The sequence below is a fragment of the Protomyctophum bolini genome (genome assembly GCF_963924005.1).
Source record: "Protomyctophum bolini genome assembly, chromosome: 3".
Taxonomy (NCBI): domain Eukaryota; kingdom Metazoa; phylum Chordata; class Actinopteri; order Myctophiformes; family Myctophidae; genus Protomyctophum; species Protomyctophum bolini.
In genome coordinates this window covers 45959939-46104117 of record NC_137864.1, presented here as the reverse complement: position 1 = coordinate 46104117, position 144179 = coordinate 45959939, and the positions used below count along the sequence as shown (strand labels likewise).

At 42.6% G+C, this 144179-nt stretch overlaps 1 protein-coding gene across 1 annotated transcript; it reads left to right on the top strand.

Moving 5' to 3' along the window:
- Positions 1–41251: 41251 nt before the first annotated feature.
- Positions 41252–117179, top strand: neurl1aa (neuralized E3 ubiquitin protein ligase 1Aa). Its single transcript, XM_080759614.1, has 8 exons — positions 41252–41371; positions 59785–60038; positions 64176–64497; positions 93586–93866; positions 94494–94786; positions 95578–95777; positions 109137–109292; positions 111680–117179. Exons 1-8 carry the CDS (start codon positions 41338–41340, stop codon positions 111919–111921), a joined length of 1782 nt encoding a protein of 593 aa, XP_080615740.1. The 5' UTR covers positions 41252–41337; the 3' UTR covers positions 111922–117179.
- The last annotated feature ends 27000 nt before the right edge of the window (positions 117180–144179 follow it).

Below are 144179 nucleotides of genomic sequence, written 5' to 3'. Positions count from 1 at the left end.
TGTTTTGTTGGGTAGTAAATCGTGTCTGAAAGAATGATCTCATGTGTTGTTGGGGAGTATTTTATAGCTACAGCTGTGATACATGAGGACATTGTAATGTTTGTACGAGCATGAATACCCAAGACTACACACAGTATGGTGACTTTTGAGTGCATGCTGTGTATATATATATATATATATATATATATATATATATATATATATAGCAATGGTTTCAAATATTTTCATGTCGAGGACCACCCTCACTCCCCAAACTCTATGGTGAGACAAATAATGAAGCCTGTGTGTTTGACTGTATACTAGGGTTTGAATGGATTGTTGAAGTTCTTCAATGACCATAATGCTTTGGTGCACTGCCCCTCCTTGTGGAGAGGGGGGGGAGGCTGTGTGGAGGTGTGACTTGTAGTCCAGGAAAGAAGTGAGACCACATTTTCATGACACATTTTGTTCATGAAGATGGTTGGCGCCATGACTGAAATATCTAAAAACACATTAAAACCCCCCAGGAAAGTGTTTCTTGATTGTGACGCTGTATTAACAAAATGTGCTTTGAGAACCAATGCCGGAGAGTGTTTTACTCTGATGTCATGTCCTGTTGTGTCGGCAAGGGTCGCTGGAGGACATGCTGTTTCCATACGAACATTACCCTCCGACAGACGGAAAGTGAGTTATCATGTGTTTACAACCAAGGAGGCTTTCCCCTTAACGGGACACATCAATGGATAAAGCCATAAAGGCAATTTCACGCCTTGAAGCTTGAAGCACACTTCTGGACGCAGGGAAATCTGATGTGTCGGGCATCTCCACTTTGCAACAAGGACAGCGTGGGTTTGAAAGACTTCCAAAGTCTCAAAGCGGCCGGTATAGCTCCTTAAATATGGGTCGAAAACAGGGGGTCCATGTCAGGACTCAAATATGGACCACTATCACTTCCTGTGCGGGCAGAAGTGACCCGTCTTGTAAGCTCATTGCACGGATTTCTTTGGCACTGGCGCCACATTCTGGCTAATAGCCAGCGCATTGTATGTCTGAAAATACACATAAAAATTTGTCCAATAATGGCAAAGATAATATACAAAGTATAAACAAACAAAAAACATTAATTTTGCGCATCACTGACGCTGTCAAAACACGTCGATAAAGCTATCTAAAAAGTGTAATAATCTGCAACAGAATGTTGTTGTTGAGTCCCTGCTTCATCCCTGATTCCCTCACTCAGTGAAGGGATCCTGCAGGGCATGAAACAAACTAAACATCGAAGATCCCCGCCCTAAAATGTTAATTGTCCATAACAAATGAAATGGGCGCAGTGGTTTGGGAGTGCTTTGATACACTCCCAGGGTTCGCCTATACGATAGCACTGGAGAAGGAAGGGAAGTCCACACACTGTTCTTAGCTTGTACCGCTATAGATGTTTTTTACACAGCCTACCCAAAATAGGGACACCAGGTTGAAAGTGGTTGAAATGCATGGGGCACACATACAGTATATCGGCCAAATCAAAGTGGTTGAAATGGGGCACACATACAGTATATCGGCCAAATCAATATATGGGCTGGGCTCTAATCTGGATGACAGAGAGAAATGTGTGCCTACAGGGACCCATTCAGAGGCTGCCCAGTATAATCAATAATCACCCAAGTGCACAGTTTGCCCTTTCACAACCAAATGACTCTCTCTCTCTCTCTCTCTCTCTCTCTCTCTCTCTCTCTCTCACTCCCTCTCCCGCTCCCTCTCCCCCTCCCTCACTCTCTCTCTCACTCTCTCGCTCTCCCTCTCCCCCTCCCTCTCCCCCTCCCCCTCCCCCTCCCTCTCCCTCTCTCTCTCTCCCCCCCTCCCTCTAACTCTCTTTCTCTCCCCCCTCTCTCTCTTTCTCCCCCTCCCTCTCTCTCCCCCTCCCTCCCTCTCTCTCTCTCTCTCTCTCTCTCTCTCTCTCTCTCTCTCTCTCTCTCTCTCTCTCTCTCATTCTCCCCCTCCCTCTCTCTCTCCCTCTCTCTCTCTCTCTCATTCTCCCCCTCCCTCTCCCTCTAACTCTCTCTTTCTCTCCCGCTCCCTCTCTCTCTCTCCCCCCCCTCCCTCTCTCTCTCTCTCTCCCCCCTCCCTCTCTCTCTCTCTCTCTCCCCCCTCCCTCTCTCTCTCTGTCCCCCCCCTCCCTCTCTCTCTCTCTCTCTCCCCCCCCTCCCTCTCTCTCTCTCTCTCTCTCTCTCTCTCTTGCTCTCCCTCTCTCTCTTGGTAGAGTCAGGTGTGTTTGCATTGCGGGCAGAGCAGACAGAGGTCAGTCAGACAAGGAGAGGCAAGTTGGTGCGTGAGAGGAGGAGAAAGGGCCGTTATTCAACCACGTTCCCATGACGACCCCATCTAACATGTACAGCAGTTCCCATGGCGATGGATGTCTCTCTCTCTCTCGAGCGTCATGGGCAGGAGATGATGCTGACAGTCAACTGTTGTTTTCTCTCCTTCACAACAGGAGATGATGCTGACAGTCAACTGTTGTTTTCTCTCCTTCACAACAGGAGATGATGCTGACAGTCAACTGTTGTTTTCTCTCCTTCACAACAGGAGATGATGCTGACAGTCAACTGTTGTTTTCTCTCCTTCACAACAGGAGATGATGCTGACAGTCAACTGTTGTTTTCTCTCCTTCACAACAGGAGATGATGCTGACAGTCAGCTGTTGTTTTCTCTCCTTCACAACAGGAGATGATGCTGACAGTCAGCTGTTGTTTTCTCTCCTTCACAACAGACATTATTGGGCAACTTTTTTAAGACAAAAGGTGTAAACACAAACATTGAAAACAGAAATCACACCTGTGTGAAGTGAGGGGCGCTAAGATATTAAAGTCTAACTCATGTTGAACAGGTGATGTAATGGTGATGTAAAACAAATGGTGCCAACACAAAAATGTAACGCCATTAACAATAAAGAGACAATATGACGTAATGAGGTACATTATGACGTAAATGTTCCCTTCATTGTCAATGGCGTTTACAAAACACATTGAACTAAAGACAAACATTAAATATAGGAGGTGTATAGGAGGGGGTGATGCCCCTAAAATATGAGGAATGAGATGGTGTATGATGACGTATGATAAGAGCGCCCCTCACTTCACACGTGTGTGATTTTTAATATACCGTATACAGATTATATCGTAAAAAACCACACTCTAGTCTATTTTTCAACAAATCTCTTAGTTAAACCAGCATTGTTCTTGTGAAGCATTTTGGATATATTGGTGTACATCAGGGGTGCCCAAAAGGTAGATCATGATCTACCAGTAGATCACAAAGGCTGTGCAGGTAGATCACATGGCATGCCCCTACATTTATATAATCTATCACTTGAATTAAGGTGACTTGATTGATTGACATGAAAATGCCCTGTCAGCTCAAATGCTGCACACAAACGTCAGTATAGCATTACAAAGTTTGGCATTTTGAAAGTATAGCTCTCAAGTCAAAAAGGTGTTGTGGGCGCCCCTGGTGTACATTATAATGACAAACATGCAAGAGACTCCGTTGAATGGTATAAGGTTCATATACCAGATGTTGTTGTCATCTGTTAACCACTACCTGCTGTTGGTCTTGAGGAGGGTGCACACAAACACATCGTCTCTGCCGGGTGGAAACCTCATGCGTCAAAACGGTTACTTTTCAGGATTAACCCATTCTGACCTGAGATCAGATTAATACGCGGTTTCCACTGGACACACACTGGGTCTGATTAACCCATTCTGACCTGAGATCAGATTCTAAAAATGTCAGTCGTTCTTCGATTTTTCAAAAATAGCAGACCTACAAGCTCGTAGCGCGCCACTCGGTGGCGCGCTATGAGCTTGTAGATCTGCTATTTTTCAATAGCTAAAGCATAACATGATGCTAACACCAAAACGGGTGCCCGCTCAGAATGGATTAAAGTTCTGTGGCAAAACTCTCTACTTTTGCACACCGACCTATTGGCAGGTGCATACGAGCAGGCAACCCATGCAGCGCTTTGCGCCGCATTTCAAGCTTATGTGGACCCCGCTTGATATACTTTTGATATACTATTGTGTGACACTGTAGTATATTTATTGCGTCAATTTAATAATTTACTGCCTGAAAGCAACGACATACACGTGCAGTCAGCAGCTGCTTAATTATATTCACCTGCCAGAGAGGACATTCTGCATACAACACGCACAGTGTCCCAGTTCCGCTCCCTGCTGCATTCCCCCTGCGCACGCGTGCGCGTGTGTGTGTGTGTGTGTGTGTGTGTGTGTGTGTGTGTGTGCGTGTGTGTGTGTGTGCATGCGCACGCGCACGCATTGTTGTTGGTTGTAAATATTCAGGTTACATTTGCCGGAAGAAGTCACAGTAGTAATTTTGTGTGGATACAATTGGAGTTCTTGTGTGGTTGCGTACATTGTGTACAGCTATGTCTTTCGGGCCTATGGGGACATTTTGGTAGCATCGTACTACGACTCTAGAGAACAACAACCTGCTTTCTGGCTGTCGTTTTGGGAAGGAGAAGGGATTGTACTTTGCCAAAAGTGCATAAATATATACAGCAATATTTATATTTCACTTGGGGACGGTGTGTCAAATCAAATATGATCAGAAAGAATACCTTCAATATTAATTGAACTTTATAGCAGCCGTTTTATATTGCACTTGGGGGAGGTGTTATGGTTTCAGCAGCTTGTCCACCGCTAACAAAAATAAAACAAAAACTTTTTTGAGCATCTTTGTCTGTGTGCGTATTGTGAGTCTGCCTGAGGGGAGGGTGTTGGAACAGCCTGTCTGAGGGGAGGGTGGTAGAACAGCCTGTCTGGGGGGAGGGTGTTAGAACAGCCTGTCTGGGGGGAGGGTGGTAGAACAGCCTGTCTGGGGGGAGGGTGTTGGAACAGCCTGTCTGGGGGGAGGGTGGTAGAACAGCCTGTCTGAGTGGAGGGTGGTAGAACAGCCTGTCTGAGGGGAGGGTGTTGGAACAGCCTGTCTGAGGGGAGGGTGGTAGAACAGCCTGTCTGGGGGGAGGGTGGTAGAACAGCCTGTCTGGGGGGAGGGTGTTGGAACAGCCTGTCTGGGGGGAGGGTGGTAGAACAGCCTGTCTGAGTGGAGGGTGGTAGAACAGCCTGTCTGAGGGGAGGGTGTTAGAACAGCCTGTCTGAGGGGAGGGTTGTAGAACAGCCTGTCTGGGGGGAGGGTGTTGGAACAGCCTGTCTGAGGGGAGGGTGGTAGAACAGCCTGTCTGGGGGGAGGGTGGTAGAACAGCCTGTCTGAGGGGAGGGTGTTAGAACAGCCTGTCTGAGGGGAGGGTTGTAGAACAGCCTGTCTGGGGGGAGGGTGTTGGAACAGCCTGTCTGAGGGGAGGGTGGTAGAACAGCCTGTCTGGGGGGAGGGTGGTAGAACAGCCTGTCTGAGGGGAGGGTGTTAGAACAGCCTGTCTGAGGGGAGGGTTGTAGAACAGCCTGTCTGGGGGGGGGGGGGGGGTGTTAGAACAGCCTGTCTGAGGGGAGGGTGGTAGAACAGCCTGGCTGAGGGGAGGGTGTTAGAACAGCCTGTCTGAGGGGAGGGTGTTAGAACAGCCTGTCTGAGGGGGGGGTGTTAGAACAGCCTGTCTGAGGGGAGGGTGTTAGAACAGCCTGTCTGAGGGGAGGGTGTTAGAACAGCCTGTCTGAGGGGAGGGTGTTAGAACAGCCTGTCTGAGGGGAGGGTGTTAGAACAGCCTGTCTGAGGGGAGGGTGTTAGAACAGCCTGTCTGAGGGGAGGGTGGTAGAACAGCCTGTCTGAGGGGAGGGTGTTAGAACAGCCTGTCTGAGGGGAGGGTGGTAGAACAGCCTGTCTGAGGGGAGGGTGTTAGAACAGCCTGTCTGAGGGGAGGGTGTTAGAACAGCCTGTCTGAGGGGAGGGTGTTAGAACAGCCTGTCTGAGGGGAGGGTGGTAGAACAGCCTGTCTGAGGGGAGGGTGTTAGAACAGCCTGTCTGAGGGGAGGGTGGTAGAACAGCCTGTCTGAGGGGAGGGTGTTAGAACAGCCTGTCTGAGGGGAGGGTGTTAGAACAGCCTGTCTGAGGGGGGGGTGTTAGAACAGCCTGTCTGAGGGGAGGGTGTTAGAACAGCCTGTCTGAGGGGAGGGTGGTAGAACAGCCTGTCTGAGGGGAGGGTGTTGGAACAGCCTGTCTGAGGGGAGGGTGTTAGAACAGCCTGTCTGAGGGGAGGGTGTTAGAACAGCCTGTCTGAGGGGAGGGTGGTAGAACAGCCTGTCTGAGGGGAGGGTGGTAGAACAGCCTGTCGAAGCAGCTAGTGCACACTGAGTGTCACTGTCACTACTGTTGAGTCTGTCACTGACACGACAGTGCTGACTGTATATGCTCTAATGCTCCCCGGTTTTGTTTGATGATTCTGACCTAAAGTAGTTCTACTGCAGTGTTGGGTAGTGCATTACATTACATTATCAGTCACTTTCCCCAGTAATGAGTGGTGTAACATTGCTTATTTGCCAAAACCGTAATATTATTGCTTTTCCGAATTGCATTAAAAGCCCAACACACACCGGGTGCGCCTGGAAAATAGAACAGTGGTGTATCGGAGTGTCAGGCGAGGCGTGGGATAGGTTCGTTGAAAATAATGGAGGCGGCTGTTTTGACTCGCGGCGTTCGCAGACGGTGTGTGTTGGGCTTAAGCCTTCTTGAGCCTTCTTGTGGCCCATAGGGCAGGAGCCTATGGGCTGTATTTTGCGTGTCTTAAGTACCAGGTCTTATTCCCTAACTTGAGTAAACTAAAAACCTGGAGGCGTGGTCAATGCTCTTTGGCCACTCAGAATAGCCAAATGGCATTGACCACGCCTCCAGGTCTTTAGTTTACTCAAGTTAGGTAATAAGACCTGGTACTTAAGACACGCAAAATACAGCCCTAATATCTCATGTTTCTAATTGCTTGAGGCAGCTTGCAAGTACAAGTACACTGACATGACTCCATAGCATGTTGCAGGGACGTACCCCCATTCAAACCCATTGTATATCTGTATATCTCTTTGAACATCTTCATATCAAGTAATAACTAATAATATGACTCTTCCTCAATCCTGAGTAATATGCCCAATACTGTATATGCATGCCATGCTTTTACCATAATAAAAAAATTGAGAATTAGTCCAATTATGAATCTTTTTATTTTTGCAAAGTTCACAGTACCAATGAAGTTCAAATGCAATAGGTACCAACCTTCACAGCGCTGACATTTACAAATACAATTGAGATAAAAAGGCACCCATAAACACATAAAAAGGTCAACCTGAATCTCTTTAATTGTGTAAAGTTCACAGTTATGATGTAGTTCCAATGCAACAGGCATGAAAGTTAAGTGGCAGAGAGAGAGTGTGTCTCTGACATTTAACTTCCCATGGAGAAGAAAGTTGCTGTCTTTTTGCACAGGCCTGCAGGATGGCGATGTGCGTACAGTAGCTGTACTGACTGTACATCGTGTGCATTTCACTTCCTGACAGCCTTTTTTCTCACAACAGTTGCAGTGAATGAGTCCATCAGCCGATGCCTCAACTTCTGCAGACGATGGAGTTGTAGTTGTTGTCGGGCAGAAACATCTTATCTCCATATTCGTTGTGGATATTTATTTGTATGTGTTTTTCTTTTGTTGTTGTAAATTGACGCCCCCTCGTGATCATCATACTACAGTGTCACGTGAAAGTATCAAAAGTGGTAGATATGTAAGCTCGAAACGTGACGTGAAGCTTGTAGATCTTGAGCTTGTAGACGGTGAGGTTTCCACTTGACGGAGACAAACATCCACATTGTTGTTCCACTCTCAGGTTCCCGTGCAGGGCAGCTGTCACTGTATCATGCAGTAGGTATGTAGTGCAGAAACAACAGCAACACCAGTGTTTAGATATAAAATTACATTTAGTAATGATAGTAAAAAAACATAAGTTTAATGTACAGTTGGCACAACCTAGTGTAAAAACAAAAAGGGAAAATGTTTGTGAAAATTGCAGCAAGCTGTTCGTCATGCCTTCGGTGCACGACTTGTGATACCATATCGGGCCCAACTGTCAAGTTGCGGTCGATGGTGTGCATTTGATTTGATTTGATATCACTTAAACCCAGGATATATACACATAAAAGCGTAATGAGATACAGTACGTAATGTGGTTGGGCTGGAGTGTGAGTGGCTGGCTGTGGTGGCTCTCTGGTAGAGTGAAGCTGCTACATACTGTAGCTGCTCCGCTGTTGGTTTGTCCTCAAAGAGGGCAAATGTGTTGAGCTGGTTTGACTGGGACTGGGAGGGATGTTATGAATGGGTGCTGTGGCTTTTTTAATGTCCCTGACACCTTGCCACATGGATGCAAAAGTACATGTTCTTTGTACTTTTCTTTAACAGTTTTTTTTTTTAAACAAATGAAAGGTAGGGTAATATAAAGCCAAATCAAAATTACGTGTATTTGCCCGCCGACGCCCATATCAAAATTATTTGATCCCCAGAAGCTAAGATTTGAGTTAAAAATATCTGTTTAAAAATATATATAAGATTTGCACAAATGTTCAAGATTTTTCAAATATAGCTACAATCTAGGCCTACAATGACTATAGCTGCTACCTTTGAACGCTTGAAAGTAGTTAAACTAGACGCTTTCCCAGTTTCAGTGGCTTAAATGAAACATTTGCAGTGGGAAGGTTGCATTACTGCCCTTGGGGATTTTTTCCAGTGAGCGACAATGTACGGCCATCATCCTCTCTGTGTTTGTGTATCGTATGTATTTAGGTGTTAAGGATATGAGGGAACGCCCCAGGCTGGCAGCTGTGTATGTGTCACGTTGCGTAACGAAAGTCAAAGTGCACGTCAAAGAAAAACAAAGGTCACAGGTATAGTGTGACGTGTTTTCTCCCACGAGTTCCATATGCTTGTGGGTATAACACTCTCAATTATGCCGCTGGCTAGCCATAGTGTAAACAACAATGGAAATGCCATTTATATTTATAGAATAGTGTGAGGAAGGCTTGGTAGATGAGCGAGAACAATAGTTTGATTGAGATTAAAGTCATGTGCTCTCATTATGGTAATTGCGTCGGCATAAAAGAGAAAAAGATTAATTGGAGTGTTTTAAGCTGTTAAACTGGCCTGCATGATACATTTCCAGGTCTTTTGACCAGATTAAGCTGCTGCTGCATGTGCTTAGTATTGTGAAATGTGTTCGAAAACAATAACCGTATTCATTCATTCATTCATTCAAAAGCATGTTTATGATAGCAGCGTAAGTATAATGTATGTGTAAACTGTGGCGTTACACATATAATTTATATGTGATTGGGTTCAAAATGTGTGTTTTCGTGCGCATCTTTGTGAGGATGTCAAAAGCATTTCTTCATAAATGCTTAAAATACTGCCGCAACCTAACACTAATCTAACCACAACCTAAAGGTCCTTGCAGACTGGACGTGTCTTTCGGAAAAAACGGTGGAAAAACGCTGCTAAAAATCAGAAAAACGCAGCAGTGTAGAAGGACTAAAGCCTAATCTAACCCTAATCTCCAGTGTAGAAGGACTAAAGCCTAATCTAACCCTAATCTCCAGTGTAGAAGGACTAAAGCCTAATCTAACCCTAATCTCCAGTGTAGAAGGACTAAAGCCTAATCTAACCCTAATCTCCAGTGTAGAAGGACTAAAGCCTAATCTAACCCTTGTGACGGCCAGAGTCACAAGTGACTCTGCTTAATTGAATAATTAACAGGCCATCACCAGGTAACGATGATTGACACCTGGCAATCTCCCTACTCAGGTTATAGTTGCCACAGGTGTGTCACTCTGGGTGGAAGAAACAGTTTGCATGCTGGCAGCAGCTCTCAAAGACAGTGTCCAGCACTCTCTCTGCATTTTCTCTACCTGTTGTTTGTTTTGATCGTTTAAGTAGCTCGAGTCAGAGCATGTTTAGAAACAAATTCACTCCCTGCCTAAGAAGGCCTGCCGAGATTCTTCCAACTCCACCGTGCTGAAATCCAGGGAGGAGAAGTAAACTGAGGAGGTGATTTTCTGCAGGAGGATTGTTTCCCTATTTTTGAGTTGACCCGGCCTAAACTACTCCGAGGTAACCCAGACAAACACTAACATTTGGACAACAAACACTAACATTTGGACAACAAACAATAACATTGGGACAAAAAAAAAAACACTTCATTACCAGCAAGGACAAACAATAACATTGGGACAAAAAACACTGCAAAAACAGCAAGAGGATCTTTATTTTGTTACCATTGACTGTACTCTCAAAGACTAATTTTGCTTTATTTCAAAGGAGTGGTGAATTGAATTAATAACCCCATTTGTGCCCAAGATTTTGAGTTGAACATTTATTGAATATATTTTGTGGGGGTTTCGTTATTTGTTGATTTTTGTTCTGAATATGGATTGCCATTTGATGCTTTTTGTTTCATGGAAAAGTAAATAATGTTGTAACCTAATTAACCCACCCCTGGTTCCAATACAAAGACTGTTCCAATCCAACACATTTAAGGGTTCTTTATCTTTTATTGAGTCCTTTGTCAGTTTGCCTTTTCCTCCTTCAACTTTTGCAGTTCCTCTTGTAGATGTTTGATTTCTTGTTGACTTGCGGCCAGTTTCATCTCTGTTTCGGCACTTTTCTGTTGGCATGCGACCAGTTGAATCTGTGTTTGGGTACAGTTGACACAGCCTATCTTTTTCCTTTTTGCTCCTGGCAAAGGCTCCCTACTGGTCGTTGCGTGCCTCTTCGCCTGAACAAGTCCTCGGCCAGTCCTCACTGCAGGGACAGCAGAGGCTGTATAAGTTTGATGTGGTTCCAGTGGACTCATTTGATGCCATTGATCTTGTCGAAGGAGGTCTATAACCTGCCACTGGTAGTCCGCTGGGGCATGGTCTTCTTAAACCAGCACCAGGGCTCTTGGACCGTGCAGACACAACTGTATCTGCACTAGGTGTCAAGATAGACCTGGAGATTCCTGTAGCCCCCTTGGGGAGGGGACCAGCAGTATTTCTGGTGGCTTCCAGTCCAGGAATCGATGTTGCACATTTCCATAACTTTGATGCAGCGCATGAAGCAGGCAGCAGATGCTTTGCACTGGTCAGGAATGTCTTTCGGTCACCAACAATGTTTGTCGGTGGAGCCAACAGAGTGTCTGGTTCATTCAGCCTTTTCTGCACCACAGATGATTTTCCCATCTCTTGTTTCATGATGAACTTGTTTACCTGGGGAAGTTGGGGTGTAGATGTTGAAGGCAAGAAGTCCCTCAAATCTAAAGTTTCATTCCAATTACAAGCCAGGCTTTGAGAGAGGCCGTTACAGAATCCTTCTGGATTTAGTGTGCTTGAGTGTGTATCACCACTACAGTCGCGTCCAGATTCAATAACTGTTACAGTAACAGTAGGCTCAGCAGCAAAAGCTGCCAGTGCCACATCAGCTCCGGCTTCAGAGACCATCACTATATCAGATCCAGCTCTGGCTTCAGAAAACCTCACTATATTTGGTTCAGCTCTTTGGTTCACTTCGACGGCGGGCAAGGTTGGTGTACATCAAATGTGTCGTTTTTTACGGCCAGTGATCTGGTTAGTGGGCTCATTTGGACAGAACCATTTCAAATGTTTTCTGGAGGTTGACACTAGTGCTGCTTTCAGACAAAGTCATTGTACTACTGAGAGTAGTAAGGGCTTTAGTTTTTCTCTCTCTAGACATATGGCCAAAGCAATTCCGGGGGTCCCCAGTCAAAAATGCTTACCTCAAGAACTGCTATTGAAGTGCACTTGAACTCAGCAAACGAACCCCTGACTGTATGAAGCAGCTCAGAGGTTCTGATGTAAAATGTACATATCAGCTGTCGGGCAGAAATCTCTTATCTCCATATTCTGTTTCTGTAAATGCCCTCTCTCCCTATTTTTGATCATACAACGTCCCACAAAAGCATCAAGACTATAGCAGATCCACATGCTTGAAACCCGTCACGGAGCGATGCCTTTTGAGCTTGTAGATCTGCTACATTTGCTACTTTTGAATTTGAACCTTGAAAAGTAATAATTTTGGGACATACTTGTAAAGAGGTTTCCACCAGACCGAGACAATATATAATATAATAATGTATGTCTTCCATCGCGGCAGTTTTATTCATTTTTTAGTTATATTATAACACTAGACATGAGTATCAACACAGTGAACACACATTTAACATTGCAATCACAGAAGAAAATATTCAACATAATTTGTGGCTTTTCCGTCAGAGTTTGTACCAATTGTACTGTATATGCATCATCACTCACTTAGTAGAGGGTTGATGTTTTTTTTTCTTCTGTCCCTTCCAATCGAGGGGTAAATGTAATTAAACGTCTGTTTCCCCATAGTGTATTCTTTTACATCTCATTTAGTGGCCCAGAATGCACTGGCATTTTATCTCTTATATTGCTTTTATGTGTATTTGCACTCACATGATTGCACACACACACACACACACACACACACACACACACACACACACACTTCACAAGTGATACGTGACACAGTCACAGACTTGTGCCTTTCGTTCGTCTAGGTCATGTATTACCTGTTCTTTCATGGTTCTATGTTGTCTTTCTCAGCTATGTATCTAATGTGTAATCAGTCCTCATGTGTATATTAGTCTTGTTCCCCAGTCGGACCATGATGTCGAGTCACTGTTTGTCACGTCATGTTTTGGGTCGAGACGGGACGAGACATTTTTTAAGGTTTAAATTGGTTTTGTCCCAAGGAGCCCCTACCGGTGTGGTTTGGGCTTTTTATCAGTTTTCTCTCTTTATTTGAATTAAATGTTGGGTTTTGAACATTGAACATTGCCTGCATTGTCCTGCATTTGAGTCCTCACCACACCACCAGTTTGTGGCAACATGTAGCAGGCATAAACAAAGTTCAAACAGTGTGATTATATGAATGCCATTTTTAACCATAACCCTGTCGTCTAACTCAGTGTTTTTAACGATAAAACAACCATTTATCTTGTGAGGACCAGGAAAAGGGTAGTCACAATGTCTATAGTTCTCCCTGGTCAGCCGGGGCACCTGATAGAGAGGAAAGGAACAACATGTTCCTTCCACGCGCTACTGTACGTCCAACCGCTGAAACTCCCCCTGTCACGTGAAAAGAAGCGGTTCTAGAAGGAAGTCCGTTGCTCTCCCCAGGTTGGCAGAGAGAGTTCTAGCACCCAGGATTATATTAGATAATTGACACTGGGTGAAAAAAATTGGTTGCAAAATTGTGGGGATAAAATACTGTAAGCCTATGTCCAAAACTTTTGTCAGGATTCAAATACAAAAATATTTAACAAAATAACAAATATAGCAGATCAACAAGCTCAAAACTGTGCCGAAGCTTGTCGATCTGCTGTCTCTGTCACTTGTGTGTGACACTGGTACGAGATCAAGTTAACCCATTCTGACCTGAGATCAGATTCATAACGAGGTTTCCACTGGACAACACACTGGTCTGATTAACCCATTCTGACCTGAGATCAGATTCTAAAAAATGTCAGTCGTTCTTCGATTTTTCAAAAAATAGCAGATCTACAAGCTCGTAGCGCGCCACCGAGTGGCGCGCTACGAGCTTGTAGATCTGCTATTTTTCAATAGCTAAAGCATAACATGATGTGAACCCCAAAATGGGTTCCCGTTCAGAATGGGTTAAAAGTTAAAATATGGAGATGAGAGTTTCAGCCCGACAGCAATAATAATCATATTCCTTCAGAAAGTAAGTTAAAAAAAAGTCAACATAAAGGAGGATGTCATGTCGTCCTTCTCAGCATGCTGCACGGTGGCAGCGCACAACTTCTGATGGGATCATAAACCATGCAGTGAAAAGCACCGTACGTAGTGAGTAGTGGATTTCATTTTTATTTGAAGATTTTTTTTTTTTTCTCCTCCTGCCTCCATCATCTGCCCACCAGCATGGGACACTAAAGCTACCGAGGGACACTCACAACAAGAGAGGTTTATAGTATACCGGTGTGTGTGTGTGTGTGTGTGTGTGTGTGTGTGCGTGTGCGCGTGTGAGAGTGAGTCAGAAAGAGGAACTGAAAGCCAGGGAGACGGCTTTAAAGAGTTTCTTATGACCAGGGGAATGCCAAAAGTCCAACCACAACTCCCAGCTCTCCTACATTTAACAAGCCCTGAAATCCCCCCTTTAAATGTCTGGGGAGTATAAAACTCTCAGTCACAACTAAGCAAAATGATATATCGGACAGATCCGTCTTGAACACATGACTATAGAGATAGTGTCTAAGCCAATCAGTGTAGAATCTGAGAAATCCAACAGACTCGTCTTGATCACATGACTACAGAGATCATGTGGACCGATTTGCGTGAGATTTGGATGAAATCTGTGCGACTAACATAAGCAATGTGTTTTACAGAAATCGGCCTCATGGTGGCGCTATAACCGGCAGATGTGGAGCGATGCAGGGACAATGTTTTTCCATGGCCTCTAGGGAGTGCATACATAAGTTGTATACAGATCGATGCAGTTATAGCTGTATAGTTACAGTTTAAAGAAAAATCTTAACTAGGTACAGACTCAGTGAGCACAGTCTCGCGATCGAGAAAGGCCGTCATAGGCAGACCTGTATCCCGAGAGAAGACAGACTATGCACCCACTGCACACTAAACGAAGTGGAAACCGAGCTACACTTCCTAACCATCTGCCCATTGTACCAAGACATCAGAGACACATACTTCCCACAGATTACAACCACACACGGAGATTTTGAAAACATGACCAATGACAAAAAACTCCCATATCTGCTGGGCGAAGTACAACAATGTGCAAACACAGCAGCAAGATTTGTGAGTTGCTGTGATAGGAGAAGGATATCAAATGGAACACAACCACCCTAAAGACTAATAATTGTGTATATTCCTGCACTATACCTGCATCGAGTTATCTTGGTACACAGAAGTTGATCTATTGAAGATTCTGACCTTCAAAGTACATAATCTTTGTTTTGATTGTATTGCTGTATTGTTGTATTGTTCTTTCTGCTTTGGCAATGTAAACGTATGTTTTCTCGTGCCAATAAAGCCCTTTGAATTGAATTGAATTGAATTGAATATAGCTAAAAACAGGAATTGGCCTGTTTTAGCGCCACCGTGAGGCTGATTTGGGGGGGAAATGTGTGGCATGTTGTCCTCGGCCTAGTGGAAATTTGCGTGTATAATTTCACGGAAATTGCACACTGTTTGTGATTTGTGGCATTTTTTCGAAGCGGACCAATCGTGTGAGCTTTGGGAGCCAATCTTAGCCAATCGGGATGGAAGATGGGAAATGGTGCCGCTCCGTGTTGATCACATGACTATGGAGATAGTGTATACCGAATTGTGTGATGTATGGATACAATTTGTACGAGTAATCTACAGAGATGTGTTTTGCCTAAATGGGCCTCATGGTGGCGCTATAACAGGCCGTTGAGGAATATTTGGGGCTGGCATCCAGGGAGTGTGTGCACAGTTTAAAATAAAATAAAATAAAATAAAAACGGTCAAAATGTCCTCTCAGACATGCTAGTGACAGTGACTGTCCTGGGTCTTTCAGAGTGAGCCTCCGAGACACAGCACTGGGAGTTATGTCAAACCTCCTCCTTGAATTCTAAAAGCTGATTTCCCTTTTACCCGCCCTGGGGAATGTGTTCTTGTTTGCAATAAGGAACAAGTTCGAACACTACTGTCACTTAAAGATGGAGTGCCACAACTTTCAGGACGCTTTCAATGGAGCCGTTGTAGTACAATCTGAGGATGCGGGGGTTAACTCCGTCATGCTTCAGGCGGCAGCACCAGTATAGTCGCTGCTGGGCCTTTTCCCGTGCTGTGTGGTACGTGCCCCGGGACACGTTATACATATGCAATTAATAGATTGATTAATTGCATATATATTATGTGTACTGGTGATCTTACTGTGCATATACTGTAGGCTACTGTACATTTACATTTACAATGATTTACACCAGAATCTCACGCACAGATGCTGAGAAAAACGGTATATAAGAGCCTCTGCTTCTGTTCTTCAAAGAGCCTCTGCTTCTGTTCTTCAACACCTCAACACAGGAAGGAATTCTACTGCAGGTTCGTGGTAAATCCTCTCCTCTCTTTTCTTTGCTGTTACTTCTCTTCACAAATATAACTATCTCTCTCTCTCTCTCTCTCTCTCTACCGAAGGCAATCATCTTCATCACCACCATCACCATGGGTATCCTGAGAGTGGCTCTGTTGCTCTGTGCTGTAATTGTTCTGTCAGAAGCCAGAAGGTACTCCATCACATGTCCAACTGGATGGACCTGGCATTACAATCATCGCTGTTTCCAATTCTTCAGTTCCAGAGTGACATGGGGTGATGCAGAGGTAATTAAAATGAACAATATTGTTGAAATACAGAACAGACTAAGAGTGTGAGTGTGCGTGTGCGTGCGTGCGTGCGTGCATGATTGTGTACTGAATGTGCTGTTAAGAATTCTTTTTTTTATCGAATTGATGTGACAAACATAGTGCTAGACAACACTGTTGACTATACGTACGTAACCCTGTTAAGAAATATTTGCAATATACGTTTTATATACACATTTTATATAACATTATAATATAAAATATTGAAGTACTACTACTAATAATAATGTAAATCAAAAATATCATACTGTATGTGTTCGTGTTTCAACGTGTTGACGATAGATACGGTAATGTATACAACCGCTTCCAATGTTACCAACCGATAACCACCAGTAGGTTACTTATCACTGGAACAGGGGGTCCAGGACCCCTAGGTGTCCTCAGAGTTACCAGTAGGTTACTTATCACTGGAACAGGGGGTCCAGGACCCCTAGGTGTCCTCAGAGTTACCATTAGGTTACTTATCACTGGAACAGGGGGTCCAGGACCCCTAGGTGTCCTCAGAGTTACCAGTAGGTTACTTATCACTGGAACAGGGGGTCCAGGACCCCTAGGTGTCCTCAGAGTTACCATTAGGTTACTTATCACTGGAACAGGGGGTCCAGGACCCCTAGGTGTCCTCAGAGTTACCAGTAGGTTACTTATCACTGGAACAGGGGGTCCAGGACCCCTAGGTGTCCTCAGAGTTACCAGTAGGTTACTTATCACTGGAACAGGGGGTCCAGGACCCCTAGGTGTCCTCAGAGTTACCATTAGGTTACTTATCACTGGAACAGGGGGTCCAGGACCCCTAGGTGTCCTCAGAGTTACCATTAGGTTACTTATCACTGGAACAGGGGGTCCAGGACCCCTAGGTGTCCTCAGAGTTACCATTAGGTTACTTATCACTGGAACAGGGGGTCCAGGACCCCTAGGTGTCCTCAGAGTTACCATTAGGTTACTTATCACTGGAACAGGGGGTCCAGGACCCCTAGGTGTCCTCAGAGTTACCATTAGGTTACTTATCACTGGAACAGGGGGTCCAGGACCCCTAGGTGTCCTCAGAGTTACCATTAGGTTACTTATCACTGGAACAGGGGGTCCAGGACTCCTAGGTGTCCTCAGAGTTACCAGTATGTTACTTATCACTAGAACAGGGGGTCCAGGACCCCTAGGTGTCCTCAGAGTTACTGCACGGAGGGCACCAAAGCATTGTGTGATAGGATTTTTTTATTTTTTTAACATTAACCACTTCAACCCGTTACCCGAGCATCCCCTCTGCGAGGTGTTATGAGCTTTTGTTGTTTTGGTGCGGGGGGGGGGGGGGGGGGGAGGGAGAGAGCATGCGTGCGTTCGTGCATGGCTGCGTGCATGGCTGCGTGCATGGCTGCGTGCATGGCTGCGTGCGTGGGCACGGGGGGGTCCCTGCTTCATATCTCCATCAGCTGAGGGACTTTGCCTGAATAATCTTGAAGAGCCCTGCTTTATGTCTTTCTGTAGAAAAGATGTCTGTCTTTGGGTGGAAACCTGGCATCCGTACACAGCCATGCGGAGCATGAGTTCATCAGACGCATGATAAAAGCGAAAACTCGTCACGAGAGGCTATCCTGGATCGGAGGCTCTGATGCATCACAGGTATGTTAAGGGCTACACACACACCGTCTGCGAACGCCATGCGTCAAAACAGCCGCCTCCGTTATTTTCAATGAACCTATCCCACGCCGGCTCCGTCCGACGCGCGTTGTATTTTCCTGTGCCGCGTCGCTGTGCACCCGGTGTGTGTAGGGCTTTAACCACCAGGGGGCGGCAGCAGCGGAGGAGGTAGAGTGGCCGCTTGGGAACCTGGAAGATTCCCAGTTCGATCCCGGCCTCCCCCAGAGTTAGTGTCGAAGTGTCCTTGCAGAGCAACACTCTGAACCCTATAATTGCTCCTAAAGTGCCTTGGATAAAAAAGGCACTTTATAAATGCACCATTTACCTACCTACATGTTTTACTTAAGTAGAAATATCAATACCACAATGTAGAAATATTGCAAGTAAAAGTCCAGTATTCCAAAATGTAATTTGGTCAAAAGTACAAAGGTATTGGCATCAAAATATACTTAAAAGTACCAAAAGTAGAAGGTTCTTTCTGTAGAATGGGAAAAGTTTTCAACAATCTTTATGTTGTGGTATTGATTTTAACATACGGTAAGCTAAATATAATGTCTCTACTGTACTGTAATTTATTCTGTTCTATTGATGCATTAAATTCAACTCCCCCTCCCTGTCTAGGAGGGTCTTTGGTTGTGGAGTGATGGACTTCCAATGAAATACACAAACTGGGCCCGGGGACAGCCTGATAACGCTTTAAATCAGGACTGTATTACAATCAACTACAGGGGTAAGTCACAATACATTGGTCCTGATTCACTAAGCGGTTTGTAAATAGTGCTTAAATAATGTAAGCAAAGCGATGCGTATTTTCAATATGCACAATCTCACGTGTGATTCACAAAACGCTGTGTAGGCTACAGCCTTTATTTGTGTGTATCGTGGGTGAAATAATGTTTTGCCTCATGGCAGTCACTAGCGTACTTCCATGTAGATCATCCACGCCCCATTTAACACCATGAAAGGCAACTGGGAACTCTAAAATAAAATGGGCAGATCTACAAGCTGACAACATGTTGGTACACACCCACTTGACAACTTGTATAGCAAGTGAGTCCCTCATGTTGAACGTTAATTTGTATAAGAAGTTAAATTACAAAGTTTAACCTCACACTTTAGAAACAAGCCCAACAAGTGTTATGTCAAAATATACTTCAATCTCCTCACAATAGAACCATAGGATTTAGTTTAAAAATCATCCAGAAATGTAAATTCTAAAAGCTTAATTCCCTTTTTCCCACCTTTGCAATAAGGAACAAGTTAGAAAACATACTGTGACTTCATGTGATTTGTCAGCAAGTCTAAAGGTCATTACACACTGGCGAATTGGCGACGCGAATTATTAGTGCGAATAATTCGCATTTTTTTAAACCAATTGAAGTCAATGCAAGCCTCCACATCAGTGGCGAATGTGCGAAAAAGCGACAGTTTTCGCTCTTTATTTGTTCGCGCTGGTGTCGGATTTTGCAGATATTCGCAGGCGAACTGCAACACCTCCCGTCCACCAACACCTAGCCCGTCTAGGGCTAGTCATTTATATTGAACGAACGTACGCTTAGCTTGATGCAAACGCGACCCCCCCCTCTCTCTTTAACGTGCGAGAGAGAGAGAGAGAGAGAGAGAGAGAGAGAGAGAGAGAGAGAGAGAGCGCGAGAGAGACGCGTCTCTCTCTCTCTCTCTCTCTCTCTCTCTCTCTCTCTCTCTCTCTTTCTCTCTCTCAGCAGGGAGTCATAGCTTCAAATTGACATTGGTTGTTCAAGTCAAATTGACGTGTTGATGTTATTATGGTATTTACCATAGGCAATATAAAAAAGTTAAAATGACCAGTGAACAGGCTCATCAAAAAGGTAAGATTTGCACTAGGCTATTTCTGCTGTGCAGACCCGTTTTTGACCCGAAAATAAAGACTTTATAACCGGAATATCTGCCCACATGCACGGGCGCGGCCGGTACCAATTGTATACATAATTATGTGGGCCGGTACGAATTAATTGGACCCCTCCATCTGTGAAGTACTGGATACGGGGTTATTAAAGAAAGGATACCAAAGCAAAGCGGGAGGAGAGGAGAGGAGAGGAGGAGGGAGAGGAGAGGAGCTATAATTGCACAATACGCGTCGCATAGATGTGTACGGTGTATAGGCAAACGCGAATAAATTTGCCGGGCAAATATTTCGCATTTTCAGATCGCTTATTCGCATCGCGTCGCCAATTCGCCAGTGTGTAATGACCTTTAAGGTCATTACACACTGGCGAATTAGCGATTGCATGATTGAAATATTGCATGTTGCAGTTCGCCTGCGAATCTCTGCAAAATACGACACCAGAGCGAACAAATAAAGAGCGAAAACGGTCGCATTTTCGCACATTCGCACATTCGCCACTGATGTGGAAGCTTGCATGGACTTCAATTGGTTTTTTTTAAATGCGAATTATTCGCACGAATATATCGCGTCGCCATTTCGCCAGTGTGTAATGACCTTTATTCACAACGTGATCTTTCTGTCTACACAGGTGGCCAGTGGGACGACCTGAGGTGTAATTACAAATTGCCATACGTCTGTGCCAAGGATGCGTGTGAACGTACAGTAGCATGAATCGTTAACCTGTTGACATTGAACATTGGAACATATAAATAAGAACATATGTTTGATTTAAGATTCACATAACATAAAGTGTTCCAATTTGTTTAATTGCATCATGAAAAGGAAAAAATAGATAAATGAATAAATCATTATTGAAACAAATATATTTTTTTTAATTTTCATTATTTATTCTCCAACTTTTTGTGACTCTAATTACTTCCACATTCACTCAGTACTTTGAGCCATATGGGTTTCTCAAAGTGGGTTTGCGTTTGTGCTGCTGCACCAATACAACCTGCTCATCAGGAGCAGATTCTCAAACATTCTCATTCTATACTTCTCTGCATGCCACCAAAATGTGAAAAGCCCTTACTGCAACATCCATTAACACCAGGAATCTAATGGAAACGTCACTGAGACGTTTCCAAGACTGTACAACCATTCTTTATTGGTGAAAAACACACAAATATAAAACAAAATATCTCATCATAAAACTCATCCTCAAAACTGAACATGATATTTATTATAACATAAATTGCCACGACAACGACAGCGCGGATAGTGATGCCACACGGATGTTGCCAGAGTGGAGGACAGTGCAGGCAGTGGCATCAGGTCACACATAAATATGGGCGTGAGTACGGCCAGGGCTCGACGACTGAGAGAGAACCAAGAAAGCTGAGTACAAGTTCTAGAGACGTACGGAGCCATAGAATCCCTCAGTCACCAGCTGCAGGCCACTCTTTGAGAATACACGTTAGAGCCCTCGTGTATTCTAGCCCGATCCCGCACGAGTACCAAGCCGTACCTCCAGGAGAACAAGACATAGAAGGTGCTCATGTGATAGCCGAGCTCAACATAAGGGAGCCCGCCATTACATCTGGTCCTTCCAGCTTTACAACCCGGACGTTCCAACATAAATAGAAGATTACACAAATGTTAGCAAAATACAAACAAGGAACCTCAGTCCCACTTTTAGTCGGAAACGGGCTCCAGAGAAAACGGAAAAGTACCGTTGTGTTTTTGCATTTTGTATTCAGCTTTTACACGGAGACACTGTTATCACTGAAAACACTGTGCATGCCAGCTAGGTGGCTAGGTGGCAGTGACGGACTGCCAGATAGACCAGGCACAATACATGTGCAAGAACCACTTCCGTTCTACTTCCTATCACAAGGCCTTTTGTTTTTACATCATCGTTTACATTCACTATCACTAGTCGGGACCCCAGCAAACAATACTGTATTTTGCCGTTATCTATGGACACCGTTCTCGTGTAAAGGGAGCCTCAAACTCAGAGTCTTGTAGTGAAGGGCAAGTGGCCACATCCAATCAGTGGGCAGCGCATTTGCAGAGCCAACCAATCAAAGCACACAAAAGAATGCAATGCCAAATATAAATACAGAAATATACCAATGTTGAATAAAATCCGGGCTGGCCGCAACACCATCATCATCACTGATGACACCAGCAGCCAACGGGTCAATGAGAGAATATTAATGGCTCCAAAATCCCTAATTCTGTCTTCTGCCACCTCTGACCATCGTCATAGGATTTAGGCTCCAAAACATTGGCTCAGCTGCTCGCGTGTAACGGGTTCACCCGCTGGATGTGGGGGATGAGTGCAAATTACAAAGTAAAGAAATATCAATTGTGAAAGTACCAGATCTACAAGCTCACTACACATCGCATTGAGATGAATTGATCTTGTAGGTCAGCTATTTTGTATACTGTCTATGCTGTAGGGTTGAAATGGTTAAAATGCTTTAACTTTATATTTAGCTGAGGACCCCCTGGTCCTCAGCTAAATGGTTCCCACTTTGACGAGACAAAATTATCACCCGACATTTGTTATTGGCCTCATATCATCCAACTGAGGATAATCGATTATATAATAATCGTCTCTGTCGGGTGGAAACGGTTACTTTTCAGAATTAAAATTCAATTAGTATAGCAGATCGACTTCAGGCTTCAGGTCGCATTTCGAGCTTGTGGAAACTAAAAAGTATATGTTCAGAATCAGAATCAGAATAATCTTTATTGTCACATCCATTGTCACAATTTTTTTCCAGAAAAGAGAAAAAACAGAGGCCAATCTGATGACGGTCATGCTTTGACAATATATATACCCACCTCTTCTTGTACTCATTATGCGTTCTGCTGACCAGACCACCCGCTGTAGGGTTTTCTTTTCTCTGACAGTGCCGTTAGTTTCCACACCATACTGTAGCACAGCCTGACAGGACACTTTCAATGGAGGATGCAGGGCTAACTCCGTACTTCTTCAGGCGGTCAAACCAGTATAGTCGCTGTTGGGCCTTTTCCCTCACGTGACGTGCGTGGTGTGTCCCACGTGAGCATGTCCCGTTCCTCCATGTGTACTCCAAGGAACCTCAACTCGCTGACTGATATGTTGCAATGTCAGCTGTGTTCAAAATGTCAAATACTTTTGAATAGCCAAAGTATAAAATGACGCTTTCCTGGATTGAATGTGTTTCCCCTCAGGGTACATGATTGGAACCCCCAGGGGAAGAGAAACAGAGGTGGGCCCAAAAACACCTGGCGGCGGGATCTCCAGGCAGACACCAAGAGGCTGGGAGGCACCTGGTCGCAGATAGAAAAGAACGCCAGTGACCCAGAACTCTGGAGGGCCCTTGTCGACGGCCTAGACCCTGGAAAGGGTGTCAGGCGTAAGTAAGTAAGTAAGTAAGAACATGATTGTAGAGTGATGGATTGTTGACCTTCACTGCCCGGGGGCACGTTTGCATATATATTGTGTGTACTGGTGATCTTACTGTGCATATAATTATACAGTACGAATAACAGTTTAAATCCAAATTTTATTCTGACCCCTCCATGAAAAGGCCTCGTTGTCCTGACCCCTTATCCATCATTTATACATTATGGATAATTAGTGTGGACTTAAACTGTTATTCGTTTATAGTACTCATACATGCGTCTGTCTGTCTGTCTGTCTGTCTAAATATTGTAAAACAAAAATGTCTTTCAGTTTGTTCTTTATAACCATGACAAATTAGTTTTCATGGTAGGAACTTAATGATACTATGTTAGTTCCATTGATCCAACACAATCCATTGATTGATCATTAAAATAAACATGCTCTGGTCCACCCATCTGACCACTTAACACGGCAGTGGTTAAATATCAGAAAATACACATTTACATGAATCCTAACATATTACTGATAGTGCTGTCAAACAAGTCTATGAAGCTTTCTATGAAAAAGGAAGAAATCTATGAAAGAATCTCGGCGAGCCCTGCTTTATATTTTTTCTGTAGAAAAGCTGTCTGTCCATGGGAGGAAACCTAGCATCCATACACAGCAGCGTGTGTTCATTCAACGCATGATAAAACAGAAAGGGGGCGGAAATACTCCATCCTGGATCGCTCTGATGCAACAAAGGTATGTTAACCACTAGTGGTGGAAGAAGTATTAACATGTTTTACTGAAGTAGACCTATCAATAGTATTGAGATACCACCATGTAGAAATACTCAGTTACAAGTTAAAAAGTCCAGTATTCCAAAATGTAAGTACAAAAGTATTATTGGCATTAAAATGTACTTGTACAGTAACATTCCTGCACTCATTGTGCAGAGATGTCCCATTTCACAAGTTTTCAACAATCTTTATATTGTGGTATTGCTTTTTCTACTGTACTGTACTGTACTGTACTGTACTGTACTGTACTGTACTGTACTGTACTGTACTGTACTGTACTGTACTGTACTGTACTGTACTGTACTGTATTCTATTGATGCATTAAATTCACCTTTTTTCCCTCTCGTCTAGGAGGGTACATGGTTCTGGAGTGATGGACTTCCAATGAAACACACGGCCTGGGGTCCGAGTCAGCCTGATAACTGGAGACGTATACAGAACTGTATGTCAATGAACTGGAGCAGTAAGTCACATTGGTGCTGATTCACTAAGCTGTTCGTAAATAGTGCCGATACAACACATTTTATAACCTTCTACAGTATTCCTTTATGAGGACGTATAGGCATGCATGTCAGCAGTCCCTTGAAATACAGATTTGTCCCTAATTTGGAAACTAAACGACGTGTCCCTTTTTGAACTGACAAGGAAGGAACACACTTTGACTTTGTTCCTTATTTTTTTAGGGATAGACATCTTCAAACAGCTCATGCCGTCTCTATCGAGGGGAAACCACATGTCCAAAACTGTTACTTTTCAGCATTGAAAATCATGAATTTAAAGAATGCATCAAAAGTTGCAGATGCACAATCTTCACTTTTGCTCGTGCGTGTGTGACGCGAGTACAGCATTCATTTACGGAAAAGATAACTAAAAAAGATGACATACAACCGTTTGTTGTAGTTTACCTGTAATGTTTATCACGTTATCACTCTTTTACTCGGTTCTGTAATGGATGTTATGTTTGCTGGGGTTCAAGTGAGGTTCAAGTGCTTAATACAAAATCTGTACCGTGAGATTGTATCTTCCCACTGTAGAAGCTGTCACTTCACATAAAGCCTCACATACAGTAGGCTCACTCTGAAAGGCCCAGGACAGAACTCAATTATAATGCACACTTGTGATCTTTCTGTCTACACAGGCTTTGGGACGACCAGAAATGCACTTGGGGGAATACAAGGATGCATGTAAAAGTTAAGGCCTTCACAATGTCATTTTACTTGCAATCTTAAAAGTTTAGATTATTTTGTTCTGATCACATTTGAGTGACTATAATTACTTCCATATAGGCTTTATATGAGTTATTCATAATTATTAGTTTGTTGGTTTTTTTCCCCTTCCAATTTGTCATTATGCCAGTTCCTGAATTCCTACCACAATAATCACATGAATATAATGCAGATGCAATGTGTTCCACACTACTACCGTATACGTTACTGTGTTACTATACTTGTGAGGGCCAACTGTTTCACCAAGTGTACAGTGTAGTAGATGATAAATAGTTTCCCTGGTTCTTACCTCACAAGACAGTGTGTTTTATGCTTTAAAAAAGTGTTGGCTCAAGAGGGTTAGGGTTAATTTACTCATTGTAATTCTGAGAGTGCACACGTGTAACCTCTCGATCCACCTTAGTTTTATTTTACTCACCCATATCCTTCCCCCGAGCTCGGAACGAACCTGTGTGTTGGAGAGAAACGTATACCCGGCTCTAAACTCCATATAGGCTACATGAAAAGAAAGATGCTCCTGAAATGAGTGACACGCATTCTGACATCTTTACATTCCCCTGCGGGAAGAGGCCCGCATTGGGTCCTATAGCCGCATCTTTGGTGGCCTCTCAAGTGCCTCATTAAAAAGGCCGTAAATTCAATGAGCAACGAACAAAGCGGGGATTGGGGCAGTATTCTCATCCCGGTCTGTGGCTCGATCTGACTGTGGGACATTTGCAACACTTTTAAGAGTTCCAAGCTCTTTTGATCTGGTTTCAGATCAATCACGTTCCTCCAGGATATACAGTTACAGGATGAAAGCCAGCGTGAGAGCTGGCGAACGCAGGTTGTAACAGTCATAGCAGAAAGGAGGGCGGAACAGAGGGCCAAGAAAATGATTAAAAGGAATGGCAGGCAATTCTTCTCGGCAGGCGTCCCTTCTCGGCACCTGGAGGTATACCCCCCTGCCAATGCTATCATGAACCAGCATGTATACCAAGAAGGATATAATTAGGGGTACAACGGTCAATTAAAAAAATGAATCAATTGATTTTAATATAAATCGTTTATTTTGGGTGGGGGTGGGTTGTAGTGTTAATTTGCCTTCTACAGAGTATTTGCATTTCCAAGCTTAGCTTATTTGTCTTTTCTCTGGACAGATCACTATCCGGAGAAGAAGCTATGATTTGACTTTGGGGGAGGCTAGAATATTATGTAAACCCGTGACGTGCAGTACCTTTGCTGACTCGGCGTCTATTGCTAAATTAATTTGAAGTTTTTCCATTTTGGTCTGCAATGCAGAGTTTAATTACAGTATAAATATATTACTGGTGCAGTTACAGGACCTTTTGGTCTTTATCTCAACGAGACAAAAACTGAATACGTGCAAATGTATGCAAATATATGCAAAAATCCAACAATGACCACGTTACCAAAACACTTGACAACAGTCCTTTGGAACAGGTTGATGCCTACGTACAAGTATTTTGGTTCATACCAGTCCGTGGTCTTGTGGTTAGAGTGTCCGCCCTGAAACTGGGAGGTCGGGATTCGATCCCCGGCCGGGTCATATACCGAAGACTGTAAAAATGGGACCCAATCCCTCCCTGCTTGGCACTCAGCATCCATGGGTTGGATTGGGGGGGTCAAATCAACTAATCAAATGATTCCTGAGCGCGTCATGGCTGCAGCTCAGCGCTCCTTGGCTGCGGCTCACCGCTCCAAGAGATGGGTCAAATGCGGAGAACAAATTTCACTGCGGTTAACGTGGGTGATAAATCGTACGACTTTGACCTTCAAACTAGGAAGGGTATGGCCTGGTCAGCCTGCAATGGCATGCATAAGATCTGGTCATGCCAACTTAGTAAGAGGTTAAAAGAGGAGTACAAATATTTAGGACGACCGTCGAGACGATTCTACTCTATGGCTCAGAGACATGGACACTTTCAAAGAAATTAGAAAAACGTCTGGATGGCACTTACACCCGCCTTCTAATGAGAGTGCAAAATCTCTCTTGGATCTTCCAATTCCCAAGCAGTAGGCCTACCTCTATTCTGTCGAAGGCCTGTCCTGTAATACCAAACTCATATAGTCAGTGTGTATGGCTCAGGTGACAATTGGAGAGTTAAATCCAATCGACAAAATCTGTGACATGATTGGTTCTCTTTCCAAACCAATAGTAGTTAGTAGTAATGTTCACCACTGTTCTATAGCAACTACCTTAGCATTGAAGTCACAAGATTAGATAGAAAGATAGCTCTGCCGAGGATTTGAAACGGCAACACAGCACTCTTACAGTCTGTGAGGGAATAACGATTGTTTCATGTATTTTATGTTTGTATGTGGATGGATGGAGGGACGGATGGACGCTAGATGCAAATATATACTCGTGACATAATCTTGCATAGTCAGACAATCAGAGATCTCCTCCTACTGGTATGTCTGGTGGTGACATCTATAAGTTTAATCTATGTGCTACAACACAGCACAGGTGAGAATAGCCCTTAACCAACCTACACGGCCCACTGCTTTGAAAACAAATCACATAAGCCGTCCTTATATGGATCATGTTGCCCCGAAAGTCTTTCCATTGGTTTCGGATCGTTTCCACCCAGCATTAGATGCCCCAGCACAGATCTCTGATATTCTGGCTATAATGAGAAATAGACTATGACGCGATAGACTATATCTATGACATGACAACCAAAACATGTGCATTTACCGCTCACACTGACACATTGCATGCAGGAAAATACGACATTTATAAGCAGTACAATGCCAACATTATGATGATGTGTGATTGGAGTGAGTCACATCCCTTCCCACAACCGACAAGTGATTGAGAACACATGACAGACGGTGTGATCATTGAATTGGACATATAATTGCGCCACAGTGAACATGCCAGTCCAGCATGGGATCATACAGAATAACAATATAATGCAGTGGGTTTTCAACCAGCGGTTGGGGGACCACCAGTGGTCCTTGAGGGGGTTCCAGGTGGTCCCCCAGCGAGATGATGGAGAGTTGGTAACCAAATGGACCCATATACTGTAGATCTTTAACCCATTCTGTCCGGGAACCCATTTTGGTGTTAGCACTATGTTATGCTTTAGCTATTGAAAAATAGCAGATCTACAAGCTCATACAAGCTACGAGCTTGTAGGTCTGCTATTTTTGAAAAATCGAAGAACGACTGACATTTTTAGAATCTGATCTCAGGTCAGAATGGGTTAATCAGACCAGTGTGTGTCCAGTGGAAACCTCGTATGAATCTGATCTCAGGTCAGAATGGGTTAACTCTTGAGAGTGTAAAATGATTTTTTACCAAATGACACCAAATGGACCCGTAAGGGTAATCATTTTACACTCAAGAGTTAAATTATTGTTAAGCATTATTTAAGTTAATTGTATAAGAAGTCTACAAATTAGATAATGTAGAAGAATTGTTATTTTGATCAACGTTATTGTTATTTTGATCAATGTTATCTCTCCTATGGTACCAATGGAATAATTGTCAAAACAAATTGAAGTTGAACGTCCTTGTTTCATTTACGTACTACTTTTAAAATACTCTTAACTGACCTCACACTAGAGGAATAAGGCATAGGCACCTGCTTTGTAAAATCATTGCTGTAAATGTTCTTGTTTGTATACAAGGCGCCATTGAAAAAGAGATCCTGGTCTCAATTGGATTCCCCTGAAATAATAGTTTCAATAAAAAACAAACATCAATACAGCATGGAAATGTGGACATATGCTTTAGTTTTGGGTCTGCGAGGCTAAATCTCATTCAATGGTGGTCCGTGGTGCAAATGCTGAATAATTATAGGCCTTGGTATGAAAAGGGTTGAACACCACTGATGATAATGGATTAAATCCACCATGTTATCCACAGTTGGACACAGTTTTCTCAGTCACAAATATGTAAGCTCATTCATGCGGACTATAGTGGAGACCCTCATTATACTCTTATACCATTAATGATGGAAACGACACATTGAGACTGAGGTTGTAGATTGGCAATTTTCACTATTTTTGAAACTTTTAGAAAAAGGTTTTCTGTATGATTATATCGCATTGAGAACATATACAGACGGCATGAGTCTGGATGAATGTAAGTTGTGCAACATGTTAAATGTTTCGGGCTACCTCCAAACAGAGTACCTCAAAACCCCACACACATTGACACAACTTGACCACGTCGATATTTCATGTCTCACTGTATTCACACAAGATGCGAACGCTTGACACATTTAGCAAAAAAAACCTAAACACAATTGTTATTGTATAGATGGAATGTTCATTCAACTATAACATGACGTTGCATGAATACGAACAAGAATAAACACATTTTTCTTTCTTATTTACAGTATGTGACCAGGGGATCTTTTTGTCTTGATCGAGTCTCTTGACATCTAAAACTCTCGATGTACAGTTTATCCAGTTTGGAGGTAAAAACCTTTGTGTGTGTGTCTGGGTTTACACAATGATCAGAAGGTGACATTGTTGTAGAAATGGCCTGACCTTGTGCACGTTTTGATTGCAATGTGGTTGACATTGTGAGCATTCTGGTTTATTCCGAACAGGTGGTATGAAGTGTTTTATTGTTGTTTTTTTCTCTCTGGGATTACACTTCCATTCCGCAGAGTTTTGAGAATGAGGTTTTAGAGTTTCAGGAAATCCATCTTGGAGATTGAAGGAAAAACTTGTAACCAAAACGTGATGAACAATAAACACCCCATCATGATTGGAGCTGTAATTTAAAAGCCGCCATTTTTTGGGGGGGGGGGGGAGGGGGAATTACAACCACATGTACGGTTACTGTATTGTACTTCTGCCCGCCGTACGAGCTCAGGAGAGGGAAGCAACGAGACATTATGTAATGGTTTCCTCATCAAATATTTAACCTCTTTCTTATCAGACCTACTCTGTACGGCGGTGCACAGCTCTGTGTCAGTGGCATCCTCTGTCCCCCTTCCCACTTTTCTCTCTCGTCGCCGTCAGGTAGAAACCTTCTATATCCATATTCTAACTTTTTGTGTTTTTGTGTTTTTTTTCATTTTTCCCCCATAATACTTGATCATACTACAGCATCACACAAAAGCACGTAGAGCTGCTATTTCTTTATTCGAATCCTGAAAAGCAACAGTTTTGGACATATGAGGTTTCCACCCGACAGAGATACGATGACACGTCATGTATTGTATGTAAACTATAGTATGTCATGATGATGATGAATTGAGTAGCCTACAGTGGACGACAGTGGAAACAACCCCTTGAGCTCTCTCAAGCATGTTGAGGTATTCAATCAATCAGTGCCGGTACACGAAAGGTCAATAAGACACACCTACAGTATTTATTGCGAGAAAGAAAAGCGGATCTATATTAAGACAACATTTGTGACTCTGACAATGCCCAAAACAATGTTGTAAGGGCCTATGGGGTTATGTACTAATACAGTAAATTCATGAATACATAACTTTGTATACAGTAGGTATATATTGCAACAACAATATGTGGTTGTCACAAAATCCCACGGTAACATCATGTGTCCTTGACTCGGCTCACAATTGATCCTCTGCACACCGTTTGGAGAATCCCTTTGCTTTACAGCATATCGATCACATGCAACACACGCACGTGTTGGCTTACTAATACCAGTAAGGCGCCTGAGGGCGAGAACCTTGTCACGTGCACTGGCCATATATGGAGTGTATCTTGAGTGTACAGGATGTGATGAGGTCAGATCAAGATATGGATTGTCAGAACAGGTCAGCTCCATATATGGAGATCTAAAGGGTGGCAACGGGGGCAGTGTATTGAATGTACCGGGTTTGATGACACAAGGTTTCATAGTTAACTGCGACCTCCGGTCGCAATAAAAGGCGTACAAACAACACTATTATATTCCACCAAGAAGCCTTCCCATTACATAACTGAACAGTCTGAACCGTGACCTTGAGCTGAAGACCAGCGCGTACATTATGAGCTAACGGTGGTCGCCCATTTTCTCCTCCTGATCTGTGTTATTAGACTGCATCGCTGGGACGTGTCTCTCGTCACCAACACATTTCGCGATAGCCTCTGCCACGCGGAAATTGTGTTTTCAGTCCATGGGCGGCAGCGGAGACAATAAAGCATTTATTCTCCTTAAGCCTGAGGTCAGGACGAGCGGCTCCCTGATATTGAAGCAGAGTGACAGATCTTATAATCTCCCTGTTCTGACTCTGATGAAAACAACAGGCACACAGGGGACACTATATACCTTCAAACTATCCCTTTGCTAATAACTGAGGCGGCCTACTGCAGAGTCATTCCTCAGGGTGGATATCGTCGCTGTCCGGCCAGAAACCTCTTATCTCCATTCTCCATATGTTTTTCCGTACGTTAAACACCCTGCTTGAAGTGTATTCAAGCGTCACAAGTTTACAGCGTCGCACTAAAGCATCAAAAGAAGGACAGTGTTGCGTGAAGCAACTCATTTGAGCCTGCAGATCTGCTACTTTGGCTGGTTTTGAATTTGAAACCCGGAGCAGTAACAGTTTTGGACATATGAGGTTTCCAACCGAAAGATACGATAACGGAGAGGGAGAGGAAAGTTGGGGTTATGAAATAACATTTAGAATTGCCAATACAAGTAAATACAAGGATGCCAGGTTGAGCTCATTCTGCCCTCATCTCACCTCTTCGCTCCTCTTTCTTCCTCTCCCTGTTTCTCATTTTCTCTTTTAACCATGCACTTTAAAGGTACTGTAAGTCATACAGTATGTTTTGAGGTTCAATAATATTTCTGTTGTTGTTGAAAGATGGTTGGAGCTCTACAGTATGTATATTTTGGTAGCAATTAGTTGTTCAATATAACAAGGATATATTATGTTATTGATGTCATTGAACAAACACTATATTCTGATAGTAATCGACAATTGTTGCTATAGTGTTTGTTCAATAACGTAACGGGTCTCCGAGTCTTTCCAGCTCTTTAATAAATAGAAAATATATTTTCAGATGCATGGGTCAACAATTTCATCCAATTTAAGAGAAACTGATTCTTCTCACTAGACCTGTGCCCGTCGGTCATCGACCTAGTTACAAGTACAAGTTGGGAACCTAGTATGCAATACCCGTTGTCATAGCATCCATTTTAACCATTTGTCTGTGTCACCTTTGTGCCCATATATGGAGATCTCTATCTGCCTGTGTCTGAAGAGTGCTGACTGTGAAAAGTGGACTGGTTAAGTAATCAATGGCAGGTGTGCCATGGCAATCAATTGGCTGAGGCAGAAACTGGAAATTGTACATGGGTGAGGAGACTTGGGCTCATTAGGCCCATTGGCAGAGCCTGACCAGAGCCTTTTGTGGCTTTTCTGGACAACCGTGTGTCCGACCGACTCAAGGCTGCACTCCCTGTGGTGGTGTGGAACGCGTGTGTCAGATTTGAAGTCGGTGGGACAAACGGTTCTCGAGTTACGTTGATTACAGACATACACTTGTAGCCTACGTACACACGCGTGCGTGCGTACGTACGTACGTACGTACGTACACACACACACACACACACACACCCACACACACACACACACACACACACACACACACACACACACACACACACACACGTGGTACATTTATTGTACCCTTTATTGTAGATGATTGCATGAAATGGGTATCCCAACCTGAAAAGGCATTTTCTGTTTACCGAATAACTGGGAAGATGGGGAGAACCCTACTGACCAAAATGCTCTATAGCAATAACAGTAGAACTACTTGCACTTATTTTAACAAAAGAATATCACTTACCCCGTTAACCCTGGCGTCGCTATTATTGGTAAAAAATGTTCAAAACAAACACTAACTGTAACTCAATTTACATAGAATTTAAAAAGTATCTGATCTATAAGCTCACAATGCGCCACTTTGTGACACGATGTGAGCTTATATATCTGCTGTTTCCGCTATACTCGCCCGCCGCTGTACGATGAAGTATAACCCATTCTGACCTGAGATCAGATTCATACGAGGTTTCCACTGGACACACACTGGTCTGATTAACCCATTCTGACCTGAGATCAGATTCTAAAAAATGTCAGTCGTTCTTCGATTTTTCAAAAATAGCAGACCTACAAGCTCGTAGCGCGCCACTCGGTGGCGCGCTATGAGCTTGTAGATCTGCTATTTTTAAATAGCTAAAGCATAACATGATGCTAACACCAAAACGGGTTCCCGTTCAGAATGGGATAATATAGGTCTTAAGCGGTTAAAGGTTGCATGATGGTCTAGTGTTACTCGCGTTGCACATGGCCCTGTGATGGGGCTCTGGAGGCTGTGTGCTGCTGAATAGAGGGTTTTGTCTTCGTGCACATGCCAAACAGCCCCAGATCTGCAGACAATATCAACCACCGGAGACACACTCTGGCAATCCCACCGTTCTGCATCTGCTGCCGGATTCCCTTTCACGACCCGTACCTTTCATTACGACGCTTTGGCTTTGGCTTTATTCTGCCGAAGAAAACAACACAAAACGCCCTATTGAGATTCTTTGTTGTCGAATATTCTTCATGGTCTGTGTGTGTGCGTGTGTGTGTGTGTGCGTGTGTGTGTGTGTGTGTGTGTGTGCGCGCACGTTCGCGCACAATGTCCTTATCTTAAGTTGATGTATGTCAAAGTAAGCATTGTCTTCCTGCGTGTGTGTGTGTGTGTGTGTGCACGTTCGCGCACAATGTCCTTATCTTAAGTTGATGTATGTCAAAGTAAGCATTGTCTTCCTGTGTGTGCGTGTGTGTGTGTGCGTGTGTGTGGTGCGTGTGTGTGTGCACATTCTTGTGTGTGATGATGTAATTCCCAATCACCAATAGGCTGTTGTGAAAAGCTTGCTTCAGATTGGTGGCCAGCTGCGGCTGGTTGTGAAGCATTCTGGGAAGCAAACAGGAAGAGCAGAGTTGGTTTATTTTCAGCTACATCCTCAGATCTGCTGCTGTACAGCCACTGTTGGCAGCTTTGCATCAATAAAAGACATACAGACATACAGTACATGCATCCATACTTGAAGCCAGTGGTGGAAGAAATACTTAGATTTGAAAGAAGCAAACGTAGCAATCGATGCCACAGAAATACATTTTTTAGTGGATGTGGATGCGTTTGGTCCGTATGTTATAACTCTATGCTTAAACCCCAGCATCCTTATTGTGCGGAAGGCTTCCGCAGGTCCGTATACTAACAGTCCTACAGTCATGAGTCCGACACCCTACGCAAAACCCAACCCTAAACCTAACCTCACAGGAAGCCACGGGTTAGTTTTAACCTGCCACACGTTAGTTGTTGTAACCTGCCACGCATGTCGGGTGCCATGGGTTAGTTTTAACCTGCAGCACAGGTTAGTTGTTGTAACAGGCAGCGCATTTCGGGAACGCCGGTTTTGTCAAACGAATGCCTGTCGAACCGTTAGTATATGTCTAACCAACGTATGCACCACACCCCCATTTTAGTATTGCTATACTAACTTTATAGGGATCCTGACCAATGAATGAAGGAAGATCTGTGAGAATGAGAGGAGGCGTATAGAGTAGGTGGAGGCAGCAGCAGAACTGACATTTCCGGTGGGCACGCAAGAGTGATGTGTGGGCCGCCACAGGCCCCACATTCACCATCTCTCACTGCTACTACTGTACGTTGACAGCTATAGGCATATCAAACTCCCTCAACCTTCCCAGCCTGTAGTGTAGCATGTATACAGTAGGTTTCACTATATTATGTCACAGTCAGAATGTTGAAGGAGAAATCCAGACCAAAACACATGGATCAGCCCATAATCCTTGTCCCAACATATACCGTACATTCATGTTGGTCCTGAGTATTTCATTTCATTTTCCCCATCCCTCCCAAATTAAAATGCAGTTAATGGAGCTATAGTCTTCATTCTAACGCGGGTATTTGAGTGGCTCCAAACGTCTTTCAGGGCTCCCTCAGGGCTCTATTCTAGTGTATTTTCTGTTTTCTGTTGTCAAAATAGCCGATCGACCATCGTTTTGAGCCTCGTAGATCTTTCCTGCGGAAGCCTTCCCCACAATAAGGATGCTGCAGTTTAAGCATAGAGTTATAACATATCTAGAGAGCCGATGAGGAGCGACAGCCCCGTCCCCCGTTATTCATTTCAATGTGAGTTATTGCTCAGTGGCGTTTTGAAGGACCTGGAAGACTCCCGGGAAGTATGTAGCCCTCAAGCGTCGATACAATTGGTTGGCTCCTATGAGAGTATACCTCTCGTGCTGCTCTTGTGGTACCTCGACCTCATGTCACCTCATGTGTGTGTGTGTGTTGCAAATGGAAACAAGACCGCAAGGTCTTTCTTCGGCGCTATCCTTTTGGACCAAAAGCTTGACTGTACCCAGGTGTGCTGTTTGTTTGCATGGGTGGATGGATGGTAACCTGACTCTGCCAGATGGGGCAGCAGAGAGTCAGGTGAGATGGATGGGCCTTAGCGTGGATAAATGCATACCCAATCAATTGAGGAAAAACTGTCAAGTGATATTTCAGCAGCGTAAAATTGAAATGGCATTATGAAACACAAAGAACTCTGCTGCAGCAGTCCGTTTATCTGCAATACAGACTAGATTATAAATAGAGAATCATGGACAAAACTGCATTGTCATTAATGTGCATACATCTTTTTATAGCACACTACTTGGTATGCTATAAGATTGAATATTTTCAATTGGCAATTATTCAATTTGACAAATTGAGTAATTATAATAGCGACTATAATTACTGCAAGCTCTGCTATTTTCAATGTCACAGATGCTATATTGCATTTTGAGCTTGTCGATCTGCTGTTTGTGACGCACGATACCATCATACAACGGAACATAAATGACGTGGAAGACAGGCTGGGGATATAAAACTGTTCAATCGCGGCCAGATCCTCTGGGTTACATAACTTACATCAATACAGAAGGCTTTTACTGTGTGGCACAAGTTTTAGACTCTCCTCTCAAGCCAAGTCAACATATGGATTTAATAGAAGACATAAATAATCCAAAAACATTAAGCAGGTATATTTATGCTGAAGAGGCATGTGTACAGTCAGTTCTGTTACTAGCTAAATCGTACCGTGAATCACACACACACTACAATTATTTATGAGTAATGTAATGCAATTAATGATGTCTGGACTCTACCAGAGCAGTCGAAGAATAGATCTGACTGCAGGGCAAAGGGGGTCTCTCTTGTTTCAAGGTTAAGATTACATGAAGCAGTGGATACAAAACAGGACGTCAAACGCACAAGGAAGGATGTTTCGCCCATGCATTTTTGCGCCGCACCAATGTCCAAAGTAAAGCAAGGAAGTGTACTTTCCTTTAGCGAGTCATCTCCAAGGTTAGATGACAGGCCTGCAGTGAAACATGGGCTTATGTTTCTTCCTGAAACGTGGCTGGCAGGGGACCAAGGTACTTCTTACACTTGGGGATTGCGTGACAAAGAGCCATCTATGGAGACTTGAGACTTTAATGACCTGTTAGTACTACTAGTCAAGTCAATAGAGAAACATATTTATTTTAACAATGTCTTTCCACATTTATATTGTTATTACATTGCAATCGTTATGTAGTTGTTAGGGAAAGGAAAAAATCGAATCACTGTCATTCTCTTAAACGCATCACGCATCATTTTTGCAGCCAGTAACGCCCACTGAGTGGCAAAAAACGACTTTCTGGCCTTGACAGCCCATACATCCAAACAGAAAAGTCCTTTCTGGCCTTGACAGCCCAAACATCCAAACAGAAAAGTCCTATCTCATTGCATTAAATGACATTAAACGATGCCACTTGATTTTACACTCACTTTATTCACATAATCTGACACAGTAGTAGCCTACTGTAATATTCGTATCATTCATTATGTACTGTGTGTATATGTGTTGCATGTATGTTTGTATTTAAGCATAGTCCTATCTATTGAATGTATCTTTTATACTTTTTATGCCTGATTCTTCAAATTAGGAGGATTTCTCGATGAACCTCTTGGCTTCTAACTTCTCCTGCACAATATTCATATTTAACTTTTTATGTGTGCCAATAAATAAAACCTAAACATATATTATTGTGTATATGTAATCTTCGATCTGCGTTGTGTTGTGGATTAATTAAGTTTAGACCACCTCTCTCTTTCTGGACAGTTTATTCTGGTAAGAATATATACACAGATGTATCTGGTTAGTCACTTCGTTTGGTGTGTCACACCCAAGCCTCAGCACGTCTTGGGCATATCTCATTCAGACTGGCCAACAATCAATAAAATAAAACAAAACAAGTACAGTACTGGTAAGAATACACAGATATATTGGTCGGTCACTTGGTTTTGGTGTAATACACCCGCCTCAGCACGTCGTCTACAACAGAATTAGCAGCGTGACTAAGAGCAGTTTGTTGTAAACAATTTACCGTTTGTACTTTGTACTATGACAACAAAATTGAAAACATGTACAAACTACAAAGCATCATTACGTAGGCACATTAGCATGTTTAGAATAACCAATATTCATCACGGTATCAGACTCTTGTTGAAAATATTGTGTGCTGAGGAACACATCTTATATACCTTGGGCATATCTCATTTAGACTGGCACTGCTCTAGTCTAATGTGGTCACCAATGTTACTCAATGAGGTGCCAGTGCCAGTGCCACCCACTAACCAATAAGAAATGCACTTACTTAATGAGCAAGTGGAACCCACTAATCTCGGTTATATATGCATGCCATGTCATACTAACACATTTCATCATTAAAAGAAAATTAGAGGGTAGAAATATATATATAGACATAGCAGACAAGATCTTTAAATTGCGTAAATTGCGAAATTGCGGAAAAATTAGAAGCCCCGGAGAATCCTCAGGCTGCCTGTTTGGTATGGACAGTACCGTCTCTTCTCCCAGGAATGATATTACCTTTTTATCCTCCCCCTCATGGCATTAAAGCAGCCTAACGGGTTCACAGTTTCAGCTCTATCTCTCTCTTTGGACACTAAGCCAGGAGATGTCTATTATATATAGGAGATTGCCCGGGCAACAACAAAAAAGAATTTTGAGGCAATTGCCATCCCCCGGAACAGCAAATGAAAGCCCTAGTAGGCCTAGTAGGCCTGTACCAACATTGTGCTGCTTGTACCTGCATGAGTGAGTGACCAATATACACCCCTCTTGATTTTTCATTCCTCTCACTCCTCCTATTGGAAATCAATATGTCTTGATTTAGTGATAATTAAGGCTCCCTCCCATTATGCTATACCAACACTTGTGTTTTCCTCCAGTGTGTTCACCTCTAAATGTGCTTGCCATGTGTGTTGAGCGGAATGACTAATTTAGCGCAGTGGAGATTGTGGCTTGTGATTTCCTTTTGATTAAAGTCCTGGTGAGTCCAGAAGTGTTTGTTATGGTTGTATGGTTACAATCATTAAATGTTGAAAGGGGAAATGGGGAAATCTAAATATTATTGCCAGCAGGAGTCAGTGGTATGTTTTCAACACAATCAAAAGCCCTGTCTGGGTCACTACCCTTAAATACCCCCTAGGGGGTTTTCTGTTGACAAAAGCCTTCAGTCGAGGTGTATGGACGGTAGTTAGGTAAAGGTGTGTTTAATCCATAGTCTCATTACCATTCCCATTAATATTCTGCAACAGTTATAGTTATCAATGTATAACCCATCTCTATTTTGGACATGTCACTGTACTTTTGGACAACACCGTTGTGTGATGAAATGTATTGTTGACATAAAAACTAGTGTGACAATGACAACTATAGTGTGATATATGCCCATGCAGCTTTGTGTGTCTGTGTGTTTGTTCCACGAAAAGTGATGATTCGATTGGCTGAGCACGGAATATGATGATGTATGATGATAAGAGTGCTCCTCACGTCACACAAGTGTGATTTTTTTTACATTCAAAATGAATTAGCACAGGCAGACTCTTCACACTGAAATTAATGTCAGAGCTGAAATGTAAATATGGAATAAATGCAAAAACAACTCAACACTTGATATATAGGCAACCACACTCGCAATTCTGCAGGATTAATTGCATCTTTTTTCTTCTGTTCTGGGGGGTCCCTGGGGGGTCCCTGGCACAAAACATTGTCAGATGGTGCGGTCCGTGAGCCAAATACATATCAGTCCGGGGGTCCTTGACACGAAAACGCTTGAGAAGCCCTGATCTAAAGAGCAGCAGTCAGCCAGTTCCTCCGGGCTCATAACATAAACTCATAGTAAACACACACACAGCGGTGACATCATGCATCAGACACAGAACCGAGGGCTTGGCCTGGCTGGGAGGTCACCATGGATACACCATGACAGCTTAAGTCGGGAGGCCTTGACTCTTGAAGGGTCGCCATGCAGGTTCGGGCTGCCAGGAGCCTGCGGCACGCACGCACGCATGCACGCACGCACGCATGCACACACACACACACACACACACACGCACACACACACACACGTACACAGGGGAAGAAGAGGCTGAATGGGAGGTGAATGACTGAGTGCTGAGAGTAAAGAATGTCCATCACTCTCTGGCTCCCTATAGCTCCCTCCCTCCTTAGAGACTATAGTGTTTCTGGGTCCAAAGATAGCATGAGTTATACCCCCTGCCTCGTGTTTTTGTTTGTTATTCTGTTTATTTATATGTCAATGATAAGGAAGGCTGCAGATGGTAAGCCGCTTAATCAGAGAGACGGCCACCTCATAATTAAAACCATGCAAAATCTGCTATAGATTTAAACTTCCCCACTACATCACGTCTATCTCAAAAATACTATTAGGCCTAATAGATACCAGAGCCTTAGATATAGACAGAGTTACGCAAACTGCGTTCACTTCATGCAGGGCCAGTCAAATGGCGGTTCTCCTACATAGACTATTGAGAATGGGGACAACCAACTGGGACAAGTCCAGCTTTAATGATCTTAAATCCCTTTGTTTTAGATTGTTTTGAAGTAATAGTACAACATAAACATTAAAGAGACTTTAGTTGTTACTGTACAATACTTTAAAACAGTTGTCATGTTGCACACATGCTTAAAATAGCTCTTATTTGCACCGCCCTCGTTGAAAACAATGCTGCATGAACAGGCTGCATGAACAGCGCTCGAGCGCTCGGTTTCCGCCCCCTCTATATCGTAACTCTTCTATTAGATGGCTCTGATAAATACTACATTTTGGCTAACTTCCAGGACCCCCATAACTCTCAGAGTTACAGACACACCGGCCCACATGGGACCCCCCCCCCCCCCCTCCCTCAAGGAACCCAGAGAGTCCCTCCCTGGCTCCCTGGACCCCATTTTGAGAACCACTGATAAGATAGCACAGTGGTTCTCAAAGTGTGGTTCAAGGACCCTTGGCCTCTGGGTTACTTAGGGGGTTCTAAATGGACCCTCGGTCTCTGTAACTCTGTGAGTGTACAAATGGAGGGTCCATTAACCTTCTAGTGTTAATCCATTTGGTTCCATATACACTCTCAGAGTTAACTCTGCGAGTGTATGTAATGAGTGTAAATTGAGGGGACCGTCCCCTCAATTGTTGTTGAAATGATAAAGTTTGAGAGCCAGCAGATAGGAGGACCGGCGCGGCAGTGACAGCGTTAAACGCGCTCGCCAACACAGTCTCCACCTTTTATGTAAATAGTGTGTGTGAGTGTGAGTGTGAGTGGGGAGTGGGGACTCGAGGCGGACAGAGCAGCGCACAGTGAATGGATGGATGGATGGATAGGGGGAGTTGCCTTCACTGATCTATGCTGGAGAGGTGGATCTATGCGAGGAGGTGTGTGTGCGTGTGTGTCGTGAGCGTGACGGTGATGTGTGTGCAGTGTGCGTGTATGTGTGGGTTTAGTGTTTATCATCTATTCAGGGAAAGGAGAAGGGCAGTAGTTTGGGATCAGGGATGTGGAGCCAGCATGTTGTCGCCGTCGCCGACGTCGGAGCGTGCATCGCGAGGAGCTAAATAGATCGATAGGCTATATATTATACATGCGATAAGGCGACAAGGGGAGCTGTAATAAGCCATGGGTGGCCAAATGACGCGAACTGCCTTGTACGGTAAGGAACATTAACATCTACCCGGTGTGCTTTCAGGGTTTGTTTGTATTCCAATGCATTCTCGTGCATGCTAGTTTGACAGGTTTGAATGACTTGCGCCGTGTTCTTGGGAATTGGGATCAAAATTGCTGTAGCTTAAGTAATATACGCGCACAATGTGTGTGTTTGTATTATGATCAGGGAGCCCTATAATATGCCAGCGGTATGAAACCGTGATGTCACTGTACTGTACACTAGCTGTGCAGACCTATATAAATTATGCAAATGATAGTGCCCACGTTTTGCATATCTATGTAGTGCAACTCACGTTTTCCCCCTTGTCCCCTTAACATATGTTCTATGAACGTGTTCCATGCTATGGAATTGTTATTGTTACACGCACACACACACACACACACACACACACACACACACACACACACACACACACACACACACACACACACACACTCATAAACACAGTCAGCGGTGGGGGTTTCCCTCTTTTATATGTATAGTGGTGTTTTCCCCATCGCCTCTTTAATGTGCAGCGGGCCTACAGCTGTTGTGCAATCAATTCAAAGCCCTGCTAGAATCAATAAATCCATTTCTCATTGTAGGGCTTGAGCCCAGTTCTGCAGAGCTACTGTATCTAATTAGTCTGCCAGAATGCCAGATAGGGTCAAATCACTCATCTCGATCATTCAATGATTTTGGGATGAATAACAGAACTTATTAAAGTCGGCCAACAGCTTGATTCAATTTGGCACTTTGTCAACTATACCTACTCTTCCACTGTGCACTGATTAGTGGAAGTTTGGTCAGAATATAACCAGTTCAAAAATAACCGTGCCTTATCTTAGCTGGTGCCTTGTCTAGTTGTCTCCCATCAAGGTAGTGTAGCCTATACGTCCTGTTTAAAGCAGCAGCTCTTCTCTGCGTGGCCTCTTCCTGACCACAGACCACCTTGCGCTAATTAAAGCCCAGTAGATTAATCCAATTAGGTGAACGGGGACAGACTGGCAGCCTGGCGAAGTGAAGGGGGGCTAGGTTATGAATCTGCAAGTGATTCAGTGAATAGCCTATGTGAGTATGTGACGTTTAGTAACATAGTATTGTTGATGGCTGAACGCAGCAGACAGTAGTTCTGATTTAATCACATTAAATATGATTATAAATATGTCTAATGAGGTGTCTAATGGTGACGCGGTCGGTAGCGCTGTCCCCTCACAACTAGCAGGTCCTGAGTTTGATTCCCGCTGGGGAGGTTGTGGGCGCTTGGGCCCTGTTCTCTCCTCCGTGTCATCAGTGCCCATACCCTGGTTGGTAAAAAGGGCCTTTCTGTGTGGAGTTTGCATGTTCTCCCTGTGTCTCCCTGTGGCCCACTGTTTCCCAAACTGTGGGCCAGGACCCATATATGTGGGTCGCGGACAACTTTTTATGGGTCCCATACTCCCTTTATCATTTTCTTTCCTACATTTTGTTTTGAATTATGATTTCAAAACTGTTTAAAAAAACATTCCCCCCAAAAAAGAAAAAGCAGTAATTTCAGAAAAATCCAAGAAATAAAATAAATTGGAAAACAAATGTTTCAGTAGTAGTGACAAGCTCACAACACGGCGCAAAGAGACCCCTTGTGAGCTTGTAGATCGGTTATTTTCACCAGTTTTGGTCCTGGGGAGACATCAAATCCCTCTGTTTTGGGTCTGTTTGGGGACCAGTGACACTGTCCTATACGGTATAGGTACCCTCACAAAAAACATGCAGTAATCCTGGTCTCTAAACTACCTCCCCCTGGCCAGCCGGGGCGCCTGATGGAGGGGAAAGGAACTGGTTGGAATGATGTGTTCCTTTCCATGCACGGTGTCCAACCAAGCATGAGGTCAGTCCGTTGCTAGAGGACGCTCGAGGAAGTGTAGCGCCCAGGATTAATTGACACTGGGTGGGGAAAAAATGGGTTGCAAAATTGTGGGATAAAAATTATATATATTAAAACAATATATATGTCTAATGTATTTTAGACATCTTTTAGGGCCTAATTTGTCAACTCTCCTCACATGAAATAAAAAAAGTGCCCCAAAACATTGAAACAATAGGCTATAGTTGTTGTAAATGTGTAGCCTATGGTTGCAGGTCTGCATCGTGGTGATCATCACCTCATCTCTGTCGTGTTGATGGACTGGTGTCTCCATGACAGCCGTTGCCATGCCATCCTTATCAAACACTCGATCTTGAGCGCTGTGTCATCTTTAGGCCGCCTGTTGTAGGGTCCAAAAACCCATAACAGGCTGTCACGATTATGATGTTTTACTCGACGAGTCATTGTCACATGCACAAATCATTTGCCATTTTGCCACGCTTTAATTGCGTTAATCGCAAACCCAGGCAACATAATGTGTACAAGAGACATTGCTGTTTGGCTTTTAGAGCAGTCAGATATGACACAAATCTTATATACAGTACAAAGAAATTACTGACATATTTAATAGTAACGTTATAGTGGAAATAGCCGATCAATGCATTGTGAGCTTGTAGATGTGCTATTTCCACTACTTGGAAATGATGATGGAAATGATTTTCACAGTTATGCAAAAAGAATTGCTAATATCTCAAATAAGTGTGATTTATGTAACTATAGGCCTATGTGGTATGTGAATGCATAGAGCTGTTTAAAGCAATTCGACTTTTCTGTTTGGATGTATGGGCTGTCAAGGCCAGGAAGTATATATGTTTGCCACTCAGTCAGTGGGCAAAAAGGCTGCTGTGTTAAGTTAATACAGTCAATATTTAACAGTGTGGTTCTCAAACGTTTTCATGTCAAAGACCCCCACATTGTGAGCTTGTAGATCTGCTATTTTGCCGATGTAACTAAAGTGGTTAAAGTGCTTTTGATTCTATATTATCTAATTCTACTGGTGAACCCCTTCAAGGACCCCTGCGGGGGGGGGGGCGGGGGGTCCCCGGGCCCCACTTTGAGAACCAGCGCGTTATACAACGGGCTATAGAGGTCCCATCACCTCGGCGATCTGATCTCCTGTCAGCTGCATTGCCTGATCCCTCCCTGCAGTCATTAACCATTGAACAGAAGCATGACCCAAAAGTTCACGTCTGTCTAATTATACCACACCGTAAACATCATCACCAGAGTGTGCATTTATCCATTTCTCAGAGTTAAACCGAACACTGGGGATTTTACCGTGTTATGTAGCCCAGGGCCAGCGGATACACCGAAATGGAGCTAATCTGGAAGAGAGAGTGAGAGGTTAACCACTTGTCTTAAACCCTATACTTAGCTGATCGTAGTCCCCCAGGGTCGTATGCTAGGGTCTCCTCCTTTTCTCTCAGAGCCAGACTCAAACGAACACTGTAGCCTAGGGCTACAGGCAACACCTAATCTGGAAGGGAAAGTGAAGCAGAGGTTAACCACTTAAGCCCCTTAGATCACTGTTTCCGGAGTTCCGGACCCATTTGTGGGTTCCGATTTGTGGGTCGCAAGTATTGGCATTTATTTCTTCAATTATGATTAGAGTTGTCCCAATACCATCAGACCGAGTACAAGTACTTAATTTTTAGTACTCCCCGATACCGATACGGGTACTTTATTTTTGTTGAGTAACCACTTATTTGACCCCCTTTTTCTTCAGATGGATCTCTGATCTAAACTTGTCAGTTGTCATTTTATGCTTGTAGATCTGCTGTTTTTGGCGACTTGCTGCAGTGTTGGGTCAGACTTGCCCCCGTTGCATTCGTTCAGCCTAGTGTCAATTGGACGTTTTGGTACTTGGCTCAATGTATCGGGGCCGGTACCGAGTACTTGAGGGTGGTATTGGCCCAAGTAACCAATACCAGTATCGGAACAACTCTAATTTTTAAAGGATTATTGAAAATACCAGGTCTATACAAGCTCACGGTGAGAGCGTGTAAATAAATGAGCAAAAAAGTTTGGCAACCACTGCCTTAGATGAACGCACACGCAGCTCAACACCTACAGTGTACAGGTCACACGATGCACCATTGATGTGCATCTAGGCTCGTTCCTATATTAATTCACAGCGGTGTGACAGTCGGCAGATTGTCACATCAATGCACGTGTGTGTGAACAACCTGACGGCATGGCACCGGGGGCCATGACCGATGCAACACTGCCTGTGCCTTAAAGCGTCTCATGATTGATATCGGGTCAGACTCAGGACACTGCACAGCATCTTTCACACCTTGTAGTCTCAGTCTGGCTGCATTGCATATTGGTAATAGTACTGTAAGGCCATGTATATTCCACTTAACACATTTAGTACATAACACGTCCTGAAACGTCATAAGGATTGGAACCGAGAGGTGCCTTAGACGTCTGTGGACGTCCTAGCGACGTCCAAACGACGCGGGGCGAGATAATAATATTCAGAATAATTACTTCTTTTTTTTTTGGCATTTCGCTTTTCGCTTGCCGTATGCTAACGCTCTGTGAAACTATTAGCTTGTCATTGACTCCCATGTTAGCGCGGCGGAAAGAATGACTCGTATCTCCTCATCCAGGGCGCTCTCCGTGGTGATGAATGGATCGATATGCTGGCGCTGCGTTTCTGCTCCTCATCCGTCTCTCCCGCAAAATATGAACTCTTTTTGTAGCGTATATAAATATATTAAGATGATCGGAGATTGTGATGGCACTTTGTCAGTCAACTTTTTTAAGAAAGTATTTCCGGTTCATGGCTTTCAAAATAGAAGCGATCACTACTCTGGCGATTACTCTGGCGCAAGCAGCGCCTTTATTTTGATGCAGTTCCGGTACTAAATGTGTTAAAAGCTATGCATACAGTATACATACAGCATTTAAAAAATAGTAAAAGTTGCTTTTGATGCTTTTGTGTGACGCCCAAGTAACCAATACCAGTATCGGAACAACTCTAATTTTTAAAGGATTATTGAAAATACCAGGTCTACAAGCTCACGGTGAGAGCGTGTAAAATACCAGGTCTACAAGCTCACGGTGAGAGCGTGTAAAATACCAGGTCTACAAGCTCACGGTGAGAGCGTGTAAAATACCAGGTCTACAAGCTCACGGTGAGAGCGTGTAAAATACCAGGTCTACAAGCTCACGGTGAGAGCGTGTAAAATACCAGGTCTACAAGCTCACGGTGAGAGCGTGTAAAATACCAGGTCTACAAGCTCACGGTGAGAGCGTGTAAAATACCAGGTCTACAAGCTCACGGTGAGAGCGTGTAAAATACCAGGTCTACAAGCTCACGGTGAGAGCGTGTAAAATACCAGGTCTACAAGCTCACGGTGAGAGCGTGTAAAATACCAGGTCTACAAGCTCACGGTGAGAGCGTGTAAAAGTGGCTTGATCAAGTAGGGTGTTAAATTTCAAAACGTTAAAAGTTAAAATATGGAGATAAGATGTGTCTTCCCGACACCAACGATATGCAGCAAAATGTGTGTTAACGCTGAGTGTGCAGATTGACCTGTATGGCTCCTGAGTCTCTCAGTGTCAAATTATCACCCGGCAGGGGATGACACTATGGTCTCAGAGGCACTTGCCCATCGGGCAAGTACAGGTCAATGGTCATGTTCTAATTGCCCAAAGGTCATGCCCATTTGGCCAAAAAGTTCATTGTCATACCTCGATTTGTAGGCTATGCCAAAAACCTACATGGCTATGGATATGACTATGGGTTCACACTAGTTATTTTTAAGTGTAGCAACAGTGAAAACAGCACATTATAGGTAAACAGTGCATTTATTTTAACATACAAAACAGAAGACAGAGTGCTCTGGCTACGTGCAGGTGTTTAGACAGATATCTTGTGCTGTCTCTATACATGCCACGGTTGCATCCTCTCTCAAACGAGCACTTGCCCGGCGGTCAGGCAACCTGAAAGCAAACTCCACCGGCCCCGAAAGTTTTATTTTCCTGCCAAGGGGCAGGGCGGGCAACCCTTGGCGACGTCAACGCCTGCTCGGGATTGAAGGCACATGTAGAATGTAGTCAGATGTGTGGGACACATTCAAACAGCGTTGGCTGACTTTGATTGCATAACAGAGTCTGTGCTGCTGAGTGTGGGAGGTTTCTGCGGGTGTCTCTGGACAGACTGTGTCCCAGTGGCTCCGGCCGCAGCGTTTCATTCCAATGACTGTGTGTCTCAGCAGGGGATGAACAGCACTCTGTATCCTTTTAGGAAAATGTTTCTCAACATGTGGGCCGGGGGCCTACTGGTAGGCCGGGAGCTTTTTGCAACTGGCCCCAACTGGCAAAGGTATGAGACAAAAAAAACGAAACAAAAAAACAATCCATGTATTCAAGACGTAATTGATAGGGGTGAATTCCTTTAGCTGCCGAGCTTAGTGGACAGATGGGTGCGGGTCGCAAAACACTTTAGTGATTTTCAAGTGAGCCCTGATCCAGCACAGGTTGAGAACCACTGCTTTAGGCAAAAGGGATGGCTGAGTCTGAGAGATAGATCTACAGTAAAAACCATTCATTCATCTCTACAAGCCAACTTCAAGGCATTACATCACCGAATCTCACTAAAGTCATGGGACAAACCCAGGGGCTGTTCATTGTATAAAAAAATAAAAAAATAGAAAATGATGAATAGAATCCTGTAAAAAAAACTATATGGGTTGCTATGGCTATCGTCATCTATTGCTGCTTGTTGAACTACAAGGTTTCGATTTTTATCTCACTGGTACAAACTGTTGTTGTTGTTTTGGTTCTGTGCCCGCTTGTAAACTCATCTGTTCCTGTCAAATGATACGGTTGAGGAAGTAGCAAGAGGAAGTGTGTGTGTGCGTGCGTGCGTGCATGTGTGCGTGCGAGATTTACAGAAGTAAAGAGCTTTTTATGAGGACCAGACAGTTGCTATGGGGTGACAGAAACATGTGTGTTAGGGTCAGGTGCTATTGAGTTAGCATGTTCTTGGGCATTCTTGGCGAGTTAAAGACAACAGATGTTTTGGGCGAGCGCTGGCGCTTTGGCATGGGCGGTCAGACCAACATATGGAATGTCAGAGCAGGTCAGCTCATGTATGGAGATCTAAGGGTGGCAGCGGGGGCAGTGTCTTGAGCTTACAAGGTTTTATGAGGTCAGATGAACATAATGTCAGAGCAGGTCAGCAGTCAGCTCCATATACTGTATAGAGATCTAAGGGTGCCAGCGGGGGCAGTGTCTTGAGTGTACAGGGTATGTATGTATGGAGCGTGGCACGAGGCGTGATGGACACGGACTGACTGACAGGTTTTGCAGGTTTTCATTGTAAACTGCGACCTACGGTCGCAAAGAAGGTTTTTAACACTAACGTCAAACTCGAAAATAGCAGACAAATCCATCCCATCATTCCAACCCCTAAGTATAAGCCTAAATGTAAAAGTCTGTTTTAACCATAAAAATAATTAACCGTTTCTCTTGTAAGGACCGGGAAAACGAGTCCTCACGTGTCCTCTTGTGGGGACATTGGCCCTCACGTATAGTAATAGAAGCACATGCATGCATGCACGCACGGACGCACGCACATGTGTGTGTGTGTGTGCGCCATGATGACCCTACCTCATCAGCAGCTCACCTTCAGCCCAGCACCCGACGTGCACATTTCCAGATACCTTTTATAATACTCAATGCATTCGCCACAGTTCATTATTCCTTTCCGCCATCCATCTTGCTCTAATTCACCGCCAAGAAGGAGGCATCATTAGATTACACCATCCCTACCACAATAGGGATAGCACAGCAGTGTATAGCCACATCATGCTATTAATATTACTTATTGATTTGTGTTGCGTAATGCTGTTGGTTGGTGGTAGAGAACGCACTAACGCGGCTAGGGGAGGGGATTAGAGGGCCGTGGCGGAGCACGGCGTCCAGACGCTCTTTCATCAGAACCGCGCGGCTCACCTTTCACTGCGGGCTCATTAGTGGCGTGACAGTGAAGGCTGAATTATTGATGGCGAGCGGAGCCAGTCTCTGCTGTAGGATATGAGCGGTGGAGTAGGGCTTTAACGCTGAGAGGGTACAAAATGTGTATGCTGCTGACAGCGAACAAAATGTACACTGTCATCATTTACAAAATGTAAAAAAAATAATAATAATGAAAAAAGAAAATTGTTTAAAAAAATCTTACTAACTATTTGGTCTTGGTAGGACTGAGAAATTAACCACAAATATATCGAAACTTATCTATAGCCTCTAACCAATTTAATCTCGCTCATGTAGGTTAATAGAATAATAGTATGTCAATTAAATAAAGATGCAAAAATACAGTGCAGAGTACTATGAGGGCAGTGTGGGCAAAATGTATAATAATTAATCGTTCATTAATCACAATCAAGGTATAAATAATCGTGATATTGACTCGAAGTCACACCGCCCGGCCCTACTGAGACTGAGAGTGTACAAATGCACTTGGTTACAGTAAGCTTGTGCCCTCTTAGCATTGTGAAGTGAACGATGACGATGTTTACCCCCCAGTCGGTGGTAAAGCTCAGACTAATATGAGTAATCTACAGTAGAGTGCACAGTGACCCAGCCTCACCTTATTACGCTGTTACTGATCTGCGTTCCTACGGAAACCGCTTGTGTCGCATTGCCACGGGCACCCAGGCCAATCTATATCGGAGCCAAATCAATGGATTTGTCACGACGGTTGCCTAGCAGCGCATTAAAGCCCCTTGGTTACCGCAAACGCAAACACAACCAGAGCCCCTCTGTCTTACATCTCCAGGTAGAACAGCAGACACAGTGATATAGCTGCGGCGCTGCCCAGGGTGCTGTACTGTAGTAATCTCCATTATCTTTAATAAGCCCTGCAGAGCGTGTTGGATTTCACAATGCGTTTTATCTGTGCAGCATCTGTTGGTCACGCATAAATGCACAAGCAAGGAATCTTGGAGATTAGGCATGGACAAGATGCAGTACTATTTATTAGCGTCACACACCATAGGCGTGACTTGGTTCTGGTGACTCATGTTGCCCTCCTAATACGTGATTTTCTCAATTACTTAATTCATTTCCCTTTTAAGATGTTCAAAATTCTTTCAAGATTTGTGCAACATATCGGTCAAGGGATTGTTAATCAGTGGTCTAGGATGGTGTTTCTCAAAGTGGGTTCCGGGGACCCCCTATAGGTGTTACCAGGGTATCCCCCTATTGGTGTTACCAGGGTGTCCCCAGCCCAGCTAAGTTAATGAAACCAAATGGAGCCATGCACGTCTGTAACTCTGAGAGCATACCAAATGGAACCAAATGGACTCTAAGAGCCATTTTAGGCTCTAATTTGCATCAAGGGTTGGATTGGGGGTAAGTCCCTGCGACAGCGTCATGTCCAGGGGGTGTACTGTCTTGTACATCAAGCTGCCTCATGGCTACAGAAACAGAAGATAGGCTCCTGCCCTATGGGCCTCATGGCTACAGAAACAGAAGATAGGCTCCTGCCCTATGGGCCTCATGGCTACAGAAACAGAAGATAGGCTCCTGCCCTATGGGCCTCATGGCTACAGAAACAGAAGATAGGCTCCTGCCCTATGGGCCTCATGGCTACAGAAACAGAAGATAGGCTCCTGCCCTATGGGCCTCATGGCTACAGAAAACAGAAGATAGGCTCCTGCCCTATGGGCCTCATGGCTACAGAAACAGAAGATAGGCTCCTGCCCTAGTGCCCTATGGGCCTCATGGCTACAGAAACAGAAGATAGGCTCCTGCATGCCCTATGGGCCTCATGGCTACAGAAACAGAAGATAGGCTCCTGCCCTATGGGCCTCATGGCTACAGAAACAGAAGATAGGCTCCTGCCCTAGTGCCCTATGGGCCTCATGGCTCGGCAAGGCTATATTACTTTTTTACTTGCGAAGCTTTAGCACACAGCTAGTGGCCATGAATACATGAATGGTGGTGCAGTGTCCGTGTCGGTGGAGCATGAGTGATGATGCGAATGTAAGTGACACTCCTTCGGTTATTATTCCACGATTCATGTCAACGTCGCTGCCATGCATGTCAGACGGTAATGGCATGGCTGTTATGAGTCAGTGGGATTGAATACTTCATCTAAACAGCGCTACGTAAACATCATTAATACCAACCATCCTCCAGGCCCATTGGCTGCAGTGTAAACCATGTTCCCATGTGATCCATTTAAAGTGAATAATCTAAACAGATACCTTAAATGCACGAGGTGCCGTATGGTAGTACTCTGCATACAATATCATCTCTGTTGGGTGGGAACCTCATATGTCCAAAAACTGTTACTTTTCAGGATTCACATTTCAAAAGTAGCAGATCTACAAGCTCGAACGCTGCTGTATTATGATCAAGTACTAGGGCCTTATTTCACGAAAAAACACAAAGTTAGAATAGGGAGATAAGAGGTTTCTGCCCGTTTACAAGATGTGAGGTCAGTTAGCAAAGGCTCCGCCACAAATGCTACAAACTCTTGGGATGTGTGTGTCTGTGTCGTCAAGTTCAAGTCAAGCCAACATGATTCACATTCAAAGTAAAACAAATAATACCGGTAATACAAATTGTCTAGATACGTATAGCACAAAGTGCAGATTAATCCCCAGAAGAGGAGACTTGAGGTTAATGAAAGTTTATTCCAAAGTATATATATAGGATCATATGCACCTTCACCAGGTGTAGATTGTAGTTGGGAGACCAGTGTCTCCATTGATGATCTGACAGGTCTGATAGGCTTACGGTCAGAGATGCATTCAGGAGATAAACCTCTTAAACCCTATATACTTAGCTGACCGGAGTCCCCCAGGGCTCTATACTAGGCCCCCCTTCTGTTTACACTCTAGTCTACACACCGAATATCTCAGCCAGAAATAGCAGATCTGTGTGAGCTTATAGATCGGCTTGTTAGATAGAATGTCCGTCTTCCCAGAATAGGAACACTAGGATTCTTGTGGTTAAGAGCCTTGTAGTACTTGGAAATAAATGTAACTAGAATAATGTGTTGAGCTATTCTCGTTCCAGAGAACATAATGATGTCTAAATGACCCGAGGCCTTCGAACAGCCCTTTTCATATTTTTTTTTTAGGAAGTCCAGTGAAGAGCCTATAATCCTGTTGAAGATTTATGCGTGGACCCGTTTTCTCAAAGGCATTAAGAAGCTTCTAAATGTGGCTTCTTTTATGGTAAAAAGCTGTCATAGTAATATTAGTGCTATGATTTTGAACATTAAGATCAGCATCCTTAATAGCACCCAGGTGACTGCAGGCCAGGTCGCTGCATAGTGTAGCTTTCACTGACCTCCTGCCTCTATGTGCGTGTGACAATCCCTGCATGTTAATCATGAAATCTAAATGAAAATCGATTTGTATAATTCAATATCAACGATTAATCTTTATTTTTTTTATTTATTTTATGAACCCTACAAATAAAAAACAAAATCTTCCCCCCCCCCCCAAGGGGTACCTAAGTCAAAAAAGTTTGGGAACCCCTGATGTAGATGATTAACAATACTTTTAACTCTTGAGAGTTAATAAGGGTCCATTTGGCTACTAACTCCATCTTTTTAATGAGGACCACTGGTGGTCCCTGGACCAGTGTTGAGCCAATTGATCACCATAGCAACCCCAGCCTAGGCCTGATTAGGTAAATTCCCAACAGCTGCTAAATCCTCCAAACCTGTATCTTGATTGGAATCAACCTCCACTCTCACTCACACTCCTCTCAGTCATGCAGCTACACAGACACATCCCAGGCACACTTTGGTAGGCCTATAGCCCTGTCCTGTTTGGATGACAATATTGCCTTTCCAACAGATTTTCATAAAGATAAATCCATAATCCATAAAGTCTGATTAACCACTTGACTTAACCCTGTATTTGTGTATATGGAATGGTGGTGGTACAAAAAATAGCGAATTGCTCGTGCTACCTGCTATTTTCACTGTAAAGAAGAAAAAAAACACCTTACTGTAATTGTGGCAAAAGTTTTAAATAATCGTGATAATGATTTGAAGTCATATTTCCCAGCCTACTGTTCCGCGTCTACCCTGTGGATCTCTGAGGGTCATGTGGATGACATCAGTTCAGTCCTGCCCACATATGGAGTGAGATCTGAGATCATTACTTCACTATTTAAGCCTACTTAAGACTTAAGAGTTAAGGCAATGCCATTTATTTGACAACTGAATGACCTGAAATGATTTGAACTGTCTGGAGGCAGTACACTCTAACAACACATCATGTGCTACAAACTGATGTGCTATGGTTTCTAACCAAATGTGCTATGGTTTCTAACCAGATGTGTTATGGTTTTCCAATTAACCACCCACATGTTACACACACACACACACACACACACACACACACACACACACACACACACACACACACACACACACACACTTTAGTTTGAAGATGTCATGAACTTATTGATTTATTTTATACACATCGAGGATAGCTTTAAACATTACAGTAAAGTACTAGTACAGTATCCTTGAGTTAGGGAGATCATTTATTTAGAGAGAATAACCTTTATGGTTGTTGGGTTTTCCATCTGGTTCCCGGGACATCCTGGACAAATATTTAAACGTTCACAAACAGTCGGATCTCTGTTTGCACTGTAAACCATTTTGGCTGACACGGGTCACAGCAGATAGGATTTACAGTTAGTTTAAACACGCAATAAAAAAGCACAACGTGTTCGTGCACGCACGTGCACAGACACAGACACACAGGTTTGTAAATTGTATTACTATACTTGTGAGGACATCAGCGTTTTAGGATGACAATTTTATGAATGCCATTCTTAATCTTTGGGGGCAATTTTAACTGTAAAGGCAACATGTTGCGCTGCAAATGCGTTGTGAGCCTGTAGATCGGGTATTTTCGGTGCACAACACACTGGCATGCACTATTGTATATAAATCATATTTTACTCTAACTCCAACCCCTAAAACTAACCTCTAATGTCGAATCCTGAACCTAACCACAACCTGAATGTTTTTTTTTTTCAACCATAAAGCAACCGTTTCTCCTGTGAGGACCATGGTAAACTGGCCCCACAATGTCCTATTTCTCATGTTCTACTAGACATTTGGTCCTCACATGTATGTATACTACACACACACACACACACACACACACACACACAGATGCGGCCGGGTACAACATGGTCATGTAACCTTTGGTTCACCATTCTCCTTAGCCAGATGACGACGGCCAGAGATTAGTTTACGGCTTAACAAAGGCATCCATTGGGCCATGAGAGGTCTTAGTCACATACATGCCAATGTGTTTTGGGAAGGGATTGGAGTTGACTGTCATGACGGTACGCTGTCATTACGTTCGTTCATAAAGACGTCTGCACTTCATGTCAGAGGAGGACAGTCTGTTCACTGTGTGTTTTCGCCCCGGCATCACACATGCTCACGGTCAGTGGACTGTACCAGTGTACAGTACATTTACTTGAGTACCGTACCACCCCCGAGTACATTGTTTGAGTGTCCGTACTTTACTTGAGTATTTCGGCGCTGTCGGGGGGGGAAACCCCCTATCCATATTTTTGCATGTTTTGCATCTTTTCGTAAATTACAGCGTCACACAAAAGTATCCAAATACAGATCTACAAACGTGACCGCATGTAACTGTAACAGTTTTGGACAGTTTCCACCCGACAGATGTATGACTTGACTCCACTACATTTCGAGGAAGGGTGGGAAAAATACATTATGATATGAATTGACTACTTAAGCCCATTTCAAACTACTGCATTAGTTAGATTATATACTGTACATGAGTTGAAAATAATCGATAAAATGCTGTTTTTGCATACACATGGCTGAGCAGAACATTAGCAGAAAAGTTATAGCAATTTTAGCTCTCGGCGGTCTGGGTTTCTTTTCCACTTCATTTCTTAACATAAAGTACCCGGCTCAAATGTGTCCAGTCGTACAGTATATGTCAGCAGACGAGATGGAAAGAGGACGGGCTGATTTACACATGGTCGCACACAGCCAGAGTCATCATCATTGCTCCACATTGTTCTAGTCTATTTGCCCCGTGCAGATGGTACTTTACAAGATGGAGCGAGTCACTAAGCCATTTAGCCCTGACCTCGAAATTTTAAAAAAATCCTCCAGTTTTCTGAAATAAATATTATCACGATTTTTTTTCCAAAAATAGCAGACCTACAAGCTCGTAGCGCGCCACTCGGTGGCGCGCTACGAGCTTGTAGGTCTGCTATTTTTTTAATAGCTAAATTATAACATGATGTTTAAAATACCAAAAGGGGTTCCCGCCCAAAATGGGCTAAGGTATGAATTCACATCATGGCTCATTTCACTTCATTAGGACATGACAAATGTGAGCAGGATTAGATGCCGTTAATATGGAGGGAACATCGTCTCTGGGGTCGGGTGGAAAACCCTCACATGTCCAAAAGTGTCTGTTTGACAGCAACGATATAATATGCAGTACTATTCACTATTCCTTCAATATGTGTACCGGTTGTTAATACCAACCAGTACTCAACCCCAGAGTTAAAGCATAGATTCTCCCATTCAAGACGGTACTAACTGCAAGTTAAAGTTGCTCAGTGATTGATTGTGTTCATGTAGAGTAGACTGCAGTATTTACTTTTTTAAATGATGAAGGATTCAAAATAGTTAACATTTGGACATTTTCCAAAAGGATTCAAAGATTTTCCAGATAATTATATTCAAAATGATATCAATAATAGTGTAACTAGCAGATACTTAGATGTAGATAGATACTGTATGGATACCTTTATTAATCCCGTGGGGGGGAATTCAGACACCAGAGACGGCACAGCAGTAAAAGTTACAGACACGGGGCATAGAAGGTAGAAGAGTGACATCACAATAAAGACAACAAATATTAATTCATACAGACGTATTCACCCTCTAGAATCCTGATGCAGAACAACAGAGAGAGAGAGAGAGAGAGAGTATAGCAACTTAAGCCTCAAGTCATGACATCAGCACAAACCACAGGCAACGTTACAGGTGATGATCACCGCTAGCCTCGTATAGCAATACTTGTATCACTGTGTGGATATTAAGTCTCGTCCTTCTCAGTGTCCGATTGTTTTTCTCATGTTTCTATAGCGGTGGTTCTCAATATTTCATGTCAAGGACCCCAAAAATGATTTGTAATATGCTGCCGACCCCCATCTGAAAATATGTTGTTCCAGGGACCTCCCCAGAAGCAAAGATCTGAGTTAAAAAACTGAAACTCCGAAAGAATATATATTCAAAGATTTGAGGCACATTTTCACGATTTTTCAAAAATAGCAGACCTACCAGTTCCTGAGCTATGGAACACCTCCCCCCTCCCCATATTAGAGCTGCTCAAACCATTGCCATTTTTAACTCCCTACTTAAAACGCACCTTTTTCCCCCTGGCTTTCACTCTGATTTTAACTTATTTAATATGCATTCTTACTATCCATGTCTCACGTTGGTTCTTTATGCTATGTTTTCTTTGCGCTGCGTGATGTAATTTGCTTTAATTGTAATCTTTTGTTGTGAAGCACTTTGGTCAACTCTGGTTGTGTTAATATAAATAACGGTTGAGTTGATTTTCTTTGATTTTCTTTTTTTTTTAAACATAATGTTTATTGATTTTCTTTACAGTACAAAGAAGTAATTTCAAAACAATTGACATACATCCCCCCCCCCCCACACACATCCCCACGGCAGCACAAATACAAACAAAATCTTATCACGAAATGTTTTAACAATATATACAGAAAAAAATTAAATAAATAATAATAATGACAGATTTGATTTGATTAATCTGCCTGGGGCAATATGGATTGCAAAGGCAGATGAAGGCTGGCTATGCGACACTAGATCATCGCTGTCGGGTGGAAACCCGTTACTTTTCACAATTGTACTTGTGATGCTAGTTAGAATATGGAGATAAGAGTTTTCTGCCCGGCATCAATGATATTATGAATGTGTCGCTTCATCCCCTGAAAGTAACTGGTTAAATAAAATTTCTCAAAATCAACAAACAAACTTAATATAACTTCATAACTAAATAAACTTAAAACAATCATGCCAGGATTGTACAATGGCAAACTCTGAATTTCCATTATTTTGTATTCTCCCTGGTCAGAATGAGCTCTTTCGATAAGAACAGTGCCAGTAAGCTCTGAATGTGAAAATGGAGATATATTGTGTGGTTGCTTTGGGTTGCTGTGCGTGCCCTCCCTGGCAAAACAACATGGCATCTGTTGTGCATCCCCTAGATGATAGCCGGGGTCTGAACGAGGCTCGCTGATCAAGCCCTTTTGATGCGAGGGGGTTGCTAAGGAACATGAATTCACACTTAACCTCCGCTCGCTCTCCTCGGCAGCTGCGCCTCTCTCTCTGCAGCGCCCCGTAATGCATTCAGACTCAATCTGGCTTGCTGGGCCCGCGTGAGCCGAGCCCACATTCACTCCACTGCTCTCCTGTGGCTCGTTCGTTCTGAGACAAAAGGCAAGCGGCCATGCCCTTATTATTATTATTATTATGGAGAGCCAGACTGGACGACGGATGCCGGTGTCGTGTGAGATAAAATAAATGAATACACAAATAGAACCACTCAGTGGAAAAAGCTCATTACAAGACAAACAAAGACAGTAGACGCGGAGAGATATGGAGAGAAGGCTGTTTGGTTGTGAGATTGATTTGGTGTTTTATCAGGGCTCCTCAGGATGTGACCCAACTGCTGTGCTTTTGTCTGCTAACATAATAAGTATAATACTAGTTAGTTATCTATTGTCTGCTTAGGTTTCACTCTCAACCCAAATTGATTATTATCGCCTTCTGGAGATCGGAATATAATGTGATAAGTTACTGTATAGTGGTATGGGATTGGTATAACACTGATAACAGCATCTGCAGTGCACTCCACCCAGGTGCACCCAAAGAGCCCTAGATTTTGCTATAAATTCAGCATAAATTCTCTTGCCTAGAAATGTTACAAAACACCCCTCTGAGGCCCTTAGCCTTAGAACAGTGCATGCTGTAAAAAGAAATGAGCCAAATGAGCTTGTTCACTTGAATGATGAAGTGTTCTATTTGGAGCCTGTTTCCAATACGACTGTGTGCTGTGTTGTTGTCAGTGATAGCCTGATTCATGCCGAAAATCGCTGATTTGCAAACTCAAAGCTGTCGATCTGCCACATCCATGGTGCGTTGTGGGCTTGCAGATCGACAATTTTCTCTGCGCCGGCCCGTCATACGACAGAGCGTAAATGTGGAGTGTGACTGATGGAGCTGTGTGATTCTGTGACTGTGACTGTGTGTGTGTGTGTGTGACTGTGTGTGTGTGTGTGTCTTGGGGCAGATTTCCTCAGCCACCTGCTCCCAGCTTCCCAGTCAAACGCATTTCTCCTCCATGCATCTCATTAGCAGTCAGAACTACTGCACCCCAGGACTCCCTGCACCAAGCCTTGTGATCAATAATAACACTCAAACGAGTTTGTTTGTTTGCAACGTCTTTGGGATGATGTATTCGATAGTACTAGTGTCATACCGGTATGTTATTATAGTAAACTGCATATTATTATGCTGTTTACTATGCATGCACTGTAACTGAGCAACTCTATTTCCAAGCAGTGACTGAATACACTACAAATATTTGATAATGATAATGTACTTTGTATGAATTAATGCTTGTCTAGTTGGTAGTCGTTTAAGGGAAGAACGTTGATTTCATTAAAATTCAGACAAAAATGGGCAATGCTATTGTTACTATGATATTTGTAGTTTCCACTAGTTGCATAAAGCACATCCACTGAAATGGATGTCTGAACTTGCTACTCACAAATGGTTCATAAAATAATGAAGCCAGCTGTTTTTATTTTTATTTATTTTAGTCATTTTGAACATGCAGTCAAGAACAGAGCGATAATATGGGGTGAATTATTTTTTTTTGCCGTTAGCACCCACAACCACAGATGTAATTGTTATTTTGAGAACATGGAAGTCTTTAGATTAGACATTAGACGACGCAGCGCTTTCTCTCTGCTGTTACGCAACACCCTAATGTGTAAGTGTTGAAACCACAGACAGTCAGTCATCAATTCACAATGACTGGAGGCTATAGCAGTATGGCTTCATGACACTCCCACTTGAACTGAAACTCACCTCCTCCTCGTCTGTCTGTCTGTCTGTCTGTCCCCATCCCTCCCTCGCTCCCTGTGTCTGTCTGTCTGTCTGTCTGTCTGTGTCTCTCTCTCTCGTTGCAATGCAATGGGTTGTGAGCTTGTACAGTAGGTCTGCTATTTTGCGTACTGCAGAGTGAATTATGAACGTACCAAATGTGATCTTTACAGGTCCGTTTTCAAGTATATAGGGTTTAAGTGGTGATGAATCTGCAGCTCAACAACAGCCGTATATGACGTAGGACAATTTCACGATAATTGACAATCTCCGCGATACGGATACTTATATTATCTTTACTCTCCGTCCCTCCCTCAGACTCGCTGGGCGGCCCGTTCCCGGCCGCGGCGCACCGGTGTCACCACAAGCCCAACAAGCGCTGCCTGCCCATCCAGTGCGGCGGGCTGGGGGGTCCGCTGGCCCTCAGCCCGCTGCTCTTCCACCCCAACACCAAGGGCTGTCAGATCGCCATGGACCCGGCCCAGAGGCTGGTCAAGAGACAGGCCAGCTTCTGCAACGCCATCACCTTCACACACCGGCCCGTCGCACTCTACGAGCAGGTCCGCCTCAAGGTAGGCTATATACAGCAGTGGTTCCCAAACGTTTCAGCCCCAGACCCAAAACGGAAATTAGATTTTCGTCCATGGGGACCCAAACCAAACTAGTGAAAATAGCAGAACTACAAGCTCAGAGTCGGAACGTGTCGCAACGTTGTGAGCTTGTAGATCTGCTATTTTCACTACTTCTTAAATGTTTGTTCTAATTTATGGAATTTCTTCGATTTGTCTTTCATTTCGTCATGACATTACTGAAAAGAATCTTTGGATTTTGTGAAAGGTTTTGCTTTTTTTGGGGAATGTTTTTTGAAAATGTGTTGAAATAATAATAATAATAATAATAATGTAGTACACAAGAACTCATAACGCAACCCACAAATGGGTCCCGACCCACTGTCTGGGCTAGAGTATATACAGCAGGGCGTTCTTCAGGGTTTGTGAAGCCAAGGTCCCTGAGAGAGAGAGAGAGATGGAAGCACTCAAAGCAGTGCATGTTGTGTCAAATTGTGTTGAAAGTAAATGTTCTCATAGATTTCATAAACATGTTAGATTGTCAGTGTTGTGTAAATTGTGTTTTGTGTTTGTTTGTGTTTGTTCCTTTGTTTACACATTCTCTTAAGCCCGACACACACCGGCTCCGTCCGCCGCACGGAGCCGCGCCGCCCGGCACGCCGATAGAACACAGTTCTATTTTCCAGGCGGCGCCGCGCGGCAACGCGCCGCGCCGCAGACGGTCGCAGCCGGTGTGTGGTGGGCTTTATTTAGACTTGAGGCCGATTAAAAAAAGAAACACCTTCTCAAATATTTATTTATTTATCAGCATCTAAAAATGAACACGGATGCTTTCCCCGAATTGGAAGGTATATCAACGTTATATATTTGAGTGTAATTTAACTGAAGAAATAACATCCTTTTCTGACTTTTTCCCTCGTCCAAGGACAGCTTGCTCAGTGTGCATGTTCCTTTTCAGTAATGTTCCGTTTCCCTTCCATAATCCATAACTCAAATTCAAACCTGGGGGAGATGCCTGTTTCATTTGGGTCTGGGAATTGATGCATCAAAGCGGTATGTTCCTTGCTCAGATTTCTCCAGCTGGTCCAGGGAGCTGACCCAGCAAAGTTATGTAATGTCTCTGTCAGTGGCAACCTGACAAAAATGCAGGATTCAAACTCAAAAGTAGCAAAAGTAGCAGATTACAAGATTGCAGATCTGCTACTTAAAAAAATATATATATATATATGTTTACGGGTAGCAGGTTTCAACAATTTGAGTTTAGTTTGAACATACCTTTTTTTTCTCCATTTAACAACAAAGTCCAGTCCAATCAAACAACCATGCATATTTGACCAAGTGTAAACAATAGGACACAAAAACCTATTTAAACACAGATGACAAAAACAATATAAATAATAACAATAAAATAAAATAATTACAATTATGAGTTATTCGAGTTCAAGAGATACTGTAGTCACAAGTTATGTTAGAAAATATTGCGTTGAATCGCAATGATATCCCACCTATTCCTATTCTTGTCCATAGGGAGGATGTTTACTCTCATAAGAGACCGATTAGTCACTGAAATATGGCCCCTTTGCCCAGGATGCAGTATTAAAAGGTGGTCCCATGGTTTATTCGCTGGTTTTTAGTATTGGAAAAGATTATTGTGGGGTAGATCATTCATATTTTGTACGAATTTTCTCAAAACTACTGAATATATTCCTCTCATAGAGATCTGAGAATTTGACAAGACCTTTTATCTTTCCACTGTTTGAAAGCCAAGTCTGACATAGAGGGAGGGAATAGGTGATTGCCAAGTATGGGACAATTTATAGAGCCATCTTTAAATTTAAAGTGGGAGCGTAACTGTGACCAAATCTTAATGGTGGGAATCACTACTGGGTTTTGGGTCCATTTAGATGGTGATAGGGGTCATTTAGATTAGAGTAGGCCTACTACTGGGAGAGACATTGAGTGGCATGATTTAAATTCCAGTACACACCAGTCAGTTAGAGGGGAGTGGAACCAGTAGGCCATTTTCTGAACATTGGCTGACCAATAATAATAAGTAAAATTGGGTAGAGCTCCTTTGTAGAACAGATTTTTTTTATTCTGGGCCGTTTACCTCTCCAAATAAATTCTGAAATCATCTGATCTAAAGAATAATAATGGAATACATTGAAAGAGCTAAGGACTTTGGGATTTTACTTGTCAAAGATAAAGGCAAGCTATCCCACCTTTGGAGATCTAATTTTACTTGTTCCACCAAGCTGAGAAAAGGGATGAGAATAAACTGGTTGTGAACGCAGTGAGCACTTACTATGAGACCTAGCAGATCATGTCTGTCTGTCTGTCTGTGTGTCTGTCCGTCTGTGTGTCTGTCCCGCTATCCAAATATGGAGTGTGTTGCATCAGCAATCACTCAGCTCCATATATGGGCACAAAAGGGGCCAGGTCCACTCAGCTCCATATATGGGCACAAAAGGGGCACCATTAAAGGAGTCCCCAAAGCAGCTATACGTCCAAAACCCAAAAATGTACGAGCTGCGTTCGCTTCCCGCGTTTGCGCGTCTTACTGGTAACCTGGTCATTAATTGGGTAGAATTAACTTTTTTGATAGTTCAACTTGTATCCAGAAAAGATACCAAAATCTTTAAGAATAGAGAGAACATGGGGTCAGATAAATACAGTAATAAGATCTGCTACTTTTGATGCTTTCACATGACGCTGTAGTATGATCAAATATACCAAAAAATGTGTGACACTGCCACATACATGTGTGAAATAATGTATTTCCTTAGCCGCAATTTGCAACTCTAGATTTTTGTTATAATGGGATGAATCTAGAGTTGCAATACCCTCCATTGACTCCCCACTCATCCAATTTGCGTTTGCGATCTGCTTGTATTAAACAACGTTAAACTCACCAACATTGCAGCTGTAGGTCAAGCTTGAATTATCCTCTTTCAATCTGCCGAGCTTTTGTGTCATACAAATTCATTTGCATTTTGAAAAGAGATTGATTGAACAATTGTCTAATTTTATTTCGACATAGATGGATATATTGCAATTTAATTTCAAAATAAATATTTTGGTGTTTTCTTTTTGCTCTACAATACAGTTCGTTACCAGTGTAAAGATTTACTGTCGCAGGTACAGGGGCTTTATTTCTTTATTTTTATTTAATATAACTCAGACATAATGTTATGTTTCTGATTGTTATAAACACATAATCTAGAATATGGAGATAAGAGGTTTCTGCCCGACCACAACGATATAGTATTATATTTTTGATGTCGGATGGAAACCTCAATGTCCAAAACTGTTACTTTTCAGCAATAAAAAAATAGCAGATCTACTGTACTTGTAGTAGTAGTAGTAGTAGTACTTTTGCTCCTTTTGTGTGATGCCGTAGTATGAGGAAGTAGAGCATTCATTTATGAAAAGAAGAAATACAATAAAGACATAAAAAGTATAAAGTATGGAGATACGAGATATACCCGACATCAATGATACAGTATATACTTTGTTGTACCGGTATGTGTAAAAAGAAAAGCAAAACAAGTACAGTAAATGTACACTAGGGTTCATGTGGTTAAATAAAAATGATAAATTACATACAAATCCCACCACTATACACTACAGCACATAGCCTGGGGTTTATGCTACTGTAAATTAATGCAGCCTTTCTGGTTTATAAGAAGTGTTGCGTCAGCATGTTTAATGGTGAGATCACAACCTACTTTTAAACCTAACTTTGTCTTGTTATGTTTAGCTGTCCTCATCAAACTTTGATGAGTAAAACATGACTGTCACATACTGCACTATCCAATAGCCTATTTACCCAAACAGGAGACGGTTTCCTCAGTTTTTGCCTTTTCTTTCGATTTTTGCCTCCTTGGGACTCTCCACCTATACTGTATCTGTGGCAGTATAACATTTTGACACCATACAAATGCCTTGGCAGCAAAAAAGCAAGTATCCGACTGCTATCAAAATCAATAAGTGCAGGTGTTTGCAGTTCAAAAACCAGCCACAGTATCCACAAGAAAGGCATAAACATCTTCATTATCTTGTCCTTGTCCCACCCACACAGTATCCACAAGAAAGGCATGAAACATCTTCATTATCTTGTCCTTGTCCCCACCCACACAGATCACCAAGAAGCAATGCTGCTGGAGCGGGGCCCTGCGCCTCGGCTTCACCTCCAAGGACCCCTCCCGGATCAACCCGGACAACCTGCCCAAGTACGCCTGTCCCGACCTGGTGTCCCAGAGCGGCTTCTGGGCCAAGGCCCTGCCCGAGGAGTTCTCCAACGAGGGCCACGTCATCGCCTTCTGGGTGGACAAGAAGGGCCGGGTGTTCTACCGCGTCAACGAGTCCAGCCCCATGCTGTTCTTCAGCGGGGTGCGCACCTCCGAGCCCCTCTGGGCCCTCATCGACGTCTACGGCCTGACGCGCGGCGTGCAGCTTCTAGGTAAGTGTCACCGTTACAAATTGCCATGATTTTTTCCCCACACTAAAACATCAGGTATTGTTGTTATATAAGGAGGAAGATTTTTTTCAAAAACGTGTACACTGTACAGTATGCCTGGTTTGCCTGGTGGGTGGTCATCATGGGTGGTGATTAGCCTCGGTCCCAGGCTTACTTATCTGTGAAAAGAAAAGCCTGGTCACAACCTAAGGCTGAGAAGCTATCGGCGGTTGTATATCCTCCGGAATATCCGTCAGATGCATTTCCCCCGGATACGATATTTTCCCCGACCAATCACAACACTTGTTTCATTCGCGGAGAATGTAAACTGATTTGTAAAGCATCAACGTCATGTCCTTCAGCGATACTTCCGCTAAAATCCCGCACTTCCGCTGATAGTGTTTTCAGTCGCGGTCTTGCCCAGGGTGGGTGGTGATCCACCTGAACTGAAGCCCAGGGTGGGTGGTGATCCACCTGAACTGAAGCCCAGGGTGAACTGAAGCCGCACCCACAGCTGTTGTTGTATAATAAAGGGGGAGGGGTTGGGGGGGGGGGGGGGGGGTGATTGGCACGCTTGACTGTCAAGGTTTAAGCCTCCAGGAAGAAATCCTAAATACAAAGGGAAGACTGTATCATTGCACATAACAACCACACCAAGGGGTCTAATGAAGTACTGTCACCTCATAAACACATACAAAAATGGAAAAAATACAAAAATCACGGCACACTGTCTTTAAGTCGACGATTAATTGTCTCGCAAATAATACAATGATGACAACTCTTCTCTGGATGTGTCGTGTATTCTGCTGGCACTGGCCAGCCACAGACACTGGCCACAGACACTGGCCACAGACACTGGCCACAGACACTGGCCACAGGCACTGGCCCCTCATATGGTAACGGGAGGGAACGAGTTAATTTAGCCTCAGTGTCAAACATGGAGTTTGGTGCAGACTCTGGTGCATCTTTGCAACATGAAGTGACAGTGTCATTTGAGGTGTCGGTGTCATTTGAGGTTTCAGAGGATGGCACTTACCAGCCACTAGCAGTCGGTAAGAAGTCAGTACTTTTATGCCATATTTTCTCCACCCTTTTCGACTTTTTGATTGCCTCTGAGAGTACATCTCAATCCACACCTGTGACAATAAGTGGCACGCAGTGCAGACACATGTTTCCATGTCTGCAACCATATGTTCATTGAATCATTAGACACTCAACCTGACACACATCCCTGTCGTCTCATAGGCTAGTATGTTATTGTTGCTGGCGGACAAAAACCTCTTATCGCCATAGGTTTTTGGATATTTTCTTTTTTGAGGGGCGCTAGTACCTCCTTGTATATACAGGTTTAATGTTTGTTTTTCCTAAAACAAACATTAAAAATCCATTGAAATGGACAGAGTTTAATGTTTGTTTTGTCACTAACGCAAACATTAAATGCCATTAACAATGAGCAGAGTTTAATTTGTTTTGTCCATGTTTTTATCTAGATTGCCATTTCTGTTGTTCCACAGCGTGTGTCCTTGAAGATCCTTCTGTCATTTGTTTACTGTAAACAGGCCCCACCTCCGTGTGTACAGTAAAGCCCTGGGTGAGCCAATGGAACAAAGGCTATCTATATCTAACCTAGTAGTGGTGCTCAATGTTTGGGGGACGGGGTCCACCACAGGGTCCAAATAATAGACCCTTATGGGCAGTGTTGATGTTGACGGCAAGTTTTAGTCATAGTCTTTTGAATGGGTGGAATTTAGTTTTAGTCACATTTTAGTCACCTGGAATGTTATAGTGTTAGTTTAGTTTTAGTTGACTGAATATCATAAGATTTTAGTCGACTCCATTTACGGTCGACTAAAATGTATTTTGTGGAACTATTTTGTACACTCTCAGAGTTACAGACCTATTTGGACCCCTGGCTGTCCCCAAACCAGCTGCCCCCCCCCTTCCAATTTTGACATATGACGAGGACAACACATATTAAGGGACACCCCTTGTGCATTCAGGCATGCTACAGTACACAAGCTTATAGCGTAAATACACACACCACAAAGGCATAGCATGGGACAGCATAGTCCCGGGGCCTTTTTGTGACTTAGGGGGGGTATATATATACACATACACACACATATCCCGTGCTGTCATCCCCAGTCATCTAGTAAAAATAGACCCGAGGTCAAATGTCCCGCAGATAGCACACATTCGATCCTTATTGTGCCCTGTGTTGATTGACGCCGGTATCTCTCAGCTGGTGGGGGGGGGGGGGGGGGGTGTATTTTGCATTGCAAGTGTGAGGGGAGTTGTATTATCTGTACGAACCCCAACCTCCACCCCCCCCAATCTCATGCTCTAAGCTCGGTTGCAGCCTCTGGTTTTAGTTGATGTCAAACCAAACTGTGTGTAGTGTGTGCATCGTTGCTGTCGGGCAGAAATCTCATCTCCATAATCCATATTCTAACTTTTTTTTTTTACAGTTTTGTTTATTCATGATTTCAGGGCACACATTTTTATAAAATAACAAAGGCTGTGTTCCAGTGGATCCAGTGTAGTTCTTACATGGTCACAAGCTGTTTGGTATACAGGATAAACAAGTGAACATTGGAAGTGACACCACAAATTAATGAGCGGACAAAATTGGAACTGTAACACTGATGAATTGGTACTCTCTCCTCATTTTGGCACATTCTCCTCTTTGAGATTAATATGGATGCTGGCGTTCAATTGGTTAAGACTTTTACTGGCAGCTCTTAACTAATCAGGTCAGCCTAGCTAGAGCATTGGTTAAGTGGGGTCCTTGGGAGGGTCCCAGGGGGTCCCCAGCAAAATGAGTTAATCCAGCATCACAATCATTTGAACAACTTTTATCCATTTAATATGTTTGCTATTCACAAAGGGCAGATCTATACAAGCTTATAGCGCATCACTTCGTGTTTGAGGGGGGGGGGGGGGGTACAACTATTAGTTTGAGAACCAGTGGCCTCTAAGAGAGCCACTTGAGACACCCACTGGAGAAGGCTGAGATGGGACAACGTCATGCCAGGGCAGACATTGCTCTCTGTGACTCACATTTCTGTCCGTAATGCTCCGTAAAGCTTCCTCCGCTCTCAGATAAGCCCCGAGGCTTTTAGAGATGTGTGCGTGCGTGCGTACTCTCTCTCACACACACACACACACACACACACACACACACACGCGTGTGTGGCTTGTTCCTGCCGTTCAGTCCTGATCTTATCACGCAGTCCTCTTTTCATTTGCAGTCTTTGAATGACAGCAGCATTACTGCTGCTTACAGGCTGGGGAACAATGGACTACATTTGCAAATGAAGTGCTTAAGAACAGTGCATCCTCTCTTCCATTTAATCTCAGCTATGTTTAGTGCAGCACACTGTCGTTGTTGTTGCTTTCGTTTTCATTCACTGATGGAGTCTGAAGTTTCCAGCCATTAAAGATGATTTTATTTTTGTTAATAATCTCACATTCCATATTATGCCTGTTTACAGGCCTATCATCGTTTGCATTAGAATGGAGCATCTGTGCACTCCTCTCTCTAACCACAGCACCCATTTTGACGAGGGGAACATTAGCCAATAACACATTGCGTCGTGAGATTTTGTGTAGACTAGACGGGACAAAAGTGGTCCAAGTACAGTTAACTTCCAAACGGGTTAAGCTCTAGTTTATACTTCAAAATCCAAATAAAAATGTGTAATCGAGGCAAAAGTTTTAAATCGTCTCTAGTCTGTCGGATGGAAAACTCATACCATGTATAGGCTACAAAACAGTTAATTTTCAGAATTCAAAATTTAAAAAATAGCAAAAGTACCAGATCTACAAGCTTTCGCGCTTGTAGATCTGCTCATTTTGAGGCTTTTGTGTGACGATGTGTGATGTTCATTTACGGAAAAAAGAAAAAAAACACATGTGCCCTTTTGCCCGACATCAACCAAATAATCATTATATTGATTTGAACTCCTGTCATCAGGCCATAGCCTGCAGTGGCAGGACGGACGAGGCAGGATCTGATAACGGCTCAGCTGACGTGACGATGACAAGATTTAAAAAAAAATGTCCCTTGTCACCTCAGGTACACCCGTCGTCCACTTCCTGTCCACTATACTAATGAAGCAGGGACAGAATGGGAAAGATAAATGTGATGTGAACTTCTGCCTGCGAAGCACAAGGACATATTATGCACCACCACAAGTACATACCATAATCCAGTGGTTCTTAAAGGGACACTTCACCCTTTTTGCAAAAAAATATATGTTAATGACGTTTAGAAGCTTTAGATCACTTTCCTGGGGGTATTTATGTGTGTAATATGTGGTTTTAGATATTTTAGATTGTAGCAGTGAGCCTGTTGTCTCTGATGTCATGGACACTGGTCTCTTTACCTTCCTGGACTACAATTCCCATAATTCTTTGGTGCACTGCGCTCCTCCTTGTGGATAGGGGGGAGAGCTGTCTTACTGAGACAACATGTAGTCCAGGAAGGAAGTGAGCCCAGTGTCCATGACATCAGAGACAACAGGCTCACTGCTACAATCTAAAATATCTAAAACCACAAATTACACACATAAAGACCCCCAGGAAAGTGATCTAAAGCTTCTAAACGTCATTAACATATCTTTTTTTGCAAAAAGGGTGAAGTGTCCCTTTAAGGTTTCCACTGGACGGTCGATGTTGTGTATTACACTACAGTACATGCATGCACACTTGACTATTTATTCAGAGAATGAACTCGCGCCTCCTAACGTTACATGAGGCCATACAGATATTTATTTTTGCATAAACGCATCCTTGTTTGCTGGGTGTAGGGGTATCGGTGACATGGACATATATAGCCTCCTATAGGTATACTATTGACTGTGGCTGGCCTTGAACCGGGCCAGTGCAATATTGCTGGGGTTTGGCAGGAACATTTCTTTTTTTTTTTATTGACAATCTTTCTATCTGAAACCATCCCCCTGGGACTGAAATCCAACAGGCCACACAGAGGTTGTTTTAATATATATCCAAATCCTCCATCCCATATGCTCAGCTGTCACTCTTTTGTGCACATGCATGCAGGATGCACGTGTGTATGCATACACGTATTATATGCACCTGCACGAGCGCACACAATACAAAGGCTGCAGAAGAATGCACGCCAATGTCTTTTGGACACGTGCATACAGTATAAGTAAACACATTCACGCAATGTAATATGAGCACACACACACACACACACACACACACAGGAGAGAACACGCCCACAGTGCACGCCCACAGTGCACGCCCACACGCCCACAGTGCGCACGGCGTCCCCAGCGGGAATCGAACCCAGGACCTTCTAGCTGTGAGGCGACAGCACTCCGAGTAATACAGACTGTGCCACCGTGCCCCAAATTGGGTAGAACTCTAATCTCTCTTAACTCCTAAATCTAAATCTAACCTCTTCATGAATCATTTTATCATTTTAACCATTAAACAATAATGTTTCTTGCAGGAAAACACCCCTCACAATGTATAATTCTACTATACAGTGTACTTGTGAGGACATTTGGTCCTCACAAGTATAGACACACGCGCACACACGCGTGCGCACTACACTAGATTAACTGTAGGAAGGGGGAGAGTAATTGCAGACTTGTGTGTGTGTGTGTGTGTGTGTGTGTGTGTGTGTGTGTGGGGCGCCAGAACATAAGTCCAACTCTATGAGTGAGTCATAGAGGAGGTTTAATGGTGCGTGCTGCGTGGGCCTTTCTGTGTCACCTCCTCCCCCGGGGGACAACAGGATGCAGTGTGTCCCCGCGGACGCCATGCTTCATCCTGCTTCATGGCTGGATGGATGCAGGTGATCCCAGCCTTCACCTTAACCCATTCTGACCTGAGATCAGATTCATACGAGGTTTCCACTGGACACACACTGGGTCTGATTAACCCATTCTGACCCGAGATCAGATTCTAAAAAATGTCAGTCGTTCTTCGATTTTTCAAAAATAGCAGACCTACAAGCTCGTAGCGCGCCACTCGGTGGCGCGCTACGAGCTTGTAGATCTGCTATTTTTCAATAGCTAAAGCATAACATGATGCAAACACCAAAATGGGTTCCCGTTCAGAATGGGTTAACCACACGAAGGCTGTCTGTTCAGCTGGGGAGACGGAGTGGGCTTCATGCTGGCTCTGTTCCAGTCAACGGTCCTTCTGACCTCTGGAAACCAAACTTTGGGAAACGGTAATCATCGGTTAATCGAATAATAAAGACGCTTATGCTGTTGGGCAGAAACCTCGTATCTCCATATTTGAACTACTACAGTACAACGTCAAAAGGCATGAAAAGTAGTAGTAGTTCTGATTAATTGAAAATGGTGGACCCTGTTGCAAACAAGTGTATTGGTGTCGTCCACAGTAACAGTTTTTGTATTGACTTGTACTTTCATTTGAAATGTACCCATTCTACAATAGCCTACTGTGAATACAACGCGTTCTGAGCTTGGAGATCTGCTACTTTAGCTATTTTTGAATCTGTTTACCAATCAAGTGATGAACCTATATTCCGTCCTATCTCACTGTTTGATTATGCCCGAAGAAGGCCAATAGACCAAAAAGCTTGCAAGAGTTAATGAGAAATACCTGATTTTGCACAAATTTGAGTGTGCAGAGCCATCTAAACCGACTCCAGCACCTTACCTCGGCAGATGAGCGGTGGCTTTTTCACTTTTTGGTCTGAATTTGTATAATACAATATTTACAATTTACAATTTAGGCATTTAGCAGACGCTCTTAATCCAGAGCGACTAACATTAAGCAAGAACAAAAAATGTAACAGTTTTGGTTTCTACCCAACAGAGACGATAAAGTTAGTGGGAGGGGCCTATTTTACAAAAGAATGCCACAAATCACGAACGGAATGTCCAATCCATCCCAAATTTGAATCACATGTCACAGGTGGTTTAATCAACCCGGAGCCAAAAGCAATTCCATTTTCATCCATAGGGGGCGCCGCAAATGCAACAAATGTAACCGGTTGTTGCAGAAATAGGATTTTTCTGGGGGGGGGGGGGGGGGATAAATCCCCTCCAAATGTACTTACACATGATCACAGGGGAGACGTGGCATTGTAATTGGCTAGCAAAATTTGTGGGAGGGGCCTATATAAGCAATTGTGGCAATAAACCACACTGCGTCACAAAACCATTATCAACTATAAGCTCTATACTTTAGTGTGCAAACTTTACAGAAATTGTCCTGTACAACTGCTACTGTATGTTCACTACTATCATTCCTTTAAGTAGTTATATAGATTCAGACGTTCCTTATGGATTGTGTTTCATGTTGGCTCTTCTTGACCGTGGCATGGGTCCACAACACATGGATGGAGTTCATCTGGAACTAGTGGTGTCACAGTTTATGATGGTCAGAGTGGGCTCCAAAATGACATCCAGTAATATCTGTTTAGTATAGCCAGCACTGATAAAAGAAGTCTCTTGAGAGACAGACTAGTGGAATCACACACTTCTCAAATGCTATACTTTTCACGATTCAAATTCAAAAGTAGCATCGCTTCGCTCCGTGTATCGCAAGCTTGCGCATCTCTTACTTTTGATGCTTTTGTGTGACTGTAGTAAGATCACGTTGGGCATTCATTTATGGAAAAAAATTAAACCCACAAAGTTAGAACATGGAGATAAGAGGTTTCTGCCCGACAGTAACGATACACATTTCTGTATATAATTGGTTGAATGCCCTTCCGGTCTGAGTTGTAGCCGAACAGCTTCCCGTTCCTAACGTTTTACGAGGCATAGATCCAGACTCTCTGTAGCATCTGGCCCTGAGAGACTATTAACCCATTCTGAACGGGAACCCGTTTTGGTGTTAGCATCATGTTATGCTTTAGCTATTGAAAAATAGCAGATCTACAAGCTCGTAGCGCGCCACCGAGTGGCGCGCTACGAGCTTGTAGGTCTGCTATTTTTAGAAAAATCGAAGAACGACTGACATTTTTAGAATCTGATCTCAGGTCAGAATGGGTTCATCAGACCAGTGTGTGTCCAGTGGAAACCTCGTATGAATCTGATCTCAGGTCAGAATGGGTTAAAACAAGGACTGCGGTTCATATAAAATTAGTTGACCAATAAATCATGTTCTTGTTCTTCATAGGAGGGCAATGTGCCACGCTGAGCTGAACACTGCTTACCATCAGTGGAAGAAGAAGTACTCTGATTTCTTTACTTACATAAAAGTAGCAATACCACAATTTAGAAATATAAATACAAGAGGGGCGGAGGCATTTGGACAATAATGGAAAAACGTTTTTATTTTTTTATTTTTTTATTTATTTTTTTACACACAATATTTTTGTATCTGCAAGCCCGATGGCATGGATATCAGCAAAGAACCTCTCTGCCAATTTTTTCACATTGGTCTGTTATACAGTAGCACCAGCACCAGGCATATCTTTTTCAAAACACAGTACTCTACTACAGATTTTATCACACAGATTGGTACACATTTATCTCTATGGCCATGCGATCAAGACGGATCTGTCACCTCTTCGGCACTCTGCAGCCTTTGTTTAAACTTTGCTGAGGTGTGAATTTAAGCTTGTTTTTATCTTTGCCGAGTGCAATGCAACACTGCTTACCATGGACCTACTTCAGAAGTTCATATTTATTACTTACAGACCATAATCTCCTCTTGACAAAAGAAAGTTCTCATATTCATGGCAAAGGATATGTTTGACGCGAGGCAAAACAAGGCGTGAAAGCTTGACGGATGAAGGTGTGTGGGGAGAGATACGGCTCATTGTTGACGTCTCTCGCAAAACTTGTCAGGTGGAAAAAGGCAGCTTATCGTGGAAGCCGAGGTGTCAAGCCTGGGACGCGGTGTCGTCCATTTAAACCTTTTTTTACGATGTGTCACGGTTGGTGGAGGTGCCAAGGCAAGATATGTCACTTCTGATAGAAGAGCACGTAGCGTTTCCATGCCATATATATTCCAGATTTACTTTCACTTGCAGTCAAAGTCCTCTGTGTATATTAACCAGTAAGACGGGCAAACGCGGGAAGCGAACGCAGCTCGTACATATTTGGGTTTTGGACGTATAGCTGCTTTGGGGACTCCTTATATGGTTATGGCTGAGTCATGGTGACACAAATCACTCGGCTCCATATATGGGCACAAAAGCGGGACAGACAGACACACAGACAGACAGACAGACAGACAGACATGATCTGCTAGGTCTCATAGTAAGTGCTCACTGCGTTCGCAATAAGGCAGAGAGAGAGAGTGTACAAATGGACCTGACCACTCGCAAATTGACAGCGCACACTCAACGGTGTACCGAAGGTATATTTCCCCTATAATTTGCTGTACTTACTTACTTAGGCCCGTCGCTCCCAGTGGAGCATAGGCCATCAACGACTCTTCTCCATCCAAGGCGGTTTTGGGCTGTCCTTTCCGCCTCTCCTCCCCAGCTGATTCCCTGTCTCTTCAGCTCCGCCTCAGTGTCCCGCCTCCAGGTGTTCTCAGGCCGCCCTCTCTTCCGCTTCCCCAAGTCAGTCATCATTTGCTGTGCGTAGCATATATGACTGAGACTGATGTGCTATGATTACTTCTTTTTCCAGATGTCAAACAATACACGCCCCGTCAGGCAGTGTTCTGTTAACACTCACAATGTGTAGAACCGGAGGTAACGTCAACATTGTTGTTTTCTCTCTCTCTCTCTCTCTCTCTCTCTGCAGTACCATAGCGGGTCTCTCTCTGTCGAAGCACCAGGTGCAGCTGTTTTCATATTACATCCAAATGAACCACATGGTCTCGTTGTGTTGCTACAGAACGGGAACATTCCCTCCGCAAAGACTCCGTTTGGTCATTATATGTGACTAGAAAACCCAATTAGAGGCAGCTGTGTAGAGTATAATCGTATTAACGCAGTGTGTTAATGGCATGAGATCTGGATGAGGGAGTTTGTTTTGGGTTGCTTGCATTATTATGACCGTAATGGGTCTTCAACAACGGGGGCCAGGAACCCTAGGGGGTCCTCAGAGTTACTGCAGCGGTCCAGTGTAATAATAATCTTTGAGCGGCGCAAGCCCCTCCTATGTCCAGCTTTTAATGCGTGTGTAAACGCATACTTTCTCCTAAACACAAACATTAAATGCCATTGATAATGAATGGCCAGTTTTGAGTGTTTGTGTAAACACAAACATTGAAGACGAAGCGAGGATGATGTATGATGATGTACGATGATAAGAGCGCCCCTCACTTCACAGCACACGGGTGGGATTTTTGTTATATCTTTTATATAAACACAAATCAAACATTTTATTAGCAAAGATAATGTGTAAACAAAAACAATGTCAAATGTACATAACATTGATGACTCATGACGGTACTATCAAACGACAAATCTATAGGAGGCCAACAAAGCGCTTCACTTGGGAGACAACCAATACAAAATAAAAAACTTCAAAGCTACTGATAAGACAATCATGGTGAGCTATAGCTTTGAAATAATCATGGAAGAAAATAAGTTCCATATTATTCATTACTACTGTACAGTATCTGTGTGTAAGGGGGGTCCCTGCTTTGTCTCTCCCTCTCAGCTAAGAGGTCCTTGGCCTGAAAAACGGTCAACACCTGTGAAGCCTTACCGCGGTATAAGGACTAGAATGACCAGTTAAGAATAAGCTGTGTGATGAATAATGGACTAGAAAGGACTAGGCCACTGTACGGCATCTGACTGCATGTTCACACAATCTTTGCACAGCATCTCCTTGTTTTATGATTCCTATTCTTATATGATTCAAATGCTGCTACGATTTCTGAGGAGCCAAACGAAACACGTTGATTATCGTCAGATACTCAAATTCAAATGATCGGATCGGAAGCAAAAAAACGTGACCAGGACATCCCTATAGAATACTTAATAGACCTTATACGTTTTTTTTATGCAAAATTATAAAATAATTAGGCTATAGCATGCCATATAAGTGCATTATAATGCATTATAATTGTGGTTATACAGTAATAACACATTATACAGTAGACCCAACCATAACCATAAGTACCTCAAAATCTTACTTAAGGCCTTCAAGCCCAGCATCCGCCATGCGCTGTGAGCTTGTCGATCTGCTATTTTCAGCGAACACTTGCCCCACAATAACAGAAAACAGAAAAGACACTACTATAGAGCCCTGAGGGACTCCGGGACAGCCATATGGTGTTTAAGTGGCACAGTACTTGAGTAAATGTACTTGGATGTTTCCAGCGGAGTGTTGCCTGCCACGCACGCACGCACGCCCTGGCTCCTCATCCCAGCCCTGCAATAACATGAAGTCATCTGGAACCATAGCGGTCTATTAGCAGAAGGTATGGAATGCTTCCCCCATGCAGCCTAGCCTGGCTTTGGCCATATACTGATAACGTGGATTCACTCTAGCTTCCTCCCCAGAGGCGCGAGTAAATCCACGTTATGTGCTACAGTCATGCAGCCCAGAGACACTGACTGACTGACTGACTGACTGACTGACTGACTGACTGACTGACTGAGATAAAACCATTCACATAACCGCCAGCTAGGACAAACGTGCAGACTTCAGTATGAAATAGTACGCTTAAAGCCTCAAACCAGAAATCTATCTATAAATGTGCCAAGTCTCTTAGAGACTTGGCACATTTATAGATAGGTTTCTGGATTGGAGAACCGTTCGCCCCACCGTCTTCAAATTCGACCAACGCTTTCCACACCACCACAGGGAGCGCTGCAGTGCCCGGTGTCGAGTCCGTCGGATACACCGTTGTCCAGAACCAGCACAAAAGCCTCTGCCCGGGATCTGGCCCTGATCACCCCTATATCTCCATATATGGAGCTGGCCTGTTCTGACATCACATGATGATCTGACGTCTGCGCATAGACTCCATATTTGGGCATGCCTGACAAAGAACTCCATACATGGGCATTAGAAGAAAGATACATACATGTTGTTATTATTGTGCAGGAGAAGTTAGAAGCTAAAAGGCTTATTGAAAACTTCCCCTAAAAGTATACCCATAAAAAACTCCAGTAATACATCCAAAGTTTAAATACAAATATACGTGCAGTAAATGCATAACAGGGGCACAGACATAATAACTGGGTCTGGGTGGGGCATGCATTTCCAACTTGCATCGTTCCAAGTAGGCCAGTGCCCAACGGGCACCGCTCTAGTTATTGTTTTTACCCCTTTTGGTGTTTTAAGCGTTACGTTAAACTCTAGCTATTGAAAAATAGCAGATCTACATTTTTGAAAAATCGTTAAAATGTGCCTCAAATCTTTCAGAAAATTGTCATGATTTAGAAAAGCTTTTTTTTTTTAAATTTCGACGTCAGGCCTGAATGGGTTAAGACCTGAAACGGTGAAACCTACTCTACAAATGCCTTCTAAATCACACATTCAATATTGTTTTAGCTTGCCTTACTACTAGTGCTACTTTTCATGCTTTTGTGTGACACTGTAGTATGATGTGGTATGAAAAGTTAAATCATGGAGATAAGAGGTTTCTGCCCAACAGCAACAACGACGTATATTTTAAAAGAGACCTGTCTTTAAGGTACTATAGCAGCTGTATATAATCACAACACAAATCACAAACATTATGCAACATTATGTTAAAAATAGAACGCATAATAAACCAGACAAACGGCTTTTAAAACATAGCTCTTTTCCCTCTCAGGAAAAGAAAACAGCCACCTGCCTCCATCACCACATCCTTTATGATGCCTTTAAATACATACATGGATATAAATGTGTCTAATTTTAGATCTGTTTGCAGCTTATTCCATGCCCAAGGTGGGTGCAGAGTAGGAGAATGACATTTTCAGTGGCGCTTTGGTCAACAACAAAAAAAGCGAGGAGAAGGAGACTAAACGGATTCTGTTACATTTGGCATTTAGAATTTGCTTTTTATGGCTGGATATATATATATTATATTATGTATCTGGTGGTCGCTCATTTTTCCTCTTTCAAAAGGCAAAAATGGCAATATTTTAGCGAAAGGAGCTGTGTTTGAACTTTGAATGACAGTGAAGCCTTCAGTACATAATCTTTCATTACAGCTTAAGCCGAGCACGGCTGCATGCAGATTTATGTGAAGTTTCCTGATGTTGCTTTTCCTGACCCTCCACATGTCTTTCCTCCACATGAACTCTTGAGAGTGTAAAAAATGGAACCAATTGGACCCTCCCATAGCTCTGAGTTACAGACCTGTAAGGGTCAATTTGAACCACCCTCCTCAACCAACCCTGGGGGTCCCTGCCAACTTTGAGAACCCCTTTGGTTCCATTGTACTCTCAGGGTGAAATGAACACTCGGCACTGGGTGGGTTCCACGCTTCATCTTGATGTGGATCCACTACTAAACTATCGTAGCCATAGAAGTCTGGTATGTGACGCCGACACACCCCACATTCCATTTGGCGCACCATTCGACACACCATTATCCCATTCTGACCTGAGATCAGATTCATACGAGGTTTCCACTGGACACACACTGGTCTGATTAACCCATTCTGACCTGAGATCAGATTCTAAAAAATGTCAGTCGTTCTTCGATTCTTCAAAAATAGCAGACCTACAAGCTCGTAGCGCGCCACTCGGTGGCGCGCTATGAGCTTGTAGATCTGCTATTTTTCAATAGCTAAAGCATAACATGATGCCAACACCAAAACGGGTTCCCGGTCAGAATGGGTTATTTATTGTGACCAGCTTGATTTGAGAGCGGAGACGGCAAAAGGGGGACTTGGTGGGCTTCGGTGGGCCGGTGAGGGCCTGGCTCGTGACACTCTCATGAAGGAATAAACAGGGAAAGAGAGAAGGAAAGATAGAAAAGAGAACACTTCAGACGCATTTAGGCCAAGTGGCCTTCGTCATGACAGAGTCGCTCATGGGCCTTTTATCAGTACCACAGTGTTGCGTAGTGAGCCTGTACAGTGGACCGGCTGTTTTCCATTAGATCTTTATTATATTACTATACTGTATAATATACTATAATAACTATATTGTTACTTTAAAGGAGAATTCCATGCTAGAAGGCTTTCTTACCTTTCTTTGTAGTTGTTACGTCCCCACCAAAGAGGTCCAGGTGTTTTTTTTTGTGCAAAAACTCCTTATTGGCTATTTCCCCTACCATAAGCCCTCAATGAATTGCATTTAATTGAATGGGAATTTAATGGGGCTATGGGGTGTTGTGCTAATTTGCTTATTTCCATCGAAATGAGTAGTAAAGTGTGCCGCTTGGGATATTATTTACATTATGAAGAGAGGATGCATGGAATGCATGGAATTCTCCTTTAAAACTCTAGTTAAAACTCTCCACATTTAGAATAATTGTAAGGGAGTAAAAAAGTACAATATTTGCCTCCGTAGTAGTGGGGTAGAAGTATTGACACATGGACAAGTAATGTAAAAAATACTCACTACTACAGTATTTGCGTACTTAGTACTGTACTTAGTTACCAGCTCTGTTTGAACGTGCTGGAGTGTGTTTAGAGCAGACATCATCTTTAGAGAAATGTCTGTGCTGCCGCCTAATCAAATGCTCTGCTGAAAGCAATTAAAGTTAATCACCTGCTGTGATTGGAAATGTTGGGCCAAAAAACGCAAAACACAACATAAAAGCCAAACTCTGGCATGTTTTCACGATCAACTCACACTGTTAAAGCTACAGTTTGGAACTGGTTTGTCCTGTCTGGGATTTGGACCGTTGCATGAGACACATTTAACCCATTCTGGACGGGAACCCCTTTTGGTGTTTTAACTAAGCATTATGTTATACTATAGCTATTGAAAAATAACAGATCTACAAGCTCATAGTGCACCACCGAGTGGCGCGCTACGAGCTTGTAGGTCTGCTATCTTCTTTTTTATCGTGAAAATGCTGCACAAAGCTTTGAATATATATTCTTTCAGAGCCAACGTTTTTTTATTTCGACGTCGGGCCCAACCCCTGTTTGCCAGGGGAGATATTGTGCTTATATGGGCTATAGCAGTAGTTCTTAATCTTATTAATGTCAAGGAGCCTCCGAAATTATAGCTATTAAGGCTGCGGGAAACCTTGAACAGTCAGTGTTCTTTGTGATATCGATTAATAACAACGTATCACGAGGTGGATGCTGGAAAATACTGCGGCATGGTCATGCTGGACCTCCAAAAGGCTTTTGACACCGTGAACCACTCCATACTGGTTAACAAGCTTAAAGCTATTGGTTTTGATAGCACATCAGTGAGCTGGATGCAATCCTACCTGGAGGGGAGAGAACAGATGGTGGAAGTGAACGGAACACTGTCCCCCCCCCTCCCAGTGAGCTGTGGCGTCCCACAAGGAAGCATACTAGGGCCTTTACTGTTCCTAATATATGTAAACGACATGACTTCAGCTTGTGACTGCAACTTGTTCCTGTTCGCAGACGACTCAGCACTGCTGGTCTCGGACAGGAACAAACTGCAGGTTGAAAAGACCCTCAGCTCTGAACTCGGTAGAATCTGCACCTGGCTCGCTGATAACAAACTATCCTTACACCTGGGAAAAACTGAATCCATTCTCTTCGGATCAAATAGTAATCTCAAAAAGGCAGATGGCTTCTTGGTTAGAGTTGGTGATGATATTATCACACGGAAGGATCAAATTACCTACCTAGGTTCCATCCTGGAGGCCAATCTTTCCGGTGATAAGATGGCCACCAACGTAATCAAAAAAGTCAATCAAAGAACAAGATTCCTCTACAGGATCTCCTCACTGGTCGACAAAAACACCTTGAAGACCTTAACAGGAGCCCTTGTACAAGGTTTCTTTGACTATGCATCCACCTCCTGGTACCACAGCACCTCAAAGGCCCTTAAAACAAGGCTCCAGACCTCCCAAAACAAACTGGTCAGGCTCCTACTTGGCCTCACCCCCCGAACCCACCTCACCCCTGCCCACTTTGACAGGCTGGGATGGCTTAGGGTCGACGACAGAGTACAGCATCTTGCAATGGGTCTGGTCCACAAGATTAGATACACCACCAAGATACCCATGTACCTGTCTAAATACTTCCTTAATGTAAACGAAGTCCACACCCACAACACCAGAGGGAGTGCAACAAACCATGTACAACCCAGATTCGGCACAAACAAGGGACTAAATTCTTTTCGCTCCTATGCGACCAAAATGTGGAACGCCCTACCAACAGTCATTAAGACATGTGAATCCCTTGGCTCCTTCAAAACTGCTCTCAAAGGGCACCTACGGATGGCTGCAATTCGAAACTGGCCTCTGTAAAAGCTGAATTTGTATCTGGATTGTACTATGTTTTTGTATGGACGTGGTGTTGGGTGCCTGCACATATGCACACATGGCATCAACGCATGGTGTTGTGTGCAGGCGCCCTACACTCTGTCTTTGTACTATGGATTGTACTATGTTTTTGTATGGACGTGGTGTTGGGTGCCTGCACATATGCACACATGGCATCAACGCATGGTGTTGTGTGCAGGCGCCCTACACTCTGTCTTTCGTTTTCTTTTCTTTTATCCCCCTGTTCCCCTCACTGTATATATACTTTTTTTACCTTTTCGCTTCCTATATGATGAATTCCTGTTCTGTTCTTTAACTACATAGAAGTGTCTATTTGTTTGTCTCTAAATGTTTTGATGAATTGAACAATGTGGACCCTGTTGTAAACAAGTGTAAGGCTTAATTGGGTCGTCCACTCACAGTTAACAGTCTTTGTATTGAGTTTGTGCTTGAAATGTACTGTAATTCTGCAAACTGTTAATAAAGATTTCAATCAATCAAAAAAGTTGCATTGATCCCAGCCGGATCGATCGATCAAATAACCAGGCTCTGAAAATGCACGCAGTCCACTTAACCCACGGAAGTGGTCAGATGGGTGGAACGCAAACGCTTTTTGACTGTTTCCTATAGTGTTCCCTGACTCCCTGATCCAGAAAAGGTACAGTGAACCACTGCCCTATATCCCAGAAGCCCACTAACTGGCCACCAGTGAGGACAGGACTGGGTCAGCGTGTCAGCCAGGGAGCAAAAACACAGCATGCTCACGTGCAGCCTTTACATTTATCTCCCGCTCGGTTTCCTTGAGCTTTCTACATTCTATACGGTTGGTCAGTGAACCGTAATCTCTCTCTGTCTGTCTGTCTCTCTCTCTCTCTCTCTGCATCTTTCTCTCTCTGGCTCCAGGCCTCGTTATCCGTCCCCGTCCCCGTCCCCCTGCACGTGGGGGGGTTCATCTCTCTCAACGTATCTCATTTCCTCTCCTATCTTCTCTTCTCCCCGCCCGTATAGCGTGGTCCTCTTCTTCCTCATTATCTCTCCATCTTCTCTTCTCTTCTCTTCTCTTCTCTTCTCTTCTCTTCTCTTCTCTTCTCTTCTCCTCTCCTCTCCTCAACAGTTTTGGACACACATAGATGGATAGATTAGCCTGGCTCCAGCCCTGAATCGCTACCATTAAAAAAAAAATCTGTCTGAATAATGAAGTGAAACGAAATGAAAATTCAGGCCGAGTGTCAGCGTATGTATAGATAGCTTTTATTGCCATTCAACAATTACATTAAATAATTGGCTTTGCATAATAAACCTAGACCCTAACACTACTTAGTTAAAAAGAATACTAAAACACTACAACACTAAGAATCCCCACTAATAAAATCACAGTCTGTTCATAATGAGACATTGCACAGCAAGGCGTCCTCGGCAGCATACAGAGAAAGGAGAAATCATTGCACTTTTGGCTTGTATTGTGGGAAATCACGATGGTTTGTGGAATTCAAGAAACTCTTGCAAAATCGGACTGCTCTGTAACGGTTGCTGCGCAACCTTTTTACCAGAAGGCAGCGAGAGAATGAACAACAGTCCATGATATTGTGGGTAGGGGTATACAGTACACTACAGTAGGTTCTGTCCTGATGTTATTGGACGTACAAGGTTTCCACCCCACGGTGAGGAGGACATATCCTACGTGTACAGTATCTAGAGCTCTCCTCTATCGTCATGTCTAATCCTCTCCTCTCCTCTCGCTCTGCTCTCCTCAGTCATTTCACGTTTCTCTCTCCACTTACATCAGACGTGTCCCTTAGAGACTTGTGGATAGAGCTAAGCCCCAGTTTGATGTCGTCGATGTCGGGCAGAAACCTATAGCTTGTATCTCCATATTTCAACTTTTTTATGATTTTATTTTTTTGGATTGGGGTCATTTAATTTAATGTCGTACTTCGTCGCCGCACAAAACTAGTGAAAATAGGCGATCGACAAGCTCACGTTGCGACGCGTTTGTGAGCTTTAGTTTGTTTAAAAATAAGGAGAAATTTTTTTGTACATACAAGGTTTCCACCCAAAAGCGCCGACGATGTGTTCCTCTGGTGAGATGATTTGAGGGCTGGGCCAGGGGGATAGAAGAGAGGGAATTAACTGTAAATCCTCCTCCTGTCCTCTCCTCTCCTCTCCTCTCCTCTCCTCTCCTCTCCTCTCCTCTCCTCTCCTCCCCTCTCCTCTCCTCTCCTCTCCTCTCCTCTCCTCCCCTCTCCTCTCCTCTCCTCTCCTCTCCTCTCCTCTCCTCTCCTCTCCTCTCCTCTCCTCCCCTCTCCTCTCCTCTCCTCTCCTCTCCTCTCCGCCGACCTCTCCCGACCTTGGCTCAGTCCATGACTCCATGGCACGTTCAGTCTGCTCCAGCTATAGCAAAGCCTTCACTGTTGGAGGAAAGTAATCTAGTTACATTTACTCTAGGACTGGTATAGGCCTATACTCGAGTACACTTTCGAGATGCTTGTATTTTACTTTTCGATATACTTGAAATGCTTCTCCTCCACTTTTGCACATGCAGCATTAGCCTTAAAACCGGGAAAGGATCGCTGTCATTTTTTGATTTTAGATTATAGCATTGGCTATTCGGAAATGGCAGATATACAAGTTCGCAAGCGCACCTTGTAACTGTATCTTGTCTTGTATGATGTATCTGCTATTTTTTATAAGTTTGAGAACTACTGCTTTCCTACTGCATTTCTATAGAATCGGCCTCGTGGTCTTAACCCATTCTGACCTGAGATCAGATTCATACAAGGTTTCCACTGGACACACACACTGGTCTGATTAACCCATTCTGACCTGAGATCAGATTCTAAAAATGTCAGTCGTTCTTCGATTTTTCAAAAATAGCAGACCTACAAGCTCGTAGCGCGCCACTCGGTGGCGCGCTATGAGCTTGTAGATCTGCTATTTTTCAATAGCTAAAGCATAACATGATGCTAACACCAAAATGGGTTCCCGTTCAGAATGGGTTAATGGGTTAAGTATAGAACAGATACTGTATAAAATCTTGAGTATACTGAGTACTTCTTCCAGCGCTATAAGCCAGCCTCCCCACGCGCCACGCGGCATTAGCTAGTCCGCATCGCGAGCTAATCAAAAACACTTAGAGCACGAGCCAAGTGCGAGCGTGGCCCATGCGCTGCTGGCCGAAACACAAGCTCTCTCTCTCTCTCTCTCTCTCTCTCTCTCTCTCTCTCTCTCTCTCTCTCTCTCTCTCTCTCTCTCTCTCTCTCTCTCTCTCTCCACTTCCATTCCCCCTCCAGGCTGAGTATTATCCCATTCTGACCTGAGATCAGATTCATACGAGGTTTCCACTGGACACACACTGGTCTGATGAACCCATTCTGACCCGAGATCAGATTCTAAAAATGTCAGTCGTTCTTCGATTTTTCAAAAATAGCAGACCTACAAGCTCGTAGCGCGCCACTCGGTGGCGCGCTACGAGCTTGTAGATCTGCTATTTTTCAATAGCTAAAGCATAACATGATGCCGACACCAAAATGGGTTCCCGGGCCAGAATGGGTTATTGTTGGATTAGCCCAACAGGTGCCGAATTATCCTAATCAGAAAATACTCAGGGGGAGTGGTTGGGTTGGGGGCGGAGAAGAATCGGCACCGTCGTGGCAGATACCTCGTATCTCCATATTTTCGTAAATGAACACCCTACTTAATTATATACAAGAGTGTCGCACAAAAGTAGAGAGAATTTAGCCAATCTCGCAATTTTTTAATAATGACAAACGGTTTTGGACATACAAGGTTTCAACCGGACAGTGACGTATAAAAACAAAAGTCCATGTCTGTAGTGGATTTGATGGAAGGCATCCATCCAGAGGGTTTAGAAAGGAGGTGACCCATACCCCCCCCCCCCCCCCCTCCCTCTATGGAGGCATTAGTGGTTCAGCCCAACAGGTGCAGTGCTGTTTGTAAATTAAATTAATTTGAACACGCCCGGATTTCTGTGAAGAGCTTGTGATGTGATTTGGGTTTAGTTCCTCCATCCCCTCCCAGCAATGTTGTAAAGTACTGGTACTCGAGTAAAGGTTTTGGGTTACATTTACTTTATTTTAGTTTTGAGTTTTTTACTAAAATTATACTTCTAGCCTCCTCCCCTACATCTCAGAGAAATCTAGCAAAAATGCTGAATTTATTTGACAGCTTTACTTAAATAAACAGTTTGACAAGCTTAACAACGCGTTGTGAACTTGTAGATTAGCTACTTTTGACAAATGTTTGTATTTTTACTTTTTACATTTTTTTTTTTACTGTATTCTATACTTTTGATGCTTTTGTGTGACACGTTTGAATACGGAGATACACTACTTACTGTAAGAGGTTTATTCTCCCCGACAACAGCAACAATATGTTGATGCTAATAGGCATATTCTTTTGTTATTTTACTCGAATTAAGTCGAATTCTGAATCTTGTGGTATCACTTTAAAACATCTCAATACTTCTGTGTGTGTGTGTGTGTGTGTGTGTGTGTGTGTGTGTGTGTGTGTGTGTGTGTGTGTGTGTGTGGTGTGTGTGTGTGTGTGTGTGTGTGTGTGTGTGTGTGTGTGTGTGTGTGTGTGTGTGTGTGTGTGTGTGTGTGTGTGTGTGGGGTGCAGCTGCACTACAGTGAGCGATACAGAGTATACAAAGTGTGTGAGCTTCTTTCAGAAGGCCTCATGTCGTTGGCCTCCACCAATCGGAGAGGCGGGGGGGGGGGGGGGGGGGGGGGGGGGGGGGGGGGGGGTGAAAGGGGGGCTGATGGGAAACAAAGAGGTTGTATCTGTCCCAGAAGGAGAGCAGGTGCACCACGGAGAGGCAGGGCAGATGGCCAGGTTCTAGATGGACGTGCGTGCGCGTGTGTGTGTGATGTTTGTTTGTGTGTTTGTGTGTGTCACAATTTTACATTTCAAGGACCCCCCCTCCCTTAAACCAGTAAGACCCAAGGCCCATTCTACCCATGCCTTCTAAATCAGTATAGTTCTCACACTTAAAGATTTTTCAAAACTGTTCAAAATAGCAGATATACAAGCTCACACCGCCATGAAGTGGTCCCTTTTTATGGTTCCATTTTATGCACTCTCAGAGTTACAGGCTTGTTTTAGGTGATAAGCTATGCTTGTCTGTGGTTAGTAAAAAGAAGAGAGATGTGTTGGGGTGAGCGGTCAGCGGTGAGTGGCTTCACTGCGGTTGTTGTTATTTTCCTAACCACTGCGGTCAGTAGGTTATCACCTAAAAACGGAAGTATGCGTGAGCCTTATGGGTCTATTTGGTTCCATTTATTCACTCAGTTATAGACCTGTAAGGGTCCATTTGGTTCCATTTATTCACTCAGAGTTACAGACCTGTAAGGGTCCATTTGGTTCCATTTATTCACTCAGAGTTACAGACCTGTAAGGGTCCATTTGGTTCCATTTATTCACTCAGAGTTACAGACCTGTAAGGGTCCATTTGAAATCCCCCCTCACGGAGCCCTGAGCGTCCCTGGACCCCACTTTGAGAAGCACTCCGGCGCAAGCACGGCAGCAGACGCTAGTCCGACATGCGGATGAATGTCGGACTAATGCCCCTGTCTGAAAAGCGTCCACCTTCCCCTCCAGCCATGCTCATGATCTCTATCTCCTGTTCCGTTCCTTAAACACGCCTCTGGAGTTCCTCTAAGGTTAAACTGTGAGTCATGTGTCGATAAGCGGCGGAAATCTCAAAAGCCAGTCGTATTCGCTGTCGGGTGGAAACCATGTACGGTATGTGCAAAACCGTTAAAACAAAAGTTAAAAAAATATTTCTGTAACTTTCCTCTTCTACCCCGGATTTGAACCCGGTTTCAAGTGCAGATTTTTCTTTACCATTGAGCTAATGGAGCATGCCTACTTGCTCAGGGGATAGATTGATTATTAATGTCAGATCCTGTGTCTAGCCCATTTTGGGTGGGAACCCCTTTTGGTGTTAGCATTATGCTATGCTTTAGCTATTGAAAAATAGCAGATCTACAAGCTCATAGTGCGCCACCGAGTGGCATGCTACGAGCTTGTAGGTCTGCTATTTTTGAAAAATCGAAGAACGACTGACATAGAAACATAGCTTTTTCAGAAAACTGTCAGGATGTAGAAGACATTTTTACAATCTGATCTCAGGTCAGAATGGGTTAATGTCAGATCCTGTGTCTAGGCGAAACATGACCTTTGACACGATCTACATGTCTCAATAGAAGAGCAGGAAGACGAAACACAACCAGCCCAATTGTACGAGTTATATCGACATCATAAATTTGTATTCATTAAAAAACGTAGATAGTGCCGCGGCGCTATAGAAAACGTATCATTTTGGATCACAGAGATACGAGGTATCTGCCCGACAGCGTGGAAGTGTGCTAGACAGTCAGTCATCTCACGCTGCTAGCCCCAGGCTCTACCAGCTACGTCTTGTGAGGAATTCAACAGTCCATTAGAATTAACTGGCTGTTCGCCTCCAACAGTCATTAGTGTGAAGTAACTACGTAACATTTTATTCAAGTGCATGCACTTTTGAGGTAGGGGTACTTTTACTTGGCTTCGGGACACTTTTCAAGCTTGCAGATCCCCTACTTTTTGCTGTTTTCGTGTGACACTGTGTATAGTGTGATCAAGTATGGCGTTAATTTACGAAGAAACACAAATATTTAGAATATGAAGATAAGAGGTTTCTACCCGACAGCGACGGCATATTGCTTCCTCCTTGCCTGACTGAACTAGCAATTGCAAATGAACATTTTGTTATCACTGTCGGAGACTCATCAGTCCACACACTGCAGACGTATTGTCTCCTGTGACTGTAGGTAGCTTAGCAGACGTATTGTCTCCTGTGACTGTGGGTAGCTTAGCCAAGCGGTTGTTCCACCAACGCGTCAGTGTGCATGGCACATAATTAATGTGTCATCGTATCGGCAGCACCACTTATTCCCGGGAATAGTTTGATCAACGAATGAACGTGAGGTGTCAAAAGTCTTTTCCTTTGTTTGTTGGGAGAACTCCCTGGAGGTGCTGCATGTTGTGCTTCAGATCAAAAGGCCATCCTGACTTTAGCCACTTGACACGTTTAGGACTGTGAGGCCGATTCTACAAAATGTCTTCTAAATCCTGACCGTTTTCTGAAAGGTTTTCCATTTTTCAGTGGTTCTCAAACTATTCCATGTCAAGGACCCCAAAGATTATTATTTAATTGGCCACCGACCACCATCTGAATATATGTTGTTCCAGAAACCTCCCCACAAGCAAAGATATGAGTTAAAAAATGTTTGCTGTGAAAGCATATATATTCAGCAATCAGCATAGAAATACATTTATAAGATTTACGCATAATGAGCTTGTGGATCTGCTATTTTTCAACAGCTAAAATAATGGTTCTAGTGGTTAAATAAACGCTAAAGCGACACATATGCGTTCCCGTCCTAAATGGGTTAAACCAGTAGTTTTCAAACTCTGGCCAAATGTTCACCCCCCGGAATAGACGCTATAGGATTCATGTGGCTCCCGCTGGATCAGCCTAACCAATGGCGGTGTAGACTGTCGATCCCGCCGTAATCTCCTCGGGCAGGCAGCGTGACAGGAGACTCGGGCTGTAATCTGGCTTACTTGATCGCTGTAACAAGTTGTAGCCAGTTGTCAGACTGTGTTTTGCAGTGGATGCATGCATGCTTGTGCATGAATGTGTGGCTTTGATGAAAAGAGAGAGAGAGAGACGTAAAAAAAAAAAAAAGACAGAGCAAGCCGGAATTAATTCCACGCTCCAGAGATGAAGCATATCATTGCTGCCGGGCTGCCGGGGCATGCAGAAAGCCTCTTGTGTTTTCTTCATACATTAACAGCCTATACATACGTGATCATATTTCAGTGTCACACGGACGCATCAAAAGATAGCAGATTCACAAGCTAGAAACACATCGTGAAGCGGGCACGTTTTCAGCTTGTAGATCAGTTACTTTTCTATTTTGTTATGATTTTCGAATCCGACACAAGTACCACTTTTGTACCACCCGACAGAGACCATATCCAATATATATAGACCTCTAATGTGAAACTGTTAGGGAGACGGCATTGACGGCTTTCCGTGTGCATGTGAGTCAGTGTTTATGCGTTGGTATCGGAGCACGTGCTGGTCTATTCGTCACCGGCCTAGCTGCCTCCATCACTGATTTTATACATCGTCACTGCCAAGCATAACAATTGGCAATGTGTCCAAACTGTCCATACATCACAGCCAATGTATGCACTGTTTCTATATGACATGAATATACATCAGCAACAAGACGGCAGCTATTTTCTTTAGTTGACACAATTAATTTAAAAAAAAAATGAAACTGAACCGCTGAACCAGTTTGTACTCGTATATCTCGTAAGCAACACTGTGGCATATCTATTAATTAAAGGTATGACAGATTAACAGATTAGGGACAATTTCTCATATTTAAATACTAGTTCATTATCGAAGATGTACTTTGAATACATTATTGGCTATAAATGAACATTGTAAATGTCTAGCATTCAAAACCAGATACATTTGTTATGCTCTGGAAGCTTCGCTAGTGTAAAATGTTAAATTATGTATGTTTATTATACATACGTATCCTTATTTGTTCATAGTGGAGTTTAGGTTAGTTTACCAGGCTGGACTTTTTCACCCAGTGTCAATTATCAAATGTAATCCTGGGCGCTACACTTCCTCTTACAACCTGGGGGGGAAGTGGACTGACCTCATGCTTCATTCTATGCATGAGGAGTCCAAGCTGCTTCTTTTCACATGACCGGAGAGAGTTTCACCGGCCGGACGTAGCGTGTGGAAGGAACATGTTATTCCGACCAGTTCCTTTCCCCTCAATCAGGCCAGGCCCAGCTGGCCAGGGAGAGGTAGTTTTTTGTGATGGTACCTACTACCCTAGGGGACATGCAGGGAGAACATGCAAACTCCACACCAAAAGGCCCTTTCGCCAACCCCGCCTCGGATATGGGCACTGATGACGTGGAGGAGAGAACCCCCACATAAATTTGTCTCTATTGGGTGGAAACCTCACATGTTACATGTTTGTTACATGTTACTTTTCTGGATTCAAGCATCGAAAGTGGCAGATCGACAAGCTCAACGCGTGTCTGAAAACACACAATATTATGGACATACTGTAACAGGTTTCTGCCCAACGGTGACCATATCCAGCCTTTATAATGAAATGATCCGTCGGCGCTGACTTTAACCCATTCTGACCTGAGATCAGATTCATACGAGGTTTCCACTAGGACACACACTGTTCTGATTAACCCATTCTGACCTGAGATCAGATTCTAAAAAATGTCAGTCGTTCTTCGATTTTTCAAAAATAGCAGACCTACAAGCTCTTAGCGCGCCACTCGGTGGCGCGCTATGAGCTTGTAGATCTGCTATTTTTCAATAGCTAACACCAAAATGGGTTCCCATTCAGAATGGGTTAATAGATTTACATTTGACTCTGCGTTGAGCCTTTCTGAGTCTCTTGTGTTCAACTGGTGGGGGAGACGGCAGAGCAGCAGCCTCATAAGAGGCTTTGCCAGTGTGTGCTTTCACTGTACAACAGTGTAGAGTTAGCAGAGAGCAGCTATAGCAGGCAGCCCACCCCAACAGCCCTGCTAATTGAGGCTAAGAGCTTTATCTGGAGCCTGTAGACTAGACCATGCAGGCTCTCTGGGTCCCAGGCCACATAGAAGGAGGGCTCCACAACAAGTGAGCAGGCCTGTCACATGTGGTTCCTCTGAGGGAGCGTCACGTTTGTGGCCATGGTCACTCTAGGCCTGGTCACAATAATTATTGCATGATGCTTCCGTTGAATGAATGAATGAATGAATGAATGACTTTAACCCATTTAGACCTGAGGCCGATTCTAGAAAGGCCTTCTAAATCAGTAGTTCTCAAACCACAAAATTATATGTACTAGCCCTTACCCGTTGTGAGATATTGCCCCCCCCCCCCCCCTTGTGGCCGCAGGGGGTACTACGGCCACCCTGGGTGCGTGTTCGCATTTTCCATTCACTAATTAATTCATTATTAAGTTGTTAAATTGGAAATTTTGTTAAGACCTCCATATTATTATGGTCAATGGCTGTGTGAAAAGTGGGAGCGATTGGTGCAGGCAGTGAGGAGCTACAGCAGTTACAGTGACACACAAGACACATTCATTCAGACAGACAGACGGACATTGGCTTAATTATAGTATGATGATATGATATGATTTGGCCGCGGGCAGATTCCAGGTTTTCTGGAGTCAGTCTCTCTAGGTTTTCTTCAGAATATGTAATGACTTATTTACGGCGACACATTTGGAGTTGGCACATTTGGAGTCCCAACTAGCACTGGTGGTTCCCACATTGTGTTTTATTTAGCAAAGACTCTGAGTGTGTACATGAACATTTGAACACCCTTAGAGTTATGCAGACCTGTCATGGTCATTCAGGGGCTATATTATTTATATATGTTTCTGGTTATATTATTTTCCCACTCATGTTGTATATGTCTGTGGCAAAAAAAACATATTTTGACAAAGAAAATGTCCACCACAAGCCAGTGTGCCTGGCGATTACCCCCTGATGGTGTGTCTGTGTCTGTGAGCACCTCACTCTGGCCTTCCCTCCGCATCTCCCGCAGGTCCTAACTAACTTCAGCTAACGGGGTCCTCTCTCTCTCTCTCTCCGTCTGTCCGTCTGTCTGGCTGTCTCTGGACGCAGGCTAATTTTAAAACCACCTGGCCACGGTTGGGCAGAGCACATTTAGAGGGTGTTATTTTCAGCTGCATCTGTCTCCTTAACCCATTCTGACCGGGCACCCATTTTGGTGTTAGCATCATGTTATGCTTTAGCTATTGAAAAATAGCAGATCTACAAGCTCATATCGCGCCACCGAGTGGCGCGATACGAGCTTGTAGGTCTGCTATTTTTGAAAAATCGAAGAACGACTGACATTTTTCTAGAATCTGATCTCAGGTCAGAATGGATTAATCAGACCAGTGTGTGTCCTAGTGGAAACCTCGTATGAATCTGATCTCAGGTCAGAATGGGTTAAAACATCCCACCGGGCAGGCTTATAGGGATGAGGCTATATAACAACGTTGCTGACAGGGGCAGAGACCTCGTATCTCCATATTTCAACTATTTTATTTATTTAATTTTTCTGTAAATAATGGAATGCCCTATTGTACCGTGTCACACAAGCATACAGCAGATCTACAATGTGTTGCACCGTGCATTTGAAGATCTGCTTTTTTTTTTTTTTTTAACAATAATAACTTACGTAAGGTTAAGTCTTGTCCGTCTACAATGAAGAGTAACAAGAGCGTGTGACTAAATACTAAACTACATTGGATCCATTGGAACACTGGTTTGTTTTCTTCCTCTGCATTCTAAAAAGTAACCGTTTTGGAACATAGACATATAAAGATAAGCCTCTTCCGGCTCTGGGGCGTCTGTATCTCAATGGAAGGCAACATGGAGGCAGCTATTGGCCATAGCTTTCCTGAGACTTCCTCCTCCCGTTGCAGACGAACTGCAGAGACCAATGAGGCATCTACATTTTTATGGTTTTCTATGGTTTGGGACCACCGGGCCGCCAGAGCGTTTGGCCGGGGAAACGTTGAAGCCGCCCCATCCTACTGGCCAAAAGCTGGAACTGCGGGGCGAGCAAAGTATAGTGTACATGCAAAAGAGAGCGCAGCTGGCTTTTTTAACGCGCTCGTTCACAAATCGATTCAGGCGCGCTCATGGAGGTTAGCACTTCCACATTTTTTGGCACCTTGATGTTGGTTGGGCAAAATCAAGAGAATGCGAAAGTAGAGCATTCTTCCGGGTGCTTCAGACGCCAGTGTGCAACTTCCCATTGAAATGAATAGCTGGGGGGGGGGGGGCGGGGCGGTCTGCTTATATATAACTATATGTTTGGGACATACCAGGTTTCCAGCTGACGGCACCGATAAGCATCCTGGGGCCTGTAGGAGTCATGGAGGCTGTGTAGTGGTGGAGTAATGGGGGTGTGTGGGTCACTGCTGCGCTGCCTGTTAGTGTGAATGGGGAGCATGTCTTGGCAGATATAAATGGCCTCTACTACAGAGAGGATAGTGTAGTCTGTGGTACAAATACAGGCCATAGCCAGAGGGAGTGACACTGAATGTGCGTGTACGTGCACACACACACAGTCACACACACGTACACACACACACACACACACACACACACACACACACACACACACACACACACACACACACACTGCCACAGACCATTGCACATACTTTTGTATTGATATATTTTTGGGGAATTACAATTTGTTTTCTCTAACTGAAAACACTGCCACATTTGTTCATATTTGGAAATGAGCGGACTCGGCATATCGAACAGATATCAGAGTGAGTGACCACATACAGTACAGTACACTGTCTATCTGTGGTCTCTGATGAATCTCCTCCTCATCTTATAAAATGAGCTCTGTGATACTTCCTTCTGGCGTATGGAGTCATCAGAACACCATAGCCAGCTTGTAGAAACGCTTATAGTTAAATTGGTCCCTTTCATTGTCGCCTTGCCGTCTGACTCGCTTGCAGATTCAACTGTGATTCAATTCCAACGACAAATTAATTTATTTGCAGGATATAGCGCGAATAAAGTGAATATAAAGTCCTCAATGTGCCGTGTACAGAACAAAGGTTTTGGGAACCGATGCAATCGGGCAATAATCTGACGAACCTTTCTCTCTCTCTCTCTCTCTCTCTCTCTCTCTGTCTCGTCCTTCCAGACAGTGCGATGGTGCCTCCGGACTGCCTGCGTCCTCGCTCCTTCACCACGGTGCGTCCGGCGTCCCTGCGGCGCGAGGCCGAGGACGCCCGCCTCTCCGTCAGCCTGTGTGACCTCAACCTCCAGCAGGAGGACAGAGGCTCCTCCTCCTCCTCCTCCTCCGCCCACGGCCGCCACCGCGACCACCGCCACACCCTCCACCTGGCCTCGGCCGTCATGGCCGCCTCCTCCTCCTCCTCCTCCTCGTCGTGTCCCATCCCCCAGAACTCCCTCAACACCCAGGTTTGATTGATTGAATAGTTTATTAAGACAGGAAAATGTAGAAACATACAGTCAAACATTGTCCTTTTGGCAATCAATTCAAGAATAATAACAACAAAATATCATATAAATATCATCACAGGAAAAAATAACACTGTGTGCAGGGAGGGGAAAAGAGCCGGGGGGGTGATCATTTCCTCTCCCTTGGGCCTGCTAAAAGGTGGCCTGTTAGTAATTTTTAAAATAAATTGGAGAGAGGGGGTCAGGGCATCCACGCTTGGGTGGCAGTGCTGTAGAAGGAGAATTTACCCATATTTGTTGGCACAGTTCCCATCCCATCGCCCAGAACTCCCTCAACACCCAGGTTAACAGAGTTCCGCAGATTCCATTAGTTTCTTTATTGAGCGTTGCTAGCCGCTTCTACATCTGACTTTGTGTGTTTACATGTACAATATCTGTCTGTATCTGCATGAGCACGACTAATTAAACTCATTTAAGAGAGATGGAGAGAGACAGCAGCAGCCTTGCATTTTGATCTTCATTAGTACCTGCCATTTCCGACGTTTTGGGACAGTTTCTGATAACGGAGCTAAAAGCAGCAAAGCCACAGAATATTTCAGTGATTCTGTTTTTCTTAACGATTTCCAGCAGTCCTCCCTGCTGCCCGCCACCATGGAGAGCGACCTCCACTTCCACCAGCTGCGCGGCGCCCACATCAAGACGCTGGACGAGCAGACGGTGGCGCGCTCTGAGCACGCCCGCGAGGAGCGCACGCTGGTGTTCACCGACCGGCCGCTGCGCACCGGCGAGACCGTCTTCCTCAAGGTCACCAAGTCCAGTCCGGCGCGCTCGGGCTCGCTGTCCTACGGCGTGACGTCGTGCGACCCGGCCGTGCTGAGGCCCAGCGACCTGCCCTACAACCCCGAGGCGCTGGTGGACAGGTAGGATTTATGGTTCTGATTCCAATGGGCTATATCCACACACAAAGGTAATAGAGCATGCACCTCCACTCTAGCCCAGGTGCTGGACAAATGGCAGTACAAGAGGAAGAAATAGAGTCCGCAACACTGGTAGAAAAAAACTCAGCTCCACTGGTTTATTGATTCAACGTTTCAATCGCTGGGATCTTCTTCAGGATCTGATTCCTGAACACACATTAAATACTGGTTCATTTTAGGAACCAGACCTTCAAAATCTCTCCCAAATCCGTCAACAAGGCCTGCCATATGCACTGGAAAAATGATGTGCATGACATTGCTTTTTTTAAAACAATGTTTTATCATATAGGAAAACTATTGGTGGAGAGGTTTGTCCAAACCATGTTATGCTTAGCTGTGATTGGACCATAGCAGTTTGGGGAGGGGCTTTGCTATAGGTAAATTCCTGCTTTGATTCATATATGGATATGATTTAGCCCATTCAGACCGGGAACCCATTTTGGTGTCAGCATCATGTTATGCTTTAGCTATTGAAAAATAGCAGATCTACAAGCTCATAGCGCGCCACCGAGTGGCGCGCTACGAGCTTGTAGGTCTGCTATTTTTGAAAAATCGAAGAACGACTGACATTTTTTTAGAATCTGATCTCAGGTCAAGAATGGCTTAATCAGACCAGTGTGTGTCCAGTGGAAAACCTCGTATGAATCTGATCTCAGGTCAGAATGGGTTAGATTCTGTTGCTGTACTTGTAACCCAACGTTGGACACCAACCGCATTATGTGTGGACGCTATAGGAAGGAGTTCTGGGCGGTGTGCCGCGTGCCCACGCCCCTCCAGAGCGCCGACATCCTGGGCTTCCTGGTCAACCAGGACGGGGAGGTCATCCTCAGCCACAACGCCACCAACGTGGGCATGCAGGTGTGCGTGGACAACTCCCGTCCTCTCTGGATGTTCTTCGGTCTGCACGGGGCCCTCACGCAGCTGAGGATTCTGGGTAAGTACAATTGTACGCACCGGCGGCCAAACACGATGCCGTTGTCTTTAACCAAACTGTCAAACAAGCTGCCGTGACTGTTTTCTGCAGGCCGTTATATAGGCAAAGTTGACCTCACCCTAATCTGAGTTCCCAGAAGTTTTATTTTTCGCCACTAGGCGGGTGAGAAAGACTTCTGGGAAAAAAGGAACATATCCCTGTGAGGGAAGTACGTTGCGCTCAGAATCTGAGCGGACACTCCCCTTTCCGGTCTGAAGCACTGTGCATACCATGAAAATAGTCCGAAGGGAATCCAATTCCAAATTGAATTGTAGTAGGCCACCACCGCTCAAGGAGCAATTGTTTCCCTTCCGTCTTATTTAGATGTAGAGCCCACTCCATGTGGAACCCGCCCCTGTCTTTTGATTCGCATTTCATTTGAAACGCAACGCACTGGGCCACGCCCCTGCTACACAGGATCTGAGGCCAATTTTCCTAGACTAACCTCACCCTAAAGAGCGAGGTCGCATGCACGCATCCTGGTGGTGATGGAAGACTGCTGGGCGAGCGCTTCGGAATGGGGAGTCAGATTAACATATGGAATGAATTCTGTACTGGCCATATATGGAGCGTGTCTTGAGTGTACAGGTTTTGACGAGGTCAGATCGACATTATGGAATGTCAGAACAGGTCAACTCCATATTATGGAGATCTAAGGGTGGCAGCGGGGGCAGTGTCTTGAGTGTACAGGTTTTGATGAGGGCCCAGGTAGGACTCTAGTTTCCGCCGGCTGCTGGGCGCAGCTGCACTAATAACTTTGGGGAAGGCCAGTCTAGAGTTTGAATGGACACTAGGTATCAGTCAAAAGGGAGACATTGAAGAGGACGGACCACCTGTCCATCCTCTTCGATGTCTCCCTCAACATATGGAATGTCAGAACAGGTCAGCTCCATGCGTGATGTCACGATCGAGGCATGATGTCACGAGGCGTAACCATATATGAACGTGTGACGTGACACACGGAAATAGTAAATGCGAACTATTTACCAAATAAATTCAAACGGTATCAAAAGTAGCAGATCTACAAGCTCAAAACACGTCGCTTTGTGCCACGTTTCAAGCTTGTGCATCTGTTATTTTGATCCTTTTGTGTGATGTTGTAGTATGATCAATAGGGTGTTAATTTACGAAAAAACACCAAAAGCTAAAATATGGAGGTAAGAGGTTTTTGCCCAAGAGCAACGACATCGGACTTACACGAGATTGTCAAGTTCCCATAGTGCTTTAGTTTAGATGACATATCTTACTGTACGAATACTTCCACCCGGGCCGTGAAATAACCAGCCTATTGGGGATTAATCGTGGGGTCAGGAACCTGACGATTAGGATATTGATTAACTTCTGGCAGTGTAGGGCTGTTGATTGAAAGCCCACGCAGTTCAGCAGCAAAGCACTGACTGTATCTCTCTGGCCGGCTTAATTTCCTTGGCTCTCGGGGCTGGCTCAGATCTATTTGTGTTAAGTGTTGAGTTTTCTGACACTCAATACTAAGAATATGGCAGTCCCACAGACAGATAAGTCACTCTCCACTAATGGAGATTAGGGCTGGGGTCGTGACCGGAGCCAGTCGATACAAGAAGAAGTCAAGTGTTGTGTGGGGAAAGCTCTGTGATGTAGACAAATCCACGGACGGGTGTCTCTGGGCGCAGCCATAGCCGAGGTGTACCATGAAGTGCAGTGTGACACCTCAGCATTGACTGCATACACCTGGCCTACAGGGCTCCGCTCTATGGAATAGTCTATACTTGTTTGACACCGCACTTAACCACTTAGTGACTTAGTGAAACAGACTTCAGGGGAGACGGCAACGATATGTATTTTGGGGGAAAGAAGAAATGCGCAGATACAAAGTGTCCCACCGGCGGCGACCATTATGCTATAGCACAACGTTAGGCTTTTGTCACACAAGTTATATTGTTGTTGCTATAAAGCAGCGCTGCAACGTTATCTCACTGAGCAATCACTTGACTAAGAGCACTGCAATGAAAAAGGCTTTGCCTTGGGGGGGGGGGGGGGTGAGTGGGCGCCTGGCTGCAGTGACAAACGCACACAAAAGCACTTTCTTACCTGTCTGTGTGGCAGCTCAAGCAATCATTTAGTGAAACCAGAGAGGCCCTGGCAGCTGTGCCAAAACAAGAGCATCGCCTTATCTACTCGGATCTAGGAATTCCCGCCCATGCAGCGCTGACAGAGCGTGAATCATCTTTAAGGTTCCAAATGTTTTGAATTAGGAAAGTGTCTCTTATCTGGCAGTTGGTAACTGTTGATGTATTACTGTGAGTGCGCCGACCAAAGAACAATTCAACGGTTTCTGTTCACCTGAAATCGACCCCCGTGCGTGTGCGTGTGTGTGTGTGCGTGTGCGTGTGTGTGTGTGTGTGTGTGTGTGTGTGTGCGCGTGTGTGTGTGTGTGTGTGTGTGTGTGTGTGTGTGTGTGTGTGTGTGTGTGTGTGTGTGTGTGTGTGTGTGTGTGTGTGTGTGTGTGTGTGTGTGTGTGTGTGTGTGTGTGTGTGTGTGTGTGTGTGTGTGTGTGTGTGTGTGTGTGTGTGTGTGTGTGTGTGTGTGTGTGTGCGTGCGTGCGTGCGTGCGTGCGTGCGTGCGTGCGTGCGTGCGTGCGTGCGTGCGTGCGTGCGTGCGTGCGTGCGTGCGTGCGTGCGTGCGTGCGTGCGTGCGTGCGTGCGTGCGTGCGTGCGTGCGTGCGTGCGTGCGTGCGTGCGTGCGTGCGTGTATCTTTTGTTTGATATAATTTCTGTCGAGCAGAATTTCTAACTTTTTCTGTTATTTTTGTAAATGAACGCCCATATACAGTACAGTGTCACACAAGCATCAAAAGTAGCAGATCCATGATCTCCAAACGTGTTGCAACACGGACATAATTATGAGGTTTCCACCCGACAGAGCTGTTATTGTACATTAGCCCAAAGAATTTGACCTTTTTATTTTATTTTATCTCTGGGGCCCAGATTTAAATTATAAAATTGTCACTGGTTAACTTTGAGACTTAACTAATTTGCTGCCAACACCGCCATCTGGTGGCTGAATTTATACGATTTATTGATAAACAACACTCTCTGTATACATTATATATATATATATATCTGCAGCTCCGGGCTCGATTGGCTTACTCTTCAGCCTCAATGCATCGTCAAACTAAAAGGTGGGGGCTGAGGCATTTCAATTCTTTTTACAGAATCACAGCCCTAATCGCGCTCTCGATGAACAAAGCGACCATGTTTAGCGGCTCAATAGCGACTCCCGGTGACCGCACGTCTAAAACATCAGGTAGTCGTTGATCAGATCAGCGCAAGGAGCTCCGCCATTACATGTTTTGGGGGAGGAGGCGACAGGCGACCTTCTTTTACAACGAAATACATACAATGGGACTGAACGGTAGCAGGAGCTGAACTATCGCTACTGCCAACAATATGCTCTATATTAGTTATTTTAGTCATTTAACCCATTCTGACCTGAGATCAGATTCATACGAGGTTTCCACTGGACACACACTGGTCTGATTTAACCCATTCTGACCTGAGATCAGATTCTAAAAATCTCAGTCGTTCTTCGATTTTTCAAAAAATAGCAGACCTACAAGCTCGTAGCGCGCCACTCGGTGGCGCGCTACGAGCTTGTAGATCTGCTATTTTTCAATAGCTAAAGCACAGCATGATGCTAACACCAAAACGGGTTCCCGTACAGAATGGGTTAAAGTAGTGGCTCTCAAAGGTGTGATCCAGGCGGGACCTCAGGGTTACTTGAGGGAGTTCCAAATGGACCGATTACAGGTCTGTAACTCTGAGTGTAGTCTACAAATAGAACCAAATGGAAATAAAAAGCAAAAATGTACATCATCCTATCCTTCAATTCCATCCTCTGCTTTTCAGGCCAAAAACATAAATGGTTTCTATAACGTTAACAGGACGGCTTCCACTGCAGGATTATGCCTTTTCTTTTACGTGTCTTGGCATGCCCTGAATACGTTCGTTAGTTTTGATTATAGCAAAACAGGGCCAAAACACAGAGCAGTGTAGATGGAAGGTGGGGTGTTTCATAGAGAGAGCTGTTGCAGGGGGGACCTCCTGTCTTGTTGGCACAGAAATAGGACACCCCATGTATTATAGATCCCATTTAAAATGTCAGCATGTTCACGCTTGAGTGAGCCGCCTCGCCGGCCACATGCCCGATGCAGATCTCATCCGATTCCTCCGCCCATCTCCTCTCTCCGAAAAGTTCAGCCCCGACTCGTACTTCCAAAAATGGCAGATCTATAAGTTCACAACGTGTCACATCCAAGACGCGCTGTGAGCTTGTAGATCGGCTATTTTTTTCCATTGCAACAGCGTTGTACATTGGACGGTATAGATGAAGCGTTGCACTTTACCTAACCCGATTCATATTGTGTTTTGTCTCGGTGCTCTGCGCTTGTGTTCGTATAACCTCTGCATCTGACATTTTGAAGTCCCCCTTCTTCTTTATGCTTTCCCTACAGGCATGTGCACACACACACACACACACACACACACACACATACACGCATGCATGCACACGCACACGCATGCACGTCACACATACAATGACAGTATGAACAATATTATCATGTTTTATTGTTTATTATTGCCGCTATGAAGACTACTATTACACACACACACACACGCACAGGTACTGTATGCGTATGCACAACACACAGCAGGGAGCATCACTCGACTGCCTCAGCTGAGGTTTATAATGAGGTATAAAGGGCATCATATCGTCTCTGTCGTGTGGAAACCGCATATGTCCAAAGCTGTTACTTTTCAGCATTCAAGTTCAAAAGTAGCAGATCTACAAGCTCAAAACGTGTCGCTTTTGGGCTTGCGGATCTGCTACATTTGATGCTTTTTTGTGTCGCTGTAGTATGAGCAGAATTTATTTGAATTTAGAATTGTATTGAAAGGATATATAGCCCCTTGAGATGCAGCATCTCATTTTAGAGGGGGTCCCGTACACAGGGAAAAACATTACATACAGTACAGTGCAGTTACACAAATAGACAGTGCACAATAGACAAAACAGACATGTACAGATAGTTAGCTTGCTCATCCTCTCCCACCCACTCCCCCATCCCCCCCAACTCTCTCTGGACAAGCATATTGAGAGTACAGTACAGAGACTTGAAACAGGGGTCAGAAGTAAACAGCAGTACGGGCAGTGTTAGTAGCATGAGCAGGTTGTTTTGAGGTGTGAATACAGGGATTCAGGGAAGGCCTGAAGCGCCCAGGAGAGGTCACAGATCTGAGAGAAACAGGAAGGTTGTTCCAGTCAAATGGAGCTTTGTAATGGAATGACCTGCGTCCGGATTCGGAGAATATTCTTCTGGGAATAGCAAAGTAGGGATGTTGAGTATTTCTAAGTGGGTATGGGGATGTATATAGTACCAGTGACTGTTTCAGGTATGGAGGGCAGTTGAAGTGCACACATTTAAAGATGAATTGGTACCAGTGTCTTCTTGCCTTAGGCTGCAGCCAGTCAAGTGAACTTGACACAACAGTGGTGTGTTTGGTATGGGCACCTCAGTATGAATCGGCATAGTGAGTTATTTAATACATTTAGAGGTTTGAGAATGCTTTCTGTGGTGTTCTGATAGACTATGTCGGTGTAATCTACAAGGCGTTAATTCACGCCCACACACACACACACACACACACACACACACACACACGCACAAGTTAGAATATTGAGATAAGAGGATTCTGCTGGACAACAGCGATATGCTAGGCCTTGGTATCATGCTGCGCTGCATAATATCTGCCAGGGAGCCTGCAGGCTCTCTGTGTGGGAACAACTGTAGCCCTGTGCATCTTCTCTTATGATAGCAGGATGCTGACAGTGTCAGAGGGTGTTCACACCTCCACGCTGGGACCAGTGCATCTTCTCTTATGATAGCAGGATGCTGACAGTGTCAGAGGGTGTTCACACCATCACGCTGGGACCAGTGCATCTTCTCTTATGATAGCAGGATGCTGACAGTGTCAGAGGGTGTTCACACCATCACGCTGGGACCAGTGCATCTTCTCTTATGATCGCAGGATGCTGACAGTGTCAGAGGGTGTTCACACCTCCACGCTGGGACCAGTGCATCTTCTCTTATGATAGCAGGATGCTGACAGTGTCAGAGGGTGTTCACACCTCCACGCTGGGACCAGTGCATCTTCTCTTATGATAGCAGGATGCTGACAGTGTCAGAGGGTGTTCACACCTCCACGCTGGGACCAGTGCATCTTCTCTTATGATAGCAGGAGGATGACAGTGTCAGAGGGTGTTCACACCTCCACGCTGGGACCAGTGCATCTTCTCTTATGATAGCAGGAGGCTGACAGTGTCAGAGGGTGTTCACACCATCACGCTGGGACCAGTGCATCTTCTCTTATGATAGCAGGATGCTGACAGTGTCAGAGGGTGTTCACACCATCACGCTGGGACCAGTGCATCTTCTCTTATGATAGCAGGATGCTGACAGTGTCAGAGGGTGTTCACACCTCCACGCTGGGACCAGTGCATCTTCTCTTATGATAGCAGGATGCTGACAGTGTCGGAGGGTGTTCACACCCTGTGGAAAACGGCCAGGCACCCGAGTGCTGCTCTGAGTGGCGGGATATTTGTCTCCGTCTGTTTTACTTCCCATACATATGTAGCCTCGGACGGGAGGCGAACCCGGGATCCCCATTCCAATGGCACGTACGTTAACCAGTCGACTAAAGAGTCATGACCCTCTAGGCAAGTAGCAACGCAGCACCGTATAGCCTACACATATACCTCAACCTCACATCCTGCACTGTAGACACACTGCTGTCTATGGTGCTAAACACACAAGGGTGACGTAGCACTCACGTATCCAATACGTCATCTCTTTGTCTATACTGAGCCCATGAGGGGAGAACGTCCTTGTTTGTTTATTCATTGTAATTTAGGCCTTCTAAATCATGATAGTTTTCTGAAATACAATGGTGCTCAATATTTCATGTCAAGGACCCCAAAAAGTATATGTAATTGGCGGCCGACCCTCATGTGAAAATAATTATGTTGTTCCAGCGACTCCCTCAGAAGTTAAAAACGTTCGCTCTGAAAGAATATATATTCAAACATTTGCATTTTTCAAAAATAGCAGACCTACAAGCTCGTAGCTTGTAGATCTGCTATGTTTCAATATCTAAAGTATAACATGATGCTTAAAACACCAAAACGGGTTCCAGCCCTGAACGGGTTAAGCATGTCTTTATTTACAGTTGGTAATCCCTTAACGGTCTTGTATGTAAGCTTAATCGTGTGGTTCTTTGAATTACACTGGTTATCGTAATTCATAACGAGAGAGTTATTTTTCTTCAACAGTTTAATCTCAGACCCGCAATACGGGGTCTCAATCAGGCTTCATCCCGTGCAGAGGATTTATAAAATTTTGTTTGTTTTTCATTTTAAGTAATTGTATTGTCTGTATTATGTATTGTTTTGTTGTATTGTCCGTTTGTCAAAAAAAAGAAAAATGCAATAAATATATTGTTTTAAAAAAAAAAAAAAAAAACTCACTCTTCCGACCTGCATGAGTCAGAGGGAAAATTAGCCAAAGGGCACAGTTTTCATGGCACCGCATCATAAATAACCCATTCTGACCTGAGATCAGATTCTAAAAATGTCTTCTACATCCTGACAGTGTTCTGAAAAAGCTATGTTTCTATGGCAGTCGTTCTTCGGCCTACAAGCTAGCAGACCTACAAGCTCGTAGCGCGCCACTCGGTGGCGCGCTACGAGCTTGTAGGTCTGCTATTTTTTTCAATAGCTAAAGCATAACGTAATGCTAACACCAAAAGGGGTTCCCGCCCAAAATGGGATAAAGGACGGCTTCAGTCTAGACCACCCAAGCAGTCAGGTCTTCTTGTATTTGAGGATAGCGTTTCAATCTAACCTACAGTACAGTATATACTACAGTATATTCTTGCGAGGACTTTCTCACTCTCTGATTTTCCACCACTGTCTATGAAAGGAAAGGCCCAAGGAGATTTTCCGCAATGAAACAAACAATTAAAACAAATATTTAAAAAAGGATCTGATGGTCCTATACAGACATTTCCTCAAATAATGACTGGGTCTTTATTTACTTATAACAGTTGGTATCAACAAAGCATTTATTTGACACAGCCTTGTGTGAGTGGTATAGGCCCTTTTTCATCTCTATAATTATAAATTCAGAATTCCTCCTCGCACATGTCTGTGTCGGCGCTCCTATACCGAGTATCCTGATGGCTCACCTGCCAGTGAGGAGCCCCCACCGGGAGGACCGTAGCGCCTCCCTCCGTCCTACTCCTCCCGTTCAGTGTTCCCAGGGCCGGTCCTGAGCAATCTGGCGCCCCAAGCAGGATTTTTCGCGGCTGCTTCGTCGGCCTGTAGGAAGGGCCGGGCCTAAGTGTTCCCCACTGACAGGCGCCACGCCCGCCTGTAGGACTACGTGCAGGGATAAAGTTGTGTTCGTATAGATGCCCCACGGTGGAGTCCAAACCCTAGACCAGGGGTGACTTCAGGAGGGATGCCAAATACTAACTTTACACACCTTTGTCAGAGGAGCATAACACCGGGGCTCCACCGGGCGAGTCAGCGTCGCGTCTCCGTCACCGTCAGGGAATGTTCCCTTTTTAATCAATGAAGGGTGGCTCCCCGCTCCACTGCCCGCGTTGCATTGCGTGACTGCATTAAAATTCCCCCGGTTCGTTTTTTTACGGAGACGCAACGCACCCGGTGGAGCCCCGGTGTAAGTCGTATAGTGTAATATGAAACTGCTCCCATATTCGCCCTGTTAAAAGTTACTGCCTTACTCAGCACTTCCTGTATCTGTTTGAAATTTAAATCGCTCCAGCTTTTCATTGACATGTACGTAGCTACAACAACACGAACACACAGATACAAAGATGAGTTTTTTTGTTGTTTTGAGTGAGTGCTAAAATATGCTGTTTAAGTTACAGTTCTCTAATTGAAATCACACATGCACATACATTTTTTCTTTGTTTTAATCCCTCAAAAGATTCAGGGGGTCCGGTGCCCCAAAACAGAGTTCCGTCAGACCGGGCCGTTGTGCAGAACCGGAAAACAGCATATTGTCTAAATCTGACTTCCGTCTCTCCGTGGGTCTGTGGAGAATGCACAGAAATCTCCGTGTCTGGGTGTGCATCTGCTTCCCTGAAGGGCATATAGTAGGCTTTACTAGGCTATTAAACGGAATACAAATGTATGTAAATGTAAATACAGCAGTAGAGAGCAGGAGCCGGGGGTTACATTCGGAGTCTTTCTGGTGGCGTGGGGCTGGATAGAAAGGCGAGGGGGGGTCGAGGGAGGGATGGATCCAGAGAGCTAAAGAGAAAGACAGCTGTTCATAGGTCCACTTAATCTGCTGCTGAACAGCGGGATCAGGGCTGGGCAGCACCACAGATCCTGGCTCAGCTGCCCTGGATGGATGGCTGGGCGGGGAGGAGCCCTCCCACCCACACACACCCACCATGGGGATTAACACACTAGTGGATGGAATGAGGGAGGGACACCCAGCGCTCACGCTAAGGGTGACTGGCCTGGAATAACCCAGTGGAAAAAAAGGGGGACCCTAAAGCAAGCATTGATGCATTGTGTCAATGTGGGCTTTTCAGAGTGGGCGCCACAGGGGCCAGTGGAAAAGAAAGTAACATGGAAAAACAAACAAATTACAAAATTATACTTTTTTTTATATCTGAAATTAGAGATCCGTGCACTGCCTTATAAACTGTTACAAAGTAACACGCATGTGCTTGTAGATGGTCTATTTTCTTTTGTATTTCTTTTTTGGAAGCCATCTCACCACGGGGGGGGGGGGGAGGTCACAGCCAGAGTGACCATTTCACCATGGGGGGGAAGGTCACAGCCAGAGTGACCATTTCACCATGGGGGGGAGGTCACAGCCAGAGTGACCATTTCACCATGGGGGGGAGGTCACAGCCAGAGTGACCATTTCACCATGGGGGGGAGGTCACAGCCAGAGTGACCATTTCACCTAGGGTGGGGAGGTCACAGCCAGAGTGACCATTTCACCATGGGGGGGAGGTCACAGCCAGAGTGACCATTTCACCACGGGGGGGGAGGTCACAGCCAGAGTGACCATTTCACCATGGGGGGGGGGGGAGGTCACAGTCAGAGTGACCATTTCACCACGGGGGGGAAGGTCACAGCCATAGTGACCATTTCACCACGGGGGGGGGGGGGGGGGGGGGGGGTCACAGCCAGAGTGACCATTTCACCACGGGGGGGAGGTCACAGCCAGAGTGACCATTTCACCACGGGGGGGGAGGTCACAGCCAGAGTGACCATTTCACCACGGGGGGGAAGGTCACAGCCATAGTGACCATTTCACCACGGGGGGGGGGGGGGGGGGGGGAGGTCACAGCCAGAGTGACCATTTCACCACGGGGGGGAGGTCACAGCCAGAGTGACCATTTCACCACGGGGGGGAGGTCACAGCCAGAGTGACCATTTCACCACGGGGGGGGAGGTCACAGCCAGAGTGACCATTTCACCACGGGGGGGAGGTCACAGCCAGAGTGACCATTTCACCACGGGGGGGAGGTCACAGCCAGAGTGACCATTTCACCACGGGGGGGGAGGTCACAGTCAGAGTGACCATTTCACCATGGGGGGGGAGGTCACAGCCAGAGTGCTGAAGTCTTGACGTCACTCGTTCATCCCCTGAGTCACGGAAGTGAATTCTTCTTTTGAGAATAACATTGGTTCGTTCATCTTAGAATCGTTTCATATAAGAACTGTGGTCCAAAAATAAAGAAATTGTCCCGGCGATATTGTCAGTGAGGTCAGGTGGCTCTGTATCGTTTACAATAGTCAGTCACTCATATTTGATACAGTCTGTTCTAATAACATATTGATGCTTCATATCCATATGAGTCCATTATGCGCTCACATTGTATCATGTAGATTACTCGTACTGTATGTACTACGCACATTATGCTCTTCTCTCTCTATTTTTTAACTGCAATGATGAGCCTGCACAACCAAGAATGTCACCATGTGACAATGAAGATTGATTCCATTGAGTCAAACCGCCGTGTTCATTTGTTCATTTTTTAACACCGTTGACGCGAGTCAATGGGAATTTGCACCACGTTTAGAGCTTATGGCAGATCTGCCACTTTTGATGCAATTCATTTATGAAAGAACACAAGTTAGAATAGGGAGTTAAGAGGTTTCTTCCCGATAGTAACGACGATATGATACACATTGTCACTGAACCGCATGGCGCCCACTAATTGGAAAGACCAAAGGCACCTACTGTATGTAATGATGTGACAGTCATTAGTCATCAGGTAGTGTATACTATAGCCTACGCACCAGAGAGCCCAGCCATTCTCTGGATGCCAATCAGCATATGGCACATAGACTAATGTTGCATACATTTGCCATATGCCCACATTCCATCATGGAACTAAGAGTGTGTATGAGCGTCGCTTTCAAAGTTCTCCCTCCGGTATTTTTAGCATTTTTCAAGACATTCGCCGTTTTTCCAGTGCCAACATGTAGTACTATATATCCATTCCACATTTTGCCATATAAGTGCGGTGTGTGACTTGCCTATAGTTGTTTGTCAAATCCACCCCTCTAACAGTATTGGATTTCATTTTATGGCTGAGATGGAGGACAATAATCTTTCACCTCAAACTATGCTCCGAGACATCACCGCTCTCCCGCTTTCTGCTGCCACTTTTCACTTGCGTCGCTTTTGTGAGAAATCGGTTCAGTCTGTCTGCCTGGTTGCCATAAAACTTCATACCACAATTAGGGTAAAAATAGCAAATAAAATATGGTAGGAAAGGGATTTAACCACTTATTAAACCCTATATATATATATACTTAGTTGACAGGACTGTATACTGGGTCCACTAGTATTTCCTGCTACACCAGTGGTTCTCAACCTTCTCTGGAAGACTTGAAAATCTCAAACATCATCAATCAATCAACGTGGTCTGTTTGACACGTTAAAACATCTACAAGGATTCGAGCTTAACCCATTCTGACCTGAGATCAGATTCATACGAGGTTTCCACTGGACACACAATGGGTCTGATTAACCCATTCTGACCTGAGATCAGATTCTGAAAATGTCAGTCGTTCTTCGATTTTTCAAAAATAGCAGACCTACAAGCTCGTAGCGCGCCACTCGGTGGCGCGCTATGAGCTTGTAGATCTGCTATTTTTCAATAGCTAAAGCATGACATGATACCAACACCAAAATGGGTTCCCGTTCAGAATGGGTTAATGGTTCATGGTTAATGGCTCGAGGTTGTTCTTTATTGTCACACCTTGCGTATTGTGATTTGTTCGGCCTTCTTCAAACAGTGTAGCAGCAGCATACTGGTAAAGAGAAAAGAGAAAAGGGAGGGGAAAATCAAGCTAAAAGAAGAGTCTGTATTGTAATACTATTAAAAGATGGGCCACTCTGGGTGGCATTCCAAGAAATGCCTCAAAAAGCCCACTGTCACGTTACATAATCCAAACAGGCTAACTGACTGATGGCTGACATCCAGCGTTAGACATGAATCACATTGATCAGATTGCCCTGTGCAGATGCTGGGGCTAAGCAGCCACATCACTGGGACATCTGTCAATGCACTGGCTGTCAGCGTAATGTCACCGCTCAGCCGTGATGGTGATGATTGCGGCCGTACCCTCAACAGATGACTCGTGTTTCACATTCTTCTAACACCAGCTGACAACAGCAATCCTTAACATGCCACTGAAGAAAGAAAAAAGAAAAGTAAAAGAAAAGCCTTCCTCAATAAGTCACGCCCCGGCTTTCTGGTACAACGCATCTGTCTCTCGATAAGAATGGTGTGAAATGTTTGGGATTGCACGCTGGCTTGTTTTACCGTGCAGTCTATAGGGTGGTGCAACCATATGAACGTAATCGATGATCCAAATTCAGCTCACAATGTTGCAATGGAAGGCGTTGTTAAGCTATCTTCTGGGGTTCCATGGTTGGGTCCCCAGGTAATTTTGTTGTTGCAGCATCACAATCATTTTAACCTGCACTGTATCCATATTTTATACCTTGGCTGTACAAAAATATCACATGTACAAACAACAGCGAGCTTGTACATCTGCTATTATTTTTTCTTTTTCTGGGGGTCAATAGGTTTTCAGATGGGGGAACCGTGGTCAAGTACAAACAGGACACTGCATTGATTTTCTCCCTCCTCTCTCTCTCTCTCTCTCTCTCTCTCTCTCTCTCTCTCTCTCTCTCTCTCTCTCTCTCTCTCTCCATAGGTTCCACTCACCTTGGGGCCCGCTCCATCCCCGGCTCCCCCTCCTCCTCCTCCTCCTCCTCCCCGCATCCCACCACCAGTGCCCTGGGCAGCGGCAGCTCCGAGCCCCTTCTGAACGGAGAGCCGCGCTCCGCCGCGCACACCAGCACAGCGGGAGGTGTGTACATGACCTTCCACACACACGCACGCACGCACGCACGCACGCACCCACGCACGCACCCACGCACGCATGCACCCACGCACGCACCCACGCACGCATGCACAATCAATCATTCCACCGTCTGTTTGGAAAAATCTGCGAATCTGCAAATTTTCCAATGTTTGTTCTAAATTTGGGTGGTATCAGATCATAGTTGCTCCCTCTAGTGTTCTGAGGCTTTGGCAACCCCAATCTTTATTCCAGGCCTTATGTTGTCTAACACTAACTCAAAACAACAAAGAATTACATGAACTCATTTCTGGCTTCAGAGATGTAATCCATCATGATCAAAACTAGCAATAGAAATGAAATGTTTGTTTATAATTATGACATCAACACATCAGAGGGGAATCTATTTGTTGCAGAGGATTGATTCATTTCCAGAGGTACCCGGTTGTGTTGGCAAAGTTCTTTACTCTTTATTGAAAATAAACAAGCTTTCCAGGATGGCGTGCATGTGTGCGTTGCATTTTACTGTCTTCATTTGACATTCACCAAACCATGAGATTGGGAAATCACATTCACATAAGCTCCAGGGGCTGAAGCTAGACAGCTGTGCTGTCCACTCTTTGCTATACAATAACTTAGGGGTTCTGTTCATTTCCAAGTTGAAATTCAAGTTTAGTTTAGTGCTGCGTGTCGTCTCTGTTTCCCAAATATGTCTAGCTTTTACTTTTCAGGATAAAAATTCTAAAATAGCAAAAGTAGCAGATCTACAAGCTTTCGAGGTTGTGGTTGTTCTACTTTTGATACTTTTGTGTGACGCTGTGGTATCAAGTAGGGCTTTAATTTATGAAAAGACTAAATAAATCAATATCTACTATATCTATCAATATCTACTGTATGCAGTAGACTACTGCAGAAGACGTGCAGATACAACCACAAAAGAACACTCACTTCTCTCTCCCACAATTCCCTGCTGTTTACTTTTGCAGCAATGTCATGATAGGTGAACATTCTGCGAAAATAGATGAACATTCTGTGACTATAACCGAGCTACACAGCTCACAACGCATCGCGAAAATAGATTTTCACTATTTTCCACACGACAAAAATTATATCCGTGGTTACAGTAAACTCCCCTATTGACCAATAGTTGCTGTACCTGCTTGTGTTCATTAGTCTGAGTCTGAGACATGATAAATCTGTTTACAATACAAACTAGCACAATTAGACGGTGTCCTTTTTGTTTACATCCACAAGCAACAGGCACAAGAGCGGGTGGGTGAATACTCGTTCTCACTCTCAGACAAGAGGAAAAACCTCTGTTTCATGCCAGTGCGATGTTTATCGTATTTATGTATAATAATCCAGTTTGTGTCTTTTGTATATTCCTGTTTTTGACAATGATGGATTAGGCCTGTGAAACCAGATGTGCGTGTGTCAGTGCAAATTGTCCCGACGACGGTGTTATGAGAACAACTCTTGCCTCCATGGGGACTGGAAAGGAGAGGATGCCAAAACAGATGCTCTCTGTGTGCACTCCCCAAAGCCCCATGCCGCTCTGATTACTAATCCCACCCTAATGTTACGTACTCGCCATCCGATGTGACCTCCCACATTTATAGATTTATAGTTGCGGTTGTACACTGGAACACTGCACGGCTCCATGTGCTGGGGGAGTATAATCCATGCATGCCTCTGCTTTTGATACACAGTCAGCTGATGCTGCCTCACATCCATAATGAGTAAAAACCGCCCGACTGATTTGTTCATATTGTACTGTCTGTATATGTGATCTAAGATTTCTCTCTGGTTCTTTTCAATAGAAACAACAACGACGCCCTCTAGTGGCAGTGGTGATTTAAGTCACTAGAGCGGTGCCCGTTGGGCACTGGCCTACTTGGAACGGCACTATTATCTCTGTCTGTGTCCCTTGTATGCCCATGCTTTTGTGCTTGTTCTGAACAACCGGTGATCCGACGGACTCGACACCGGGCACTGCACTCCCTGTCACCACAGGGAGTGCAACTCCCTGTCACCACAGGGAGGGCAGTGCCCGGTGTCGAGTGTGGAACGTGTGTCAAATTTGAAGTCGGTGTGGCGAGCGGTTCTCGAGTTATGTGGATTTCAGACGTACGTACGTACATACAGTACACACACAGAGATGTAGCGCATTTATATTAGGATGTTTTGGGGCTTGAACTTTCTGGGCTGTATTTTGCGTTTAAGTACCAGGTCTTATTCCCTAACTTGAGTAAACTAAAGACCTGGAGGCGCGGTCAATGCCATTTGGCTATTCTGAGTGGCCAAAGAGCATTGATCACGCCTCCAGCAAAATACAGCTGTATGTCTTTGTGTCACCACTTTATTTATTTTTTTAATCATCTTTTTTGTCACTGCAGGAACGACCCCCAGCTCCCCCGTCAGCCTCCCCAAGTCGCCCACATTCCCATCAGGTCGCGGGGCGTGGCCGGACGAGTGCTCCATCTGCTACGAGAACGCGGTGGACACGGTCATCTACGCCTGCGGACACATGTGTCTGTGCTACACCTGTGGCCTCAAGCTCAAGAAGATGGCCAACGCCTGCTGTCCCATCTGCAGGCGACAGATCAAAGACATTATCAAAACCTACCGCAGCACATAAAAAGGGAAAGGACCATGCAGGACAAGCAGGCGTCCCTTTAAATAATTAAAAGAAAGTCCACACGAGTCACAAGTGAGAAAAAAACTCCTAAATTCAGGGAATGTGAGTTATGGTACTTATTTTTTTTGTGTGTGTGTGTGTGTGTGTTTTTTTTTTTTTTGGCATTTTATCACAGAATCGTCTTTCGTGGGCTGTCTTGCACGACTTGTTCTCGAGTCTGTGCCATTTTGACTGGAGGAAGGTCTATTTAATTTCAGACGTGCTTTGGGATGTTTTCTTCTTTTCCTTTTTTTTTTTTTAAGAGAACTTTTTCTTTCTTCTCACAAAGTGCTCCCTCCCTCCCTACCCCTAGGATTTCTGGAAAAACATTTTGAGACTTAAAAAGTTGGGAGAAGTGCATTCACCTCATAATTATTTTATTTCGTGAGTCATTCTTGAGATTGAGAGGACTTTCCCCTGGTTTGCACTGGGGCTAAATGCGGTATTTTTGTGCTCTTTGTCTGGATAATAGCTGTTCATTGAGTGGCAGAGAGTGGTTTGTGCTCCCAAAATGTGCTGTCAAAACGGAGGCATATTTCTGGTTGAAGTTGTCAAAAACACACCCACGCCAGAGGTGATGCTTCCTGTACACATCTCAGTCTGTTGCAACCAGTGCTGGAAGAAGTACTTTACTTAAAAGTAGCAACTCCTAAATATATACATTTATACACACGTAAAAGGCCTGTATTCAAAATATCACTTGAGTAAAAGTGCAAAAGTATTGGCATAAAATATATGCTTAAAGTATACCAAAGTAAAAAGTTCTAGAATTTTTCAAAAAATATTTTCAAACGTTTGACACAAATATCAGAGCTGCAAGCTCACTGTGAGCTTGTAGATCTCCTGTTATTGAAGTATAAAATAGGTTTTTATACTTAATTGGTTAAAGTATATTGTGTAACCATCTACATCTAGAAAATACAGCTGTGGCTAAAGTTTTCAAATGATTGTACTGGAGTAAAAGTACACTTGCCTACTTCTGATAACTATAGAAGTATAAAGTATTGAAACATGGAAGTACTCAAGTCGAGTAAACGTGCTTGAAAGTAAATGTACCTAGTTACATGTATTCCACCACTGGTATGTTGAAACGTGTCTCTCTGTTGTTGAGCCCAACAGTGCAATGAATGGAAAGGAACAAATGGAACGATACACCCTAATGGAATCAACAGACCACCATGATGGAGTGATGGATTTGTGTCAGTCAGAGGAATTGCTGGCAGGAAATTAAGACTATTGTTATATGATGGGTACAGGTTCTTGAGTATATGAAGTATAATCGCAACATAGGGCTGGGCCATATGACTTATGAACAATTAACCTAGACGAGCAACGTTAGGTCGATTATTGGTTCTAAATGACGGTTTCTATATTATTGGTGAATCGGCCAGCCCTATATTGCGACACGTTTTGTACTCGTATTTTCTCAAATAAATGTACCTTCATAGTTCATAGTAGTTCTATAGCAAACAAGTTTGTGGTAGCTGTGTCGTTGTGCTATAGCTAGCTAGCTGCTTGCTCTGCAGTGTTGTACGTTGCACTGAAATCACAGTTGTCCTCTCAGAGTTGCCCCCTTGAGAATCTGTCTCAAGAGACGGGAACAATATTAAGTGGCAAAACAGTAATTGGTATTTCTAGGGTCCAAGCATTTATTTCAATAGAGAATTATTTCCATCTATACTCGGTGATGGACAAAGTTACTCAACCACAGTATACTTGAGAGTCAAAGTATAGAAACTCCTGGTCAAATATTGTTCCCCTACAAGTGAACGTTTCTCAGTCAGAGGTATTGAAATGTGCATGCCTTTAAAAAAAGGGATTTTCATTAGTTTTGTACTTTTTCCCTGCCTAGAAATGCAGTGCAGTCCAATTCTTGTCTTTGAAATGTATTGGAGTTAAAGAAGACGAAAAACACTCAAGTAAAGTAGAGATACTTCAGTTCAGTACTCAAGTAAATGTACTTTGATACTGTTTACCACTGCCTACATCTAAGCCTGATACACTGTGAGCTCCCGTGAGATCCCCAGAATAGCTCCCATAACAATACACAAAGTGAAGGGACCGTTGCTGTAGTAGCAGCTGTCACCACAGATGCGTACAGCATACCTTGCTGTCATGTCTGAAACCTCGTATCTCCATATTATTTAAACATTTTTTATCTTTTTATCTTTTTTTTTCTCCCCCATAAATTAACACCCTACTTAATCACACAGGAGTGTCGCACAAAAGCAGTGAAGATACAGTGAAGATGTACAAGCTCACAACGCAACTTTTCAGCTATTATCACTCCTTTTTTTTTAGCATAATAAAAAGGAAAGCTTTTGTACTTCCACCTCTATGGTTTCCACCATAGAGTAATAAAAGGATAGAGACTGAACCGGAGCGTTAGCCCCGCCCCCCGCTATAAATTTCAGTGGAAGTTGCTCAGTGGCGTTTTGAAGCACCCGGAAGAACCGTCTACTTCCGCATTTGCCAATCAAATTTTGGTTGGCAAATGCGGAAGTGCAACCGAGCGCTCAATGTTAAAGCCCAGCTGCACGGGGTTTCCTCGTCATGAATCCATGGGTTCACGCTCCAACCACTAAGGCTGAGTTGGGGCTTGGTTTCCACCCAACAGCGACAATAACTTCCTGCCTTAACTCCTGGAAGGTTCACGCATATCACTTATATTTCTGTCTCTATATTATCACCAAGATCCCTTATTTATAACAGCCGTTCCCAACCTGTGGGCCAGGGCATGAGTGTGCCCCAAATGATTAAAAAAAAGCTACATACTGTACATATGCAAGTACAGTAAGTAGGTAGGTCGGAGACTGCTTATTGTTGGTATCAGTTGAGAACTTGGGTTTCTATACCCTTCTATCTTTGCATCCGGCTAGACTCCTGGGAGATGGATTTCTGAGGTAGAGCGCAACACCTACCATCAGCTTCCAGGACTTACAACATCTACCATCAGCTCCCAGTACTTACAACAACACCCTACTGTGATCGAGTGATCTGCCCATTGAGCTACCCAGACACAAAGTGAAGATTAACCTTGAATCATTTGGTTATTTCGCGATACCGATAAATAGAAAGTTAACGCAGGCCTATATAATACGTTAGTTGAGCCGGAGCACAATTGATTGATCACTGAAATGAATTAACATGCTCTGAAAAATACACACATCTGACTGCTTGAAATGGCAGCCTTTCGTGTTAAGTGGTCAGATGGGTGGGCTGCGAACACTTTGACGATTTTCAACTTGGCCCTGATCCGGAAAAGGTTGAGAACCGCTGCCTTACAAAAGAAAAATACCAAATGTGAGGCACAGACACTTAAACACTGTTCGCTTAGAGAAGAAACACACAAAAGCACACAAAGTTATTTTTCTAACCTAAACACATGTCAATAAACTTTTTAGCATTATATAGTACTTTTGTGGGGGAAATCAAATAATATTATAAAGGTTTTTCACCAGCAACATCTTTTACGCATGGAAATTAAATCAGGAAAAGGGGACGAATCGTCGATGTCAGGTGGAAACCATGTATGTCCAAAATACTTATTTTTATTATTAAAAGAAAAAGTAAGATAATGACATTTATGAAAATACTCTTGTATGAAGTAGGGCATCAATTTAAGAAAAGAGAGGGTTCTGCCCGACATCAACGAAATCAGTCTCCTCTGGCATTCATGCTATTCTTATGACTTATCCCATTAACTAAATGTCATGAAAAAAAAATAATAATCATGTCTCCTATTCAAGATTTTCATCATGCCTGTATACAGAAATGCAACTGTAAGCCATAGTTTATTGCAGGATACCACATGAAGCTGGTTGGCTATTTTGGACGAACTCAATGTTTGTATCCTGAAATGAAAGAGAACCATTGGACGGAGGCTCCAACCTATGCTGCTATGGTATTTTTCAGCTGTCCTTTTTTGGCAAAATGCTGACTTTGAAGTTATCGCACACCATTCTTCCCACTTAGTTTATTACGCTACTGCTTGAAGTGTTAATTCACATTTGAATGTTAACTTATGTATTTTAGATAAAGCAAACTACTTTTATTAGTGTGGTTGGACTGAGGTAAAAAAAAAAAAACGTCTCTTGTTTTAAATTTCTCTATGTTTCAAAAATGGATAATCATGATTGTAATGTATGTTTTCTTATTCATATTTTTCTCCAAATGTACACATAGGCCTACCTGTTTTCTGACATAGATCCTCCCTAGTATGGTTAATGTTATCTTGTACCTTTCAGCAGAGATATTGCAGTAAACAATCACAAACCCATTGCTTTGAGGTGCAAGATATAAACTTGACGTTTATTTACGATCCCTGTATTTCAGGTGTTATATTTTGTCATTTCACCTTACTGTATTGTATGTGTGTCAGGCTATGCTATGCCCACCTCTATATTTATAACTCTTACAGTATAGGCTATAATAGTTTGAAAGCCATCACTGTATGGTTTATGTTAAACGTCACTTTATAAAGCTCCTGATTGTAGTTTTTAAAATAAAACGTTTTAGACCGTGATATAGTTGATCTCTGGGATTCCCAGTGGCCTCTTTCATTTTGTGCTCGCACTCCGACCAAATAAAACAATCCATCACTATTTGATTCCCCCCCTCATGGTGTTCATAATCTGTGAGCTACATGTAATTCTGAAGGTGTAAAACATTGCAATTATTTATTTTTGTTTTTAACCTACTTTCTAGGTTATATTGCAATGCCATAGTAATGCCATTTTTTGTTCTTTCTTTTTTTGTGTCACAAAGTTCCAGGATCACTAAGCCCTTTGAATGTTATTGACCATGTACTCTTTATTTGATCTTGAGCTAGCTCCAAATGCTTGTTTACTTCATCTCTTTATCTCCAGGATCCCTCCATGTGTGATAGAGTAGGCTACATCTGGCATAATTTGAGAATTTTTTCTTTTCTCTTTTGTTATGTGCGATTTGTTTGCTCATTCCAAGTGAGCACCGGGACCAATAACAGACAAGCACCAACATGAGATTCTGTCCTTGTCAAGTTTTGACCTCAACCGACAAGCAACGTTTGAAATTATTTATAGTGCTTTGTTTTGGCTAAAGCTGTAAAATGGCAGTTGAAGTATTTTTGCAAATCCGTTTTCCTTTGAAACTACAGTAGTTTACTTTCCAAGTGTTTGTGAACGCTGTTTAATGTGAGTGGAACGCTGGTGCTCAATAAACTCTGTGGATGTGTTTCAGCCGTGCCTGCCCGGTGCCTTATTTCATCAACTCCCCAACACAAGGTTTACAGCTGGTGTTCCCACCATGGGCTGTGTGAGGATATTGCAAATGGTCAAAGAAACATTGGCAAAACACTAAGATTTTAACCAGCTAAACTCTCTAGACCAGTGTTTCTCAACCTTGTACAGTATGTAAAGGTTAGTCTCATGGTTAGTCATAGTATCATGGTCATATACTACTAGTATAATATAGTATACTATACCAGTAAGATGCCTGAGGGCGAGAAGCGACCTCGCCCTAAAGGGCATACATTACATGACAGATCCGGTGTGATTACATGACTTTAAAGAAAGCGTGATATTGCGGAAATGGTAATTGCGGAAATTGCTCTTCACTTATAGCTATCTATTTTCAGGTAGATTGTTTTATTTTACTCAGTCAGCCATATCACTACTCATTTTTTTTCATGAAAAAGGTCATAGCTGGGTAATCTATTTTCAGGCAAATTGTGTTTATTGTATTTTATTTTACTCAGCCATAACAATTTATTTTCTGTTAACCAACTTGCTGGCTGGCAGGCAGGCAGACAGCTACTCATAGACAGGCAGACAGACAGACAGCTACTCATGGAGAATTGGACAGGCAGGCAATCAGACAGCTACTCATAGACAGGCAGACAGACAGCTACTCATGGACAATTGGACAGGCAGGCAGACAGCTACTCATGGACAATTGGACAGGCAGGAAGGCAGACAGCTACTCATAGACAGACAGACAGCTACTCATTAGGGCTGCGAATCTTTAGGTGTCCCACGATTCGATTCGATTCCGATTCTTGGGGTGACGATTCGATTCAAAAACGATCTTTTCGATTTTTCCGATTCTCGATTCAAAAAAGATTTTTTTCGATTCTAAAGCAGTTTATTTTATTTTATTAAAAACAATTAAATAGAATTTTAGCATGATCTACTCCAGTCTTCTGGCATGAAAGCAGAGTACATTTAGTAAAAAGCTTGTATGATTGTAAAGGTTTTATCAACTGAATGATTTAAACACACAAAGGTTAAATCCAAGAGTAAGAACATGTCTCATGTATTTAGCTTGCACAAATTTGAACCAGTACAAAAGTTACAAAATCTCTTCTCACTCAATACCAGAACAATACATTAGTATTAAAACAGGTGTAAAATAAATACAATTGGCAGGCTTAGCTTAGCTGGTAGTAAATGCACTATGCAGAAACCCAGGCCATAATGCATTGCATGCACAGGTACATTTGTAAAAAAAGAAAAAAATTAAAAAAAAAAAAAATGTTTTTTTTTTTTTTTTGAAAAATCGATTTTTGGAAAATGAGAATCGATTCTGAATCGGACAGCATTAGAATCGCGATTCTAACTCGAATCGATTTTTTTTGACAGGCCTACTACTCATAGACAATTGGGCAGGCAGGCAGACAGCTACTCATAGACAGACAGACAGCTACTCATGGACAATTGGACAGGCAGGAAGGCAGACAGCTGCTAGATGGCTGCTGGTGCTCATTTGCCTGATTGAACACCTGTTAAAGGCTGATGGTGGTGACACTCAAACAAATATCAAACAAGATGGCGGAATAAACAAACCTATATAAAGGCTGATACAGACAGCCACAGACACACACGTCCTTGTGTTTATTAATATAAGCCTTTATAACCAACCAAAGGGTGAAATAATGCACGTGCGTGCGTGCGTGAGTGCATGAGTGTGTGTGTGTGTGTGTGTGTGTGTGTGTGTGTGTGTGTGTTTGTGTGTGTGTGTGGTGCACACAGCAGTTACATCAACAGTGGATGATCCAAACACGGACCAATGACGGACGGACTAGTTGAACAGGTGACCGGATCCAGTGGGCGGGGCTTTGGATTTAAATAGGAGCGGCCATGTTTTTTCCCAGCATGCTGTTTGGTTTGGGATCCACTTCATGCTGTCTACTGTGAGCAGAGCTGTTTGTTCCAAGGTAAGAAGCGTTTGTTTGAGAAACACGGTTTTATCCTTGAGCACTGTTGTTGTTTAGACATTAAGATGATTTATAGGACTGTTTATTGTTTAAACAGAGTATTTATAAGACTGTTGTTTATTGTGACACTAAATGGACAACAATGTCAGCAATGTTTGTCCTTTTATAGGACTCGTTCTTTGGCCTTGGGCCTCGATCACACAAAAAAAAACATTTGTCTTGTCTGTTTAATGGCCGCCCCAATGCATTTCCAATGGGAGGCACATGCTTTGACCAAACATTTGTGTTTGATTTTGGGGGGCAATCAAACACAGGCAGAGCCCAGAACATATGCTTATGTGTGACTGAGGCCTTGGGCCTTGATCGCAACAAAAGCATTGTCTTGTCTGTGAAAATGGCTGATCTACAAGCTCACAATGCATTGTGAATGTGATGTGACACATTGTGAGCTTTTAGATCTGCTATTTTCAAAAGGTTTTTTTCTGTTCAAAATGACCAAGTATGCAGATTGTCCCATTTGAAATGTTTAAGTACATTTTGATGCCAAAACCTTTTAACTTTGACTCAAGTTATATAATGTAGATTTTGAAGTTTAGATTTTTTTTTACCAATATCTTAAAGGGACAATTCACTTTAAAAAACTAACTTTTTGTCATTGTATTATCTACTCGGGTTTATGTGAACACTACAGACAGTTTTTAAGTTAAAATGCTAAAAAGCTAAAATGAATATTTAAATACTGAATCAAGCAACTTAAAAGCTGTCTGCAGTGTTCACATAAGCCTGAGTAGACGATAAAGTGAAATATCCTTTTAATATTATATGAATTTTACGAAATTATGAAATTATGAAATCTGGATTAAGAGTAATGTTGTTTTTATTTATGTCTTGCAGGTTAATCATGTGACCTTGGTGTCATGTGTGACCTTGGATGGGGTCATCAGGAGATGGCTGGTATTGATAATAGAGTGTCTACTCGGCTGAGCTGAAACGTATAACGGTGTCAACGAACGCTCCCTGAGATTACGAGGCGTACGGTGCTCGGGACGTATTGTGCCATACAACCTACGCGGCTCTATTAATACCGGCTATCTTCAACTGAGCGACGGAAGCCCCCCCCATGGTATGTACCTGGATTACATGTGGCTGTAGTAGAAACAAGGGCAGTGTCACCATTACATGTCAAGTTGACCATTCATTGTCATACATATGATTTTACATATGTTTGGGTGAAAAACCTTACTGAGGTTTTTATGTGTTTTTAGTATTTCAATGTGTCCATGATTTCATGGACACTTCCTACCCAGACTACAATTCCCATAATGCTTTGGTGCACTGCTCCTTGTGCATAGGGGAGGGCTGTCTTACTGAGACAACATGTAGTCTAGGGAGGAAGTGAGCCCATTGTCCATGACATCATGGAGCCCATGGACACTTTTGAAATACTACATATCTAAAAACGACGATTACCCACATAAAAAACCCAGGAAAGTGTTTCTTGTCTCCCAAACATCATTAAAATAAGCTCTGGTTGCAAAAGGGGTGAAGTCGCCGTTTAATGGGTTAAATCATTAAAGCTGCTATAAGCAATATGTCAAATGTAATTACTTAAAAAAAAATTGGTATTCAGACTGCCAGCAATGGGTAAAACAATATTGTCTCTGACACATCTTGGGGCCACAATCTGCATTCAAAGATGTTCCTAGCTTTGTCATTGGTCGATTTGCCTGTCTACTTCCTGATTGGTCAGTCATTTTGACCGGGTTCTTTTTTTTTTCTCTGACCAATGACAAAGCTTCTAGGAATATCTTTGACTGCAGATTGTGGCCCCTAGATGTATCGCAGAGACTAAATCATGTGTGTTTTACTCATTGCTGAATGAAATAAAAATCATTAAAATTGACATTATTGCTTATAGGAGCTTTAATCACAATTTGTGACAATAATAAAGTAAGATATTGGTGACACAGCTTTCAGTGACTGTTATGACTTACAAAATGTCATCCTGTAGGCCGACAACTAAATAGATATATTTTTTTCTTGTCATTTCAGAACGTGAAGCTGACAAGGCGACGTCTGTATTGAAGGTACAGTGCTGTTGCCACTCCTGGGTGCTGTTGGCAGTGAAGGTTAGTAATGAACCTTTTGATTCCTGATGCTTGTGTAAGTGGGCTACATGCTACATGCTACCATACCATAGGTTGTCATTCGCACCGTGTATCGTTTCACGTAATCTGTGTATAATGCCACTCTACATCACATGCCGCAATGTGATTTATGTATTGTTTAACATAATTTACGGGTAAAGCTGTCGCGTCACGTCACATCACATTATGTATGTTCTGTTGTAGTCTTTCTGTGCTGTTTTCTGTGTCGAGTTATTAGAATTTCTATTTCCTTTCTCTTTTAATAAAAAAAAGTTTTTTTTTTTTATTTCTCCTTGCCCATTGCCCTAGTTCTTCACTAGTGGACTGTGTGTACAAAATGTGATGTGGCGTCATGCGACTTATTTCCGGTATCATTATGGTAGCATGTAGCCTGCTTAACACTGTTTACAGCCTTCTATGCTGTAGATCTGTCCAAACTAACAGGAAGAAAATTATGGCAGATTTTCTTCGTTGGTTAGTTTGTTTTGTTTAGTGCTGATATTGAAGGTAAGTGGGCGTAGTTTATTATCTTTTGATGTCGGGCAGAAACCTTGTATCTCCATAGTTCAACCTTTTGTAAATTAATTTCCTTACTTGGTCATGCTACAGTGTCACACACTAAAGTAGCAAATAGCTGATCTACAAGCTCACGATGCAAAGATCATCCATTATTGAATATAACCTATTGGTATCGAACATGCACGGTTTCTACCCCGACCTTTCATCTTCTCTTCTATTCTTTGCTTTAATAAAGTTATTGTTTTTTCTGGTCAGAGTTTTTAATCGCATTTTGCTTTATTTTTCATAAGTAATTTCTTTCTTTCCTATCTATCACTAGTTCTTCACTAGTGTATGTGGTGCGTGTGTCGGGTCGTGTCTCTCATACAGTTTCTAATCATTTGATTGGAGCTGTATCGTTTCACGTCATTTGCTTTGTGTCATTTGCTGGTAAAGCGCCATCACGTCAGTTCACATCAGATATGAACACAGGCCGCTATGTGATGTGCATTTATGTGATATTTTTATGTGATTATTTCACAAATTGCGGATAGCTCGTTGCACGCCATGCACTCTGTTCATTGCTCTTGTGTTCTAATGTCATCCTCAGTGTTGTATGTTGTGTTCTCATGTTCATAGTGTTGCTGTATTGCTGACAAATACTGGGGTCCAAAGAATGCTTCTGCCATTGCATAATTTGCACCTCGTATAATTTGTCAATCGTCCACAAATGGCATAAATTGTAATGTATATTTAAATGTGGGCAATTCTTTTGAAAACATGTAGATTTTAAAATAGAAATGTGGGACAACTGGCTAGAAAGACTGGCCACAAACCTAAGGCCAACTGCTTGGGCGGAGACCAAGAATCTTTTTGTTTTGTTCATGTTCATAAAGCGCTCCAAGTGCTTTAAGTGAGAAGTCCAGCAGCAAACCTCTAGGTCATAAGAGCATTGTTTGTGCTATATTATCAGATCCAATTTGTGAGTATAAAGCTTCATCTAAGCCCACATCACATATGAACACAGGCCCGGTATGTGATGTGTGTTTATGTCTCGTATCATTTCACATTGGTGAGTAAGGCTTCATCACGTCATCCCCACATCACATGATGAATTTAGGGTTAGGGCTAGGGTTAGGTATGTGATGTGGATTGATGTGATGTATGTCTTTTATAATGTCCGAGTGAAGCTTCATCGTGTCAGTTCACATCACATTATGTGGTGTGTATTGATGTGATTTATTTATGCTGCCATTTGCAGCTAAAACTTAATTCATGCCGGTCAGTAGGCGAGGCATTGACGATGGGCCTATGACCCAAAGGTTTTCTGCTGCACTTTTCACTTTTAGCACTTTGCAGCTCTTTATGAGCACGGAAAAATAAAATATTTTCTTAGTTTATGTCTGAGGAGTTTTCCTTAGTCTTCTTCTCGATTTCAATTGTAAGACATAATCATGGCTATCATTTATAGTCCATTATGATTCAAATTATTATGAATGTGATTGCTTTTGGACCTGTAAATTACAACAAAACAAACTAAGGCACTGGTGTGGTACTACTGGTTTACCAGAATGGGGTTCAACTCCCTGCGGTGCCCTCAATTTGTTGTATTTACATGGTTCATTGTTGCCTTTTCAGAGATGATAACCCCCAGGTTCTTTACTGCGTTTGTACTCTTTACATTTGGGTTACAAGTCTATTTAGGGACAAGCCCGAAGGTACTCTTGGTTTTCTCTTCTCCTTCCACCAAAAATGGCAGTCCACGGTCACACTCGGCAGTCAGTTGGGGGTCCATATTAGAAGTCCATGGAACTTTTTTTCAAATCCTCGTTTTTCAGTATGCCGTTTTTCATTTTGGAGGATTTGAAAAAATAGACTAATCATTCCAAGATCATGGACTATAGCCCATGGTCTCGGAATGATTTTCGTTCCATAGTGAGGCGGCATAGCTAACCTATCGTTCATTTTATGACGTAAGCGCCAAATTTGGCAGAAGTTGACAGATATATTGGTAACGAAACTGGATATTGGGCCATCCCAAATTCTTATTCTGGTGGGTGTGGCATTTTTCAAAATGGCCGCCAGCGGTTTTGTCAAATCTTCCTAAACGTCCCTCTAGCAGCTACAATATTTGCTGTAGAAGACTGAAATGTTGCATGAAGGTCATGTGCTTTCAGACCAATTGACTAAAAGGGGTGGGGGAGATGCAATGGGAGTGGCCTATCATAAAATGTGCATAACTTCGAAGTAGACATACAAATTTTGTTTTCATTATTACATTTTTTTTTCAAAAATGATGAAAAACGGCGCGCTATAGTATGCCGTACGATATAGGCTATAGCCCATGGTCCAAAATGATGAGAAACGAGGATAACTTTTTTTTTCAAAAAACATGGGCTATAACCCATCGTCTTTTTTCATTTTTGTCAAATCATCAAAAATGATGAAAAATGGCGCGCTATAGTATGCCGTACGATATAGGCTATAGCCCAAAATGATGAGAAACGAGGCTAACTTTTTTTTCCAAAATTTCAAAAAACATGGGCTATAACCCATCGTTTTTGTCATTTCGTCATTTTTTTCAAATCCTCAAAAATGATGAAAAACGGTGCGCTATAGTATGCCGTACGATATGGGCTATAGCCCATGGTCCAAAATGATGAGAAACGAGAGTAACTTTTTTTTTTCAAAATTTCAAAAAACATGGGATATAACCCATCGTTTTTGTCATTTCGTCATTTTTTTCAAATCCTCAAAAATGATGAAAAACGGCGCACTATAGTATGCCGTACGATATGGGCTATAGCCCATGGTCCAAAATGATGAGAAACGAGGCTAACTTTTTTTTCCAAAATTTCAAAAAACATGGGCTATAACCCATCGTTTTTGTCATTTCGTCATTTTTTTCAAATCCTCAAAAATGATGAAAAACGGCGCGCTATAGTATGCCATACGATATGGGCTATAGCCCATGGTCCAAAATGATGAGAATTGAGGCTAACTTTTTTTTCAAAAATTCAAAAAACATGGGCTATAACCCATCGTTTTTGTCATTTCGTCATTTTTTTCAAATCCTCAAAAATGATGAAAAACGGTGCGCTATAGTATGCCGTACGATATGGGCTTTAGCCCATGGTCCAAAATGATGAGAAACGAGGCTAACTTTTTTTTTCAAAATTTCAAAAAACATGGGCTATAACCCATCGTTTTTGTCATTTCGTCATTTTTTTTAAATCCTCAAAAATGATGAAAAACGGTGCGCTGTAGTATGCCGTACGATATGGGCTATAGCCCATTGTCCAAAATGATGAGAAACGAGGCTAACTTTTTTTTCCAAAATTTCAAAAAACATGGGCTATAACCCATCGTTTTTGTCATTTCGTCATTTTTTTCAAATCCTCAAAAATGATGAAAAACGGCGCACTATAGTATGCCGTACGATATGGGCTATAGCCCATGGTCCAAAATGATGAGAAACGAGGCTAACTTTTTTTTCCAAAATTTAAAAAAACATGGGCTATAACCCATCGTTTTTGTCATTTCGTCTTTTTTTTCAATTCCTCAAAAATGATGAAAAACGGCGCGCTATAGTATGCCATACGATATGGGCTATAGCCCATGGTCCAAAATGATGAGAATTGAGGCTAACTTTTTTTTCAAAAATTCAAAAAACATGGGCTATAACCCATCGTTTTTGTCATTTCGTCATTTTTTTCAAATCCTCAAAAATGATGAAAAACGGTGCGCTATAGTATGCCGTACGATATGGGCTTTAGCCCATGGTCCAAAATGATGAGAAACGAGGCTAACTTTTTTTTTCAAAAATTAAAAAAACATGGGCTATAACCCATCGTTTTTGTCATTTCGTAATTTTTTTCAAATCCTCAAAAATGATGAAAAACGGTGCGCAATAGTATGCCGTACGATATGGGCTATAGCCCATGGTCCAAAATGATGAGAAACGAGGCTAACTTTTTTTTTCAAAATTTCAAAAAACATGGGCTATAACCCATCGTTTTTGTCATTTCGTCATTTTTTTCAAATCCTCAAAAATGATGAAAAACGGCGCGCTATAGTATGCCGTACGATATGGGCTATAGCCCATGGTCCAAAATGATGAGAAACGAGGCTAACTTTTTTTTTCAAAATTTTAAAAAACATGGGCTATAACCCATCGTTTTTGTCATTTCGTCATTTTTTTCAAATCCTCAAAAATGATGAAAAACGGCGCGCTATAGTATGCCGTACGATATGGGCTATAGCCCATGGTCCAAAATGATGAGAATAGAGGCTAACTTTTTTTTTCAAAATTTAAAAAAACATGGGCTATAACCCATCGTTTTTGTCATTTCGTCATTTTTTTCAAATCCTCAAAAATGATGAAAAACGGCGCGCTATAGTATGCCGTACGATATGGGCTATAGCCCATGGTCCAAAATGATGAGAAACGAGGCTAACTTTTTTTTTCAAAATTTCAAAAAACATGGGCTATAACCCATCGTTTTTGTCATTTCGTCATTTTTTTCAAATCCTCAAAAATGATGAAAAACGGCGCGCTATAGTATGCCATACGATATGGGCTATAGCCCATGGTCCAAAATGATGAGAATTGAGGCTAACTTTTTTTTCAAAAAATCAAAAAACATGGGCTATAACCCATCGTTTTTGTCATTTCGTCATTTTTTTCAAATCCTCAAAAATGATGAAAAACGGCGCGCTATAGTATGCCGTACGATATGGGCTATAGCCCATGGTCCAAAATGATGAGAAACGAGGCTAACTTTTTTTTTCAAAAATTCAAAAAACATGGGCTATAACCCATCGTTTTTGTCATTTCGTAATTTTTTTCAAATCCTCAAAAATGATGAAAAACGGTGCGCTATAGTATGCCGTACGATATGGGCTATAGCCCATGGTCCAAAATGATGAGAAACGAGGCTAACTTTTTTTTTCAAAATTTCAAAAAACATGGGCTATAACCCATCGTTTTTGTCATTTCGTCATTTTTTTCAAATCCTCAAAAATGATGAAAAACGGCGCGCTATAGTATGCCGTACGATATGGGCTATAGCCCATGGTCCAAAATGATGAGAAACGAGGCTAACTTTTTTTTTCAAAATTTTAAAAAACATGGGCTATAACCCATCGTTTTTGTCATTTCGTCATTTTTTTCAAATCCTCAAAAATGATGAAAAACGGCGCGCTATAGTATGCCGTACGATATGGGCTATAGCCCATGGTCCAAAATGATGAGAATTGAGGCTAACTTTTTTTTTCAAAATTTAAAAAAACATGGGCTATAACCCATCGTTTTTGTCATTTCGTCATTTTTTTCAAATCCTCAAAAATGATGAAAAACGGCGCGCTATAGTATGCCGTACGATATGGGCTATAGCCCATGGTCCAAAATGATGAGAAACGAGGCTAACTTTTTTTTTCGGGCTATAACCCATCGTTTTTGTCATTTCGTCATTTTTTTCAAATCCTCAAAAATGATGAAAAACGGTGCGCTATAGTATGCCGTACGATATGGGCTATAGCCCATGGTCCAAAATGATGAGAAACGAGGCTAACTTTTTTTTTTCAAAATTTCAAAAATCATGGGCTATAACCCATCGTTTTTGTCATTTCGTCATTTTTTAAAAAATCCTCAAAAATGATGAAAAACGGCGCGCTATAGTATGCCGTACGATATGGGCTATAGCCCATGGTCCAAAATGATGAGAAACGAGGCTAACTTTTTTTTTCAAAATTTCAAAAAACATGGGCTATAACCCATCGTTTTTGTCATTTCGTCATTTTTTTCAAATCCTCAAAAATGATGAAAAACGGCGCGCTATAGTATGCCGTACGATATGGGCTATAGCCCATGGTCCAAAATGATGAGAAACGAGGCTAACTTTTTTTTTCAAAAATTCAAAAAACATGGGCTATAACCCATCGTTTTTGTCATTTCGTAATTTTTTTCAAATCCTCAAAAATGATGAAAAACGGTGCGCTATAGTATGCCGTACGATATGGGCTATAGCCCATGGTCCAAAATGATGAGAAACGAGGCTAACTTTTTTTTTCAAAATTTCAAAAAACATGGGCTATAACCCATCGTTTTTGTCATTTCGTCATTTTTTTCAAATCCTCAAAAATGATGAAAAACGGCGCGCTATAGTATGCCGTACGATATGGGCTATAGCCCATGGTCCAAAATGATGAGAAACGAGGCTAACTTTTTTTTTCAAAATTTTAAAAAACATGGGCTATAACCCATCGTTTTTGTCATTTCGTCATTTTTTTCAAATCCTCAAAAATGATGAAAAACGGCGCGCTATAGTATGCCGTACGATATGGGCTATAGCCCATGGTCCAAAATGATGAGAATTGAGGCTAACTTTTTTTTTCAAAATTTAAAAAAACATGGGCTATAACCCATCGTTTTTGTCATTTCGTCATTTTTTTCAAATCCTCAAAAATGATGAAAAACGGCGCGCTATAGTATGCCGTACGATATGGGCTATAGCCCATGGTCCAAAATGATGAGAAACGAGGCTAACTTTTTTTTTCAAAATTTCAAAAAACATGGGCTATAACCCATCGTTTTTGTCATTTCGTCATTTTTTAAAAAATCCTCAAAAATGATGAAAAACGGCGCGCTATAGTATGCCGTACGATATGGGCTATAGCCCATGGTCCAAAATGATGAGAAACGAGGCTAACTTTTTTTTTCAAAATTTCAAAAAACATGGGCTATAACCCATCGTTTTTGTCATTTCGTCATTTTTTTCAAATCCTCAAAAATGATGAAAAACGGTGCGCTATAGTATGCCGTACGATATGGGCTATAGCCCATGGTCCAAAATGATGAGAAACGAGAGTAACTTTTTTTTTTTTAATTTCAAAAAACATGGGCTATAACCCATCGTTTTTGTCATTTCGTTATTTTTTTCAAATCCTCAAAAATGATGAAAAACGGTGCGCTACAGTATGCCGTACGATATGGGTTATAGCCCATGTTTTTTGAATTTTTGAAAAAAAAGTTAGCCTCAATTCTCATCATTTTGGACCATGGGCTATAGCCCATATCGTACGGCATACTATAGCGCACCGTTTTTCATCATTTTTGAGGATTTGAAAAAAATGACGAAATGACAAAAACGATGGGTTATAGCCCATGTTTTTTGAAATTTTGAAAAAAAAAGTTAGCCTCGTTTCTCATCATTTTGGACCATGGGCTATAGCCCATATCGTACGGCATACTATAGCGCGCCGTTTTTCATCATTTTTGAGGATTTGAAAAAAATGACGAAATGACAAAAACGATGGGTTATAGGCTATAGCCCATGTTTTTTGAAATTTTGAAAAAAAAAGTTAGCCTAGTTTCTTATCATTTTGGACCATGGGCTATAGCCCATATCGTACGGCATACTATAGCGCGCCGTTTTTCATCATTTTTGAGGATTTAAAAAAAATGACCAAATGACAAAAACGATGGGTTATAGCCCATGTTTTTTGAAATTTTGAAAAAAAAAGTTAGCCTCAATTCTCATCATTTTGGACCATGGGCTATAGCCCATATCGTACGGCATACTATAGCGCACCGTTTTTCATCATTTTTGAGGATTTGAAAAAAATGACGAAATGACAAAAACGATGGGTTATAGCCCATGTTTTTTGAAATTTTGAAAAAAAAAGTTAGCCTCGTTTCTCATCATTTTGGACCATGGGCTATAGCCCATATCGTACGGCATACTATAGCGCACCGTTTTTCATCATTTTTGAGGATTTGAAAAAAATGACGAAATGACAAAAACGATGGGTTATACCCCATGTTTTTTGAAATTTTGAAAAAAAAAGTTAGCCTCGTTTCTCATCATTTTGGACCATGGGCTATAGCCCATATCGTACGGCATACTATAGCGCGCCGTTTTTCATCATTTTTGAGGATTTGAAAAAAATGACGAAATGACAAAAACGATGGGTTATAGCCCATGTTTTTTGAAATTTTGAAAAAAAGAAGTTAGCCTCAATTCTCATCATTTTGGACCATGGGCTATAGCCCATATCGTACGGCATACTATAGCGCACCGTTTTTCATCATTTTTGAGGATTTGAAAAAAATGACGAAATGACAAAAACGATGGGTTATAGCCCATGTTTTTTGAAATTTTGAAAAAAAAAGTTAGCCTCAATTCTCATCATTTTGGACCATGGGCTATAGCCCATATCGTACGGCATACTATAGCGCACCGTTTTTCATCATTTTTGAGGATTTGAAAAAAATGACGAAATGACAAAAACGATGGGTTATAGGCTATAGCCCATGTTTTTTGAAATTTTGAAAAAAAAAGTTAGCCTAGTTTCTTATCATTTTGGACCATGGGCTATAGCCCATATCATACGGCATACTATAGCGCGCCGTTTTTCATCATTTTTGAGGATTTAAAAAAAATGACCAAATGACAAAAACGATGGGTTATAGCCCATGTTTTTTGAAATTTTGAAAAAAAAAGTTAGCCTCAATTCTCATCATTTTGGACCATGGGCTATAGCCCATATCGTACGGCATACTATAGCGCACCGTTTTTCATCATTTTTGAGGATTTGAAAAAAATGACGAAATGACAAAAACGATGGGTTATAGCCCATGTTTTTTGAAATTTTGAAAAAAAAAGTTAGCCTCGTTTCTCATCATTTTGGACCATGGGCTATAGCCCATATCGTACGGCATACTATAGCGCGCCGTTTTTCATCATTTTTGAGGATTTGAAAAAAATGACGAAATGACAAAAACGATGGGTTATAGCCCATGTTTTTTGAAATTTTGAAAAAAAAAGTTAGCCTCGTTTCTCATCATTTTGGACCATGGGCTATAGCCCATATCGTACGGCATACTATAGCGCGCCGTTTTTCATCATTTTTGAGGATTTGAAAAAAATGACGAAATGACAAAAACGATGGGTTATAGCCCATGTTTTTTGAAATTTTGAAAAAAAAAGTTAGCCTCGTTTCTCATCATTTTGGACCATGGGCTAAAGCCCATATCGTACGGCATACTATAGCGCGCCGTTTTTCATCATTTTTGAGGATTTGAAAAAAATGACGAAATGACAAAAACGATGGGTTATAGCCCATGTTTTTTGAAATTTTGAAAAAAAAAGTTAGCCTCGTTTCTCATCATTTTGGACCATGGGCTATAGCCCATATCGTACGGCATACTATAGCGCACCGTTTTTCATCATTTTTGAGGATTTGAAAAAAATGACGAAATGACAAAAACGATGGGTTATACCCCATGTTTTTTGAAATTTTGAAAAAAAAAGTTAGCCTCGTTTCTCATCATTTTGGACCATGGGCTATAGCCCATATCGTACGGCATACTATAGCGCGCCGTTTTTCATCATTTTTGAGGATTTGAAAAAAATGACGAAATGACAAAAACGATGGGTTATAGCCCATGTTTTTTGAAATTTTGAAAAAAAAAGTTAGCCTCAATTCTCATCATTTTGGACCATGGGCTATAGCCCATATCGTACGGCATACTATAGCGCGCCGTTTTTCATCATTTTTGAGGATTTGAAAAAAATGACGAAATGACAAAAACGATGGGTTATAGCCCATGTTTTTTGAAATTTTGAAAAAAAAAGTTACTCTCGTTTCTCATCATTTTGGACCATGGGCTATAGCCCATATCGTACGGCATACTATAGCGCGCCGTTTTTCATCATTTTTGAGGATTTGAAAAAAATGACGAAATGACAAAAACGATGGGTTATAGCCCATGTTTTTTGAAATTTTGAAAAAAAAAGTTAGCCTCGTTTCTCATCATTTTGGACCATGGGCTATAGCCCATATCGTACGGCATACTATAGCGCGCCGTTTTTCAACATTTTTGAGGATTTGAAAAAAATGACGAAATGACAAAAACGATGGGTTATAGCCCATGTTTTTTGAAATTTTGAAAAAAAAAGTTAGCCTCGTTTCTCATCATTTTGGACCATGGGCTATAGCCCATATCGTACGGCATACTATAGCGCGCCGTTTTTCATCATTTTTGAGGATTTGAAAAAAATTACGAAATGACAAAAACGATGGGTTATAGCCCATGTTTTTTGAAATTTAAAAAAAAAAAAGTTAGCCTCGTTTCTCATCATTTTGGACCATGGGCTATAGCCCATATCGTACGGCATACTATAGCGCGCCGTTTTTCATCATTTTTGAGGATTTGAAAAAAATGACGAAATGACAAAAACGATGGGTTATAGCCCATGTTTTTTGAAATTTTGAAAAAAAAAGTTAGCCTCAATTCTCATCATTTTGGACCATGGGCTATAGCCCATATCGTACGGCATACTATAGCGCACCGTTTTTCATCATTTTTGAGGATTTGAAAAAAATGACAAAATGACAAAAACGATGGGTTATAGCCCATGTTTTCTGAAATTTTGAAAAAAAAGTTAGCCTCAATTCTCATCATTTTGGACCATGGGCTATAGCCCATATCGTACGGCATACTATAGCGCGCCGTTTTTCATCATTTTTGAGGTTTGAAAAAAATGACGAAATGACAAAAACGATGGGTTATAGCCCATGTTTTTTGAAATTTTGAAAAAAAAAGTTAGCCTCGTTTCTCATCATTTTGGACCATGGGCTATAGCCCATATCGTACGGCATACTATAGCGCGCCGTTTTTCAACATTTTTGAGGATTTGAAAAAAATGACGAAATGACAAAAACGATGGGTTATAGCCCATGTTTTTTGAAATTTTGAAAAAAAAAGTTAGCCTCGTTTCTCATCATTTTGGACCATGGGCTATAGCCCATATCGTACGGCATACTATAGCGCGCCGTTTTTCATCATTTTTGAGGATTTGAAAAAAATTACGAAATGACAAAAACGATGGGTTATAGCCCATGTTTTTTGAAATTTAAAAAAAAAAAAGTTAGCCTCGTTTCTCATCATTTTGGACCATGGGCTATAGCCCATATCGTACGGCATACTATAGCGCGCCGTTTTTCATCATTTTTGAGGATTTGAAAAAAATGACGAAATGACAAAAACGATGGGTTATAGCCCATGTTTTTTGAAATTTTGAAAAAAAAAGTTAGCCTCAATTCTCATCATTTTGGACCATGGGCTATAGCCCATATCGTACGGCATACTATAGCGCGCCGTTTTTCATCATTTTTGAGGATTTGAAAAAAATTACGAAATGACAAAAACGATGGGTTATAGCCCATGTTTTTTGAAATTTAAAAAAAAAAAAGTTAGCCTCGTTTCTCATCATTTTGGACCATGGGCTATAGCCCATATCGTACGGCATACTATAGCGCGCCGTTTTTCATCATTTTTGAGGATTTGAAAAAAATGACGAAATGACAAAAACGATGGGTTATAGCCCATGTTTTTTGAAATTTTGAAAAAAAAAGTTAGCCTCAATTCTCATCATTTTGGACCATGGGCTATAGCCCATATCGTACGGCATACTATAGCGCACCGTTTTTCATCATTTTTGAGGATTTGAAAAAAATGACAAAATGACAAAAACGATGGGTTATAGCCCATGTTTTCTGAAATTTTGAAAAAAAAGTTAGCCTCAATTCTCATCATTTTGGACCATGGGCTATAGCCCATATCGTACGGCATACTATAGCGCGCCGTTTTTCATCATTTTTGAGGTTTGAAAAAAATGACGAAATGACAAAAACGATGGGTTATAGCCCATGTTTTTTGAAATTTTGAAAAAAAAAGTTAGCCTCGTTTCTCATCATTTTGGACCATGGGCTATAGCCCATATCGTACGGCATACTATAGCGCGCCGTTTTTCAACATTTTTGAGGATTTGAAAAAAATGACGAAATGACAAAAACGATGGGTTATAGCCCATGTTTTTTGAAATTTTGAAAAAAAAAGTTAGCCTCGTTTCTCATCATTTTGGACCATGGGCTATAGCCCATATCGTACGGCATACTATAGCGCGCCGTTTTTCATCATTTTTGAGGATTTGAAAAAAATTACGAAATGACAAAAACGATGGGTTATAGCCCATGTTTTTTGAAATTTAAAAAAAAAAAAGTTAGCCTCGTTTCTCATCATTTTGGACCATGGGCTATAGCCCATATCGTACGGCATACTATAGCGCGCCGTTTTTCATCATTTTTGAGGATTTGAAAAAAATGACGAAATGACAAAAACGATGGGTTATAGCCCATGTTTTTTGAAATTTTGAAAAAAAAAGTTAGCCTCAATTCTCATCATTTTGGACCATGGGCTATAGCCCATATCGTACGGCATACTATAGCGCACCGTTTTTCATCATTTTTGAGGATTTGAAAAAAATGACAAAATGACAAAAACGATGGGTTATAGCCCATGTTTTCTGAAATTTTGAAAAAAAAGTTAGCCTCAATTCTCATCATTTTGGACCATGGGCTATAGCCCATATCGTACGGCATACTATAGCGCGCCGTTTTTCATCATTTTTGAGGTTTGAAAAAAATGACGAAATGACAAAAACGATGGGTTATAGCCCATGTTTTTTGAAATTTTGAAAAAAAAAGTTAGCCTCGTTTCTCATCATTTTGGACCATGGGCTATAGCCCATATCGTACGGCATACTATAGCGCACCGTTTTTCATCATTTTTGAGGATTTGAAAAAAATGACGAAATGACAAAAACGATGGGTTATAGCCCATGTTTTTTGAAATTTTGAAAAAAAAAGTTAGCCTCGTTTCTCATCATTTTGGACCATGGGCTATAGCCCATATCGTACGGCATACTATAGCGCGCCGTTTTTCATCATTTTTGAGGATTTGAAAAAAATGACGAAATGACAAAAACGATGGGTTATAGCCCATGTTTTTTGAAATTTTGAAAAAAAAAGTTAGCCTCGTTTCTCATCATTTTGGACCATGGGCTATAGCCCATATCGTACGGCATACTATAGCGCGCCGTTTTTCATCATTTTTGAAAAAAATGACGAAATGACAAAAACGATGGGTTATAGCCCATGTTTTTTGAAATTTTGAAAAAAAAAGTTAGCCTCAATTCTCATCATTTTGGACCATGGGCTATAGCCCATATCGTACGGCATACTATAGCGCACCGTTTTTCATCATTTTTGAGGATTTGAAAAAAATGACAAAATGACAAAAACGATGGGTTATAGCCCATGTTTTCTGAAATTTTGAAAAAAAAGTTAGCCTCAATTCTCATCATTTTGGACCATGGGCTATAGCCCATATCGTACGGCATACTATAGCGCGCCGTTTTTCATCATTTTTGAGGTTTGAAAAAAATGACGAAATGACAAAAACGATGGGTTATAGCCCATGTTTTTTGAAATTTTGAAAAAAAAAGTTAGCCTCGTTTCTCATCATTTTGGACCATGGGCTATAGCCCATATCGTACGGCATACTATAGCGCACCGTTTTTCATCATTTTTGAGGATTTGAAAAAAATGACGAAATGACAAAAACGATGGGTTATAGCCCATGTTTTTTGAAATTTTGAAAAAAAAAGTTAGCCTCGTTTCTCATCATTTTGGACCATGGGCTATAGCCCATATCGTACGGCATACTATAGCGCGCCGTTTTTCATCATTTTTGAGGATTTGAAAAAAATGACGAAATGACAAAAACGATGGGTTATAGCCCATGTTTTTTGAAATTTTGAAAAAAAAAGTTAGCCTCGTTTCTCATCATTTTGGACCATGGGCTATAGCCCATATCGTACGGCATACTATAGCGCGCCGTTTTTCATCATTTTTGAGGATTTGAAAAAAATGACAAAATGACAAAAACGATGGGTTATAGCCCATGTTTTTTGAAATTTTGAAAAAAAAGTTAGCCTCAATTCTCATCATTTTGGACCATGGGCTATAGCCCATATCGTATGGCATACTATAGCGCGCCGTTTTTCATCATTTTTGAGGATTTGAAAAAAAATGACGAAATGACAAAAACGATGGGTTATAGCCCATGTTTTTTGAAATTTTGAAAAAAAAAGTTAGCCTCGTTTCTCATCATTTTGGACCATGGGCTATAGCCCATATCGTACGGCATACTATAGCGCGCCGTTTTTCATCATTTTTGAGGATTTGAAAAAAATGACAAAATGACAAAAACGATGGGTTATAGCCCATGTTTTTTGAAATTTTGAAAAAAAAGTTACCCTCAATTCTCATCATTTTGGACCATGGGCTATAGCCCATATCGTATGGCATACTATAGCGCGCCGTTTTTCATCATTTTTGAGGATTTGAAAAAAAATGACGAAATGACAAAAACGATGGGTTATAGCCCATGTTTTTTGAAATTTTGAAAAAAATGTTAGCATCGTTTCACATCATTTTGGACCATGGGCTATAGCCCATATCGTACGGCATACTATAGCGCGCCGTTTTTCATCATTTTTGAGGATTTGAAAAAAATGACGAAATGACAAAAACGATGGGTTATAGCCCATGTTTTTTGAAATTTTGAAAAAAAAAGTTAGCCTCAATTCTCATCATTTTGGACCATGGGCTATAGCCCATATCGTACGGCATACTATAGCGCACCGTTTTTCATCATTTTTGAGGATTTGAAAAAAATGACGAAATGACAAAAACGATGGGTTATAGCCCATGTTTTCTGAAATTTTGAAAAAAAAGTTAGCCTCAATTCTCATCATTTTGGACCATGGGCTATAGCCCATATCGTACGGCATACTATAGCGCGCCGTTTTTCATCATTTTTGAGGATTTGAAAAAAATGACGAAATGACAAAAACGATGGGTTATAGCCCATGTTTTTTGAAATTTTGAAAAAAAAAGTTAGCCTCGTTTCTCATCATTTTGGACCATGGGCTATAGCCCATATCGTACGGCATACTATAGCGCGCCGTTTTTCATCATTTTTGAGGATTTGAAAAAAATGACAAAATGACAAAAACGATGGGTTATAGCCCATGTTTTTTGAAATTTTGAAAAAAAAGTTAGCCTCAATTCTCATCATTTTGGACCATGGGCTATAGCCCATATCGTATGGCATACTATAGCGCGCCGTTTTTCATCATTTTTGAGGATTTGAAAAAAAATGACGAAATGACAAAAACGATGGGTTATAGCCCATGTTTTTTGAAAATTTGAAAAAAAAGTTAGCCTCGTTTCTCATCATTTTGGACCATGGGCTATAGCCCATATCGTACGGCATACTATAGCGCGCCGTTTTTCATCATTTTTGAGGATTTGAAAAAAATGACGAAATGACAAAAACGATGGGTTATAGCCCATGTTTTTTGAAATTTTGAAAAAGAAAGTTAGCCTCAATTCTCATCATTTTGGACCATGGGCTATAGCCCATATCGTACGGCATACTATAGCGCACCGTTTTTCATCATTTTTGAGGATTTGAAAAAAATGACGAAATGACAAAAACGATGGGTTATAGCCCATGTTTTTTGAAATTTTGAAAAAAAAGTTAGCCTCAATTCTCATCATTTTGGACCATGGGCTATAGCCCATATCGTACGGCATACTATAGCGCACCGTTTTTCATCATTTTTGAGGATTTGAAAAAAATGACAAAATGACAAAAACGATGGGTTATAGCCCATGTTTTTTGAAATTTTGAAAAAAAAAGTTAGCCTCGTTTCTCATCATTTTGGACCATGGGCTATAGCCCATATCGTACGGCATACTATAGTGCGCCGTTTTTCATCATTTTTGAGGATTTGAAAAAAATGACGAAATGACAAAAACGATGGGTTATAGCCCATGTTTTTTTAATTTTGAAAAAAAAGTTAGCCTCGTTTCTCATCATTTTGGACCATGGGCTATAGCCCATATCGTACGGCATACTATAGCGCACCGTTTTTCATCATTTTTAAGGATTTGAAAAAATGACGAAATGACAAAAACGATGGGTTACAGCCCATGTTTTTTGAAATTTTGGAAAAAAAAGTTAGCCTCGTTTCTCATCATTTTGGACCATGGGCTATAGCCCATATCGTACGGCATACTATAGCGCGCCGTTTTTCATCATTTTTGAGGATTTGAAAAAAATGACGAAATGACAAAAACGATGGGTTATAGCCCATGTTTTTTGAAATTTTGAAAAAAAAAGTTAGCCTCGTTTCTCATCATTTTGGACCATGGGCTATAGCCCATATCGTACGGCATACTATAGCGCGCCGTTTTTCATCATTTTTGAGGATTTGAAAAAAATGACGAAATGACAAAAACGATGGGTTATAGTCCATGTTTTTTGAAATTTTGAAAAAAAAGTTAGCCTCGTTTCTCATCATTTTGGACCATGGGCTATAGCCCATATCGTACGGCATACTATAGCGCGCCGTTTTTCATCATTTTTGAGGATTTGAAAAAAATGACAAAATGACAAAAACAATGGGTTATAGCCCATGTTTTTTGAAATTTTGAAAAAAAAGTTAGCCTCAATTCTCATCATTTTGGACCATGGGCTATAGCCCATATCGTATGGCATACTATAGCGCGCCGTTTTTCATCATTTTTGAGGATTTGAAAAAAAATGACGAAATGACAAAAACGATGGGTTATAGCCCATGTTTTTTGAAATTTTGAAAAAAAAGTTAGCCTCGTTTCTCATCATTTTGGACCATGGGCTATAGCCCATATCGTACGGCATACTATAGCGCGCCGTTTTTCATCATTTTTGAGGATTTGAAAAAAATGACGAAATGACAAAAACGATGGGTTATAGCCCATGTTTTTTGAAATTTTGAAAAAGAAAGTTAGCCTCAATTCTCATCATTTTGGACCATGGGCTATAGCCCATATCGTACGGCATACTATAGCGCACCGTTTTTCATCATTTTTGAGGATTTGAAAAAAATGACGAAATGACAAAAACGATGGGTTATAGCCCATGTTTTTTGAAATTTTGAAAAAAAAGTTAGCCTCAATTCTCATCATTTTGGACCATGGGCTATAGCCCATATCGTACGGCATACTATAGCGCACCGTTTTTCATCATTTTTGAGGATTTGAAAAAAATGACAAAATGACAAAAACGATGGGTTATAGCCCATGTTTTTTGAAATTTTGAAAAAAAAAGTTAGCCTCGTTTCTCATCATTTTGGACCATGGGCTATAGCCCATATCGTACGGCATACTATAGCGCGCCGTTTTTCATCATTTTTGAGGATTTGAAAAAAATGACGAAATGACAAAAACGATGGGTTATAGCCCATGTTTTTTGAAATTTTGAAAAAAAAAGTTAGCCTCGTTTCTCATCATTTTGGACCATGGGCTATAGCCCATATCGTACGGCATACTATAGCGCGCCGTTTTTCATCATTTTTTAGGATTTGAAAAAAATGACGAAATGACAAAAACGATGGGTTATAGCCCATGTTTTTTGAAATTTTGAAAAAAAAGTTAGCCTCAATTCTCATCATTTTGGACCATGGGCTATAGCCCATATCGTACGGCATACTATAGCGCGCCGTTTTTCATCATTTTTGAGGATTTGAAAAAAATGACGAAATGACAAAAACGATGGGTTATAGCCCATGTTTTTTGAAATTTTGAAAAAAAAAGTTAGCCTCGTTTCTCATCATTTTGGACCATGGGCTATAGCCCATATCGTACGGCATACTATAGCGCGCCGTTTTTCATCATTTTTGAGGATTTGAAAAAAATGACGAAATGACAAAAACGATGGGTTATAGTCCATGTTTTTTGAAATTTTGAAAAAAAAGTTAGCCTCAATTCTCATCATTTTGGACCATGGGCTATAGCCCATATCGTATGGCATACTATAGCGCGCCGTTTTTCATCATTTTTGAGGATTTGAAAAAAATGACGAAATGACAAAAACGATGGGTTATAGCCCATGTTTTTTGAAATTTTGAAAAAAAAAGTTAGCCTCGTTTCTCATCATTTTGGACCATGGGCTATAGCCCATATCGTACGGCATACTATAGCGCGCCGTTTTTCATCATTTTTGAGGATTTGAAAAAAATGACGAAATGACAAAAACGATGGGTTATAGCCCATGTTTTTTGAAATTTTGGAAAAAAAAGTTAGCCTCGTTTCTCATCATTTTGGACCATGGGCTATAGCCCATATCGTACGGCATACTATAGCGCGCCGTTTTTCATCATTTTTGAGGATTTGAAAAAAATGACGAAATGACAAAAACGATGGGTTATAGCCCATGTTTTTTGAAATTTTGAAAAAAAAAGTTAGCCTCGTTTCTCATCATTTTGGACCATGGGCTATAGCCCATATCGTACGGCATACTATAGCGCGCCGTTTTTCATCATTTTTGAGGATTTGAAAAAAATGACGAAATGACAAAAACGATGGGTTATAGCCCATGTTTTTTGAAATTTTGAAAAAAAAAGTTAGCCTCGTTTCTCATCATTTTGGACCATGGGCTATAGCCCATATCGTACGGCATACTATAGCGCGCCGTTTTTCATCATTTTTTAGGATTTGAAAAAAATGACGAAATGACAAAAACGATGGGTTATAGCCCATGTTTTTTGAAATTTTGAAAAAAAAGTTAGCCTCAATTCTCATCATTTTGGACCATGGGCTATAGCCCATATCGTACGGCATACTATAGCGCGCCGTTTTTCATCATTTTTGAGGATTTGAAAAAAATGACGAAATGACAAAAACGATGGGTTATAGCCCATGTTTTTTGAAATTTTGAAAAAAAAAGTTAGCCTCGTTTCTCATCATTTTGGACCATGGGCTATAGCCCATATCGTACGGCATACTATAGCGCGCCGTTTTTCATCATTTTTGAGGATTTGAAAAAAATGACGAAATGACAAAAACGATGGGTTATAGTCCATGTTTTTTGAAATTTTGAAAAAAAAGTTAGCCTCAATTCTCATCATTTTGGACCATGGGCTATAGCCCATATCGTATGGCATACTATAGCGCGCCGTTTTTCATCATTTTTGAGGATTTGAAAAAAATGACGAAATGACAAAAACGATGGGTTATAGCCCATGTTTTTTGAAATTTTGAAAAAAAAAGTTAGCCTCGTTTCTCATCATTTTGGACCATGGGCTATAGCCCATATCGTACGGCATACTATAGCGCGCCGTTTTTCATCATTTTTGAGGATTTGAAAAAAATGACGAAATGACAAAAACGATGGGTTATAGCCCATGTTTTTTGAAATTTTGAAAAAAAAAGTTAGCCTCAATTCTCATCATTTTGGACGATGGGCTATAGCCCATATCGCACGGCATACTATAGCGCACCGTTTTTCATCATTTTTGAGGATTTGAAAAAAATGACGAAATGACAAAAACGATGGGTTATAGCCCATGTTTTTTGAAATTTTGAAAAAAAAAGTTAGCCTCGTTTCTCATCATTTTGGACCATGGGCTATAGCCCATATCGTACGGCATACTATAGCGCGCCGTTTTTCATCATTTTTGAGGATTTGAAAAAAATGACGAAATGACAAAAACGATGGGTTATAGCCCATGTTTTTTGAAATTTTGAAAAAAAAAGTTAGCCTCAATTCTCATCATTTTGGACCATGGGCTATAGCCCATATCGTACGGCATACAATAGCGCGCCGTTTTTCATCATTTTTGAGGATTTGAAAAAAATGACGAAATGACAAAAACGATGGGTTATAGCCCATGTTTTTTGAAATTTTGAAAAAAAAAGTTAGCCTCGTTTCTCATCATTTTGGACCATGGGCTATAGCCCATATCGTACGGCATACTATAGCGCGCCGTTTTTCATCATTTTGGAGGATTTGAAAAAAATGACGAAATGACAAAAACGATGGGTTATAGCCCATGTTTTTTGAAATTTTGAAAAAAAAAGTTAGCCTCGTTTCTCATCATTTTGGACCATGGGCTATAGCCCATATCGTACGGCATACTATAGCGCGCCGTTTTTCATCATTTTTGAGGATTTGAAAAAAATGACGAAATGACAAAAACGATGGGTTATAGCCCATGTTTTTTGAAATTTTGAAAAAAAAAGTTAGCCTCGTTTCTCATCATTTTGGACCATGGGCTATAGCCCATATCGTACGGCATACTATAGCGCGCCGTTTTTCATCATTTTTGAGGATTTGAAAAAAATGACGAAATGGCAAAAACGATGGGTTATAGCCCATGTTTTTTGAAATTTTGAAAAAAAAGTTACCCTCAATTCTCATCATTTTGGACCATGGGCTATAGCCCATATCGTATGGCATACTATAGTGCGCCGTTTTTCATCATTTTTGAGGATTTGAAAAAAAATGACGAAATGACAAAAACGATGGGTTATAGCCCATGTTTTTTGAAATTTTGAAAAAAAAGTTAGCCTCGTTTCTCATCATTTTGGACCATGGGCTATAGCCCATATCGTACGGCATACTATAGCGCGCCGTTTTTCATCATTTTTGAGGATTTGAAAAAAATGACAAAATGACAAAAACGATGGGTTATAGCCCATGTTTTTTGAAATTTTGAAAAAAAAAGTTTGCCTCAATTCTCATAATTTTGGACCATGGGCTATAGCCCATATCGTACGGCATACTATAGCGCACCGTTTTTCATCATTTTTGAGGATTTGAAAAAAATGACGAAATGACAAAAACGATGGGTTATAGCCCATGTTTTTTGAAATTTTGAAAAAAAAAGTTAGCCTCGTTTCTCATCATTTTGGACCATGGGCTATAGCCCATATCGTACGGCATACTATAGCGCGCCGTTTTTCATCATTTTGGAGGATTTGAAAAAAATGACAAAATGACAAAAACGATGGGTTATAGCCCATGTTTTTTGAAATTTTGAAAAAAAAAGTTAGCCTCGTTTCTCATCATTTTGGACCATGGGCTATAGCCCATATCGTACGGCATACTATAGCGCGCCGTTTTTCATCATTTTTGAGGATTTGAAAAAAATGACGAAATGACAAAAACGATGGGTTATAGCCCATGTTTTTTGAAATTTTGAAAAAAAAGGTTAGCCTCGTTTCTCATCATTTTGGACCATGGGCTATAGCCCATATCGTACGGCATACTATAGCGCGCCGTTTTTCATCATTTTTGAGGATTTGAAAAAAATGACAAAATGACAAAAACGATGGGTTATAGCCCATGTTTTTTGAAATTTTGAAAAAAAAAGTTAGCCTCGTTTCTCATCATTTTGGACCATGGGCTATAGCCCATATCGTACGGCATACTATAGCGCGCCGTTTTTCATCATTTTTGAGGATTTGAAAAAAATGACGAAATGACAAAAACGATGGGTTATAGCCCATGTTTTTTGAAATTTTGAAAAAAAAGGTTAGCCTCGTTTCTCATCATTTTGGACCATGGGCTATAGCCCATATCGTACGGCATACTATAGCGCGCCGTTTTTCATCATTTTTGAGGATTTGAAAAAAATGACAAAATGACAAAAACGATGGGTTATAGCCCATGTTTTTTGAAATTTTGAAAAAAAAAGTTAGCCTCGTTTCTCATCATTTTGGACCATGGGCTATAGCCCATATCGTACGGCATACTATAGCGCGCCGTTTTTCATCATTTTTGAGGATTTGAAAAAAATGACGAAATGACAAAAACGATGGGTTATAGCCCATGTTTTTTGAAATTTTGAAAAAAAAGTTAGCCTCAATTCTCATCATTTTGGACCATGGGCTATAGCCCATATCGTACGGCATACTATAGCGCGCCGTTTTTCATCATTTTTGAGGATTTGAAAAAAATGACGAAATGACAAAAACGATGGGTTATAGCCCATGTTTTTTGAAATTTTGAAAAAAAAAGTTAGCCTCGTTTCTCATCATTTTGGACCATGGGCTATAGCCCATATCGTACGGCATACTATAGCGCACCGTTTTTCATCATTTTTGAGGATTTGAAAAAAATGACGAAATGACAAAAACGATGGGTTATAGCCCATGTTTTTTGAAATTTTGAAAAAAAAAGTTAGCCTCGTTTCTCATCATTTTGGACCATGGGCTATAGCCCATATCGTACGGCATACTATAGCGCGCCGTTTTTCATCATTTTTGAGGATTTGAAAAAAATGACGAAATGACAAAAACGATGGGTTATAGCCCATGTTTTTTGAAATTTTGAAAAAAAAAGTTAGCCTCGTTTCTCATCATTTTGGACCATGGGCTATAGCCCATATCGTACGGCATACTATAGCGCGCCGTTTTTCATCATTTTTGAGGATTTGAAAAAAATGACGAAATGACAAAAACGATGGGTTATAGCCCATGTTTTTTGAAATTTTGAAAAAAAAGTTAGCCTCGTTTCTCATCATTTTGGACCATGGGCTATAGCCCATATCGTACGGCATACTATAGCGCGCCGTTTTTCATCATTTTTGAGGATTTGAAAAAAATGACGAAATGACAAAAACGATGGGTTATAGCCC

Bases quoted from the DNA above. Each gene is read 5' to 3' on its own strand.
- neurl1aa (XM_080759614.1), top strand. From the start codon at position 41,338: ATGGGTGGCCAAATGACGCGAACTGCCTTGTACG. The intron at 41,372-59,784 runs GTAAGGAACATT...TCCCTCCCTCAG, and splicing joins GACGCGAACTGCCTTGTACG to ACTCGCTGGGCGGCCCGTTC. The intron at 64,498-93,585 runs GTAAGTGTCACC...TCGTCCTTCCAG, and splicing joins GCGCGGCGTGCAGCTTCTAG to ACAGTGCGATGGTGCCTCCG.